At 42.9% G+C, this 144179-nt stretch overlaps 3 protein-coding genes and 1 pseudogene across 7 annotated transcripts in view; 2 read left to right on the top strand and 2 right to left on the bottom strand.

The window, feature by feature from the left end:
• TEX11 (testis expressed 11) overlaps positions 1–63878 on the top strand; it is a 391628-nt gene extending 327750 nt beyond the window's left edge. The window contains exons 26-30 of the mRNA XM_073227602.1: positions 15018–15167; positions 16426–16534; positions 17455–17575; positions 63039–63203; positions 63627–63878. Coding sequence (XP_073083703.1) covers positions 15018–15167; positions 16426–16534; positions 17455–17575; positions 63039–63203; positions 63627–63680 — 599 coding nt within the window. The 3' untranslated portion in view covers positions 63681–63878. The remainder of the gene's footprint in view (positions 1–15017; positions 15168–16425; positions 16535–17454; positions 17576–63038; positions 63204–63626) is intronic.
• LOC108390561 (large ribosomal subunit protein uL6 pseudogene) lies at positions 2001–2587 on the bottom strand (annotated as a pseudogene).
• A 19105-nt stretch (positions 63879–82983) lies between the features above and the next one.
• DLG3 (discs large MAGUK scaffold protein 3) lies at positions 82984–140206 on the bottom strand. Of its 5 annotated transcripts, none has more exons than XM_037002790.2 (20): positions 139822–140206; positions 136437–136487; positions 135921–136045; positions 135547–135716; positions 135117–135253; positions 134631–134775; positions 133849–134008; positions 132077–132233; positions 131564–131666; positions 106005–106119; positions 93349–93525; positions 93042–93117; positions 90299–90344; positions 88612–88653; positions 87312–87362; positions 86623–86724; positions 85900–86072; positions 85383–85492; positions 84987–85078; positions 82984–84023 (listed from the first exon to the last, which is right to left on the bottom strand). In XM_037002790.2, the coding sequence occupies exons 1-20, from the start codon at positions 140176–140178 to the stop codon at positions 83917–83919; spliced, it is 2496 nt and encodes an 831-aa protein (XP_036858685.1). In that variant the 5' UTR covers positions 140179–140206; the 3' UTR covers positions 82984–83916. The 5 variants fall into 5 exon arrangements, with proteins under 5 accessions (XP_036858685.1, XP_036858684.1, XP_036858686.1 ...); XM_037002789.2 differs by lacking the exon at positions 90299–90344 and adding an exon at positions 92142–92241 and having other exon boundaries at positions 139822–140203; XM_037002791.2 differs by lacking the exon at positions 88612–88653.
• On the top strand, positions 116878–118264 carry LOC108403640 (transcription initiation factor TFIID subunit 9). The gene is given in 1 exon segment (XM_037002794.2): positions 116878–118264. A coding segment is annotated over 1 exon segment (807 nt). The 5' UTR covers positions 116878–117224; the 3' UTR covers positions 118032–118264.
• Positions 140207–144179: the final 3973 nt, after the last annotated feature.

The following is a 144179-nucleotide window of genomic DNA, read 5'->3' as shown; positions in this document are numbered from 1 at the left end:
TTCCTTTTGGATTTGTCACACAGTTCTCTTAATATTGTTCCATTCCTGGAGATCCTTTTATCTCTCTCTGTGTCAGCTTCTCTGCATTCCATTCTGATTTCAATTCCATTAACAGCCACCTGCACCTCATCCATTCTGCTTTTAAGTCCTTCCAGAGATTGTCTTATTTCTGTATTCTACCCCCAACTTTATCCATTAGCTTTTGCATTTTTCTCTGAAGTTCCATCAGCATGTTTATGGCCTTTAATTTGAATTCTTTTTCAGCAACATTGGTTAAATCTATCTCTCCAGGTTCCCTCTCAGGGGATGTCTGTATTATTCTTGTCTGTGTCAAATTCTTCTGCCTTTTCATGGCAATAGAGGTAGTCATATGCAGTTGGCATGTGTGTCAGCTTGGAGAACAAAGTCCCTTCCTGCTTGCCTGTCGCCTTGCCCCCCTCCTTTGAGAATGGCGACCCTTAGCAGCTTGTGCTGGGCAGCTGCACGCCAATGGGGCCTCTGAGTCTGGCCCTGGTTGCTGTGGATGATGCTCTGCATGGTTGCTGTGGTCGTGGCTGGTCTCAGGCTGCTGTTCCACTATGGCGGGGCCATGCTGGAGGTGGAATTGGCAAGAGGCTGTTTATTGCCCTGAGGCGCCACAGAGCTTCATTGCCACCCAGGGGGTTAGGGCACCTGGAGTTCCCTGGGAGTCCCAGCTGCTGGACTGTGTGTGCCGGGACACTTCCATCCAGCTGTGAGGTTCCTGTCCCTTTAAGACTTTCAAAAAGCACTCAGTTTTCTTTTGTCCTTGGGGCGTTGGCTGTGGGAACCCCCCTCACAGGTTTTACTGTTCCGTTTCCCTAGTATCCAGTGCACCATGCACTGTGTCTATGCTCCCGGTGCAGATGACTTGCCTGGGTAGTTAGCCATCCTGGGTTCCCACTCCCTGCCTGCTCTGACTCCTCTCCTCCCGCCAGGGTGGCTGGGGTGGGGTAGCACTCGGGTCCCACCGGGCTGCGGCTTGTATCTTACCCCCTTCATGAGGCGCTGGGTTCTCACAGGTGTACATGTAGCCTGGCTGTTGTACTGTATCTTCTGATCTCTCTTTTAGGAATAGTTGTATTTGTTGTATTTTCAAAAATATATATGGTTTGGGAGGAGATTTCCACTGCCCTACTCATGCCACCATCTTGGCTCCTCCCTTCTTCTAAAGAATTTTATTATTTTAGCTCTTACATTTAGGTCTTTGAGTAATTTTGATTTAATTTTCATATGTGCTAAGAGGCAAGGATCACATTCTTCATTCTTTTTCTCTATGGTTGTCCCAAAACCATTTATTAACAAAACTATTCTTCCCCCATTGGATCTTTTAGCTTCCTTATGGAAAACTAGTTGGCCATAGACACATGGCTTTATTTCTAGGTTGCCAGTTCTATCCCACTGATATATACATCTATCTTTATGTCAGGACCACACTGTTTTGGTTATCATTGTTTTGTAGTAAGTTTTGAATTCAGGAAGTATTAGTCCTCCAAATTTGTTCTTTTTCAAGATTGTTTTGGCTATTCTGAATCCCTTGAATTTACATATATATTTTAAGATCAACGTGTCAATTTCTGAAAAAAGAAAAATGGCAGCTGAAATTCTGTTAGGGACTGTGTTGAATCTGTAGATCATTTTCGGGGAGTATTGCTATCTTAATGTTAAATCTTCTAGTCCATGAATGTGGAGTATTTTTCCATTTATTTTACACCTTCTTTAATTTCTTTTAATGATGTTTTATAGTTTTCAGTGTACAAGTCCTACACTACTTTTGTTTAATTTATTCCTAAGTATGTTATTGTTTTAATGCTATTCTAAGTGAAATTGTTTTATTAATCTTATTATCAGTTTGCTCATTGCTAATGTACAGAAATGGAATTGATTATCAGTAAGGCTTTAATTGCATCTTTACAATACTACAAATAAGCCTAAGGAATCATCTGGCATCTTGCTGTTTCTGTAGCTGTATAACTTACATCTTATTCATCATCCTGCTGCACTATTCCTTTTTCAAAAACATAATTACCATCTGAAAATTATCTGGTATCCTTATTTTTAACTGTTGTGGCTTGCTGAATCAAAACAGCTGAATTTGTTACAAGTTCAATGTCATTTCCGTCGAGAATCAACTTTTTTTTTCTTTCTGGGCTTGAGATACTGAACAAGCAATGCCTCCTGGCCTCTTCCAAACCCTGCAGATGTATTTTTCGCTGAAGAGAATTTGAATTTCAACAAGAAAACCATTCTCCTGAATAACAGTGTTGATGGGGAAGTGAGCATACACAGACTACATCTTGTAACAGCAACCCAACATAACACCCTTGATCATATTCTGTACATGACTACGGATAGTGTGAGCAGTAGCAAGTTCCTTTCTATTTCCCCACTATTTGTCAACCCCGAGCCTCTTCTTTTTCTTTCCAAGGAGACTGAGCTCTACATTGATGTGATTGAAGTCCCTTCACAGGGTTCCTCTGAGGCCCTTCACAATAACTGTGCATACCTTTAGAGTGATGTTGACATTTTCTAGAATGTCAACAGTCTGGTTGCTAAGAATGATCTTCATTCTCACAGTAGATGTGGCAAAGAGAGCATCCTTGCATTGTTCTTGATCTTACAGGAAAAGAATCCAGTCTTTCACCATTAAGCATGTTGTTGACTATGGAGTTTTCATAGATTCCCTTTATCAGGTTGAGGAAGTTCCCCTCTATTCCTTGTTTAGTTGTTTTTATCATGAAAGGATGTTGGATTTTGTCAAATGCTTTTCTCCCTATATTGAGATCATAATGTAGTTTGTGTTTCTTATAATATTGATATGGTATATTACATCAATTGGCTTTCACTTTTTTTTAGGTGTCATTGATATATACCCTTATGAATGTTTCACAAGAAAAACAATGTGGTTACTACATTCACCCTTATTATCAAGTCCCCCCCATACCCCATTGCAGTCACTGTCCATCTGTATAGTAAGATGCCACAGAGTCCCTATTTGTCTTCTCTGCGCTACACTGTCTTCCCCATGACTCTACACACACCATGTGCACCAATCATGATACACCATAATCCCCTTCTCTCTCCCTCCCTCTTCCCTCCGCTTTGGTAACTGCTAGTCCCTTCTTGGAGTCTGTGAGTCTGCTGCTATTTTATTCCTTCAATTTTGTTTCATTGTTATACTCCACAAATGAGGGAAGTCATTTGGTATTTGTCTTTCTCGGCCTGACTTATTTCACTCAGCCTAATACCTTCTAGCTCCATACATGAAAATTGTAGGATTTGTTGTTTTCTTATGGCTGAATAGTATTTCATTGTGTATACGAACCACATATTCTTTCTCCACTCATCTACTGATGGACACTTAGGTTACTTCCATATCTTGGCTATTCTTAATAGGGCTTTAATAAACATAGTTGTGCATATGTCTCTTTGAATCTGAGAAGTTGTTTCCTTTGGGTAAATTCCTGGGAGAGGAATTCCTGGGTCAAATGGTATTTCTATTTTTAGATTTGTGAGGAACCTTCATATTGCTTACCAGAGGGGTTGAACTAGTTTACATTCCCACCAGCACTGTAGTAGGGTTCCCCTTTCTCCGCATCCTCACCAGCGTTTGTTGTTCCTAGTCTTTTCTGTGTTGGCCCTCCTAACTGGTGTGCGGTGATATCTCATTGTGGTTTTAATTTGAATTTCCCTGATAATTAGTGATGTGGAGCATCTTTTCATGTTCCTGTTGGCTATCTGAATTTCATCGTTGGAGAAGTGTCTGTTCATACCTCCACCCATTTTTTAATAGGATTATTTGCTTTTTGGGGGTTGAGGCATGTGAGTTCTTTATGTATTTTGGATGTTAACTACTTGTCAGATGTGCCATTTATAAATATATTCTTCAATACTGTAGGATGCCTTTTTGTTCTGCTGATGGTGTCCTTTCCTGTACTTTTTAGCTTGATGTAGTCCCATTTGTTCATTTTTTATTTTGTTTCCCTTGCCCAAGAGATGCATTCAGCAAAAAACTACTCATATTTATATTCAAGATATTTTTGCCTATGTTTTCTTTCTTGGGTGTCTTGTAGCTTTCAGAGTATCAGTCTTTGACTTCCTTCATTAGGTTTATTCTTAGGTATTTTATTCTTTTTGATGCGATTGTGAATGGAATTGTTTTCCTGATTTCGCTGTCTGCTAGTTCATCGTTAGTGTATAGGAGTACAACAGATTTCTCTGTATTAATTTCGTATCCTGCAACTTTGCTGAATTCAGATATTAGATCTAGTAGTTGTGGAGTGGATTCTTTAGGGTCTTTTATGTACAATATCATGTCATCTGCAAACAGGGACAGTTTAACTTCTTCCTTACCAATCTGGATGCCTTTTATTTCATTGTGTTGTCTGATTGCCATGACTAGGACCTCCAGAACTATGTTGAGTAAAAGTGGGGAGACTGGGCATCCTTGTCTTGTTCCCAATCTTAAAGAAAAAGCTTTCAGCTTCTCACTGTTAACTATGATATAGGCTGTGGGTTTGTCATATATGGCCTTTATTATGTTGAGATATTACCCTCTCTACCCATTCTGTTGAGAGTTTTTATCATGAGTGGATGTTGAATTTTGTCAAATGCTTTTTCAGCATCTATGAAGATGATCATGTGGTTTTATCCTTCTTTCTGTTGATGTGGTGGATGATGTTGATAGATTTTCGAACGTTGTACCATCCTTGCATCCCTGGAATAAATCCTACTTGATCATGATGGATGATCTTTTTGATGTATTTTTTAATTCGGCTTGCTAATCTTTTTTTTATTTTTTATTTTTTTATTTTTAAATGCATCTCCTTTAGACTCTTCTTTTTTTTTTTTTTTTTTTGAGAGGGCATCTCTCATATTTATTGATCAAATGGTTGTTAACAACAATAAAATTCAGTATAGGGGGGTCAACGCTCAATGTACAATCATTAATCCATCTCAAGCCTAATTCTCGTCAGTCTCCAATCTTCTGAAGCATAACGAACAAGTTCTTACATGGTGAATGAATTCTTAGATAGTGAATAAATTCTTACATGGTGAACAGTACAAGGGCATTCATCACTGAAACTTTCGGTTTTGATCATGCAATATAACCTATAAACAATCAGGTCAAATATGAATATTTGTTTGATTTTTGTACTTGATTTATATGTTGATCCCACATTTCTCCTATTATTATTTTTTTTTTATTTTTAATAAAATGCTGAAGTGGTAGGTAGATGCAAGATAAAGGTAGAAAACATAGTTTAGTGCTGTAAGAAGGCAAATGTAGATGATCAGATGATCAGGTGTGTGCCTATGGACTAAGTATTAATCCAGGCTAGACAAGGGCAGCAAGACATCCACGGATGCAGAAGATTTCTCTCAAAGCAGGGGGGGTGAGGTTCTGAGCCTCACCTCTGTTGATCCCCAAATTCTCACCTGATGGCCCCCCTGCGACTGTGCCTGTCTTAGGTTGTTCCTCCCTTGAGGAATCTTACCCGTCTCTGGCTAACCAGTCATCTTCCGGGGCCATACAGGGAAATGTAAAGTTGGTAAGTGAGAGAGAAGCCATATTGTTTGCAAAGGTTAGCTTTGTACTTCTTTGCAGATTTATGCCTTGTGGCTTCTATGCCCAGCACTTGTCTCGAGGTATCTTTACCAACTGGAGGAATTATGATACTCGGTAAATTCGATATGAGGCACGAATTCTATTTAAGGGTTGTAATTAGAAAGGAAGAAGAAAAGCTATAGATGTAGCATATGAAGGAAACATGGGAGGATTGATTATTTCTTTGACATATCTTCTTGTATAGTACCTTAAGTATGTATAGGTTTTAAACTACTAACTAATTTGCACACACATATTAACGTAATAGGAATACGGTGACATAAACAAAGCAAATCTATAATTACCATCCATCTCCAGTGAAGCCAAGAAAACCATTTAGGCACCCTAGGCATTTGTGAAAATTTATCTATGATATGATGGATATTGTCCAACTGTACTTGAACCATCAGACAAATTAAAGCAGCCCATTTCTGGGATCTGTTCACATCCCATATGTTCTTTTAACCATAGATAGTCTATAGTCATGAGATTTTGGAGTGCTACAACTTGCACCCCTCCCAACTCCTGGTTGAGTTCCAACAGTACAGATCCGGTCAAATTCGTTGTCTCACTGTATGCACATGCCAGCCCAGACATCTCCCTCCTCATTCCTATGGCAAGTCCAGGAGACGGTGGGCTGGATGCAGCCCCAACCGCAGCATCGTCCGGATCCCTGTGGAGGCTTTTTGATGATCATCCCCCGGCACAAGTCCTCCAGAGAGTGCTGATGCCGGAAGCTCCTCCTCATATCATATCTTAGTTCATTTTCTGGGTATCCAAGCTAGGCCTTGATCTTCTGCGTAGAAACAAACAGACCCTTTGCCCACACTTTGACATGCCCTCTATACCACTGTGCAGAACTCATTGGAGGTCAGCACACAGTAACTGCTTTTTTTTTTTTTTTAATTAAGAGAAAGGAATATTATCAGAAAAGAGTACCTCCATAGCTGATCATCTGACACCCTTTAAGTGATCAACATTAAGGATATTTAAAGCATGCGTTGATCTTTGATTTACCAATAGTTTTATCCTATCAAGGAGTAATCCCCCTTTTCTTTCTTTCTTTCCTTTTTTTTTTTAAATTTTTAATCTACACTTACATGAAGAATACTATGTTTACTATGCTCTCCCCTATATCAGGTCCCCCCTAACAACCACATTATGGTTACTGTCCATCAGCTTAGCAAAATGTTGTAGAGTCACTACTTGTCCTCTCTGTGTTGTGCAGCCCACCCTCCCCTTTCTCCCTCCCCCCATGCATGCTAATCTTAATACCCCCCTTCTTCTTCCCCCCCCTTATCTCTCCCTGCCCACCCATCCTCCCCAGTTCCTTTCCCTTTGGTACCTGTTAGTCCATTTTTGGGTTCTGTAATTCTGCTTCTGTTTTGTTCCTTCAGTTTTTCCTTTGTTCCTATACTCCTCAGATGAGTGAAATCATTTGGTATTTCTCTTTCTCCGCTTGGCTTATTTCACTGAGCATAATACTCTCCAGCTCCATCCATGTTGCTGCAAATGGTTGGATTTTTCCACTTCTTATGGCTGAGTAGTATTCCATTGTGTATATGTACCACATCTTCTTTATCCATTCATCTACCGATGGACATTTAGGTTGCTTCCAATTCTTGGCTATTGTAAATAGTGCTGCGATAAACATAGGAGTGCATCTGTCTTTCTCAAACTTGATTGCTGCGTTCTTAGGGTAAATTCCTAGGAGTGGAATTCCTGGGTCAAATGGTAGGTCTGTTTTGAGCATTTTGATGCACCTCCATACTGCTTTCCACAGTGGTTGAACTAATTTACATTCCCACCAGCAGTGTAGGAGGGTTCCCCTTTCTCCACAGCCTCGCCAACATTTGTTGTTGTTTGTCTTTTGGATGGCAGCTATCCTTACTGGTGTGAGGTGATACCTCATTGTAGTTTTAATTTGCATTTCTCTGATAATTAGCGATGTGGAGCATCTTTTCATGTGTCTCTTGGCCATCTGTATTTCTTTTTTAGAGAACTGTCTGTTCAGTTCCTCTGCCCATTTTTTAATTGGGTTATTTGTTTTTTGTTTGTTGAGGCGTGTGAGCTCTTTATATATTCTGGACGTCAAGCCTTTATCGGATCTGTCATTTTCAAATATATTCTCCCATACTGTAGGGTTCCTTTTTGTTCTATTGATGGTGTCTTTCGCTGTACAGAAGCTTTTCAGCTTAATGTACTCCCACTTGCTCATTTTTGCTGTTGTTTTCCTTGCCCGGGGAGATATGTTCAAGAAGAGATCACTCATGTTTATGTCTAAGAGGTTTTTGCCTATGTTTTTTTCCGAGAGTTTAATGGTTTCATGACTTACATTCAGGTCTTTGATCCATTTTGAGTTTACCTTTGTATATGGGGTTAGACAATGGTCCAGTTTCATTCTCCTACATGTAGCTGTCCAGTTTTGCCAGCACCATCTGTTGAAGAGACTGTCATTTTGCCATTGTATGTCCATGGCTCCTTTATCAAATATTAATTGACCATATATGTTTGGGTTAATTTCTGGGGTCTCTAATCTGTTCCACTGGTCTGTGGCTCTGTTCTTGTGCCAGTACCAAATTGTCTTGATTACTATGGCTTTGTAGTAGAGCTTGAAGTTGGGGAGTGAGATCCCCCCTACTTTATTCTTCTTTTTCAGGATTGCTTTGGCTATTCGGGGTCTTTGGTGTTTCCATATGAATTTTTGAATTATTTGTTCCAATTCATTGAAGAGTGTTGCTGGTAATTTGAGAGGGATTGCATCAAATCTGTATATTGCTTTGGGCAGGATGGCCATTTTGACGATATTAATTCTTCCTAGCCATGAGCATGGGATGAGTTTCCATTTATTAGTGTCCCCTTTAATTTCTCTTAAGTGTGACTTGTAGTTTTCAGAGTATAAGTCTTTCACTTCTTTGGTTAGGTTTATTCCTAGGTATTTTATTCTTTTTGATGCAATGGTGAATGGAATTGTTTTCCTGATTTCTCTTTCTATTGATTCGTTGTTAGTGTATAGGAAAGCTACAGATTTCTGTGTGTTAATTTTGTATCCTGCAACTTTGCTGTATTCCGATATCAGTTCTAGTAGTTTTGGAGTGGAGTCTTTAGGGTTTTTTATGTACAGTATCATATCATCTGCAAATAGTGACAGTTTAACTTCTTCTTTACCAATCTGGATTCCTTGTATTTCTTTGTTTTGTCTGATTGCCGTGGCTAGGACCTCCAGTACTATGTTAAATAACAGTGGGGAGAGTGGGCATCCCTGTCTGGTTCCCGATCTCAGTGGAAATGCTTTCAGCTTCTCGCTGTTCAGTATAATGCTGGCTGTGGGTTTATCATATATGGCCTTTATTATGTTGAGGTACTTGCCCTCTATTCCCATTTTGCTGAGAGTTTTTATCATGAATGGATGTTGAATTTTGTCAAATGCTTTTTCAGCATCTATGGAGATGATCATGTGGTTTTTGTCTTTCTTTTTGTTGATGTGGTGGATGATGTTGATGGATTTTCGAATGTTGTACCATCCTTGCATCCCTGGGATGAACCCCACTTGGTCATGGTGTATGATCCTTTTGATATACTGTTGAATTCTGTTTGCTAATATTTTATTGAGTATTTTTGCATCTACATTCATCAGGGATATTGGTCTGTAATTTTCTTTTTTGGTTGGGTCTTTGCCTGTTTTTGGTATTAGGGTGATGTTGGCCTCATAGAATGAGTTTGGGAGTATTCCCTCTTCTTCTATTTTGTGGAACACTTTAAGGAGAATGGGTATTACGTCTTCTCTGTGTGTCTGATAAAATTCCGAGGTAAATCCGTCCGGCCCCGGGGTTTTGTTCTTGGGTAGTTTTTTGATTACTGTTTCAATTTCTTTGCTTGTAATTGGTTTGTTTAACTTTTGTGTTTCTTCCTTGGTCAGTCTTGGGAGGTTGTATTTTTCTAGGAAGTTGTCCATTTCTTCTAGGTTTTCCAGCTTGTTGGCATATAGGTTTTCATAGTAGTCTTTAATAATTCTTTGTATTTCTGTGGAGTCTGTCGTAATTTTTCCATTCTCATTTCTGATTATGTTGATTTGTGTTGACTCTCTTTTTCTCTTAATAAGTTGGGCTAGAGGCTTATCTATTTTGTTTATTTTCTCAAAGAACCAGCTCTTGGTTTCGTTGATTTTTGCTATTGTTTTATTCTTCTCAATTTTGTTTATTTCTTCTCTGATCTTTATTATGTCCCTCCTTCTGCTGACTTTAGGCCTCCTTTGTTCTTCTTTTTCCAGTTTTAATAATTGTGATGTTAGACTATTCATTTGGGATTGTTCTTCCTTCTTCAAGTGTGCCTGGATTGCTATATACTTTCCTCTTAAGACTGCTTTCGCTGCATCCCACAGAAGTTGGGGCTTAGTGTTGTTGTTGTCATTTGTTTCCATATATTCCTTGATCTCTATTTTGATTTGTTCATTGATCCATTGATTATTTAGTAGCATGTTGTTAAGCCTCCATGTGTTTGTGAGCCTTTTTGTTTTCTTTGTAGAATTTATTTCTACTTTCATACCTTTGTGGTCTGAAAAATTGGTTGGTAGAATTTCAATATTGTGGAATTTACTGAGGCTCTTTTTGTGAGGTAGTATGTGGTCTATTCTGGAGAATGTTCCATGTGCACTTGAGAAGAATGTATATCCTGTTGCTTTTGGATGTAGAGTTCTATAGATGTCTATTAGGTCCATCTGTTCTAGTGTGTTGTTCAGTGCCTGTTTGTCTTTACTTATTTTCTGCCCGGTGGATCTATCCTTTGGGGTGAGTGGTTTGTTGAAGTCTCCTACAATGAATGCTTGCAGTCTATTTCCCTCTTTAGTTCTGTTAGTATTTGCTTCACATATGCTGGTGCTCCTGTATTGGGTACATATATATTTAGAATGGTTATATCCTCTTGTTGGACTGAGCCCTTTATCATTATGTAGTGGCCTTCTTTATCTCTTGTTACTTTCTTTGTTTTGAAGTCTATTTTGTCTGATATTAGTACTGCAACCCCTGCTTTCTTCTCACTGTTGTTTGCCTGAAATATGTTTTTCCATCCCTTGACTTTTAGTCTATGCTTATCTTTGGGTTTAAGGTGAGTTTCTTGTAAGCAGCATATAGATGGGTCTTGCTTTTTTATCCATTCTATTACTCTGTGTCTTTTGATTGGTGCATTAAGTCCATTTACATTTAGGGTGACTATTGAGAGATATGTACTTATTGCCATTGCAGGCTTTAGATTCGTGGTTACCAAAGGTTCAAGGTTAGCTTCTTTAGTATCTTACTGCCTAACTTAGCTCGCTTATTGAGCTGTTATATACACTGTCTGGAGATTCTTTTCTTCTCTCCCTTCTTATTCCTCCTCCTCCATTCTTCATATGTTGTGTGTTTTGTTCTGTGCTCTTTTTAGGGGTGCTCCCATCTAGAGCAGTCCCTGTAGGATGCCCTGTAGAGGTGGTTTGTGGGAAGCAAATTCCCTCAGCTTTTGCTTGTCTGGGAATTGTTTGATCCCGCCATCATATTTAAATGATAGTCGTGCTGGATACAGATCCTTGGTTCAAGGCCCTTCTGTTTCATTGCATTAAGTATATCATGCCATTCTCTTCTGTCCTGTAGGGTTTCTGTTGAGAAGTCTGATGTTAGCCTGATTGGTTTTCCTTTATAGGTGACCTTTTTCTCTCTAGCTGCCTTTAAAACTCTTTCCTTGTCCTTGATCCTTGCCATTTTAATTACTATGTGTCTTGGTGTTGTCCTCCTTGGATCCTTTCTGTTGGGGGTTCTGTGTAATTCCATGGTCTGTTCGATTATTTCTTCCCCCAGTTTGGGGAAGTTTTCAGCAATTATTTCTTCAAAGACACTTTCTATCCCTTTTCCTCTTTCTTCCTCTTCTGGTATCCCTATGATACGAATGTTATTCCTTTTGTATTGGTCACATATTTCTCTTAGTGTTGTTTCATTCCTGGAGATCCTTTTATCTCTCTCTATGTCAGCTTCTATACGTTCCTGTTCTCTGGCTTCTATTCCTTCAATGGCCTCTTGCATCTTATCCATTCTGCTTATAAATCCTTCCAGGGATTGTTTCACTTCTGTGATCTCTTTCCTGACATCTGTGATCTCCTTCCGGACTTCATCCCACTGCTCTTGCATTTTCCTCTGCATCTCATCCCACTGCTCTTGCATTTTTCTCTGCATCTCATCCCATTGCTCTTGCATTTTTCTCTGCATCTCTGTCAGCATGTTCATGATTTTTATTTTGAATTCTTTTTCAGGAGGACTAGTTAGGTCTGTCTCCTTCTCAGGTGTTGTCTCTGTGATCTTTGTCTGCCTGTAGTTTTGCCTTTTCATGGTGATAGAGATAGTTTGCAGAGCTGGTACAAGTGACCGCTGGAAGAGCTTCCCTTCTTGTTGGTTTGTAGCCTTTTCCTGGGAGAATAGCGACCTCTAGTTGCTTGTGCTGGGCAGCTGTGCGCAGACAGGGCTTCTGCTTCCCGCCCAGTTGCTTTGGGGTTTATCTCCGCTGTTGCTGTGGGCTTGGCCTGGCTGGGGCTGTTCCTCCAAAATGGTGGAGCTCCGTTGGAGGGGGAGCGGCCAGGAGGCTATTTATCTCCGTAAGGGGTCTCTGTGCTCCCTGCTGCCCAGGGGGTTAGAGTGCCCAGAGATCCCCAGATTCCCTGCCTCTGGTCTAAGTGACCTGTCCTGCCCCTTTAAGACTTCCAAAAAGCACTCTCCAAACCAAAACAACAACAGCAACAATGAGAGAGGGAACAAAAAAAAAAAAAAAAAAAAAAAGGAAAAAACAAGCGATTTTTTTTTTCCTTTTTTTTGTCCTCAGGTGCCGGTCCCAGGCACTCACTCACTCGTCCTGCTGCCCTGTCTCCCTAGCACCAGGGTCCCTGTCCTTTCAAGGCTTCCAAAAAGCACCCACCCACCGGTCCCGCAGGGAAGGAACGCTCGATATTCTCTGTCCTCAGGCACTGGTCCCAGGCACCCGCTCACCAGTCCCGCCACCCTGCCTCCCTAGCACCGGGGTCCCTGTCCCTTTTAGGCTTCCAAAAAGCACTCGCAGAAAAGAGAAAAAAAAGGGGGAAAAACGCGCGATTTCCTCTGTCCTCAAGTGCCGGTCTCAGGCACCCGCCCACCGGTCCCGCAGGGAAAAACGTGGGATATTCTTTGTCCTCAGGCGCCGGTCCCAGGCACCCGCTCACCAGTCCCGCCACCCTGCCTCCCTGGCACTGGGGTCCCTGTCCCTTTAAGACTTCCAAAAAGCGCTCGCCAAAAAGAGAAAAAAAAAGGGGGAAAACGCGCGATTTCCTCTGTCCTCAGGCACCGGTCTCAGGCACCCGCCCGCCGCTCCTGCAGGGAGAAACGCGGGATATTCTTTGTCCTCAGGCGCCGGTCCCAGGCACCTACTCACCGGTCCCGCCACCCTGCCTCCCTAGCAACGGGGGCCCGTCCCTTTAAGGCTTCCAGAAAGCGCTCGCCAAAAAAAAAAAACCGCTCGGGTTTCTTTCCACCCGCCGGGAGCCGGGGGGAGGGGCGCTCGGGTCCCGCCGGTCCGGGGCTTGTATCTTACCCCCTTCGCAAGGCACTGGGTTCTTGCAGGTGTGGATGTGGTCTGGATGTTGTCCTGTGTCCTGTGGTCTCTATTTTAGGAAGATTTTTCTTTGTTACATTTTCATAGCTCTATGTGTTTTTGGGAGGAGATTTCCACTGCTCTACTCACGCCGCCATCCTGGCTCCGCCCCCTCAGCTCATTTATTTTTAAGTGTAATTTTTGGCTTATTATTTTTTATTAGGTATTATTGATATACAATCTTAATGAAGGTTGCACATGAGCAACATTGTGGTTACTACATTCACCCATATTATCAAGTCCCCCCAACACCCCATTGCAGTCACTGTCCATCAGTGTAGTAAGATGCTATAGAGTCTTTAAGTGTATTTTTAAGTATAGTTGATTTACAATATTATGTTGGTTTCAAGTATACAACATAGTGATCCAGCAGTTACACACATTATTAAATCCTCGTCCCCACTAGTGCAGTTACTATCTGTCAACAAAGAAAGATGTTACAGAACCATTGACTATATTCTGCTTGCTGCACTTCCATCCCCATGACCAACTTATATTATGATTGAGATTTTTGTGCTCCTTTATTCCCCTCACCCTCCCCACCGACCCATCCCATCCCCTCCCCATAGTTAACACCAGTCACTTTTCAGAGTCTGTGAGTCTACTGCTATTTTTTTTTTGGTCTTGATTTTAGATTCCACATATAAGTGAAATCATATGATATTTGTCTTTCTCCACCTGGCTTATTTCACTGAGCATAATACCCTCTAGCTCCATCCATGTTGTCTCAAATGGGAGAATTTCTTTTCTTTTTATGGCTGAATAATATTCCGTTGGGTATATGTAGCACATGATTTTCATCCATTCAGCTATTGATGGACTCTTTGGTTGCTTCCATATCTCGGCTATTGTAAATAATGTGGCAGTGAACATAGGGATGCATATATCTTTTCAAATCAGGGATTTTGTTTTCTTCAGGTGAATTCTGAGAAGTCAGATTACTGGGTCATATGGTATTTATATTTTAAGTTTTTTGAGGACCCTCCATACTGCTTTCCATAATGGCTGCACAAATTGACATTCTCACCAACAGTGTAGGAGGGGTCACTTTTCTTCACATCCTCACCAACACTTGTTATTTCTTGTCTTTTGGATAGTGGCCATTCTGACTGGTGTGTGGTAATATCTCATTGTGGTTTTGATTTGCATTTCCCTGATGATTAGCAGTGTGGAGCATCTTTTCATGTGCCTGTTGGCCATTTGCAATTCTTATTTGGAAAAATGTTCAGGTCGTCTGCCCATGTTTTAATCAGGTTATTTGGTTTTTTGGTTTTAAGACACATACAGTTTATTGTATGTAAGCTCTATCTCAGAACTTTCAAGTTCAATCTAACACTAGTAAATGAAAACTGTCTGACTAAATGAAATAATTTGGAAACTACTTTGCTTAAAATAAAACCACAGTTAGTTTATACAGTTCTGTTTCTTCTGGTTAGCTCAGAAGTGAGGCAGGTAACACTGGACTTGAGTGAAATAGCAGCACGACCTTTTCAGGCTATTTAGGAACATTGTGACAATAATTTCAGGAAATGTAGGCAACACTAATGAATGCATTACAGGGTGCTGACTGTATTGGTGAGTTTATAGATTTTGAAAAAGAAATCCACCTACAAAAGCTGGGATAACCTTCAAATTGTAAGTAAAATTAATTTTACTCAATAGGAAAATCTTTCCAGAAGAGAGACTACAATAGGAAAGAGAATAATGAAATGTAATCAAAGAGAATGTTGGTTTTTTGCCTCTTTCTTAGGGGATTTCTCAAATGATATATATGAGAAGTTGCTTCTGCTGTATGAGTTTGAAGTTAAATCCAAAACGAATGATCCATTCCTGGACAGCTTCCTAGAATCAGTGTGGGACCTGCCTCATTTAGAAAGTAAAACATTTGAAACAATTGCAGGTAAGAGCTATATTTATGTTTTTGGATGACTGGTACCATTTAAATCACACTTTTTTCTTTCTTCTCTCTATTCTTCTCTCTCACCTCCAGGAAGCAATGTTTTCTCATAGCACTTTGTTTCTCTTTCTCTCATTCAATGTCTTCTTGAATTATTTTGTATTACAATTATTTGTGCATTTATCTTTTTCTTGATGTGAGATTTAATCTCTTTAGGGCCATGAACAATAATTACTTATATTTGTTATACGTGTAAACACAAGCACAGTACACTGTTCATAATAGATGCATATTCTATGTGTGGAATTTAATGATTTAACTACACAATAGGGGGAGCTCAAACTTTAGAAAATTAATTTTGCTCAGCTAGCTAGAAATGATAATCAACTGCCTCACTAATCAAAGGTGATGCAATCTTAGCAATTTATTACAGTACACAGAGAAATATTGGAAATATTTTCTGGCACAATTGCCACCCTCAAATTTTTGGTTGGGTATAAGTGGTATTTGGGGGAGCCAGAGCCTCTATAGGGATACACTTCAGGAAATGGCATAATTATCTTCCTTCTTTTATCTATCTCTCACCTTCCTCAGGATCCTGTGTATGGTAAGTAAAGTTATTAGGTAGCCCCAAGTGCACAGAATTCCAAGAGACATGTCTTGCCAAGACAGACTTCCTAGAGACATGGAGCAAGTGGTGTTTACTTTATGAATGTGTGATGGTGACCACTGCTCCTTGCATAATGGGTCCCCAGTTGTAGAGGCCTGGTAAATGCATCTGGAAGTTTAAGGGTTTGTTATCTCTGACACTCACTCTCCTGTGAAATGTTTCCTGTTTTGAGTATCAGACAAGAACAGTATATTGCAGTATAAATGTTTTTGATTAATGCCCTTTACTGATGTGTTTCCATCTTAGTGTGCCCTTCCTTAATGCTGGTTTATAAGATTATTGCTTCACCTGTGTGACTATGTTCATGGTCACAGAAACAGTAGGTTCCCCGTTGACGTATGCTAAACAAAAGATATAACCTGGTAATTCTACTATGTTACTCTGCCCAGAAAATAGACACTATCTCTGAAAGCCACAATGGACTTGTCATTTTATAAAATTCTTTTTTATATTTTTGTGTGTGTGTTTGTGTGTTTGTTTTTGTTAATCTGTTTCAGACCAGTTTCTTTAGAGAATGCAAGTGGTAGCCTGGGATGAAAACTAATGGATGTGATTATGGTGTTCACAGTCTTTTTTCTTCCCTTCCTGTAGGATTAGCAATGGAAATGCCTGCACACTATCCTACCATCGCTCTAAAGGCCTTGAAAAGGGCTTTATTGCTCCACAAAAAGAAAGAACCAATTGATGTTTTGAAATACAGGTTAGTAAACATAATTCAATACTCAATCCAGGCTTTTTGATAGCCAAAAGAGCTCTAGTCAATATCCTGTAAGTCATCAGTCATACTCAACTGGCATAACTTGAATGATAAGGCTATTACTCCTGTACTAAAATTCCCTCATAACAGCTCTATATTTAGGGTAGTATTATAGGCCAATAATTAATTAGCTAAGTGAAGGAGTCTGACTTTCCCAGAAGATAAGAAGAGGGGAAATTTGCTTCTTTGTGTGAGTCTGTGTGTATAATAAAATTTCTAGGTACCTCTCTTTCTTTGTATCATTAGTATGCCAAATGTACAGAAAGTAACAAACACCAGTGTGTCCACCACCCAAATGTAACAAATGTTAGCATTTTGCTATATTTGCCTCAGATTTTTTTCTAAACACCTTTCTTTAAGGACCATTAAGTGCTGTAACATAACATATTTTTGTAGGAGATTTTATGTTCTCCATGACTAGACATGGGGGAAAAATAGATGTGTGATTTTTCTCTGAAGAACTTCATTAGTTTTCCTTTTCTGACACATGAGAGATAGTTCTCATGGAATTATTCCCAATTTATATCCCAATTCCTTTACCCATTTGGGGATGTGGTGAGGTGCTTTAAAGTGCCTGTAGATCACACCAGCTCACAAAATACAGTAAAGAGCCATGACTCCTTAGTGCAGGACACTAAAAAAAAGTGAAAGACAACCATAAGTGTAATAAAAGGAAGGACTGGTCAGCACCTTTTATAGTTTCACAAATCTGTCTTCTGAGGTTGGAGGCCAGATAAATTTGAGGGAAGAAGAGAAGTGTTTTGAAGTACTTACTTGGGGATGACATTCAGATTTTACTTATTTTATCCATGAATACAATGATTTCTTTCCTTATGGGATGAGTTTTCTCTTTCTGATTTCAGCAAATGTGTGCACCGTTTGATCAACCTCTTGGTGCCAGATGGGGTGCCAAATGCAGAACTGTGTCCCCTGGAAGAAGTTTGGGGCTATTTTGAAGATGCTCTGAGACTTATTCGCCACACTGTAAGTCAAACAGTGGTCTTAAATTTTCAGCTAATTTTAAAGAACTGTCTTGTGTATTAGAAATTACATAAATAATGCTGTCTGATAATAATTTTACAGTGATAAATTCATATTACAATGTAGTTATGCACTACAAAATTTCCCTGGGTTTATGAAGTGTAAATTGTTAAAAGTAGAAAATTGCTAATACAGGTATACTGTGGTTTTAGGTCAAAACAGCTGTACCACCTGGCATTTTGAATCATTTTGTATTTTCAAAACCTGTCATAGTTGTTACTGCCCCTGTGATGATATTAGCCCTTTGAAAAAGCTTATTCCACCTTTTCTCAGAGGCAGGTAATACTTAGAAGAAACGCTGAAGACCTATTTTTTAGTCCTCCTTCTGATGATTTATTTTCTTTTCAATGCAGTTTTATTCAGTGATTTAAAAATTATCTTTATTGAGATGTAATTTATGTATATAAAACTCACCTATTGTGTGCATACAATTCAGTGATATTTTAGTTAATTTATAGTTATGTAACTGTCACCACAACCCAATTTTAGAATATTTCCATTATTCCAAAAGTTTCCTCTTGCCCATTTTCAGTCAAATCCCTGCCCCCACCTTTGGGCTTAAGCAACCACTGATCTGCTTTCTATCTCTATAGATTTTCTTTCTGGATACGTCACATAAATGGAACCATACAGTATATGACCTTTTCTGTCTGGCTTCTTTCAATTTAGCTTAATGTTTTTGAGGTTCATCCATGTTGTAGATTGTATCAGTATTTCAGTCCTACCTATTGCTGAATAAATAGAATATTATAATATGCTATTAAATGAATATATCACATTTTGTTTCGCCACTCACTAGTTGGTTGACATTTGAGTTGTATCCACTTTGGGACTACTGTGAATAATGCTGCTCTGAACATTTGTGTCCAAGTCTTTGTGTGGACATATGTTTCCAATTCTGAGTACATGAATTTCTGGGTCATTTGTTAGCTCTGTTTAACTTTTTGTGTAGCTGAAATCTGTTTTCCAAAGTGACCACACCATTTTACATTCCTGCCATCAGTGTATGAGGATTCCAATTCTCCACATCCCCTTCAACACTTGTTATTGTCCACCCTTTTGTAATAGCCATTCTAGTGGGTATGTAGTGGTAGCTCATTGATTTGCATTTCCTTGATAGCTAATGGTATTGATAATTTTTTTCATGTGCTTACTGACCATTTTTATATCTTCTTTGGAAAAGTATCTATTCAATTATTGTCCCATTTTTAAAATTGGATTCTTACTGAGCTGTGAGAGTTCTTTATATATTCTAGGTACAAATCCTTTATCAATATACAATTTGTAAATATTTTCTCCCAGTCTCTGACTTGTCTTTTCATTTTGTTAATGGCATCATTTAAACTGTAAACGTTCTGAATTTTGATCAAGTCTAATTTGTCAAATTTTTCTTTTATGGGTCATATTTTTGGACATGATAAGAAATCTTTGCCTATCTCAAATTTACAAACACTTTCTCCTGTTTTCATGTGGAAGCTTTTATGCTTTTATCTCTTACATATAGGTCTATAATTCATTTTGAGTTAATTTTTGTTTATGATATAAGGTAATGGTCTCTTGTTTGCTTGTTTTTGCGTTTGTATATCCGTCCTCTGCTGTTTGACTTCAGTTTCCATTTTAAAATGGAAATACCTTTCTCTGACTTCTATACTGAAGTTTTAAGGATCAATTGAAATCATAGTATGTGTTGCAAATTTTAACAGCTCATACACATGTAAGGTAATGTTATTTTAAGGGAGGTATAAAATATTAGGAAGGTTAAATGGCTTCCTTAAAGTCACACAGAAAGTCATTATTTGAATCCATGTTAAATTCCAAGGATCCAGACTACATTTGGCTCAACTGCTTCTTCATGTACAAATACTGGCAAACCACAACACATGGTGGGACACTATAGCAGGGTGACAACATGGTACAAATTAACATCAACTTGTAGAAACTTAGAGTGCTCCTGGAGCTGTGTAATTATGGCCTATTTGAACTCAAGTGAAAAAAAAATTTAGCTTTCAACATTTTGGATATATATGTTTTTTACTTTCTTAGGTGAAAAAGAAAATTCAGTTTCTAAGCCATGAGCCTTATCTTGAACTTCAGATGTATTTGCCATAGTAACAAATACAAAATAAAATTAAACTGTACTATAAATCTAAATTGATCAATTTTCCTAGTCTCTATATAAGGCCATAACTACTTTCTTTTGAACATTTTGTTTTTGCCACTTTTATTCAAATATATTACTCTTCCATCCCTCCGGTTCTTGGGTTGCCTGTTAGCTTAATGTTTCTCTACTGTTTTGACAAGTCTCCCAAACATTACTACTCATCCCTTTAAATATGATGGGATAGTTAGCTTTTTATGAAGAGATTAATTTAATAACCCTCTTAGCTCTTTATATGGTGTATGTTACTTTTCTTGTTTTGTTGAATTGCTGTGCATCTCCTTTGTTTAGGTGCTTATTTTAAATCCTGTCCTTATTTGACTTTTCTAATGACTGGGCACTCATTCATTATTCATTGAGCAGATAACCTTTATCAAGTGCCACCATACAGTGGCAAAATGGCTATTGCACAAATATAAAACCTCAAGCCTCACAATGTCATGCTTTACATTTTACAAAGTAGTCTTACAACTATTATTTCATATGACCCTGCCCCAACATACAAACAGCAATTCTATGAAATGGAGAATGCTTGTATTATTATATTTGATTAATAAATGAGGACATTTTTTATCTATTTTTTATTAAGGTACAATTGATAAACAATCTTATAAAGGTTTCACATGAGCAATATTGTGGTTATTATATTCACCCATATTATCAAGTCCCCCAGACACAACCCATTGCAGTCAGTCACTGTCCATCAGGGTAGTAAGATGATACAGAGTCACTACTTGTCTTCTATGTGCTATACTGCCTTCCCCATGACCTCCCTACGTTATGTAATGCTCCTTAATACCTTTTTCCCTCCATCCCCATCCACTTCCTTTGGTAACCTCTAGTCCCTTCTTGGACTCTGTGTCTACTGCTGTTTTTTTCCTTCCATTTTGTTCTGTTGTTACACTCCAAAAATGAGTGAAATCATTTGATACTTGTCTTTCTCCACCAGGCTTATTTAATTGAGCATGATACCATCTAGATCCATCCAAGTTGTTGGAAAGGGTAGGATTTGTTTTCTTCTTATGGCTGAATAATATTCTGTCATGTGTATGTACCACATCTTCCTTATCCATTCATCTACTGATGGACACTTAGATTGCTTCCACTTCTTGGCTATTGTAAATAGTGCTGCAATAAACATACGGGTGCATATGTCTTTTTCGAACTGGGCTCCTGCATTCTTTGGGTAAATTCTTAGCAGTGGAATTCCTGGGTCAAATGGTATTTCTATTTTTAGGTTTTTGAGGAACCTCCATACTGCTTTTCCACAATGGTTGGACTAATTTACATTCCCACCAGAAGTGTAGGAGGGTTCCACTTTCTCCACATCCTCGCCAACATTTCTTGTTGTCTGTCTTTTGGATGGTGGCCATCCTAACTGCTGTAAGGTGATATCTCATTGTGCTTTTAATTTGCATTTCTCTTATGATTAGTGATGTGGAGCATCTTTTCGTGTGCCTGTTGGCCATCTGAATTTCTTCTTTGGAGAAGTGTCTGTTCAGATCCTCTGTCCTTTTTTTAATTGGATTATTTGCTTTTTGTTTGTTGAGCTGTGTGAGCTCTTTATATATTTTGGATGTCAAAGCCTTATTGGATATGTCATTTATGAATATATTCTGCCTTACTGTAGGATGCCTTTTTGTTCTACTGATGGTGTCCTTTGCTGTACAGAAGCTTTCCAGCTTGATATAGTCCCACTTGTTCATTTTTGCTTTTTTTGTGTGGACATACGTTTCCTGGGGAGATACGTTCATGAAGAAGTTGCTCCTGTTTATGTCCAAGAGATTTTTGCCTGTTTTTTTCTAAGAGTTTTATGGTTTCATGACTTACATTCAGGTCTTTGATCCATTTTGAGTTTACTTTTGTGTTCGTGGTTAGACAGTAATCCAGTTTCATTCTCTTACATGTAGCTGTCCAGTTTTGCCAACACCAGCTGTTGAAGAGGCTGTCATTTCCCCATTGTATATCCATGGCTCCTTTATCGTATATTCATTGACCATATTTGCTGTGGTTAATATCTGGACTCTCTATTCTGTTCCACAGGTCTATGGGTCAGTTCTTGTGCCAGTACCAAATTGTCTTGATTACTATGGCTTTGTTGCAGAGCTTGAAGTTGGGAAGTGAGATCCCCCTGCTTTATTTTTCCTTCTCAGGATTGCTTTGGCTATTCAGGGTCTTTTGTGGTTCTATATGAATTTTAGAACTATTTGTTCCAGTTCATTGAAGAATGGTTTCAGTATTTTGATAAGGATTGCAGTGAATCTGTAGATTGCTTTAGGCAGGATGGCCATTTGGACAATATTAATTCTCCCTACCCAAAAGCATGGGATGAATTTCCATTTATTAGTGTCCTCTTTAATTTCTCTTAAGAGTGTCTTGCAGTTTTCAGGCACATAGGTCTTTCACTTCCTTAGTAAGGTTTATTCCTAGGTATATTATTTTTTTTGGTGCAATTGTGAATGGAATTGTTTTCTTGATTTCTCATTCTGCTAGTTCATCATTAGTATATATGAATGCAACAGATTTCTGTGTATTAATTTTGTATCCTGCAACTTTGCTGAATTCAGATATTAGACCTAGTAGTTGTGGAGTGGATTCCTTAGGGTTATTTATATACAGTATCATGTCATCTGCAAACAATGACAGTTTGGCTTCTTTCTTACCAACGCACATGCCTTTTATTTCTTTTCATTTTTTAAATTTTGGTATCAATAATGTACAATTACATGAGCAACATTATGGTTACTAGACTCCGCCCATTATCAAGTCCCCACCACATACCCCCCATTACAGTCACGGTCCATCAGCATAGTAAGATACTATCGAATGACTCCTTGTCTTCTCTGTGTTGTACTGCCTTCCCCATGCACCCCCCCTACATTGTGTGTGCTAATCATAATGCCCCTTCTTCCCCCTTATCCCTCCCTTTCGACCAACCCTCCCCAGTCCCTTTCCCTTTGGTAACTGTTAGTCCATTCTTGGGTTCTGTGAGTCCGCTGCTGTTTTTGTTCCTTCAGTTTTTGCTTTGTTCTTATACTCTACATATGAGTGAAATCATTTGATACTTGTCTTTCTCTACCTGGCTTATTTCAGTGAGCATAATACCCACTAGCTCCTTCCATGTTGTTGCAAATGTTAGGATTTGTTTTCTTATTATGGCTGAATAATATTCCATTGTATATATGTACCACCTCTTCTTTATCCATTCATCTACTGCTAGACATTTAGGGTGCTTATATTTCTTGGCTATTGTAAACAGTGCTGCGATAAACATAGGGTTGCATATGTCTTTTTCAAACTGGTAGATGCCTTTTGTTTCTTTGTATTGTCTGATTGCCATGAATAGGACCTCTAGTACTATGCTGAATAAAAGCAGGGAGAGAGGGCATCCTAGTCTTGTTCCTGATCTTAGAGGAAAAGCTTTCAGCTTCTCGCTGTTAAGAATGATGTTGACTGTGGGCTTGTCATATATGGCCTTTAATATGTTGAGGTACTTGCCCTCTATAACCATATTATTGAGAGATTTTATCATGAATGGATGTTGAATTTTGTCCAATGCTTTTTCAGCATCTATAGAGATGATCATGTGGCTTTTGTCCTTCTTTTTGTTGATGTGGTGGATGATGTTGATGGATTTTTGAATGTTATACCATCCTTGTATCCCTGGAATAAATCCTACTTGATCATGATGGATGATCTTTTTGATCTATTTTTTAATTTCATTTGCTAATACTTTGATGCATATTTTTGCATCTATGTTCATCAGGGATATTGGTCTGTAGTTTTCTTTGTTTCTGGCATTTTTGCCTGGTTTTAGTATTAGAGTGTTGCTGGCTTCATAGAATGAGTTTGGGAGTATTCCCTCCTCTTCTATTTTTGGAAAACTTTAAGGAGAATGGGTATTACATCTTCTGTAAATGTCTGATAAAATTCAGTGGTGAATCTGTCTTGTATGGGGATTTTATTCTTGGGTAGTTTTTTGATTACTGATTCAATTTTGTTGCTAGTAATGGGACTCTTTAGATTTTCTGTTTCTTCCTTGGTCAATCTTAGAAGGTTGCATTTTTCCAGGAAGCTGTGCATTTCTTCTAGGTTTTCCAGCTTGTTAGCATATAGATGTTCATAGTATTATCTAATTCTTTGTATTTCTGTGGGGTCTGTTGTGATTTTTTCTTTCTCATTTCTGATTCTCTTTATGTGTGTAGATTCTCTGTTTCTCTTAATAAGTATGGATAGGGGGTTATCTATTTTGTTTATTTTCTCAAAGAACCAGCTCTTGGTTTCATTGATTTTTTTCTATTGTTTTATTCTTTTCAATTTTATTTATTTCTTCTCTGATCTTTATTATGTCCCTCCTTCTGCTGACTTTGGGCCTCATTTGTTCTTCTTTTTCCAGTTTCAATAATTGTGACTTTAGACTCTTCATTTGGGATTGTTCTTCCTTCTTTAAATAGGCCTGGATTGCTATATACTTTCCTCTTAGAACTGCCTTCGCTGCGTCCCACAGAAGTTGGGGCTTTGTGCTTTTGTTGACATTTGTGTCCATATATTTCTTGATCTCTGTTTTAATTTGGTCATTGATCCATTGATTATTTAGGAGCATGTTGTTAAGCCTCCATGTGTTTGTGAGCCTTTTTGTTTTCTTTGTTCAATTTATTCCTACTTTCATCCCTTTGAGATCTGAGTAGTTGGTTGGTACAATTTCAATCTTTTTAAATTTACTGAGGCTCTTTTTGTTGCATAGTGTGTGGTCTATTATGGAAAATGTTCCATGTGCACTTGAGAAGAATGTGTGTCATGCTGCTTTTGGGTGTAGAGTTCTGTAGATGTCTGTTAGGTCCATCTGTTCTAGTGTGTTGTTCAGTGCCTCTGTCTCCTTGTTTTCTCTCTGGTTGATCTGTCTTTTGGTATGAGTGGCATGTTGCCATCTCCTAAAATAAATGCATTGCATTCTATTTCCTCCTTTATTTCTACTAGTATTTGTTTCACATATGTCGGTGGCCCTGTGTTGGGTGCATATATATTTATAATGGTTATATCCTCTTGTTGGACTGAGCCGTTTATCATTATGTAATGTCCTTTATCTCTTGTGACTTTCTTTGTTTTGAAGTCTATTTTGTCTGATACTAGTACTGCAACACCTGCTTTTTTCTCCCTGTTGTTTGCATGGAATATCTTTTTCCATCCCTTGACTTTTAGTCTGTGCATGTCTTTGGGTTTGAGGTGAGTCTCTTGTAAGCAGCATATAGATGGGTCTTGCTTTTTTATCCATTTTATTACTCTGTGTCTTTTGATTGATGCATTCAGTCTATTTACATTTAGGGTGATTATTGAAAGATATGTACTTATTGCTATTGCACACTTTAGATTCGTAGTTACCAAAGGTTCAAGGTTAACTTCTTTACTATCTTACTAACTTAACTCGCTTATTCAGCTATTATAAACACAGTCTGATGATTCTTTATTTCTCTCCCTTCTTATTCCTTCTTGTGCATTCTTTATATGCTAGGTGTTTTATTTTGTGCTCTTTTGTGTTTCCTTTGACTGCTTTTCTGGGTAGTTGATTTTATTTTTTGCCTTTAGTTAGTATTTGGTTGGTCTGCTTTCTTTGTTGTGGTCTTATTTTCTCTGGTGACATCTATTTAGCCTTAGGAGCACTTCCATCTAGAGGATTCCCTTTAAAATACACTGTAGAAATGGTTTGTTGGAGGTAAATTCCCTCAACTTTTGCTTATCTGGGAATTGTTTAATCCCTCATTCAAATTTAAATGATAATCTTGCTGGATACAGTATTCTTGGTTCAAGGCTCTTGTGTTTCATTGCATTGAATATATCATTCTATTCCCTTCAAGTCCTGTAAGGTTTCTGCTGAGAAGTCTGATGATAGCCTGATGGGTTTTCCTTTGTAGGTGATCTTTTTTCTCTCTCTGGCTGCCTTTAATACACTATCCTTATCTATGATCTTTGCCAATTTAATTATTATATGTCTTGTTGTCCTCCTTGGATCCCTTGTGTTGGAGGATCTGTGTGCTTCTGTGGTCTGAGAGACTATTTCCTTCCCCAGCTTGGGGAAGTTTTCAGCACTTATTTCTTCAAAGACACTTTCTATCCCTTTTTCTCTCTTCTTCTTCTTCTGGTACCCCTATAATGTGAATATTGTTCTGTTTGGGTTGGTCACACCATTCTCTTAATATTCTTTCATTCCTAGAGATCCGTTTGTCTCTCTCTGCCTCAGCTTCTCTGTATTCCTATTCTCTGAATTCTATTTCATTAACAATCTCTTCCACCTCATCCAGTCTGATCTTAAATCCTTCCATTGTTTGTTTCATTTCTGTTGTCTCCCTCCAGAATTCTTCCCTTAGCTCTTGCATATTTTTCTGTAGCTCCATCAGTATGCTTATGACTTCTATTTTGAATTCTTTTTCAGGAAGATTGGTGACTTTGGTCTCACCAGGCCCTCTCTCTGGTGTTTGAGGGATTTTGGACTGAAAAAGTTTCTTCTGCCTTTTCATGGCGATGGAAGTGGTTGCTAGACAGTGGCATGTGCTTTGGCGGTAACAATGTCCCTTCCTGTTTGCTCATCACCTTGCCCATCTCTGGTGCCTGTGCCAGTCAACCACACACAGATTGCAGCCTCTGGGTTAATCCCCTGAGCTGCCATTGAAGGGGTGGCCCTCGGGATGGGTAGGGCACTGGCAAGGGTCACAGGTGAGCAGTGTATGTTCTTTTGTGAGAACAGCACTCCTTGGTGCTTCCCAAACTCTGCATCATTCTCCACTGCATTTGTGGGTAACCACACACAGGGAGCAGCCTCTGAGTTAATCCCCTGAGCTGCTGTGGATGGTACGGCCCTTGGGATGGCCCAGGGCACTGGTGGCGGTTGCAGGTGAGCAGCGCATGTTCGCCACGAGAACAGAACTCCTATGTGCCTCCCTGACTCTGTGCTGGTTTCCTCTGTCTGTGCAGGTCAACTGCAGGCAGAAGGCAGCATCTGGGTCTGGCCCAGTTAGCAACGCGCTGGAAGAAGCCTCTGTGTGGTTGCTGTATGGGGGGCTGCTCCCCAGCTTCTCCATAGCAATGGTGGGTCAGTTGGTTTGGTTGCACTGCTGGCAGGGGGAATGAATGACCGGCTGCTTATCACCATGAGGGCCTTCGGAGCTGCGTTGCCACCCAGGGCTTTAGGGCATCTAAATGTCCTTAATGTTTCCAGCCTGCTGGGCTGAGTGTGCCAGGATGGTTTTGTCCACCAGTTAAACCCTTGTTCCTTTAAGACTTTTAAAGGGCCCTCTTTTTTTTTGTCGCAGGGCAATTGACTGTTGGAACCTGTTTGCAGCCTTAGTCTCGGATTTTGCTTTTCTTTTCCTCTAATATCCAGTACACCATGCAATGTGTGTCTGTGCTCCCGGTGCAGATTACTAGGTCTGGTTATTCAGCAGTCCTGTGCTTCCACTCCCTCCCCACTCTGATTCTTTTCCTCCTGCTGGTGAGCTGGGGTGTGGGGAGTGTTCATGTCTGGCTGGGTCACAGCTTTGTGTCTTACCCTTTTCTGTGAGATGCTGAGTTTTCACAGATGTAGATGTAGCTTGGCTGGTGTACTGTATCTTCTGGTAACTCTTTTAGGAAAAGTTGTATTTGCTGTATTTTCAAAATATAGATGGTTTTGGGAGGAGTTTTCCACCACCCTACTCATGCCACCATTCTTGAGAATCTCCCAATCTTAATTCTTCTTATCCATGAGCACGGGTTGTATTTCCATTTATTGGTTTCTTCTTTAATTTCTCTCATGAGTGTCTTGTAGTTTTCAGGGTACAGGTCTTTCACCTCCTTAGGTTTATTCCTAGGTATTTTATTATTTTTGATGCAGTTGTAAATGGAATCACTTTCCTGATTTCTCTTTCTTCTAGTTCATTATTTATATAAAGGAATACAGCAGATTTCTGGATATTAATTTTGTATCCTGCAGCATGGCTGAATTCAGTTATTAGTTGTAGTAGTTTTTTAGTGAATTCTTTAGGGCTTTTTATGTACAATATCATGTCATCTGCAAGTAGTGACAGTTTAACTTCTTCCTTACCTATATGGATGCCTTGTATTTCTTTGTGTTGTCTGATTGTCATGACTACGACCTCCAGTTCTATGTTGAATTAAAGGGCAGAGAGTGGGCATCCTTGTCTTCTTCCTGATCTTAGAGGAAAAGCTTTTAGCTTTTTGCTGTAAAGTATCATGTTGGCTGTGGGTTTGTTGTATAAGGCCTTTAGTATGTTGAGGTACTTGCCCTCTATACCCATTCTGTTGAGAGTTTTTATCATGAATGGATGTTGAATTTTTTCAAATGCTTTTTCAGCATCTATGGAGATGATCATGTGGTTTTTGTCCTTCTTTTTGTTGATGTGGTGGATGATGTTGATGGATTTTCTAATATTGTATCATCCTTGCATCCCTGGAGTAAATCTGACTTGATCATGTTGGATGATCTTTTTGATGTATTTTGAATTCGGTTTGCTAATATTTTGTTGAGCATTAATCTGTGCATGTCTTTTGGTTTGAGGTGAGTCTCTTGTTAGCAGCATATAGATGGGTCTTGCTTTTTTATCCATTCTATTACTCTGTGTCTTTTGATTGGTGTATTCAGTCCATTTACATTTAGGGTGATTATTGAAAGATATGTACTTATTGCCATTGCAGGCTTTAAGTTTGTGGTTACTAAAGGTTCAAGTTTAGCTTCTTTGCTATCTTACTGTCTAACTTAACTTGCTTTTTGTGCTATTATAAACACTGTCTGATGATTCTTTATTTCTCTCCCTTCTTATTCCTCCTTCTCCATTCTTCATATGTTGGGTGTTTTGTTCTGTGCTCTTTTTAGGAGTGCTCACATCTAGATTAGTCCCTCTAAAATACCCTGTAGAGGTGGTTTGTGGGAGGCAAATTCTCTCAACTTTTGCTTGTCTGGAAATTATTTAATCCCTCCTTCATATTTAAATGATAATTGTGCTGGATACAGTATCCTTGGTTCAAGGCCCTTCTGTTTCATTGCATTAAATATATCATGCCATTCTCTTCTGGCCTGTAAGGTTTCTGTTAGGAAGTCTGGTGATAGCCTGATGGGTTTTCCTTTGTAGGTGACCTTTTCTTCTCTCTCTGGCTGCCTTTAATACTCTGTCCTTGTCGTTAATCTTTGCCATTTTAATTATTATGTGTCTAGGTGTTGTCCTCTTTGTGTCCCTTCTGTTGGGAGTTCTGTGTGCTTTCATGGTCTGAGCAACTATTTCCTCCCCCAGTTTGGGGAAGTTTTCAGCAATTATTTCTTCAAAACACTTTCTATCCCTTTTCTCTCTCTTCTTCTGGCACCCCTATAATGCGTATATTGTTCCTTTTGGATTGGTCACACAGTTCTCTTAATATTGTTTCATTTCTGGAGATCCTTTTATCTCTCTCTGCATCAGCTTCTGTGCGTTCCTGTGCTCTCGTTTCTATTCCATTAATGGCCTCTTGCATCCCATCCATTCTGTTTTTAAGTCCTTCCAGAGATTGTTTTATTTCTGTAGTCTCCCTCTGTACTGGCTCCTTTAGCTCTTGCATATTTCTCTGCAGATCCATCAGCATGTTTATGATTTTTATTTTGAATTCTTTTTCAGGGAGACTGGTCAGGTTGGTTTCCGCAGGTCATCTCTCAGGGGTTGTCTGGACTATTTTGGGCTGGACTAATTTCTTCTGCCTTTTCATTGTGATAACAGTGGCTGTAGGCAGGTAGCGGGTATGTCAGCTGGTAGAAGAAAGTCCTTTCCTGCTTGCTGGATGCCTTGCCCCTCTCTGCTGCCTGTGTCAGTTACCCACACTCCTGGAGTAGCCACCGGATTATTCCCCTCAGCTGCTGTGGGCGGGGTCTCTGTGAGAGCACTGCAGAGCCCTATGGGGAGTAGCAGGCATGCCAGCTGCACTCCCCTGTGAAGGCAGCGCCCCTGCCAGGAAGCTGTATACCAGCAGCGTCCTTTGGGTCTGGCCAGGGTGGCTGTCCGTCGGGCTGGGATTCCCATCATTTGCTGGGAGTGCTTTTCTGTTTCTCTTATAACAAGCACCCCATGCACCGTGTGTCTGTGCTCCGGGTGCAGATTTCTAGAGCTGGTTGTTTAGCAGTCCTGGGCTTTCACTCCCTTCGCGTTCTGACTCCTTTCTTCCCGCCAGGTTCTGGGGTGGGTGGGCATTCAGGTCCCGCCCAACTGCGTCTTGTATCTTACCTCCTTTGTGTGATGTTGAGTTCTCACAGATGTAGATGTATCCTGGCTGTTGTACCATATCCACTGGTGTCTCTTTTAGGAATAGTTGTATTTATTGTATTTTCATAAACATATATGTTTTTGGGAGGAGATTTCCACTGAACTACTCATGCCACCATCTTGGCTCCTTTTTATGTATTTTTGAATTTGGTTTAATAATATTCTGTTGAATATTTTTGCATCTATGTTCATGAGGGATATTGGTCTATAATTTTCTTTTTCTGTGGTTACTTTGCCTGGTTTTGGTATTAGAGTGATGATGGCCTCATAGAATAAGTTTGGAAGTATCCCCTTCTACTGTTTGGAAGACTTTAAGGATCGTGTTCATTAGGTCTTCACTGAATGTTTGATAAAATTCAGTGGTGAAACCATCTGGTCTAGGGATTTGTTCTTAAGTAGTTTTTTGTTTACCAATTCAATTTAATTGCTAATTGCTGGTAATTGTTCAGTTCAGATTTTCTGTTTCTTTTTTTCTCAGTCTTGGAAAGTTTTTTTTTTCTAGAAAATTGTCCATTTCTTCTAGGTTATCTAATTTGTTAGAATATGTTTTTATAGTATTCTCTAATAATTCTTTGTATTCCTGTGGTGTCTGTAGTGATTTTTCCTTTCTCATTTGTGATTCTTTTTATGTATGTAGACTCTTTTTTTTTTTCTTGGTAGTCTGGCTAGGGGTTTCTCTATTTTGTTTATTTTCTCAAAGAACCAGCTCCTGCTTTCAATGATTCTTTCTATTGTTTTATTCTTTTCGATTTTATTTATATCTGCCCTGATCTTTATTATCTCCCTCCTTCTGTTGACTTTGGGCCTCATTTGTTCTTCTTTTTCTAGTTTCATTAATTGTGCGTTTAGACTGTTCATTTTGGATTGTTCTTCTTTTTGAGGTAAGCCTGTATTGCAGTAAACTTCCCTTTACTGCATCCCACAGATTTTACAGTGTTGAGTTATTGTTTTCATTTGTCTCCTTATATTGGAGATATGTTTTTATTTGGTCATTGATCTTTTGAATATTTAGGAGCATGTTGTTAAGCCCTCATGTGTTTGTGGGATTTTTGTTTTCTTTGCATAATTTATTTCTAGTTTCATACCTTTGTGGTCTGAGAAGCTGGTTGGTACAATTTCAATCCTTCTGAATTTACTGTAAGTCTTTTTATGGCCTAGTATATGACCCATTCTGGAAAATGTTCCATGTGCACTTGAGAAGAATGTGTATCCTTCTCCTTTTGGGTGTAGGGTTCTGTAGATGTCTGTTAGGTCTGTCTATTCTAATGTGTTGTTCAGTGCCTCTGTCTCCTTACTTATTTTCTGTCTGGTTATTCTGTCTTTTGGTGTTAGTGGCATGTTGACATCTCCTAAAATGAATGCATTGCATTCTGTTTCCCCCTTTAATTCTGTTAGTATTTGTTTCACATATGTAGTTGCTCCTATGTTGGGTTCATAGATATTTATAGTGGTTATATCCTCTTGTTGGACTGACCCCTTTATCATTATGTAATGTCCTTCTTTTTCTCTTATTACTTTCTTTGTTTTGAAGTCTATTTTTTCTGATACACGTACTGCAACACCTGCTTTTTTCTCCCTATAAATTGCATGTAATATCTTTTTCCATCCCTTCACTTTTAGTCTGTGTATGTCTTTGGGTTTTAAGTGAGTCTCTTGTAGGCACCATAAGGATGGGTCTTGTTTTGTTATCCATTATATAACTCTATGTCTTTTGATTGGTGCATTCAGACCATTTACATTAGGGTGAGTATTGATAGATATATACATAGTGCCATTGTAGGCTTTAGATTCATGGTTACCAAAGGTTCAAGGGTAGCTTCTTTACTATCTAAAAGTCTAACTTACTTGTGCTATTTCAAACACAATCTAAAGGTTCTTTTTTTCCCCCCTTCTGTTTCTTCCTCCTTCACTCTTTATGTATTAGGTGTCATATTCTGTACTCTTTGTGTATCCCTTGACTGACTTTCTGGGTAGTTGATTTAATTTTGCATTTGTTGAGTAATTAATTGGTCTATTTCCTTTACTCTGATTTTATTTTCTCTGGTGGCAGCTATTTAGCCTTAGGAGCACTTCCATCTAGAGAAGTCCCATTAACATACACTGTAGAGATCATTTGTGGGAAGTAAATTCTCTCAACTTTTCTTTTCTGGGAATTGTTTAATCCCTCCTTCAAATTTAAATGATAATCTTGCTGGGTAGAATATTCTTGGTTCGAGGCCCTTCTGTTTCATTTCATTGAATATATCATGCCCTCCCTTCTGGCCTGTAAGGTTTCTGCTGAGAAGTCTGATGATAGCCTGATTGGGTTTCCTTTATAAGTGATCTTTTTTCTCTCTCTGGCTCCTTTCAGTACTCTGTCTTTGTCCTTGATCTTCTCCATTTGAATTATTATATGTCTTGGTGTTGTCTTCCTTGGGTTCCTTTTGTTGGGAGATCTCTGCACTTCCAAGGCCTGGGGGACTATTTCTTTCCCCAGATTGGGGAAGTTGCAGCTACTATTTCCCCAATGAGACTGTCTATCCCTTTGTCTCTCTCTTCTTCCTCTGGTAGCCCTATATGCAAATATTGTTCCATTTGGATTGGTCACACAGCTCTCTTATTATTCTTTCATTCCTAATAATCCATTTTTCTCTTTTCCTCAACTGCTCTGTTTTCCTGTCCTCTAACTTCTGTTTTATTCAGTCTCTTCTACATCATCTGGTCTACTTTTAAATCTCCCAATAGTATGTTTCATTTTAGATACTGTATTTTTCAAATGTTCCATTTGTTGAAGTCCTCTCTGAGATACTGAATATTTTTCTGTAGCTCAGTGATCATGCTTATGACTTTTATTTTGAAATATTTATTAAGAAAATTCTTGATTTCAGTGTCAGTATGCCCTCTTTATCTCATTTTTTCTTGCAATTTTGTTTGAACCAAATTCCTTTGTCTCCATTTTTTTAGTGTTTCCTATGGAATAATAACTTTGTGTAGGTGGTGCTCTGTACTGCCCAGAAGCTCAATTTCCTGTGCAGGAGCCTCAGCTGTTGGCAAGGAGTGGGTGTAGTGCCTTTCTGTCTCACTCATAGTGAACTGTGTGGGCTGTCAGTTGATCACACTAGCAAGGTCAATACTCTCTGGAGGTCCCATGCACTTGCAGCAATGGCTGGGGTAGCAGGCAAGTGGAATTGGCACCTGCTTGGAGGAAAGAACTTGGTTGGGAGGGTTTCCTGTCTTTCTGGCTGTAATACCTGCCTCCACTGCCAGGTCCATTGGGCTGTTGTGTGGGGATGATCCTCTGTGCTATGCCCCTGTAGCTCCCATGGGCAGGGCCACCCTACAGCATTCTTGGTGTGATGGCAGCATCGCAAGGTGCATCTACCACAGTGTGGGGCCTCAGGACTGCTGTTGCTAGCCATGGGGTTGGAGCATCTAAAGCTCCTAAAAGTTTCTGCTCTTTCTCCTGAGCAGCAGTTCTGTGTAATCTTTACCTCTTTAGTGCCCATCTCACTGGTGGGAAGTCTTTCAAACTGCCCTCCTTTATTTTGTCCTAGGGAAGCCGGAATTGTGTACCTGTTCTCCATAAGCAGCTAGAATCTTGGCCTCTCCAAGTATTCTGCCCATCTTAGCTTTCCAACCCCACTAATCACAATACTACCCTGTAATGTGGGTTCGTGCTCCCACCACAGATCTCCAGGGCTGGGTGTTCAGCAGTCCTGGGCTTCTACTCTCTCCTGGCTCCTTTCCTCTTCCATTAGTCTGTGGGCTGATGGAGGGTTTGGGTCCTGCTGGATCTGAACTTTACCACTTTATGCTTTTCTATGATGTCTTTTCTTCTTCCATAGATGGAGGCAGTCTGTTCTACAGTTTTCAGGTCAGTTTTACAAGATTAGTTGTGTTTCCTGTATTTTCGCATTTTATCTGATTTTGGAAGGTGGTTTCTGCCTCATTTCTCACATGCCATCTTTTTTATTCAAGATAACCTCTGAGAACTTTTTAAGCACCATACACTTTTTCTTCTCCTTCCAGGATTCTGATGACAGGAATGTTAGAACTTTTGTAATTGTCCCACAGGTCTCTTGTAGCTCTTTCATTAATTTTTCTGGTCTGTTTTCTATCTGTTGTACATTCTGGGTAATTTCTATTGTTCTGTATTTGATTTCATCAATCTTTCCTCTGTCTCCTCCATTCTGTTGAATGTGTCCATGGAGGTTTTTATTTCAGGTGTTGTATTTTTCAGTTCTAAAATTTGTGTTTGTTCTTTATATCTTCTGCTTTTGTTTTTGTTGTCTTCATTACATTTTTTGCTGAAATTTCTATTTCTTTGTTGAGGTTTTCCATCTTTTTCTTGTTTGAACTATGTTCATAATTGTTCATTGAAACATTTTTATGGTTATTACTTAAATATCTTTGTCAGATATTGAATCTTTTTTGACATCTCAGCATTGGCATCATTTGGTGCTTTTTTAACTCTGAGGCCTTCCTGGTGTAGTAATTTCTTATTGGAACCTGGATATTTTCATATTGTTATGAGACTGTGAATCTCATTTAAACCTTCCATTTCAGCTGGATTTCTCTGATACTGCTGTGACAGGGGAGGAAATTCAACCTTGTTACTTCCAAATGGAAATAGAAACTCATATTCCCGAGTTGGCCTCCATTAATACTCCAGGTTGAGGTGTCCTTGTTACTTCTGGGTGGAGATGACACCTTAGGTGGTTTCCACTAACATCCACCATGTTGGAGGTGGCCTCACTATGTGCTGTGTGATGGTGAAAGTCCTGCCTTTCTGGAAATGTCTGTAGACTATTCCTCCTCTGATACCATTCTAGCAGGAAGGGAGACAGGTGTCTGGTTACTCCAGGGTAGGAGTGGAAATCCAGGCTACACTGACACGTTGGGTTGTGAGAAATCCTCATTACCATACATTGGGTATGAAAATCTTATCTCGCTTTTTGGCCTTCTCTGATACCACCTGGGCATTGGTTGGTCTAGATTTCCCACTTGGCTTATACTGGAGTGGTTAAGGCAGGGACAGTTTTTTTGGTGATGTTCAGCTGTAATAGAGCAGTTATTATGTAAAGGTTTTCTGTCTTTCATTGCTGCCCTTTACCTGGTCTTTTGCCTAGACAGTAGAATTTTTTGTGGACTTTTATTTGTCTGTGCCTGTTGACATCTCTAGCATTAGCTCTGTGATATTCTTCCCAGGTGCACATGGCACATTTTCCATAATAGATCACATACTATGTAACAAAAAGAGCCTCAGTAAATTCAAAAACATTGAAATTCTGCCAACCAACTTTTCAGATCACAAAGGTATAAAACTAGAAATTAATTGTACAAAGAAAACAAAAAGGTTCACAAACACATGGAGGCTTAACAACATGCTCCTAAATAATCAATGGATCAGTGACCAAATTAAAACAGAGATCAAGAAATATATGGACAAAAATGACAACAACAGCACAAAGCCCCAACTTCTGTGGGACGCAGCGAAGGCAGTTCTAAGAGGAAAGTATATAGCAATCCAGGCCTATTTAAAGAAGGAAGAACAATCCCAAATGAAGAGTCTAAAGTCACAATTATTGAAACTGGAAAAAGAAGAACAAATGAGGCCCAAAGTCAGCAGAAGGAGGCACATAATAAAGATCAGAGAAGAAATAAATAAAATTGAGAAGAATAAAACAATAGAAAAAAATCAGTGAAACCAAGAGCTGGTTCCTTGAGAAAATAAACAAAATAGATAACCCCCTATCGATACTTATTAAGAGAAACAGAGAATCTACACACATAAAGAGAATCAGAAATGAGAAAGGAAAAATCACAACGGACTCCACAGAAATGCAAAGAATTAGAGAATACTATGAACATATATATGCTAACAAGCTGGAAAACCTAGAAGAAATGGACAACTTCCTAGAAACATACAACCTTCCAAGATTGACAAAGGGAGAAACAGAAAATCTAAACAGACCAATTACCAGCAACAAAATTGAATTGGTAAACAAAAAAATACCCAAGAACAAAACTCCTGGACCAGATGGATTCACTGCTGAATTTTACCAGGCATATAAAGACATAATACCCATTCTCCTTAAAGTTTTCCAAAAACAGAAGATGAGGGAATACTTCCAAACTCATTCTATGAAGCCAGCATCACTCTAATACCAAAATCAGACCAAGACACCAGAAAAAAAGAAAATGACAGACCAATATCCCTGATGAACATAGATGCAAAAATACTCAACAAAATATTAGCAAACTGAATTCAATAATACATCAAAAAGATCATACACCATGATCAGGTGGAATTCATCTCAGGGATGCAAGGATGGTATAACATTTGAAAATCCATCAACATCATCCGGCACATAAACAATAAGAATGACAAAAACCACATGATTATCTCCATAGATACTGAAAAAGCTTTTGACAAAATACAACATCCATTCATGACAAAAACTCTCATCAAAATGGATATAGAGGGCAAGTACCTCAATGTAATGAAGGCAATATATGACAAGCCCACAGCCAACATCATTCTTAACAGCGAGAAGGTGGAAACTTTTCCTCTAAGATCAGGAACAAGACAAGGATGCCCACTCTACTCCCTCTATTCAACATACTACTGGGGGTCTTGGCCATAGCAGTCAGACAAAACAAAGAAATACAAGGAATCCAGATTGGTAAAGAAGAAGTCAAATTGTTACTATTTGCAGATGACATGATACTGTACATAAAAATCCCTAAAGAATCCACTCCAAAACTACTAGATCTAATATCTGAATTCAGCAGAGTTGCAGGATACAAAATTAACACACAGAAATCTGTCGCTTTCCTAAACACTAACGATGAACTAGCAGAAAGAGAAATCAGGAAAACAATTCCATTCACAATTGCATCAAAAAGAATAAAATACCTGGAAATAAACCTAACCAAGGAAGTGAAAGACCTATACTCTGAAAACCACAAGACACTCATGACACAAATTAAAGAAGATACCAATAAATGAAAACACATCCAGTGCTCATGGATAGAAAGAATGAATATTGTCAAAATGGCCATCCTACATAAAGCAATCTACAGATTCAATGCAATTCCTATCAAAATAGCAGCAGCATTCTTCAAGGAACTGGAGCAAATAGTGAAAACTTCATATGGAAGCACAAAAGACCCCGAATAGCCAAAGCAATCCTGAGGACGATAAAGCAGGGAGGATCTCACTTCCCAACTTCAAGCTGTACTACAAAGCCACATTAATGAAGACATTTTCATACTGGTACAAGAAAAGACCCATTAACCAGTGGAAGAGAATAGAGAGCCCATATATAAACCCAACCACATATAGTCAATTAATATATGATAAAGGATTCATGGACATACAATGGGGAAATGACAGCCTCTTCAACAGATGGTGAAGGCAAAACTGGACAGCTACATGTAAGAGAATGAAACTGGATTATTGTTTAACCACAAACACAAAAGTACAGTCAAAATGGATCAAAGACCTGAATGTAAATCATGAAACCATAAAACTCTTAAAAAGAATATAGGCAGAAATCTCTTGGACATAAACATTAGCAACTTCTTCATGAACATATCTCCCTGGGCATAGGAAACAAAAGCGAAAATGAACAAGTGGGACTATATCAAGCTGAAAAGCTTCTGTACAGCAGAGGACACCATCAATAGAACAAAAAGTACCCTACAGTATGGGAGAATATATTCATAAATGACAGATCTGATAAAGGCTTGACATCCAAAATATATAAAGAGCTCGCGAACCTCAACAAACAAAAGCAAATAATCCAATTAAAAAATGGGCACAGGGAGGGGTGGAGCCAGGATGGCGGCGTTAGTAGAGCAGTGGAAATCTCCTCCCAAAAACACATAGAGCTATGAAAATATAACAAAGAAAAATCTTCCTAAAATAGAGACCACAGGACACAGGACAACATCCAGACCACATCCACACCTGCAAGAACCCAGCGCCTTGCGAAGGGGGTAAGATACAAGCCCCGGCCCGGCGGGACCCGAGCGCCCCTCCCCCCGGCTCCCAGCGGGTGGAAAGAAACCGGAGCGGTTTTTTTTTTGGCGAGTGATTTTTGGACGCCTTAAAGGGACAGGGACCCCGGTGCTAGGGAGGCAGAGCAGCAGGACGGGTGAGCGGGTTCCTGGGACCGGCGCCTAGGGACAAAGAATATCGCGCGTTTTTCCCTGCGGGACTGTTGGGCGGGTGCCTGAGACCAGCACCTGAGGACGGAGGAAATCGTGCGTTTTTCCCCCTTTTTTTTTTTTCTCTTTTTGGCGAGTGCTTTTTGGAAGCCTTAAAGGGACAGGGACCCCGGTGCTAGGGAGGCAGGGCGGCGGGACTGGTGAGCGAGTGCCTGGGACTGGCGCATGAGGACAAAGAATATCACGCATTTTTCCCTGCCGGACCGGCGGGCGAGTGCTTTTTGGAAGCCTTGAAAGGACAGGGACCCTGGTGCTTTGGGGGCAGGGCAGTAGGACCAGTGAGCGGGTGCCTGGGACTGGCGCCTGAGGACAAAAAAAAAAATCGCGTGTTTTTTCCTTTTTTTTTTCTGTTCCCTCTCTCATTGTTGCTGTTGTTGCGTTGCTTTGGAGAGTGCTTTTTGGAAGTCTGAAAGGGGCAGGGCAGGACACTTAGTCCAGAGTCAGGGAATCTGGGGATCTCTGGGCACTCTAACCCCCTGGGAAGCAGGGAGCACAGAGGCCCCTTACGGAGATAACTAGCCTCCCAGCCGCTCCCCCTCCAACAGGGCTCCACCACTTTGGAGGAGCAGCCCCAGCCAGGCCACGCCCACAGCAACAGCAGAGATAAACCCCATAGCAACCGGGCAGGAAGCAGAAGCCCTGTCTGTGCACAGCTGCCCAGAACAAGCCACTAGAGGTCGCTATTCTCCCAGGAGAGGAAGGCCACAAACCAACAAGAAGAGAAGCTCTTCCAGCGGTCACCTGTACCAGCTCTGCAAACTATCTCTATCACCATGAAAAGGCAAAACTACAGGCAGACAAAGATCACAGAGACAACACCTGAGAAGGAGACAGACCTAACCAGTCTTCCTGAGAAAGAATTCAAAATAAAAATCATGAACATGCTGACAGAGACGCAGAGAAAAATGCAAGAGCAGTGGGATGAGATGCAGAGAAAAATGCAAGAGCAATGGGATGAAGTCCGGAGGGACATCACAGATGTCAGGAAGGAGATCACAGAGGTGAAACAATCCCTGGAAGGATTTATAAGCAGAATGGATAAGATGCAAGAGGCCATTGAAGGAATAGAAGCCAGAGAACAGGAACGTATAGAAGCTGACATAGAGAGAGATAAAAGGATCTCCAGGAATGAAACAACACTAAGAGAACTATGTGACCAAGCCAAAAGGAATAATATTCATATTATAGGGGTACCAGAAGAAGAAGAAAGAGGAAAAGGGATAGAAAGTCTCTTTGAAGAAATAATTGCTGAAAACTTCCCCAAACTGGGGGAGGAAATAATCGAACAGACCATGGAATTACACAGAGCCCCCAACAGAAAGGATCCAAGGAGGACAACACCAAGACACATAGTAATTAAAATGGCAAGGATCAAGGACAAGGAAAGAGTTTTAAAGGCAGCTAGAGAGAAAAAGGTCACCTATAAAGGAAAACCCATCAGGCTAACAACAGACTTCATGACAGAAACCCTACAGGCCAGAAGAGAATGGCAGGATATATTTAATGCAATGAAACAGAAGGGCCTTGAACCAAGGATACTGTATCCAGCACGACTATCATTTAAATATGATGGCGGGATTAAACAATTCTCAGACAAGCAAAAGCTGAGGGAATTTGCTTCCCACAAACCACCTTTACAGGGCATCCTACAGGGACTGCTCTAGAGGGGAGCACCCCTAAAAAGAGCACAGAACAAAACACACAACATATGAAGAATGGAGGAGGAGGAATAAGAAGGGAGGGAAGAAAAGAATCTCCAGACAGTGTATATAACAGCTCAATAAGCAAGCTAAGTTAGGCAGTAAGATACTAAAGAAGCTAACCTTGAACCTTTGGTAACCACGAATCTAAAGCCTGCAATGGCAATAAGTACATATCTCTCAATAGTCACCCTAAATGTAAATGGACTTAATGGACCAATCAAAATACACCGAGTAATAGAATGGATAAAAAAGCAAGACCTATCTATATGCTGCTTACAAGAAACTCACCTTAAACCCAAAGACAAGCATAGACTAAAAGTCAAGGGATGGAAAACCTATTTCAGGCAAACAACAGTGAGAGAAAGCAGGGGTTGCAGTACTAATATCAGACAAAAGAGACTTCAAAACAAAGAAAGTAACAAGAGATAAAGAATACTAACAGAACTAAAGAGGGAAATAGACTGCAATGCATTCATTTGAGGAGACTTCAACACACCACTCACCCCAAAGGATAGATCCACCGGGCAGCAAATAAGTAAGGACACACAGGCACTGAACAACACACTAGAACAGATGGACCTAATAGACATCTATAGAACTCTCCATCCAAAAGCAACAGGATATACATTCTTCTCAAGTGCACATGGAACATTCTCCAGAATAGACCACATAGTAGCTCACAAAAAGAGCCTCAGTAAATTCCAAAATATTGAAATTCTACCAACCAATTTTTCAGAACACAAAGGTAAAAAAGTAGAAATAAATTCTACAAAGAAAGCAAAAAGGCTCAAAAATACATGGAGGCTTAACAACATGCTACTAAATAATCAATGGATCAATGAACAAATCAAAATAGAGATCAAGGAATATATGGAAACAAATGACAACAACAAAACTAAGCCCCAACTTCTGTGGGACGCAGCGAAAGCAGTCTTAAGAGGAAAGTATATAGCAATCCAGGCACACTTGAAGAAGGAAGAACAATCCCAAATGAATAGTCTAACATCACAATTATCAAAACTGGAAAAAGAAGAACAAATGAGGCCTAAAGTCAGTAAAGGAGGGACATAATAAAGATCAGAGAAGAAATAAACAAAATTGAGAAGAATAAAACAATAGCAAAAATCAATGAAACCAAGAGCTGGTTCTTCGACAAAATGAACAAAATAGATAAGCCTCTAGCCCAACTTATTAAGAGAAAAAGAGAATCAACACAAATCAACATAATCAGAAATGAGAATGAAAAAATCACGACAGACTCCACAGAAATACAAAGAATTATTAAAGACTACTATGAAAACCTATATGCCAACAAGCTGGAAAACCTAGAAGAAATGGACAACCTCCTAGAAAAATACAACCTCCCAAGACTGACCAAGGAAGAAACACAAAAGTTAAACAAACCAAATATGAGCAAAGAAATTGAAATGGTAATCAAAAAACTACCCAAGAACAAAACCCTGGGGCCAGCCGGATTTACCTCGGAATTTTATCAGACACACAGAGAAGACATAACACTCATTCTCCTTAAAGTGTTCCAAAAAATAGAAGAAGGAATACTCCCAAACTCATTCTATGAAGCCAACATCACCCTAATACCAAAACCAGACAAAGACCCCACCAAAAAAGAAAATTACAGACCAATATCCCTGATGAATGTAGATGTAAAAATACTCAATAAAATATTAGCAAACAGAATTCAACAGTATATCAAAAGGATCATACACCATGACCAAGTGGGACTCATCCCAGGGATGCAAGGATGGTACAACATTCGAAAATCCATCAACATCATCCACCACATCAACAAAAAGAAAGACAAAAACCACATGATCATCTCCATAGATGCTGAAAAAGCATTTGACAAAATTCAACATCCATTCATGATAAAAACTCTCAGCAAAATGGGAATAGAGGGCAAGTACCAAAACATAATAAAGGCCATATATGATAAACCCACAGCCAGCATTATACTGAACAGCGAGAAGCTGAAAGCATTTCCTCTGAGATTGGGAACAAGACAGGGATGCCCACTCTCCCCACTGTTATTTAACATAGTACTGGAGGTCCTAGCCACGGCAATCAGACAAAACAAAGAAATACAAGGAATCCAGATTGGTAAAGAAGAAGTTAAACTGTCACTATTTGCAGATGATATGATACTGTACATAAAAAACCCTAAAGACTCCACTCCAAAACTACTAGAACTGATATCGGAATACAGCAATGTTACAGGATACAAAATTAACACAGAAATATGTAGCTTTCCTATACACTAACAACGAATCAATAGAAAGAGAAATCAGGAAAACAATTCCATTCACCATTGCATCAAAAAGAATAAAATACCTAGAAATAAACCTAATCAAATAAGTGAAGGACTTATACTCTGAAAACTACAAGTCACTCTTAAGAGAAATTAAAGGGGACACTAATAAATGGAAACTCATCCCATGCTCATGGCTAGGAAGAATTAATATCGTCAAAATGGCCATCCTGCCCAAAGCAATATACAGATTTGATGCAATCCCTCTCAAATTACCAGCAACATTCTTCAATGAATTGGAACAAATAATTCAAAAATTCATATGGAAACACCAAAGACCCCGAATAGCCAAAGCAATCCTGAAAAAGAAGAATAAAGTAGGGGGGATCTCACTCCCCAACTTCAAGCTCTACTACAAAGCCATAGTAATCAAGACAATTTGGTACTGGCACAAGAACAGAGCCACAGACCAGTGGAAAAGATTAGAGACTCCAGAAATTAACCCAAACATATATGGTCAATTAATATTTGATAAAGGAGCCATGGACATACAATGGCAAAATGACAGTCTCTTCAACAGATGGTGCAGGCAAAACTGGACACCTACATGTAGGAGAATGAAACTGGACAATTGTCTAACCCCATATACAAAGGTAAACTCAAAATTGATCAAAGACCTGAATGTAAGTCATGAAACCATTAAACTCTTGGAAAAAAACATAGGCAAAAACCTCTTAGACTTAAACATGAGTGACCTCTTCTTGAACATATCTCCCCGGGCAAGGAAAACAACAGCAAAAATGAGCAAGTGGGACTACATTAAGCTGAAAAGCTTCTGTACAGCGAAAGACACCATCAATAGAACAAAAAGGAACCCTACAGTATGGGAGAATATATTTGAAAATGACACATCCGATAAAGGCTTGACATCCAGAATATATAAAGAGCTCACACGCCTCAACAAACAAAAAACAAATAACCCAATTAAGAAATGGGCAGAGGAACTGAACAGACAGTTCTCTAAAAAAGAAATACAGATGGCCAAGAGACACATGAAAAGATGCACCACATCGCTAATTATCAGAGAAATGCAAATTACAACTACAATGAGGTATCACCTCACACCAGTAAGGATAGCTGCCATCCAAAAGACAAACAACAACAAATGTTGGCGAGGCTGTGGAGAAAGGGGAACCCTCCTACACTGCTGGTGGGAATGTAAATTAGTTCAACCATTGTGGAAAGCAGTATGGAGGTTCATCAAAATGCTCAAAACAGACCTACCATTTGACCCAGGAATTCCACTCCTAGGAATTTACCCTAAGAATGCAGCAATCAAGTTTGAGAAAGACAGATGCACCCCTATGTTTATCGCAGCACTATTTACAATAGCCAAGAATTGGAAGCAACCTAAATGTCCATCGGTAGATGAATGGATAAAGAAGAGGTGGTACATATATACAATGGAATACTACTCAGCCATAAGAAGTGGAAAAATCCAACCATTTGCAGCAACATGGATGGAGCTGGAGAGTATTATGCTCAGTGAAATAAGCCAAGCGGAGAAACAGAAATACCTAATGATTTCACTCATCTGAGGAGTATAAGAACAAAGGAAAAACTGAAGGAACAAAACAGCAGCGGAAATACAGAACCCAAAAATGAACTAACAGGTACGAAAGGGAAAGGAACTGGGGAGGATGGGTGGGCAGGGAGGGATAAGGGGGGGAAGAAGAAGGGGGTATTAAGATTAGCATGCATGTGGGGGGAGGGAGAAAGGGGAGGGTGGTCTGCACAACACAGAGAGGACACGTAGTGATTCTACAACATTTTGCTAAGCTGATGGACAGTAACCATTATGTGGTTGTTAGGGGGGACCTGATATAGGGGAGAGCATAGTAAACATAGTATTCTTCTTGTAAGTGTAGATTAAAGATCAAAAAAAAAAGAAAAAGAATGAAAGAAAAGGGGGATTACTCCTTGATAGGACAAAACTATTGGTAAATCAAAGATCAACACATGCTTTAAATATCCTTAATATTGATCACTTAAAGGGTGTCAGATGATCAACTATGTAGGTACTCTTTTCTGATAATATTCCTTTCTCTTAATAAAAAAAAAAAAAAGCAGTTACTGTGTGCTGACCTCCAATGAGTTCTGCACAGTGATATAGAGGGCATGTCAAAGTGTGGGCAAAGGGTCTGTTTGTTTCTAGGCAGAAGATCAAGGCCTAGCTTGGATACCCAGAAAATGAAGTAAGATACGAAATGAGGAGGAGCTTCCGGCATCAGCACTCTCTTGAGGACTCGTGCCAGGGGGATGATCAACAAAAAGCCTCTACATGGATCTGGGCGATGCTGCGGTTGTGGCTGCATCCACCCCACCGTCTATTGGACTTGCCATAGGAATGAGGAGGGAGATGTCTAGGCTGGCATGTGCATACAGTGAGACAACGAATTTGACCGGATCTGTACTGTTGGAACTCAACCAGGAGTTGGGAGGGGTGCAAGTTGTAGCACTCCAAAATCTTATGACTATAGACTATCTACGGTTAAAAGAACATATGGGATGTGAACAGATCCCAGAAATGGACTGCTTTAATTTGTCTGATTTCTCTCAGACTGTTCAAGTACAGTTGGACAATAGCCATAATATCATAGACAAATTTTCACAAATGTCTAGGGTGCCTAATTGGTTTTCTTGGCTTCACTGGAGATGGATGGTAATTATAGATTTGCTTTGCTTATGTCACCGTATTCCTATTATGTTAATATGTGAGTGCAAATTAGTTGGTAGTTTAAAACCTATACATACTTAAGGTACTCTACAAGAAGGTATGTCAAAGAAATAATCAATCCTCCCATGTTTCCTTCATATGCTACCTCTATAGCTTTTCTTCTTCCTTCCTAATTACAACCCTTAAATAGAATTCGTGCCTCATATCGAATTTACCGAGTATCATAATTCCTCCAGGTGGTAAAGATACCTCGAGACAAGTGCTGGGCATAGAAGCCACAGGGCATAAATCTGCAAAGAAGTAAAAAGCTAACCTTTTCAAACAATATGGCTTCTCTCTCACTTACCAACTTTACATTTCCCTGTATGGCCCCGGAAGATGACTGGTTAGCCAGAGACGGGTAAGATTCCTCAAGGGAGGAACAACCTAAGACAGGCACAGTCGCAGGGGGGCCATCAGGTTAGAAATTGGGGATCAACAGAGGTGAGGCTGAGAACCTTACCCCCCCTGCTTTGAGAGAAATCTTCTGCATCCGTGGATGTTTTGCTGCCCTTGTCTAGCTTGGATTAATACTTAATCCATAGGCACACATCTGATCATCTACATTTGCCCTCTTACAGCACTAAACTATGTTTTCTACCTTTATCTTGCATGTACCTACCACTTCAGCATTTTATTAAAAATAAAAATAATAATAATAATAAAGGGAGAAATGTTGGATCAACATATAAATCAAGTATAGAAATCAAATGAATATTCATATTTGACCTGATTGTTTATAGTTCATAATGCATGATCAAAATCGGAAGTTTCTGTGATGACTTCCATTGTACTGTTCACCATGTAAGAATTTATTCACTATGTAAGAATTCGTTCACCATGTAAGAACTTGTTCGTTATGCTTCAGAAGATGGGAGACTGACGAGAATTAGACTTGAGATGGATTAATGATTGTACATTGAGCATTGACCCCCCTATACTGAATTTTATTGTTGTTAACAACCATTTGATCAATAAATATGTGAGATACCCTCTCAAAAAAAAAAAAAGATCATCCATCATGATCAAGTAGGATTTATTCCAGGGATGCAAGGATGGTACAACATTAGAAAATCCATCAACATCATCCACCACATCAACAAAGTAAAGACAAAAACCACATGATTATCTCCATAGATGCTGAAAAAGCACTCAACAAAATGCAGCATCCATTCATGATAAAAGTTCTTAACAAAATGGGTATAGAGGGCAAGTACCTCAACATAATAAAGGCCATATATGACAAACCCACAGCCAGCATTATACTTAACTGCGAGAAGCTGAAAGCTTTTTCCCTACGATTGGGAACAAGACAAGGATGCCAACTTTCCCCACTTCTATTCAACATAGTACTGGAGGTCCTAGCCACGGCAATCAGAAAACACAAAGAAATACAAGGCATCCAGATTGGCAAGGAAGAAGGTAAACTGTCCCTCTTTGCAGATGACATGATATTGTACCAAAAAAAAACTAAAGAATCCACTCCAAAACTACTAGATCTAATATCTGAATTCAGCAAAGTTGCTGGATACAAAATTAACACACAGAAATCTGTTGCATTCCTATACACTAACAATGAACTAAGAGAAAGAGAAATCAGGAAAACAATTCCATTCACAGTTGCATCGTAAAGAATATAATACCTAAGAATAAAACTAACCAAGGAAGTGAAAGATCTATACTCTGAAAACTACAAGACACTCATGAGAGAAATTAAAGAAGATACCAATAAGTGGAAACACATCCCATGCTCATAGATAGGAAGAATTAATATTGTCAAAATGGCCATCCTGCCTAAAGCAATCTATAGATTCAATGCAATTCCTATTAAAATACCAACAGCATTCTTCAACAAACTAGAGAAAATTGTCCTTAAATTCATATGGAACCACAAAAGACCTCGGATAGCCAAAGCAATCCTGAGAAGGAAGAATAAAGCAGGGGGAATTATGCTCCCCAACTTCAAGCTTTACTTCAAAGCCACAGTAATCAAGACAATTTGGTACTGGCACAAGAACAGAACCATAGACCAATGGAACAGACTACAGAGCCCTGATATAAACCCAACCACATATGGTCCATTAATATATGATAAAGGAGCCACAGATATACAATGGGGAAATGACAGCTCTTCAACAGCTGGTGTTGGCAAAACTGGACAGCTACATGCAAGAGAATGAAACTGGATTATTGTTTAACCCCATACACAAAAGTAAACTCAAAATGGATCAAAGACTTGAATGTAAGTCATGAAACCATAAAACTCTTATAAGAAAACATAGGCAAACATCTCCTGAATATAAGCATGAGCAACTTCTTCCTGAACGTATCTCCACTAGCAAGGGTAACAAAAGCAAAAATTAACAAGTGGGACTACATCAAACTAAAAAGTTTCTGTATGGCAAAGGACACCATCAACAGAACAAAAAGGCATCCTACAGTATGGGAGAATACATTTGTAAATGACATATCTGAAAAGGGGTTAACATCCAAAATGTATAAAGAACTTACACACCTCAACACCCAAAAAGCAAATAACCCAATTAACAAATGGGCAGAGGATATGAAGAGACAGTTCTCTAAAGAAGAAATTCAGATGGCCAACAGACACATGAAAAGATGCTCTACATCACTAATCATCAGGGAAATGCAAATTAAAACCACAATGAGATATCACCTCACACCAGTAAGGATGGCCGGCATCGAAAAGACTAAGAACAAATGCTGGTGAGGATGCGGAGAAAGGGGAACCCTCCTACACTGCTGGTGGGAATGTAAGCTAGTTCAACCATTGTGGAAAGCAATATGGAGGTTCTTCAAAAAACTAAAAATAGAAATACCATTTGACCCCGGAATCCCACTCCTTGGAATATACCCAAAGAATACAACTTCTCAGATTCAAAAAGACATGTGCACCCTTATGTTTATCGCAGCACTTTTTACAATAGCCAAGATATGGAAGCAACTTAAGTGTCCATCTGTAGATGAATGGATAAATAAGATGAGGTACATATATACAATGGAATACTATTTAGCCATAAGAAAGAAACAAATCCTACCATTTGCAACAACATGGATGGAGCTGGAGGACATTATGCTCAGTGAAATAAGCCAAGTGGAGAAAGACAAATGCCAAATGATTTCCCTCATTTGTGGAGTATAATAATGAAGCAAAACTGAAGGAACAAAATGGCAGCAGACTCAGAGACTCCAAGAATGAACTAGTGGTTACCAAATGGGAGGGGTGTTGGTGGGCAGGTGGGGAGAGAGGGAGAAGGGGACTGAGAAGTATTATGTTTAGTACACATGGTGTTGGGGATCACAGGGAAGACAGTGTATCACAGAGAAGGGACATAGTGGATCTCTGGCAATTTGTGGCACTGATGGACAGTGACTGCATTGGGGTATGGGTTGGGTTTTGATAATATGGGTAAATATAATAACATTGTTTTTTCATGTGAAACCTTCATAAGAGTGTATCAATCATACCTTAATAAAATAAAAAAAACTGAAGGAACAAAACAGCAGCAGACTCACAGAACCCAAGAATGGACTAACAGTTATCAAAGGGAATGGGACTGGGGAGAATGGGTGGGACGGGAGGGATTAGGGGAAAAAAGGGGGGGCATTACTATTAGCAGACATAATATGGGGGAGCACGGGAAGGCAGTACAATACAGAGAAAACAAGTAGTGATTCTGTAGCATGTTAGTATGCTGATGGACAGTGACTGTAATGCGGTATGTGCGGGAAACTTGGTAATGGGGGCAGTCTAGTGAACATAACGTTCCTCATGTAACTGTAGATTAATGATACCAAAATAAAAATAAATAAAGTAAAAACATCAGGTGAAAATGTCTGGGGAGATTTTCTTCCCACTAGAGGGTATGCCTGGAATAATATTAAAAATATAGTGGATAATCAGTCAAAAGAGCACTCAACCAAGAGTGAGCACCCTTGGCTTTTAGTCTCATCTGTGCACCAATACACTCTGTGGCCCTGGGTAGATGGCACTGTCTCTCTTGGACTGTTTCTTTATTAATAAAATAAGGTTTTTTGAGACTTCCACTTCTAGAATGACAGCATGAGAATCTGAGTGGACCTGCTCTCCCCAGAAAAACCACCAAAACTGATGAAAATTATAGAGAACACAACCATTTAAAGTCTCTGGAAATTGTCCTAAGAGCATACAGAAAATAAAGATCTATTCAAGAAAATCTACTAAATCTTGATAAAAGCTGTGAGAGGCTGCGGCACTTGAGCCATGACCGACTCCTTCCCTGTTGCTCCTCCAGCTCAGCATAAGGGAAGCTGCACCCAAAGAAAGCATGGCCAAGAAAACTATGATCCCAATCCCCTCAGCTCCCAGCCAAAATGTATGGTCTCCCACAAGGAATAGCAGGGTGCCAGCATTTCTCATCTCACCTTGAACTCCAAGTTGCAAAGGCTAAATTCCTGGCACGTATAGCCAAAAGAATGAAAGCATCCTTCCTTCACCTGGACCCCACTTATAGGGCAGAGGATCTACCTCAGGCAAGTCAGACCAAGCATATTGGACTGTATTTTTCCTTACCCCAGCCAAGTCTTAGGTCAGAAGTTCCACACCCAAAGAGGCAAGCCAAAAATACCAGAGACCACCATACCCAGCACCCTACTCTTAAAGGAAGGGTTCGCTTAAGGAAAAAGGGTCCACAGTCCCCTCCAGCACCACCAAAGCTGGGTCTGAGAGATTTCTCCAGGGGTAAAGGCATTCCATAAGAACAGAGAGCTTCAAAGCTCTCTCCAGAGGAATTGACCTGACTTGAAACAGGGTGTGGGGAAGTACAAGCCAAAGAATACTCTTGAAAATATTGGAGATTTTGGTGGTAAGCAATTAAGAGGAAGATAGCAGCTCCATTTGAACAAGAAGCCAACTCAAGGACCAGCTAGATTATCAGAGAGAACAATGGAAAGAGACAGATAATGAGAGCCTTACTGGGGTCAGAACAAACCTCAAAGACTGCCCTTGCAAAGTAGTCTGAATTTAATTGCTTCGGAGTGAGAACAGTTTATGCCCCCAGTTGCTGTTGAAAAAAATGGAGCATCATGCAATTAGTGGAGCCTAACAGCTGGGTGTGATACCTGCAGTAAGCTTAATAGCCACCAGAGAACTATCAGCCCTATGAAACACTGTCATCCCAGGGTGATTATGCACATAACCAAGGCTGTGTCCTCTGAGAAGCAACAGTAGAAGCTTCACATGTGAGGGAAATAGAGTTTGCTAAAGTAGTCTAGTCAAATTACTAAAATGCACAAACAACAAAAGGCCCAGAGTGGTGGGGAGTCATTCTCTAGAGATGTTACCAAAAATGTTCAATTTTCAACAAATAAGTATGAGGCACACAAAGAAACAGGAAACTGTCACCCATACAAAGGCAAAAAGCAAGACACACAAACTATCTGTGATAGAACCCAGATCTCAGATTTAACAAAGATGTTAAAGCAACCATGATAAATATTTTCAAAGAACTAAAGGAAGCCATGCTAATACAAGTAAAAATGTGATGAAAATATCTCATCAAATAGAGAATATTGATAAGGACACAATATTTTTTAAGAAGCAAATGAAAAACTTGGAAGCAAAAAGTATAATAACTGCTATTAAAAATTCACGATAGGGGCTCAACAGTAGATCTTAGCTGGCATAACTCAACTGTTTCAAATAAGTAAATTTGATGTTAGATACCATAGCACCGTGAAGAAAAGAGAGAAAAAAATTATTTGAAAAATAAGCCTCTCATAATACTTCCAAACTCATTCTATGAGGCCAGCATCACTGTAATACAAAAACTAGCCAAAGAAACCACAAAAAAGGAAAATTACTGACCAATATCTCTGAGGAATATACATGCAACAATACTCAACAAAATATTAGCAAACTAAATTTAAAAATACATCAACAAGATCATCCATCAATGATCAAGTGGGATTTATTCCAGGGATGCAAGGATGGTACAGTAGTTGAAAATCCATCAACATCATCCACCACATCAACAAAAAGGACAAAAACCACATGATCATCTCCATAGATGCTGAAAAAGCATTCGACAAAATTCAACATCAATTCATGATAAAATCTCTCAACAAAATGGGCATAGAGGGCAAGTACCTCAACATAATAAAGGCCATATATGATAAACCCACAGCTAACATACTGAACAGCGAGAGGCTGAAACCTTTTCCTCTGAGATCGGGAACAAGACAGGGATGCCCACTCTCCCCACTGTTATTCAACCTGCTTCTGGAGGTCCTAGCCACTGCAATCAGACAAAACGAAGAAATACAAGGAATCCAGATTGGTAAAGAAGAAGTCAAACTGTCACTATTTGCAGATGACATGATATTGTACATAAAAAACCCTAAAGACTACACTGCAAAACTACTAGAAATAATATTGGAATTCAGCAAAGTTGCAGGATACAAAATTAACACACAGAAATCTGTAGCTTTCCTATACACTAACAATGAACAAATAGAAAGGGAAATCAGGAAAACAATACCATTCACAATAGTATCAAAAAGAATAAAGTACCTAGGAATAAACCTAACCAAGAAGTGAAAGACCTATACCCTGAAAACCACAAGACACTCTTAAGAGAAATTAAAGAGGTCACTAACAAATGGAAACTCATCCCATGCTCCTGGCTAGGAAGAATTAATATCATCAAAATGGCCATCCTGCCCAAAGCAATATACAAATTCGATGCAATCCCTATCAAATTACCAACAGCATTCTTCAATGAACTGGAACAAATAGTTCAAAAATTCATATGGAATCGTCAAAGACCCCGAATAGCCAACGCGATCCTGAGAAGGAAGAATAAAGTGGGGGGGATCTCACTCTCCAACTTCAAGCTCTACTACAAAGCCACAGTAATCAAGACAATTTGGCACTGGCACAAGAACAGAGCCACGGAACAGTGGAACAGAATAGAGACTCCAGACATTAACCCAAACATATATGGCCAATTAATATATGATAAAGGAGCCATGGACATACAATGGGGAAATGACAGTCTCTTCAACAGATGGTGCTGGCAGAACTGGACAGCTACATGTAAGAGAATGAAACTGGATAACTGTCTAACCCCATACACAAAAGTAAACTCCAAAAGGATCAAAGACCTGAATGTAAGTCATGAAACCATAAAACTCTTAGAAAAAAACATAGGTAAAAATCTCATGGTTATAAACATGAGTGACTTCTTCATGAACATATCTTCCTGGGCAAGGGAAACAAAGGCAAAAATGAACAAGTGGGACTATATCAAGCTAAAAAGCTTCTGTACAGCAAAGGACACCATCAATAGAACAAAAAGGTATCCTACAGTATGGGAGAACATATTCATAAATGACAGATCAGATAAAGGATTGACATCCAAAATATATAAAGAGCTTACACACCTCAACAAACAAAAAGCATAAAAAATGGGCAGAGGGGCTGAATAGACAGTTCTCTAAAGAAGAAATCCAGATGGCCAACAGGCACATGAAAAGATGCTCCACATCGCTTTTCATCAGAGAAATGCAAATTAAAACCACAATGAGATATCACCTCACACCAGTAAGGATCACCATCATAGAAAAGACAAACAACAACAAATGTTGGCGAGGTTGTGGAGAAAGGGGAACCCTCCTACACTGCTGGTGGGAATGTAAACTAGTTCAACCATTGTGGAAAGCAGTATGGAGGTTCCTCAGAATGCTCAAAATGGAAATACCATTTGACCCAGGAATTCCACTTCTAGGAATTTACCCTAAGAATGCAGCACTCCAGTTTGAAAAAGACAGATGCACCCCTATTTTCATCACTGCACTGTTTACAATAGCCAAGATATGGAAGCAACCTAAATGTGCATCAGGAGATGAATGGATAAAGAAGATGTGGTACATATACACAATGGAATATTATGCAGCCATAAGAAAAAAAACAGATCCTACCATTCGCAACAACATGGATGGAGCTAGCGGGTATTATGCTCAGTGAAATAAGCCAAGTGGAGAAGGACAAGTACCAAATGATTTCACTCATATGTGTAATATAAGAACAAAGGAAAACTGAAGGAACAAAACAGCAGCAGAATCACAGAACCCAACAATGGACTAATAGTTACCAAAGGGAAAGGGACTGGGGATAATGGTTGGGAAGGGAGGGATAAGGGCGGGGGAAAAGAAAGTGGGCATTACGATTAGCATGTATAGTGTGGGGGGGCACAGGGAGGGCTGCGCAACACAGAGAAGACAAGTAGTGATTTTACAGCATCTTACTATGCAGATGGACAGTGACTCTGAAGGGGTATGTGGGGGGGACTTGGTGAAGGGGGGAACCTAGTAAACATAATGTTCTTTTTGTAATTGTAGATTAATGATACCAAAATAAAAAATAAAAAAATAAAAAATAAAAAACCCACATGATCATTTCCATAGATGCTGAAAAAGCTTTCAACAAAATGCAACATCCATTCATGATAAAAACTTTCAACGAAATGGGTATAGAGGGCAAGTACCTCAACATAATAAAGGCCATATACAAAAAACCCACAGCCAACATCATACTTAGCAGTGAAAAGCTGAAAGCTTTTCCTCTAAGATCGGGAACAAGACTTGGATGCCCACTCTACCCCCTTTTATTCAACATAGAACTGGAGATCCTCGCCATGGCAATCAGCACAATGAAATAAAAGGCATCCAGACTGGTAAGAAAGACATCAAACTGCCACTGTTTGCATAAGTACAATACATGATATTGTACTTAAAAAATCTTTAAAAATAAACCCCAAAGCTACTAGAACTAATAACTGAATTCAGCAACGTTGCAGAATCAATACACAGAAATCTGTTGCATTCCTGTATACTAATGATGAACTAACAGAAAGAGAAATCAGAAAAACAATTCCATTCATAATTGCATTAAAGATAATAAAATACCTAGGAATAAACCTAACCAAGGAGGTGAAAAAACCAATGCTCTGAAAACTGCAAGACACTCATGAGAGAAATTAAAGAAGACACCAGTAAGTGTAAACACATCCCGTGCTCATGGATAGGAAGAATTAAGATGGTCAAAATGGCCATCCTGCCTAAAGTAATCTACAGATTCAGTGGAATCCCTATCAAAATACCAACAGCATTTTTCAACAAACTAGAAAAAGTAGTTCTAAAATTCATGTGGAACCAAAAAAGACCCCAAATAGCCAAAGCAATCCTGAGAAGGAAGAATACAGTCGGGGGGATTATGCTCCCCAACTTCAAGCTCTACTACAAAGCCAAAGTAGTAAAGACAATTTGGTACTGGCACAAGAACAGACCCATAGATCAATGGAACAGAGTAAAAAACCCAGATATAAACCTATGCATATACAGTCACTTAATATACAATAAAGGAGCCATGGATATACAATGGTGAAACAACAGCCTGGTGTTGTCAAACAACTGGTGTTGGCAAAACTGGACAGCTACATGTAAGAGAATGAAACTGGATTATTGTCTAACTCCATACACAAAATAAACTCGAAATGGGTCAAAGACCTGAATGTAAGTCATGAAACCATAAAACTCTTAGAAAAAAAAGAAGAAAACATAGGCAAAGATCTCTTGAATATAAACATGAGCAACTTTTTCCTGAGCACATCTCCTCGGGCAAGGGAAACAAAAGCAAAAATGAACAAGTGGGACTACATCAAACTAAAAAGCTTCTGTACAGCAAAGGACACCATCAGCAGAACAAAAAGGCATCCTACAGTTTTGGAGAATATATTTGTAAACGACATATCCGACAAGGGATTAACATCTAAAATATATAAAGAACTCACACACCTCAATGCCCAAAAAGCAAAATCCCAATTAAAAAATGGGTGGAGGATCTGAACAGACACTTCTCCAAAGAAGAAATTCAGATGGCCAACAGACACATAAAAAGATGCTCCACATCGCTAATCATCACAGAAATGCAAATTAAAACCACAGTGAGATATCACTTCACACCAGTTAGGATGGCCAACATCCAAAAGACAAGCTACAACAAATGCTGGTGAGGATGCAGAGAAAGGGGTACCCTCCTACACTGCTGATGGGAATGTAAATTAGTTCAACCATTATGGAAAGCAATATGGAAGTTCCTTAAAAAGCTAAAAATAGAGATACTGTTTGACCTGGGAATTCCACTCCTAGGGATTTACCAGAAGAAAACAAATCCCAGATTCAAAAAGACATATGCACCCCTATGTTTATCACAGCACTATTTACAATAGCCGAGGTATGGAAGCAACCTAAGTGTCCATAAGTAGATGAATGGATAAAGAAGAGGTGGTACATATACACAATGGAATATTATTCGGCCATAGAAGAAAACAAATCCTACCATTTGCAACAACATGGATGGAGCTAGAGGGTATTATGCTCAGTGAAATAAGCCAGGCAGAGAAAGACAAGTACCAGGTAATTTCACTCATTTGTGGAGTATAATAACAAAGCAAAACTGAAGATACAAAACAGCAGCAGTCTCACAGACTCCAAAAAGGGACTAGTGGTTACCAAAAGGAAGGGTTGGGGAGAGTGGGTGAGGAGGGAGGGAGAAGAAAATTAAGGGGCATTATGATTAGCACACATAATGTAGTGGGGTTATGAGGAAGGCAGTATAGCACAGAGAAAACAAGTAGTGACTTGGTGGCATCTTACTATGCTGATAGACAGTGACTGCAATGGGGTGTGTGGAGGGGACTTGATAATATGGGTGAATGTAGTAACCACAATGTTGCTCAGGTGAAACCTTCATAAGATTGTATATCCATGATATTTTAATTTACAAAAATTCAAATTAGAAAGAAAAGAAAGAAAAATAAGTCCTTCATAGATAATTGGAACATTATTAAGTACACCAACATACAGAGAACAGGCGTATGAAGGATAGGAGAGAAAAAGAAATTGAAGTAAAACAATAGCTGAAAACTTACCAAATTTGATGAAAAACATTAACCTACACATCCAAGAAAGCAAACTCAAACAGAATACACAAAGTGATCCACACACAGAAACATAATACTAAAATATTGAAAGCCAAATACAAAGGTAAAATTTTGAAAGGAGCAAGAGAAAAATGACATCACTTAGAAAGGAACCCCAATAAGATTAATAGGTGACTTCTCACCAGAAGTGGTATAATCGAAGTGATGAAAGAAAATAACAATTAACTGATAATCTTTCTAACCAGGAAAATTATCTTTCAAAAATGAAGGTGAGATGAACACATTACCAGATAAAGAAAAACTGAATCTGTTGCTAGCTGACCTGCCTATAAGAAATAATAAGGGAAGGTCACCACTCTCTAGTTCCAAAACTTTTTAATCACCTTTTCTTTGGAGTTTTTCTGTATGTTCATAATTTTGTATTTTTACAAGAATATATATAAGAAATGTGAAGTATGTTGTAAGTTCAAAAAGTTTACAAAGACAATGTATAAGAATAATTACATTAGAATGATACAATTAAAAAATAGTAAAGGAAGTATTTTAGGTTGAAAGCAAATGACCCCAGATGATAATTCAAACACAAACCAAACACCAGTAATCATGTAATTATAAAAGTATAAATGCATATTTTTTCTCTTAACTGATTTAAAAATCAGATATATAAAACACATTACATAATTTTTTTGTTTAGCCTTTAACATACAAAAATGTAACATGAAAACAACAGCAAAAAGAAGGCAGGTGGGAACCTGTTTTGGAGTAAGAAAATGACACTAGCAAATAACTCTAAACCACAGGAAGAAATGAAGAGAACCAGACATAGTAAATAAGAAAGTTAATATAACAAAATACAAATATATACTTGCATTTCTTATTTCTCTTAGTTTCTTCAAAACATAAAATTATATAAGATAATTAAAACTACTGTTGTTGAATTGTCTATTTAAAAACTTAGTAGAAAGCTACAGTAATTAAGACAGTGTGGTACTGACAAAGGCCAGACATAGATCAATGAAATAGAATCAAGTCTGGAAACAAACCCTCACATTTACGGTCAATTGATTTTTGACAAGGTTGTCATGACTATGTGATGCAAAAAAATAGTCTTTTTAACAGTGGTTCTGGGACAAGTGGATAGCCACATGGAAAAGAATGAAGTTTGGACCTCTACCTCACACTATATACAAAAATTAACTCAAAAAGACCGAAATCTAAGAGGTAAAATTGTAAAACTATAAATATATAAAATTATCAAGTTCTTAGAATTATATATATAACTAAAATTATAAAATTCTTAGAATCATAGTCTTAAATCTTTGTAAACTTGGATTAGGCAGTGGTTTCTCAGGTATAACATCAAGAACACAAGCAATAAAAAATAAATTAGATTTCTGCAAAATTAAGACTTCTGCAAAGAATACCATCAAGGAAGTGAAAAGACAACCCACAGAATGGCAGTAAATGCTGAAAATCATGTCTGTTGAGGGACTTGTACTTAGAATATATAAAGAACTCTTAAAACTTAATAATATAAAGACAACTAATTTTTTTAATGGGCAACAGATCCGAATAGACATTTTTCTAAAAAAGATATTTAAATGACTGAAAGCATATGGAAAGATGCTTATTAACATTATTAATCATCAGAGATAGGTAAATCTAAACACACAGTGATCTACCACTTGACACCCACTAAGATGGTTATAATAAAAAAGACAGATAATAACAAGTACTGACAAGAATGTGGAGAAACTGGTACCCTCATGCACTGTGTGGTTGTGAAATGGTCCAGCTGCTTTGGAAGACAGTCTAGCTGTTCCTCAGAAGGTTGAACATATAGTTACCATATGACCCAGCAATTTCACTTCTAGGTATAGACCCATAAGAAGTGAAAACCAATGCCTAAAAAGACACAAACAAATGTTGAGAGAAGCATTATTCTTTATAGCCAAAAATGGAAACAACCCAAATGTCTATCAACTGATAAATGGATTAATAAAATGTGGTATTTCCAGACAATGGAATATTATTTGCCATGAAAAGGAATGAAGTACTGATACATGCTACAACATCGATAGACCTTGAAAACATGCTAACTGAAAGATGCCAGTCATAAAGGACTACATACCATGTGACTCAATTTACCTGAAATGCGCAGACTAGGCCCATATATAAGGGGCAAAAATTGATTTTTTTGCCCAAGGGAATTGGGGTGGGGAAATTGGGAGAAATGGGGAATGACTGCTAATGGGCATGGGGGTTCCTTTTATGGAGATGAAAATGTTCTAAAATTGATTGTGATGATGGTCCCAGAACTCTGTAAATATACTAAAACCCATTGAATTGTACACTTTAGGTAAATTGTATGGTATGTAAATTACATCTCAGTAAAGCTGATGTACACAGTATTCACTTCAGGATTGCTGAGGAAAGCCTAAAAAGACAGGCATTTGTATTCCAGAACACCTACAATGTTATTAGCTATGTATGACTGCATATTTACTAAGATGTCAAGAACAGAGAAAACTGACTTCAAATATGAGTCCCAGAAAGTCAAAAGAGCAAACACCTGTATTTGCTGGCATTAATTTGTATTTCACATAGGCAAGTCTATGTCAATTTAGGGTTGAGTAGCTGCACAGATGCATTTCTTTATTGAAGATTAATAATTCTCTTGAGCAATGCTTCACATGAGGACAGCCAATGCAAGTAAAAATACAACTCCAGTGTTCCCTAGCTCATTGAATGGCACCATCATTCTCCCAGTTGCCCAAGTCAGACCTCTAGGAATCATTCTCAACTCCTCCCTCACTTCCATTTCTAATCTATCCACAAGTTCTGTTAGTTCTGTCTCCTAAATAATCTCAAATTCATTCACTTCTTCCCATATTCCACCATCATCAGCTTAGTTCAAGTTACGTCTTTGACCTCAATGCTGCAGAAAGTATTAACTGGTCTCCTTGCATCTCTTGCTTTCTTCTGTATGTTTCTCCATCCAGCAACCAGAGTGATCTAAATTTTCAAATGTGTGTGACCTTGCTTAATTTTCATCAGTATTTTCCCATTGCTCTTAAAGTGAAAGACCAAAATACTGAAGGTGGCTTACAAGGCCCTGCCTGCCTGTCTTTTCTCATCTTGACCCACTCTTTCCCTCACTCTCTGCACTGTTAGCCACTCTGTACTCCACAAGGCCACTAACTGCCATCTCCTAGAAAAATTTGATGGCCCCTTTCTTTACCCTGGCCTTCTTTACTGACCACTGCCTCCTTTTGAAATTCTCTTTTCCTTTGTCCTTTATTTCTCATCAGTCTTCCCTGTGGCCTCTTCCAACTCTTACCACCCAACTATGAACTTCTCCAGTAGCCTCTTCTCTTTCCTTCTCTCTAAGGCAGACTCAGGAGCTATTGCAAGTTCAGTTCCAGCCCACCCCAATAGAGCAGATGTCCTGACAAAGCAAACCATGAATATTTTGGTTTCCAGTGCATATAAAAGTTGTATTTACACTGTACTGTCGTCTCTTAAGTGTGCAGTAGCATTGTGTCTAAAAAACAATGTACACACCTTAATTTAAAAATACTTTATTGCTAAAAAATGCTAACCATCATCTAAGCTTTCAGTGAGCCATAATACTGATCATAGGTCACCATAACAAATACAATAATAATGAAAAAGTTGGACATATTATGAGAATTACCAAATGTGACACAGAGACATATAGTGAGCAAATACTGTTGGGAAAATGGTGGCAATAGACTTGCTCTACACAGCTTGTCATGAACCTTCAATTTGTAGAAAAACACAGCATCTACAAAGTACAATAAAGTGAAGTGCAATAAAACGAGGTATGCCTGTATTCTATACTCTGTCCTGTAAGTGAATTGAAACACTTCAACTATTACCTGAGTTCCAGTCCATATCTGCAACAGCATATGTGATATTTTCAAAGACACCTCAATCCTAACATGATTAAAATAAAATTAAAATAAAACTTAACATCTTGGTGCCTTATCCCCCAGAAACATTTCCTTCTAATTTCTTCTTTCAGTGGTATCAGCCATTCAACTATGTACTTTAGAGCCACTTTCAATTGACATATTTTACTCCTCTTATCAAATCAGTTACCAAGTTCGTTTGATCTTCCTTTATATGTTTCTTACACTTTTCCATTTCCACTATCACTATTTTAGTTCTGACCCTCCTCAATTTATTCTTAGTCTTACAAGTCCATTGGATCTCACTGTCTTTTCTCACCACTGAAATGCCAGTGGTGTTTTGTTCTAAACACCACTGGCATTTCAGTGTTATTAAAACTCCAATTTCATCGTATCACTTCCCTTCCCAAAAAGTTTCAGTGACTTCTCATTGCCAGCAGAATAAATTCAAAATCTGTGGCCTGTAATGCAAAATGCTCTACACACTGAAGCCCAGTGTTTCACAAATTACCTTCCACAACATTAGTAAATGATCTACATACCCTGGTTTAAGCAAGGTTATGTGGTTTCTTTACTGCCAAAGTTTCTAAAACTTTTAAGGAACTAATGTGCATTATAATGCTTCAAGAGGGGGTTCGTAGAATGCAGCGTTTCCAAAATGTATATGACTAAAGAACTGTATTTTTATCTGTTAACACTTCTCATGACAGTAATGTTCTGAGGAAAAACATTTAGGAAATGCTTAGGTAGCCCCTTCCTACCTATTTCCCATTAATTTCCCCACATAAATTGTCTGCTTAGCCAAACACCTATTAGTCTCCATGAGACATGTTCAGGCTCAAGCACAATCCAAGTCTTTGTTCTACCCATATGGAATATCCTTCTCTTTCTTTATATGTCTATATTTTTATTTTTACTGAGATATAATTTATAAAAATCATCACAAAATTCATAATTCTGATGTATACATTTCAGTGGTTTTTAATAAAGTCACAAAATTGTGTGACCATCACCAATATCTAATTCCAGAACAATTTCATCACCCAAAAAAGAACCCCCTTTTTTATTACATTAGCAGTCACTCCCTGTTTCTCCCTTCCCTCATCCCCTGGCAACCACTAATCTGCTTTCTGTCTCTGGACTTGCCTATTCTGGACATGTCATTTAACCTCTGTATATCTAGATCCTACTCATCTACCCTAAGACCATGTTTGTTCAGTCACTTGTTCATTCATTCAGTGACAATCACGACACTGTCAGACACTGCCAGGCTGTGACTATACAGAGGAAGCTGACATTCAGCCTTCAAGGAACTCCCAGCCTAAGGGCAGAGACAGACAGTACAGTGTTCTAAATGCTATTGTAGTGCTGTGAACGAAGTGCCACAGGAACAAAGTGGTGTAAGTAGTAAATAGAAATAGTGAATAGTAAGTGGGAAAGTCAGGGAAAGCCTCACTGAGCAGGTAGCATCTGACTGGACATTGATTCAGTTGTTCATTCATTTGTTAATTTATTCATTTGACAAATTTCTAGTCTGCCCCTGTTATGTGCCAGGCACAGTGTTGGACTCTGGGGATACAAAGATGGACAAGCAAAGTCCCTCCACCTCAAGGACCTCAATAGACGGGAGGAGGAAATCAATATATAAACAGTTTCAAAACAACATGATATAAGTTGTATTAGAGGAACAGAGGAAAGGCATAATTAACTCCGTGACTTTGGAAAAAGATGTTTACTGAGTGGACAAGGGTCAAGGGTGACATTTCAAGCAGAGAGATGAGACTCCTCTGACTATCAGCCTAATGCTCATTCCTTTTCCTGAACTAGAGCACCTAATGCCTGTAGCACTCTGACTAGCCCTTAATCACATACCTTGTGTAGTGGAGGCCTTTATATGGGGAGGCCTTGTCTCCCCAAAGGCTGTAGGTTTCCTTTAGGTTGAGAGCTTTGTCTTAGCCCTCTTAGTGCCCTCATTCTCATAGTATTTTTAATAGATTCAAATGAGTGAAAGGGCCACAGCTGAGACGTTGTCACTAACACTCTCAAGAAACTGCTGCCCGAGTGTTCTGCTGCATTTCCCCCTTCAAAGGCCTAAGACATACCGTATGAATGAAGGGCTGTAACCTGGAATGAGCACACACAAGCCCTCTTTGCAGTTCCTACACAGGAACTGAGAAAGCGCCTTAGACTAATCCTTCTCACCATTGCAAAATCTTGTAATCAGCCATATTCAAGACCACTCAAGAGGCAAAGGGACCATCTTAGAAACAAACCTTTTGTTCATAGCTAGGTATATATAGTCAACATGAAAGATGACTTTTCATATTACAATCAGTTGACTTGAAGAAAAACAGATTCCCCTCCATAATCAGTTTTGCCTTCAAAGCAAAAGCTGGGGTTTCCCAGAGAAGGAATTTTCCCTCAAGACTAACATAGAAATGCTGCCTGAGTTTGCAGCTTGCTGGACTGCCCTACAGATTGCAGACTCAAGATTATAACATCAACTCATACCTGAATTCATAGCCCAACTGGCCTAATCTACAGATTTCACACTTGCCAGACCCCACGATTGTGTGAGCCAATTCCCTAAAACAAATCTGTCTCCATATATGCAAAAAAATAAAGATGAATATAATTTCTATTCCAAACACAGACTGAGGTCAAGAAAATTAAGAGATTCAGTAAAACTGCTTCTTGACAAGCTTCTCTGAAGATTAGAGATAGGTACTGGGGCGGTAATTGACTGAGGGGCACCAACGGAAGCCCCGAACAGGATACAGGTCATTCTCCTGCTTCAGAGAGACCAGGACTTGATCCAAGAGGGCCTCACTGCTTTTTCAGTTTCCATGTCACTATGTGAGGCCTTGCTGTGGAGCATCCTACAGTTGCCGAACCTTCAAAGAGCTCTCCTCATACTTTCTGGGAGCGCAGAATTGCTTGTGGAGGGCCTGGCACCCTCCTGGATGTTAGTAGAGCACCCATTGTTGGTTTGATTATAATGGGATGCAGCACATATACATCAGTGGTACAATGATTGTGATAGAGATAACTGTAAACCCACTGTTCTTGGATTTCAGGAAGGTTACCCAGAAATGGAGGTTCTCTGGCTGATGATTAGGTCCTGGAATACTGGGATATTTATGTATCACAGTAGCAAGTATGTATCTGCTGAAAAATGGTGTGACCTGGCACTTCGCTTCCTGGACCATCTTGGCTCCCTCAAGAGAAGCTATGAAATTCGGGTGAGGAGGGAGAAGGGTAGGGGTAGATGGCATGACTCAGGGTGCAGAGAGGTTCTGTCTGGGCTCTCAGTAAGGACTCACCCCTGCCTGCCTTGGTTAGGAATGATATTGATCATTGTTGTTCTCAGTGTTTCCATAGCTGCAAGAGGTAGGGGACTGTAAATCGTCATTTCTTAGAGTGAAAACCAAGAATAATGATGAATGGGGGGAACTTAAGGATAGCTAAAGTAGCTGCCTGAGCCTAGTAAATGGACCTAGTGTGATGGGATTCCTCTTCTACAAGAGGGTACTGTATTTTCTCCCCTAAGTGGCGCCTCAGATCTCAGAAGGTAAGGGTTAGACTCAGGTGCCATCACCATAGGTCTGGGAAGTTCCCACATTTCCTTTCCTCTCAAGAAGTCTATTTGCTGTTCTCTTTCCCAGATGAATGTTCTGTATAATGAGCTTACAGAAGCACTAGAAAAAATCAAGGACTAACTTTTTATCAAAGAATAAGAATTGCCAGAAGAAGGCCCATAACCATATGCAAGCAAGCTGACAACAACTCAAAGAATATTATGGGCCTGCAATTGTTGAACATTTAAATTCTTGCCAAACTTTCTCTTGAGCTTTTGTTTTGCTTTGGTTCTGTTTTCATATTGTTCAGTGAAATTCTCTAAAATAAAAGCATTTTGTGTTTTACCACTGTGACCAGCTCATTTCCGGGGGACAAGAAAATTTTCCAAAGTGGTTAGGATGGTATATATTGAACTAGCCCATATGAGAGCGAGCTGATTCACGCTTCATGAGAACAAAAGGGAATGTTTGACAAGGTTTCATTTTATTCCAGGAGTGCTCAAATTCCCAATATCTGAAGTTAACAGAGAACACAGACTCTCCATCAGAGAGAGACTCTCCTTAGTAGTCTTTGGACCCAGCACGGATTGGGGATCCATAAAATCTCTTGTTGACGTCCTTAAGAAATCTGTTGTCCAGGCTCCAGCAGAACACAGGCTACCAGAGAGATCTCCCAAGACAGCCCAGTCCACCTTTCTTGCTCTCTAACTGATAAAAAGCCCTCTGTCATACTGATCAGAAATCTGTGTCCCTGTAACAAGTCTGGTTTCTCCATCCAACACCCTTTGGAGCACTGAAGGCAGAATTCAGGACCCTCCCTATCCTCCCCCCTAAACATTTGCAGACCCCTCGCTGTTCATCATGTGATGTATTCACCTCACCTTTCAAAAGCCAAGACCCATGTTTCAGTGAGGTCCGGCTCCCACACAGTTCCACAGTCTTGTTCTGGCTGGACCTGTATCAGTAAGATCACATTGGCTTTTTTCCCCACTTGATTGTACTAACAGTTTTTAACTTTTGATTTTGAAATAGTTTCATACTTACATAAAAGGGGCAGGTAAGTACAAAGAATTACCATATACTCTTCACCCAGCTTCCCTACTCATTAATATTTTACTACATTGCCTTATTCTCTTTGTGGGTGCTTCCTTCTGAACCATTTGTGATTAATTTGCAGCCATCTTGCTCCAGCACCCCACAATACCTCAGTGTGTATTTCCTAAAAATAGGGATACTCTCCTACATGACCACAGTACAGCCATTAAAATTAGGGCATTAACAGTGATACAATTCTGCCATCTAATCCACAGACCCCATTCAAATTTCATTGATTCACTGTCCTGATGAAGTCCTCTGTAGGATCCTAAGGCATATTTAATTGTCAGGTCTCTTCTGCAAACCAAAACAGTTCCTCAGTCTTTCCTTATCTTTCATGACCTTGACATTTTTGAAGAATAGGCTGATTACTCTGTGGCATGAACCTCAACTCAGGTGTGTCTGATATTTTCTAACGATTAAATTCAATGTATGTGTTTTGGGTAAGCATTCCACAAAAGTGGTGTGTTCTCAGAGCATTGTACTAACAGGCACACAGTGTCAATTTGCCCCGTCACTGGTTGAAGTTAAGATTGCGTCCCCCAGGTACATAGTAATTACTAAGTGTGGGTAAAATTGTAGCATTTCCAGAATATCTCTCCTGGCTCTAGTGCATTTGCATATCCTCAGGGGTGGAGAGAAGTTCATGTCCATATCAACGGGTAATTAATTGGACAACTGAGCACATGTCTCAACCTCAGAGATTAAGGGGAGGGGATGGCTTGCTTGCTGGCTTCTTCTGGAGCAGATGAGAAAGATGGCCCTGGACTGCAGTTTGTAAGCAATAAATGGATTTTAAACTTTATTTCTCCCTTTCACTGATTTTGGTTTCAGCTAGCTATTTTGCCCTGGGATTTCCTTTCCCTGGCATTACATCTGGTGGTAGTCGGCAGGACCGCTGAACGTGAAATATGTCAAAATTGGTGTGACCTTTGGGTGAGCTGCTGCAAGAGATGATGGGCAGATGTCTGGAGCCCCCTGTGAATAGTGGGGAGGCCCCAGTGGATGCAGCTGCAGAGGGTGCAGCTTCACCTGGAAGACCCTATCTGTGGGGCTTCCAATTTGGGAGCCCTTAGTGGGGAATTGGTCTAGGATAAAGCACCTCCTAGAGGAGTAGGGCCTTCCCCAGAACTAGGGAAGGGTAGAGACACCAGAAGCTGCAGAATTAGTCCTCCATGAGATAGAAGACTGTTTAGAGGCCCTGAGTAGCCATATAAGCAGCTGGCATCATACGGTCTCTTCTTCTTGAGGTAGTGGAAGATTATTTTGAAGACAAAAATAGTTATTGAGAGGGTTATCAAGGAGAGAGAGGGACTTCGGCAGGAGAGAAACACACTTCAGCATCACTTGGAGGAGCTGGGTGATGACCTATGGGATGCCCTCAAGGAAGAGAGACAATTATTGAGAAAATGGGTTGTACTCCTGGAAGATTCCTTAGCAGCGGTGAGGGGGGAGTCTGCAGGAGAATCCGTGTTGCAGGAGGCCATTGGGGAGGGGGAGGAAAGACTGATACCTTCAGCCCCGGAAATGGTGGAGGAGCCCGGTGGAGATGAGGCAGTGCCATGGACAGATCTGCTGCTGAGGCTACCACCTGAGGTACCAGCCTATCCTCTATTAAAGGCCTGCCTGGCTGTAATGAAAAAAATAAAAACAACTGCGGGCTCTTCAGGGCAAGGAGCCACCATTCCCCAGGTTGTGTAGCACTCCATGCTCTGCCTATACCCAGGATTAGCATGTGGACATGAGTGTCTGGTAAAGGCAGAAGACATCAGAATATCTGTCTACATGGCTTTTACATCTGCGATATGGGGGTGGAAAACTTGTCGGTTACTGAAATGAGTAGACTGGCTTCCCTAATGACTCACCCTTCCCTCCAGCAGCGGTTGCAAAGTGCCCATCATGCCTCAGGGAATCAGACACTCCTGGAATGGGTGACAGCTGCCATCAGGGCAGTTTAGCCTAATCACGGTGATTTCCCATACTTACCCACTAGCTGAAAAATGTAAATAGAGCTCCAACAGGTATTGCAGGAATTGGGCATGAAAAATATCTATGGTATGGACCCTCAGGGCCCCAATGAGGAAATGTTCACCATAGGAATGAGAAACCTGGTGCCGCATACTGCTCCCACATGTCTCTTTGGGTCCCTAGTGACTACTCTTGCCCCCTCCCCATAGGTCAACTGATAAGTGAGGCTCCTGGTACTTTAGCAGATCTGGAGGAGGTTGAAACAATAAGGGCACGGAGGGAAGTACAGGCTACAACTGAAAGAAGAGGTGCAAAAGGCCCTGTGAAGGTCTCGAGGACCCAGATGTGGGTTAATTTGATAAAGGCCAGGGTAGTGAAAGAAAAAATTGATGGGCAGCCCAATAGAATATTATTAGAACTGTGGCACCAATTAAAGCCATAGCAGCAGTTCCAGTTCCTGTGGTCCAGGACATGGAAACCAGACACAAAGCAACACATCCAGCCTTTCTCTGAAGGACTTCCTTAGGGACAGTACTCAGGCTCTGTCTGGACCCTCACCCCCACAAAAGGACGATTGAGCATTGTGGACTGACTGAGTGCGGGTCAAGGCCCCCACCTTGGGGGACACGGTAGGGACTAAAGGCCACATGTATAGTCAGCAGTTCATTGGTCCCCTGTAAATGTACAACATGTCCTGGCACTGGTGGACACAGGAGCTGTGTTCTCTGATTCATGGCAACCCTGAGCATTTTCCCAGGACCCCTGCTGTGAGAGATGGCTATGGGGGTAAGGCAATTACAGTGAAGAAAACCCAAATCTCATTGGGGATAGGGTGTTTACCCCCAAAGGAGTGTACCGTATACATTTCTCCCATCCCTGAATATATTTTTGGGGTGGATATCCTGCAGGGCCTGTGGTTACAGACCACTGCAGGTGAGTTCAGACTGAGGGTACATGTGGTAAAGGCAGTTCTGAGGGGCATGCTAAGCACCCATCTGTAGCTCTGCCTGTACCTCAGTGGGTGACAAATACTAAGCAGTATAAATAACCTGGGGGGCACAAGGAAATTGGAGAAACTACAGGAGTTGGAGAGGGTGGGCATCATAAAGCTCACTCATAGTCCTTTTAATTACCCAGTTTGGCCAGTGAAAAAGCCAGACAGCTCCAGGAGTATGACTGTAGACTACAGGGAATTAAATAAAGTCACACCCCCTTTGCATGCTGCCATCCCCTCTATAGAAGACATTCTGGACATGCTCAGTCATCAGCTAGGGACATATCATTATGTAGTAGACCTGGTTAATGCTTTCTTCTCTATTGAGATAGTACAGGAAAGCCAGGAACAGTTTGTCTTAACATGGGAAGGCCAGCAGTGGACATTCACTGTCCTTCCACAGGGATACCTCCACAGTCCCACCATTTGTCATGGACTTGTAGCCCAGGACTTGGCCACGTGGAGGAAACTGCAAACAGTGTGGTTGTATCACTACATTGATTATGTTATGCTCACATCTGATTCTCTTTCAGATTTAGAAGGGGTAGTTACTAGACTGTTACAACATCTACAGGAAAAAGGATGGGCTGTGAACAGCACCAAGGTTCAGGGACCTGGTTTGTCTGTGAAATTCTTGGGGGTCATCTGCTCGGGTAAAACTGAAGTTGTTCCTGAAGCAGTTATAGACAAGGTCCAGGCTTTCCCCACCCCTACGACTGTGGCAGTATTACAAGCATTTTTGGGTCTTTTGGACTACTGGAGAGTGTTTATCCCGCACTTGGCACAAATTCTGAAGCCCTTATACCAGTTGGTTCAAAAGGGCATCAGGTGGGACTGGGATGAGACATGTGCAGCTGCTTTTACTGCTGCCAAGCGGGCAGTCAAGGCCATACAGGCTTTGAGTGTAATGGACTCATCAAGGCCCTGGGAGCTAGATGTTCATGTAATCGAAGACGGTTACAGATGGGGTCTTTGGCAGTGACTTGAACGGACATGCCAACCTGTGGGATTCTGGTCACAACTATGGAAAGAAGCAGAGGTCCAGCACACTTGATAGATAAGCAATTGGCTGCTGTGTACCATGGCTTGCTGGCTACAGAGCCCATCACCAGAACAGCTCCCACCAAGGTAATAACCACCTATCCCATTGTGGGGTGTGTGGAGACTGGACCCAAAGGCCACAGTCTGGCATGGCTCAGACACCTACGTTGGCCAAATGGGGCGCATATTTACAGCAGGGCAGTGCCCTCTCTACTACCCCTTAAGTGGAGAACTCCAATGCTTAGTGGGGCTAGTGACCTATACAAGTGTAAAGCAGGAAGAACTTGCTTTTCAGCTCTTAGTAGCCGAGACTCCCTATCAGGAGGGAAAGGCTCCTATACCTGAAGATGCTTGGTACACAGATGGCAGCCCCCAAAGTGGAGGGCTGTGGCTTCCCATCCTAAGACTGAGACAATATGGATGGAGGATGGAGAGGGGAAGAGCAGCCAATGGGCTGAGTTGCGGGCAGTATGGCTCATGATCACCCAGGAGCCCTCCCCTGTAGTTGTCTGCACTAACAGCTGGGCCATCTATCGGGACTTGACCCTGTGGCCACCGACATGGTACCATGCCAACTAGATGGTTGGTCACCAGCCCCTTTGGCTCTGGGTAAACACATTTTTCCCAGTTACCACAGAGAACTCTGTCCCTAGTCAAGAGTCCAGCAATCCAATATTTTGAACTATGGTCCTGACAAGACAAATGCTATTCTAAAATTTCATCTCCATAAGGCAGCCGTTTCATCTTGAATATATTCTTTTCTATTTCAAGTATTTCCAGTATTCTATCTTAACAAAACACCACCTGGAAAGTATTCTAATGTCTGCATACTTATGGCCCCCTCCATATTGTCAGTCAGGAAGCCACCAACTATTCACTCATTCATGTGTCCATCCAGCCAATGAGTAAGGCAGGTCAGACCCAGATCCTGCCCTCAAAGAGCTTACAGTCTACTAAAGGAAGAGGGCAGGCTTACATTTATTGTATTAAGGTAAGATAGAACATGAATGCTATAAAAGTAGGGAGGAAGTACTGAGATTCCAAAGGAGGGCATCGGGAAATGTTCTGTGGAGAAAAGTGAACTGGACTTCAAATATATATAGGATTTGGACATAAGGAAGGAGGGGAATGGTATTTCAGGGAGCATGGAAAAGGCATGTGGTCTCTCTGTACAAGGAAGAGTGGATGGTTTCGTTATTTGCAACAGAGTGCTTGAAGGGGAGGAGTGGGGGGAACACCTGAAAAGGTAGGTTGGAACCAGTTTGGGGGAGATCTTGAATATCTGACTAAGGAGTTTGGTCTCTGCTCTGTAAACTATGGAAGGAATTTGAGCTAGGGAATGGTAGAATCAGAGACAGAGTAAGAATATTAACCTAGGCAACAGTGGATAAATTGGATTGGAGAGGGGAGAAGTCTAGAAAAGGAACACTAATTTGGAGGTCATTATAATTTCTGTGTATTTTCATTAACAGCACTTAACAGTCTGTAAATATATATTTGTGTGATTATTTAACGTCCAACCTCCTGACAATAATCTCTATCACGGCAGAGACCCTTTTTGCTCACTGTTGGGCTGGACACATAGAATTACGTGTTTGTTGGTTGAATGAATGAAAATAATGAACTGAATCGTGATTAGTGGCAGTGAGAGCAGGGATGGTGAATGCAAGGACTGCTGTAGAGACAATCAGAGGTGATACGAGTGTCACGTCTGGGTGGGGAACATGTCTTACGAGTGTCAGATATGGCAGAGAGGATGATGGGATGAGGGCTGTGCAGGTATAAGATCTTGTGACACTGACGATACTGACTCTGGAGAGCACAGTTTCAGTGGCATGATGAGAACAAAAGCTGGACTGCATAGAAATACTGAGATGGAAAGTGATAAGAGCCAGATGGGAAAGCATAGCACAGTGGCACACATCCCAGACCCAAATGGCCGGGGTTCAAATACTTGCTCTTCCACTTATTAGCTGTGTGACCCTGGGTAAGTTACTTAACTTCCCTATGCCTCGGTTTCTTCACCTATAAAATGTTGGTAACAGTTTTAAAGTTGCAAAGAGTAAATACATGCAAGTCTCTTAAGAGTGATGCCTGGGAGAGGATTAAAGATGGCAGTCTGAGAGGTGAGACAGAGGCTTCCTCCTAAAACCACATATAATATGAAAATATAATTAATACAACTAATCCTGAGAGAGCAACAGGAAAGAGGACTGTGCCAAACTGCATACACCTGGAGAAAAGAGCAAACCTCATGGAACAGGATAAAGTACCAAAGCTGTGGACCGACAGGACCCAAGCCCTTCCCCCACCCCAGCTCACCAGCAGGAGGAAGAGAAACTGAGCAGGGAGGGAGTGGAGGCCTGGGACTGGTGAATACCTAACTCTGGAGATCTGCTCTGGGAGCTCAAACCTACATTTCATGGTGCTTTCATTTTTGATTACAGGGTTGGAAAGCTAAGACAGGCAGAATTACTGAGGAAACAGATTCCAAACACTTGTGGAAAGCAGGGATCCATATCTGGCTGCTCTGAGACAAAAGCTTATACCTGTGTGCTCAGCCCACTGGTACAGGCTGTGGAGACAGGCATAGCAGCCGGGAAGCAGGAAACAGCCCTTTCCTACCCCTAGGCACCAATACCACTCCCCTGCAACCCCCGACATTGCTTCAGGGGCTGAGCAGCTCCAGAGAGTAGAGCTTCTGGACACTAGAGGGCGCCATACACAATTATGAAATGCCAAAGGAACCTGCTACAGAGCAAAATTAATACAAGCCCTGAGAAAGATGATGTGGACCTCATGACTCTTCCTGAAAGGGAGTTCAAAATAAAAATCATTAACATGCTAATGGAGGTACGGAAAGATATTCAAGAACTCAGAAATGAATTCCAGTCAGAGATACAATTGTTGAAGAGCACAAATGGAGGGTATTAAAAGCAGATTGGATATGTGGAGATGATAGATGAAATAGAAACTAGAGAAGAGGAATACAAAGAAGCTGAGGCACACAGAGAAAAAAGGATCTTTAAGAATGAAAGAATATTGAGAGAACAGTGTGACCAATCCAAACAAAACAATATTCACATTATAGAAGAAGAGAGAAAGGGATAGAAAGTGTCTTTGAGGAGGTAATTGCTGAAAACTTCCCCAATCTGAGGAAGGAGATAGTTTCTCAGGCTGTGGAGATCCCCAGATCTCCCAAAACAAGGGACCCAAGGAAGACAACACCAAGACATATAGTAATTAAAATGACAAAGTTCAAGGATAAGGACAGACTATTAAAAGCAGCCAGAGAGAGGAATAAGATCACACACAAAGGAAAGCCCATCAGACTAACATCAGACTTCTCAGCAGAAACCTTACAGGCCAGAAGGGAGTCGCATGATGCATTTAATGCAATGAAGCAGAAGGGCTTGGACCCAAGATTATTTTATCTGGCAAGATTATCATTTAAATTTGAAAGAGGGCTTAAACAATTTCCAGATAAGCAAAAGCTGAGAAAATTTACCTCCCACAAACCATCTCTACAGTCTATTTTGGAGGGACTGCTATAGATGGAAGTGTTCCTAAGGTTTAATAGCTGTCACCAGAGGAAATAAAACCACAGTAAAGAAAGTAGAACAGCTAATTACTAAGCAAATGCAAAATTAAATTAACTATCCCCAAAGTCAATCAAGGGATAGATAAAGAGTACAGAATATGATACCTAATATATAAAGAATGGAGGAGGAAGGAAAAGGAGGAGAAAAAAAAAGAACCCTTATATTGTGTTTGTACTACCATATTAAGTGAGATAAGTTAGACTCTTAGATAGTAAGGAAGTTAATCTTGAACCTTTAGTAACCGTAAATCTAAAGTCTACAATGGCAATAAGTACATACCTGTCAATAATCACCCTAAATGTAAATGGACTGAATGCACCAATCAAAAGAGATAGAGTCAATGAATGGATAAAAAAACAAGACCCATCTATATGCTGCCTACAAGAGACTCACTTTAAACCCAAAGACATACACAGACTAAAAGTGAAGGGATTGAAAAAGATATTTCATGCAACTAATAGAGAGAAAAGAGCAGGTGTTGCAGTGCTTGTATCAGACAAAATAGACTTCAAAACAAAGAAAGTCACAAGAGACAAAGAAGGATATTGCACAATGATAAAGGGGTCAATCCAACAAGAATATATAACCATTATAAATATCTCTGTGCCCAACACAGGAGCACCTACATATGTGAAACAAATACTAACTGAATTAAAAGGGGAAATAGAATGCAATGCATTCATTCTAGGAGATTTCAACATTCCACTCACTCTGAAGGACAGATCAACCAGACAGAAAATAAGTAAGGAAAAAGAGGCACTGAAAAACACGTTAGAATGGATGGACCTAACAGACATCTATAGAACTCTACACCCAAAAGCAGCAGAATACATTCTTCTCAAGTGCACATGGAACATTCTCCAAAATAGACCACATACTAGGCCACAAGAAGAGCCTCAGTAATTTCAAAAAGATTGAAATTGTACCAACCAGTTTCTCAGACCACAAAGGTATGAAACTAGAAATAAATTATGCAAAGAAAATGAAAAACCCCACAAATACAGGGAGGCTTCACAACATGCTCCTAAATAACCAATTGATCAATGACCAAGTAAAAACAGTGATCAAGCAATATATGGAGACAAATGACAACACTAATTCAACATCACAAACTGTGGGACGCAGCCAAGGCCGTGCTAAGAGGAAAGAACACTGCAATACAGTCCTACCTCAGGAAGGAAGAACAATCCCATATAAACAGTCTAAACTCACAATTAATGAAACTAGAAAAATAAGAACAAAGGAGGCCCAAAGTCACTAGAAGGAGGGACATAATAAATATTAGAGCAGAAATAAATAAAATCAAGAAGAATGAAACAGTAGAATCAATGAAAGCAAGAGCTGGTTCTTTGAGAAAATAAACAAAATAGATAAACCCCTGGCCAGACTTATCAAGAAAAAAAGAGAGTCTACACACATAAACAGAATCAGAAATGAGAAAGGAAAAATCACTACGGACACCAGAAATAAAAAGAATTATTAGAGAATACTATGAAAAATTATACACTAACAAACTGGATAACCTAGAAGAAATGGAGAACTTTCTAGAAAAATACAACCTTCCAAGGTTGACCAAGGAAGAAACAGAAAATCTGAACAGACAAATTACCAGCAATGAAATTGAACTGCCAATCAAAAAACTACCTAAGAAAAAAACACTTGGACCAGACGGCTTCACCGCCGATGAAACATTTAGTGAAGACCTAATACCCATCCTCCTTAAAGTTTTCCACAGAGTAGAAGAAGGAATACTTCCAAACTCATTCTATGAGGCCAGCATCACTCCAATACTCAAACCAGGCAAAGACACCACAAAAAAAGAAAATTACAGACCAATATCCCTGATGAACATAGATGCAAAAATACTCAACAAAATATTAGCAAACTGAATTTAAAAATTACATCAAAAAGATCATCCATCATGATCAAGTAGGATTTATTCCAGGGATGCAAGGATGGTGCAACATTTGAAAATCCATCAACATCATCCACCACATCAACAAAAAGGACAAAAACCACATGATCATCTCCATAGATGCTGAAAAAGCATTTGACAATATTCATCATCCATTCGTGATAAAAACTCTCAACAAAATGGGTATAGAGGGCAAGTACCTCAGCATAATAAAGGCCATATAGACAAACCCACAGCCAATATCATACTTAACAGCGAGAAGCTGAAAGCTTTTCCCCTAAGATCAGGAACAAGACAAGAAAGCCCACTTTCCCCACTTCTATTCAACATAGTACTGGAGGTCCTCGCCATGGCAGTCAGACAACACAAAGAAATAAAAGGCATCCAGATTAGTAAGGAAAAAGTTAAACTGTCCCTGTTTGCAGATGACATGATATTGTACAAAAAAAACCTAAAGACTCCACTCCAAAACTACTAGATCTAATATCTGAATTCAGCAAAGTTGCGGGATACAAAATTAATACACAGAAATCTGTGGCATTCCTGTACACTAACAATGAACTAGCAAAGAGAGAATCAGGAAAACAATTCTATTCACAGTTGCATCAAAAAGAATAAAATACCTAGGAATAAAACTAACCAAAGAAGTAAAAGACCTATACCCTGAAAACTACAAGACACTCTTAAGAGAAATTAAAGAAGGTACCAATAAATGGAAACTCATCCTATGCTCATGGATGGGAAGAATTAATATTGTCAAGATGGCCATCCTACCTAAAGCAATCTATAGATTCAACACAATCCCTATCAAAATACCAATAGCATTCTTCAACGAACTAGAGATACTTGTTCTAAAATTCATATGGAACCACAAAACACCTCGAATAGCCAAAGCAATTCTAAGATGGAAGAATAAAGCTGGGGGCATTACGTTCCCCAACTTCAAGCTCTACTAGAAAGCCACAGTAATCAAGACAATTTGGTACTGGCACAAGAACAGAACCATAGACCAATGGAACAGGCTAGAGAGCCCTGATATAAACCCAACTACATATGGTCAATCAATATATGATAAAGGAGCCACAGATATACAATGGGGAAATGACAGCTCTTCAACAGCTGGTGTTGGCAAAACTGGACAGCTACATGCAAGAGAATGAAACTGGATTATTGTTTAACGCCATACACAAAAGTAAACTCAAAATGGATCAAAGACTTGAATGTAAGTCATGAAACCATAAAACTCTTATAAGAAAACATAGGCAAAAATCTCTTAAATATAAACATGAGCAACTTCTTCCTGAATGCATCTCCACCAGCAAGGGTAACAAAAGCAAAAATGAACAAGTGGGACTACATCAAACTAAAAAGTTTCTGTATGGCAAAGGACACCATCAACAGAATAAAAAGGCATCCTGCAGTATGTGAGAATGTATTTGTAAATGACATATCTGACAAGGGGTTAACATCCAAAATACATAAAGAACTTACATGCCTCAACACCCAAAAAGCAAATAACCCGATTAGCAAATGGTCAGAGGATATGAAGAGACAGTTCTCCAAAGAAGAAATTCAGATGGCCAACAGACACATGAAAAGATGCTCCACATCACTAATCATCAGGGAAATGCAAGTTAAAACCACAATGAGATATCACCTCACACCAGTAAGGATGGCCAGCATCGAAACGACTAAGAACAACAAATGCTGGTGAGGATGCGGAGAAACGGGAAATCCTCCTACACTGCTGGTGGGAATGTAAGCTAGTTCAACCATTGTGGAAAGCAATTTGGAGGTTCCTGAACAAACTAAAATTAGAAATTTCATTTGATCTGGGAATCCGACTCCTTGGAATGTACCCAAAGAATACAACTTCTCAGATTCAAAAAGACATATGCACCCCTATGTTTATCGTAACACTTTTTACAAGTCAAGATATGGTAGCAACCTAAGTGTCCATCAGTAGATGAATGGATAAAGAAGATGTGGTACATATACACAATGGAATACTATTCAGCCATAAGAAAGAAACAAATCCTACCATTTGCAACAACATGGATGGAGCTGGAGGACATTATGCTCAGTGAAATAAGCCAGGTGAAGAAAGACAAATGCCAAGTGATTTCCCTCATTTGTGGAGTATAACAATGAAGTAAAATTGAAGGAACAAAATAGCAGCAGACTCACAGACTACAAGAAGGGACTAGTGGTTACCAAAGGGGAAGGGTGTGGGAGGGTGGGTGGGGAGGGAGAAGGGGATTGAGGGGCATTATGTTTAGTACACATAGTGTGGGGAATCATGGGGAAAACAGTGTAGCACAGAGAAGGCACATAGTGAATCTGTGGGATGTTACTATACTGATGGACAGTAACTGCATTGGGGTATGGGTGGAGACTTGATAATATGTATAAATGTAGTAACCACATTGTTTTTTCATGTGAAACTTTCATAAGAGTGTATATCAATCATACCTTAATAAAAAAAATGTAAGGATTCAGAAAAAAAAAAGAGTTATGCCCCGCTCATAAGTGCTTTTGAATGTGTGTTATTCTCCAGTTCTTCTCTCCAGCAGGGTTGTTTCCTGCATCCCTTAAACTTGACATCCTCACCCTCTTGTTATTCCCTTGTCCTCTGGGAGACCCCAACTCCCCATCTCCTGGAAAGGCTTCCCACCTATTCTGGTGCAGCTTCAGTAGTGCAGATTTCCCTTTCTTTCTGGTTCTGCATTCTTCTACTCATCAGTCTCCACTGTTTCCTTTACCTTTACCTTTCGTACTGTTCCTGGCTTCTTCACTGGAATGCCACTTCACCTCCACTGGGGGAAGTGCTAGCAGACCCCGGAGTGTGCCTTTTTGTCTCCTCTTTGACGTTCTCTACTTAAACAGCAGTAGGGTTTCCCCTTTGACACTCAGGATCTTTGGACCTTTACCTCCTGGTTGCTTTTCCTTGTTCATATTTGTATTTCCCCCTCTCATTCTGTCTAGGAATACCTCAATGTCTCTGATAAGCTAGAATAGGGAGGTCGTTCACGAACCTTTTTACCTCCTCAAGAAAAGTTGAAAGGGTTGCATTTAACGAACACCATCCTGGTGCCTCATCCCTGCAGGCACGGGGGCAGCTCCTGTGCCTCCTGCTCTTTGGCGGCCACCACTTGCCTCCATTTGCTGTCACCAGGAATCTCCCCCAGGATCCATGATTTGCTGCCTCCGCGGGACACCAGAACATTCCCCAGGGCATCTAGTGGTGTGTTTGGTAAAGCTATTCCCATATTTCCCTGGCACCATTTCTTTGCCAAATTGTAATCTGAGTCAGGCCCCTCGCCTATCACTAAACTTTCTATTTGTTTAAGCTGTCCTGGAATCCTACAGGGTATCCACGTGGGAAAAGGAAATCTCCCGTCCTAGTCCACACCTCTCTCCTGGGGAGCCTTTGCTCCCTCACAGCGGGCAACTGGCCTCTGTCTAAATGTCATGTTAAATTGTGTGTAAATCTAATGTACTCATGTGCTACGGTCTTTGGCAGCTGTATTTAAGCTTTCTATGTCACTGTTTCTTTGTTTTTTGGAACTGAAAATTGGCAACAGGCATGAACTTCTGCCTTTTTGTGGGGGACTCAGCATAGTACATGGCCTTTAGAACTCTATTTTGTCATCAATAGGAGAGACAGGTCTTAGAGATCATCTGTGCAACTTCCTCCTGTTTTAGATTAAGACAGTGAAGTCCAGAAGGGAAAAGTTCATCCACCAGCCATTTATTGGGCATCTGGCCTGTATTAGCTGATGAGAGGAATAAGAGGATACTGGATTCAATGCCAACCTTCTAGAAGCTTTCTGTCTAGTTGGAGAAGTGTATCAGGGACAAATAGCTACCATGCAAGGAAGAACACAGTAAGTTCAGTATAAACTGCTGGTGTGGGGCCAAGAAAAGGAAGGAGGCAACTCTCCTGGAGTTTTCAGTGACATCCTCACAGAAAATGACATGGGAACTGCAGCTTGAAGGCTCCATAGAGATACTGGGAACTGGGAACATTCCAGACAGAGACCTTGCTCACAGGTAAAAAAGCAAGTGGTTTAGATTGCTTTGTAGAGAAACATGAAGAAATAATGTTGGCAAAGCAAACTGGGGCCGGGGAAGGGTGTTAAGTACTTCCCTCCCCCCAGCTCCCCACCTCCCCACCAGGCTGATCCTGCTGACCTTAAAGGGCTCAACCAGAATGCCACCTCAGGGAAGCCTTCCCTGGGTACCTTTTCTCTATATTATCCCCTCTATGTAATCTCACTAAATTACCCTCTCACTGCATCCTGTTTATTTCCTTAATGGCATTAAACGGAACAGGCAATTACAGACTTAGTCATTTACTTGTTTTTGCCCTCCCCCCACTGGCCTGTAAGGTCTGGCTTCATTTGTCTGCCACCATACACCCAGGACCAAGCATGCCACCTCACTAGGTGCTCACCAAGCTGTGTCTCTTGGTATTATGAGGGTGCAGGCAGGGATAATGGAAACTAAACTGAACAGACATTGAAAAGAACCAACAAGTTTTGGTAGATTTGGTTTTGATTACCAAAGGAGAGAAATCAGGTTTGCGGCCCAGGGGGTAGGAAGATGAGTAAGGCAGTCTCTTCTTGTACATGGGAGTCAAGGAGAGGAAGACGGATGTAAAGAAAGATGTTCCAGGTGTGAGGTTAGAGGCAGCACAGTGTGGTGCTCAGGAGCACTGAAACTCAGCTCTGCCACTTATTAGCTGTGTGACCATTTTGTACCTCGGTTTCCTCATCTGGGAAATGAGGGTAATAAGAGCATCTACTGAATTAAAATGCATAAGTCACTTAGTAAAGTAGTGGAATAAATATTAGCTGTTATAAGTTCTTACAGAGCCTAATAGAGCACAAAGGGATGGTCAATTCCACCTATGAGGCAGAGGGGAAAGGAGGGGCTTCAGGAAAGGCAGCACAGGAGGGGAATTATTGAATCAAGTATTAAAATACAGCATCTTCCACGTAAGCAATATGGGGTGGCAGTGAGGGCATTTGTGGGGGTGAGCAAAAACAGTTTGTGGTGCATCGGGGAACTCATGGCTGGAGCAGACAGGGACATGACAAAAGAGGCATCAGGAGAGAAAGGCCTGATGGCCAAAGGGCCATGCTAAAGAGCTTGGACTTCTCCCTGTAGGTAGTGGCCACATGCAAAAGGAAGAGTGCATTAGATGGCTAATTCTGTCAGCAACATGGAGCATGACTGTGGGGACAGTAGGGCCAGTCAGGAGAACATCCTCTGGCACATGCTTGTCACTGTGCATAGGAAGGTCTAAATCCTTGTCAAAGCACCCACTTTCCAAGCCTTCAGAATGTGCTAGATCCTTCCGGTAAGAGTGCCCACAGCAGAGGAAGGACACACAGGTAGTTCAGTCAGTCTAACGGAAAACCCGCAAATCAAGAAACCTGCACGTGGCAACAGTGTGCCAACCCTGCAGAGAAAATTGTGTGGGAAGTTCATGGCTGAAGCAGCTTTTCTACTCTCCAGCAAAGCACATGGTGTATTGAGGCCTTTGTTGGTGAGGAAGTGAGGTGCGTACAAGCTGGTTCTGGTTTTTTCTGCAAACTGAACTGTGGTGGGGGGAGAGGCTTTTGAGGAAATTGGAATTTGAGCTTCAGAAAGTCATTCAGTGATAAAATGTCCTGGAGGTGCTGAGGAACTGACTGGATAGAGAATTAATGGGCTATGGAACTGAGGGATGAAGGACAGAACTTGAAGATACACTACTGTACTAAGTGCCTTAGTGAGGGAACATGTGCGAGGGCCTGAGTAGTTAGACAGGCTCTAGGCACTATCGGTTGAATTGTCCCAAGGAAGCTCACACTCAGCTCATCTCTGTAGTTTTCTCCCACCGTGGGCTCCTGTTAGCACCAGGCCAACACTGTCCCTATGGAAAGGGCTCTGTCTTTACTACTGACCTTTCTGCTTGAGCCCAACGTGCCTTTACAGTCCCCTTATGTTATGCTTGACCTTGACCCGCTCAGGACTCCACCCCCACCCCCACACTCTGAGCCTGTCACAGCTTAGCAGACACTTCCCTCTCATCCATATTAGCTGCATCCTTGAGCAAAACTTCCACACCTGGTTTTAGGTCAAGATCTTGCTTTCCTCAGCTCATTTCTAAAAGCATTTTCATCTTAAGATGAAGTCAGTCATTTGTATCCAAATATTTTATGTAGCTGTATCATCATCCTATGAATGTTAAGGTCTGTCAGACATGAGGAAACCCTGGTGAGATTAGAAGCAGGACTTGGGGGAGACGCCTGCTGACTCCTTGTGGAGATGGGGTGTGGATAAAATGAGAGTTCCTGTGGCCAGGATTCTCACCTGGCCATGGTTGACTAGCTCACTGCACACCTGTGGGCAATACATGGCTGTTGACTCTATAAAAAGAGCTCCGGCCAGTGCTCTGGGCATGACACAGTGGCAGGGCTGCAAGGCTGCAGGAGAGCAGAGGCTGGAGTGGTGGCAGTGCTGAGGACAGAGGCCCAGAAGATGGCTGTGTGGGATGGCTGTGCGGACAGAGGGGCCCAGAGGCAGAGACCGGCTTGCTGCATGCAGACTTGCTCTGAGTGAACGGGATTCTAGTGACTGACCTGCCACCTGGAAATAAAGTTGGGTATAACCCTTTCACCCCAAGAATGTTTTGCTGTCATTTTCTTTGTTCACACTGAATCCATAGTGAACTTGCCCGGGGATGAAACCCATTGGCAAGACACAGGGCTTTAGCCATGAGGGCACAGCCGCACTTTTAAGGGCCAGGAGCTGTCTGCCTTTGGTGTGTGCCAGTTACCTAGTATCTTCCCACTGGGGCCTAATTTTCTTCAGCACAGCTGCTTTGAAGAGCATCACCACAGCATGGTTACACGCCAGCTCTTTGTTCTGTTTGCACTTAGGAGCTGGATCTCCTTATGCTCCCACGGAGGCCACTGGGGACTCCTTTTGTCAGGCTGCCTTCTAGCGAGTGAGAGAATGTGGAAAGGCAGCACCCTGCCAAATGGAAAGCACCACAAATGGGGAAGGGCCACTGCCCTCACTGGGGTGCAGCCCACACATGGCAGGGCTGCTCAACCGCCATCATCATTCCTGAACTTAATTACAGGTGTACCTCCTTGGGCTTCTTCTCCACCCAAGTTGCAGGGACATTGGCCACATCTTAAACACCAACTTTAAGCACTCCTCATTTCAGAGGGCCATAGGCCTGACTGCCACCTCACCCTCATTTTCCCTTGGGATCTCCAGGCTTTCTGGAAACACTAGTAGTGGGCAGGCCAGCCTTTTCTGACTATAGGTATTACCCAGTTCCCTGCTGCTGACTTGGGCCTGCTTTCTCTAACAAATGTCTTTGCTGCACCTCTATCTTGTGCACCTTTTAGGAAAACGTCAGTTGGCACCGAGCAAGTGGACACCTCGATCCCACCCTGACGTGTGCTGAGACAGTCAGCATGGAGATGAGCATGTAGCTTTCACAAAGGGCCTGCCACAGCCATAGAGATCTAGGATCATCCAGAGGCAAGCCTGACCCTATCAGCCGATAGTCACTAAGTAGACAGCCTTTTGGCCCCCAAACAAAGGTTTGGGATGCTTCCCCCCCTGAGATACCCCCACCTTCCCTTCTCAGCTCCTTCAAGAAGGTCTCTGAGCCACAGTTCATTGCAACTATCGTTTATTAAAAAATATATGTCTCCTTGGAAGGAACACTGGTAAACCAACTAGTTGCCATGCTTGCTTTCAATCTTTGCTTTTCTTCCCTGGGAGGGGTAGAGAGCTGAGCATCATTCAGACCATGTCACTTAACCTCTGTGACATCACCATGCCCTGCTCACCCCTCCTCGCCAGAGTCACCATCAGCCATCACTTCATCTCTCTTTGCCTTCAAGCCAGTGTACTGCCCAGGTTAAGCTGCTGCCCTGTCTTTCCCCTCACTCTGGCCTCCGCACTGGACAGTTAGCCTCATGATGCTGGCAGGAGAACCGTTAACAGGTTTCCCAAACTTGGCAGGTAGCACTCAAAGCATATTCAACATGGCATCACCTGCATGGGTCATGACACGATGGGCTGGGAAACCACATACTCAACCCCAAGGCCGAGCATATCCACACCTCTCCCATGTGTCATGCCTCTGGCATGGAGGCAAGGGAGGCCTGGCAGTGTCAGAAGAGCACAGTGGGCTGAGGATGGGCCTAAGCCACACTGCCCCCTGCACCTGTGGTTGGAGAACAACTTCCTTGACCACAGTCACTGCCATCTGAGTCTGGGAAGAAGCAACAGGTTTCACATCTCACCAGTAAGGGAATCTTAGCTCCTCAGCTCAAACTGACAGCATCAGAGTCTACTTTCTTCCTAAGGAACAGTAAGGTACCAGCTGCCAGTGAGGGGCTGTGATGGGGCACAAGGCAGCGGGAGAACACCTGCAGTTAAACCTCTTGGCGCTCGGCTGGCCACGCCCGGTGCTGTCCTTCTCACCGGGCCCCACAAAGGGGCCCCAGGTGTCCCTGGCAGGTGAGTGAGGGGACCCGCTGCAATAGAGCCCCAGCTTCTGCACCCCCCCATTCTCCCAGCCCCCACTTCCCTCTTGCTGCCTGGACAGCCCCCCCACTCGATCACAAGGCCTGCTCCCCCAGGCAGCACGAGCCTCAAGAACACTACGAAACTGAATTCTACGCATTCACTTAAATAGTTAAAAGTAAAACTGGGGATAATGGAAAGGCTGACACAGTAGCACAACATGGTTTTGGTTTACAGCAGCTTAAAAAAGAACAAAAAGGAAACCTCTCATGCAGACACATCAGGTGGCATAAAACAATAGGCAATTTAATATGGAGCATCCTTAGCCATTCTCTCTTTCCACACATAGGGCTGACTGCACCTCAAGGGCAGCAGCTGCTTTAGGGTCAAATCTCCAACCCTCTCACCCCCAGGCAAAGGCCCTTCCTTGCAGGCCTCCTGCTCACTCTCTCCCAGAGAAAATCCCAGCTCTCAAGAGAATGACCAAATGTAGGGCCTTGGTACAACACTTCCTACCTACCATTTTCAATCCCTCCCCAACCAGTTGGGATAGAAGATGCCATCTAATTGGAATATGAAAATTAAAGCATTTCTCTAATAACATAGTACCATTGATGAAGTCTCCATAGATTTTCTAGTCCAAATGTGTGTGAATATATATATATTATGAGAGTGTATAATATATATATATAATAATTTCTATATATTTTATATAAATTACATATATATATATATCTATATATAAATATTTTCTGTCGCCATTACATTGCGCCGCTCGGAGCTGCATGACAGCAGTACAGAGTGGTAGACATGCCCAGGAGCACCTTGTCCCATGGCACGTGGAGCTCACTTCACAAGCCGTGCAGCTGCCCCGAGTCTGTCTTTCCATCAGTCCTCCTCTCTTCTCTTCGCTCTGCTTGGTTTGGATGAAGCAATGACTCCGGCAGGTCTGCACCAGTGCTAGTGCTGGGGGAAGGTCCATGCGGGAATGGGCACAGCCACACGATGAGTGAGATGGCATCATCCCCAAAAATAAACTAAAACAAAACCAAAATTTAAAAAAACAGAACAGGACTAGAAAACTCAATTTTTTTGACATAGCTAAAAAAGGGGACAAGAACAGTAGTCGTTTGTTCTCCCAGTGGGGACAGGAATGAAGGAGGAGGGAAGAGGGACTTGATTTCTTCTGTTCACAAGAGAATGGTTGGGGGGGGTTCTTCAGAGTTTTTCAGGGGATGGGACCCAAATGTAGTGCCCCGACTGGTCCTCAATGATTTGTTTGATTTTGTTATAAATCTCCTCCAGTGAGTCACCCTGTACAATGGCTAAAGGGAAAAGGAAAACACAATTATTACTATGTTCTGCACCCCCCAAGCCCAGCAACGCAGCCCATCCCGATTACCCCACAGCTCAGTCGCATGAGATGCACACCAGACGCAGGCTGGGTTGCCCCAGTTGGCTGGCTGCAAGCTGAGGGCGGCAAGAGACGCTGGCTGGCATACCAGATTCAAGGCTTAAAGTCAGCTTGTTGAGACAGTAAGACCAAGTAGCAATGAATATGAAGACGTTCAAAGATGTTGACCGAGCACCCATCAGATGCCAGACCTTGCGGTTCATGTCACTCTTGGCTGCCAGGAGGACAGCAGCTGGTCATTCTAAAGCAGCCTTACTCAAAGACCTGGAAAATCTTGGTTATCCAGACAAGAAGCTGAAGGCCACCATTGTGGCAAAAGGCAGTGCTCCTGGGGCCGTCACATCTGCTCTAGGTCACAAGTCAGCCTGGCACACAAGGACCCAGACGCTAACAGCAGAGGGAGCTCCAAAGGCTGAGATGTGAGCGTCCAGCTGAGAGTCGCCCCCACCCCCGCTCACCCGAAAAGCATCACTATGAGCCAGGGCTCTCAGCGCCGACCCATGCGTATAGTGCACTGGACTTTAGACAACTGGAACACCTCCCTGAACGTTTACGCAGTATCTAAACATGCAAAGCCAAGGGCTGGATGGGGTGGGGAGTTCAGAGGGAGGGAAACAAGTAACGTAGGGAGCCTGCAACCTAGTAGGAAGCCGCAGACAGAATGAACACAACAATCTCAAGCAGCATTGGCTGATGGTGGTCGACCCTGAAACGGCTCTGGTGCACTGGCTGGTGGGAGGGAACCCGAGCCCTTTGGACAGCTTGGAGCCCCAAAGCCTGCAGGAACTCGGCAAGGTACCCAGCCTCTTGGGGACACATACAGAGGAGGGGCTGGCCAGTCCCCCGCCACCCACCAAGCAGCAGGGGCTCGTACCTGTGAAGTACTCCCCAAACTCCTGCTCCAGTTTCATGGCTTTGTCATAAATCTTATTCACCTGCTCGTACGTCTGCCGTCGGTTCATCTCCCTGCCAGACATGGGAGACAAATAGCCCCAAACTAGATTGTTTTGGTTTACATAAAGGATTGTTCCAGGCTCCCTGAAAACCCACTCAGCTGCTGAGAGTAGCCGTGGCCCACTGCTCCATGCCTTCCTCAAGTTCTGCAGGTCAGAAAGCCCAACCGGATCAGGAGCCTCATTGGCCAGAGCTGGGGCGCAGGCTTTGCTGAGCTTCCGTGGGTCTTACCCCCACCCAGCAAACCACTTCATCTCTGTTTCCCTTCCAGAGCTCTTCACCAGCTGGGACTGCCTGAGTCTCAGCAAATACTCACATAAGCGCTTCAATGGACTTGGGCTTGATGAAAACGGCAATGGGGTAAAGCTGAGCTTGCTGCAGCCTCTTGATGGCATTGCCAGAAACATCCAAGATGCAGTGCTTGCCCTGCCCAACAAAGACTGGCATGAGCCTGCCTGGTCCCTGTCTCCACAGCCCCAAGCACTTACCTAGCCGCAACCCCAATGTCCCCCCTGGAGGGAACCCAGGGACCCAGGGAAGCCTGGCAGATTCTACCCCTGCAGTGCCCAGGCTCCACATTTTGCTCTTACTACCCAGAACATGCCACACAGGCAGAGGTCCCCATTCAGGTGGGTGGCACTCAAGGGTAGGCTGCATAGGTGACAGGTACCTCCATCCCGGGGCTGGAGGTGTGCAGTGGGCATGGCTTCGGTCAGCAGCGCTGCCTGGTGGGCCCTGTGCTGGGAGGATGGAGCCAAGTGCAACCTGGGCAGCAGCATTTCTGCATTCCCCGAAGGTTACCTAGCAGGGCCAAGAATTGCCCCTCTCCTTACCCTCTCAGCCACTGCCCGCACTGACTGGATGCTGGTCCCATAGAGATTATCGTTGAACTGGCCTGCCTCGATGAACTTATTGTCCTGAATGTCCTTCTCCATCTGGTCTCGGGATGCCACAAAGTGGTAGTCTTGTCCATCCACCTCATTATCACGCCGAGGCCGAGTAGTATCTGAAGGAAGAAAGGTAGAGACCATGTGCCCCGAGGACAATGGCCTGCCCCAAGCCACAAGAGCGGATTTGCTACTCTCTCACCTGGGGCTCAGGGTCCTGCCAGTGTTTTTCAGATGGGGCAGGGGAAGGAACAGCTGGGAAGAGGTTTATCTTCCCTACTTCTCTTCTGAACCACCAGATCTCACACAGGGGTGATTCGCTGTCCCTTAAAGTAGACCAGAAAGGTGGGGCTTCCTGGACCAAGACATGGCAGAGCCTGGCACATGGAGTATGTGGGCCAGTGAACCTAACGAGCCATCCTGGGGGCCGTGCCATTAGGCTGCTCAAGCTTCTCTCCAAAAGAGCAAGCAGACCAGGCTGCTGACTCAGCCCTCCCCATGCCATCAACTTTGGGGGAACCTACTACTGCCTAATCTCTTCCAGGGTGTTGGATGCACCATGTCCCCAGAGAATCCTAGAACCCAGCCCTAGAGCCTTTCCATAAAACAGCAGAGCAACAACTCCTAGGCTACCAACACCTTCCCCCCAAAGTGTTCCTGGCCTCTTACGTGGCACACAGGATCCAAATTTATGTGGGAACTCTGAAATCAGGTCATCATTGACTCTGTCCTTCATTGGGCCCAAGATGATCACAGGCCTTGCATAGTGAACTGGAAAAAGAGTACATAGAGATGGTGAGCAAGGTCCCCAACTGGACAGCGTGTCCTACCTCCAACATCTGCCTGGGACACGGAGGCTCTGGGACTGCCGCTCAGACAGGGCAGAGCATCTGCAGCCATTCTCTAACTACAAAGACATCAGAGAGCCTTTAATTTGGGAATATCTAAGTCCAAGGCAAGTCTGAAATCAAAAGCATCTCCCCTTACAAGATTCAGGAGACACTTCTGCATGGGCACCAGCAGCTGAGCAAGGATTTTTCAGAGCAGCCACGAGAGGGAGAGACCAGGACTTTCTTTTAGTAGTGGCCACACCCACTGAAATCAGCCTCTGCTGTCCTTGTAAATCTGTCCTGGCTGCAGGAAGGCATCCAGGCAGTGAGCAAAGCCAGGGTGCCCACTGGCTGGCCTTCCTCCCCGCTTCTCTGTGATACTTGGAGGAAGCAGCCAGGGGCTGAGCATGCAGCAGGCTGCACCTCCCCACACACCACCCCTGTCCCTCTGCTGCCACAGCCAACTGCTGTGTTGGGCCCCATGACCAGGGACTAGTTTGAAGGCAGGACTCTCAGAAGGGGGCTTACTTTCTTGCCGGGTCACTGGCTCATATGACAAAATAGCATCCTCTTGTCCTTCTGCAACAAAAAAGGGAGATAAATCATTTTTAGATGTAACATATCATTAGCTTTTTATAATCTAACTCCCCATGTCCTCATGTCCCTGCCACATTCAGTTTGCTCCCACCTCTGCCAGTAAGCAGCCTCGTCAGGTGGTACATGCCCACCCCTTCCCTGTAGGCCTGTCTGCTACCCACTGAGCACAGGAAGCCCTTCACCACCCCTGGACAGGAGTCAGGGGGCCTCTTGTTCAGCGAAATATGGCTGACCAAAGGGACGTGACCCAGAAGCCATAAAATCTCCACCCAAAACCCCCATTTCTCAGGAACTGTCTGACAGGCAACAGTCAGCTGTGTTCAGTTGCCCTCCTGCTCTGGTAAAATTCACAGGGAAGCTTCAGCTGGTCAAGACACACTGTCCATGTCCCCAAATCTTTGGCCTAACTCTGCCCTTCCAGGGATCTATCTATCACTACCCCTTCACCAAAAGAAGTATCCAGAAAAGTGGCAAAAGGCTGGGATAAGGTCCCCAGCACCCTTCAGGAACAAAGCTAAGCCCTGCTCTCTCCTCCTGGCAGGGCCCTGTATATCCTAACAATAATGTGTATTTCCTACGACAGTCACCACGCCATTTGATGAGATGCCTGGAGGTCCTCGAGTGGCTGACAGCAGTGAGGGAAGGCAGCAATATGTACCTCAAGCCCAGGGTAACTGCTTTCAAGTTTCCTCTGAGCCTGGGCCCCAAGGGCAGCTTTCACGGGCCTCCAGCCACTTAATTCCTGAGAGGCCAATGCCGCCAAAGTTCACGGGGTTTGAATCATGGATTCTCTAACCTGGTCAGAGCATCTTGGAAGGAATACTGGGCAGTTATCTTACCATTTTGCACAGCACAAAGGCTAGGACAACACCCCACAGAAAGCATTTTTCTTTCAGTCCCTGAGCAAATCCACAAAACTGGCAGCACCTACTGCCCGTAATACCCACAGCAGGGATTTACTCACTGGCAGCCCACCCTCCTAGGGCACTGGGGATGCTTTCAAATCAAGTTCTGGCCAGAAGTGCAGAGCTCAGTCTCCTTGAACCCATGGCCTAAATCCTATCCCACAAGGACCAAATGGCCACAGCATTTCCAGGATCTCCAGTGTACATCAGAGGCTAAAAAGAGCACTAGCCTCTGAACAGACATGGCAGCTGTGCAATGCCGGAATGAGGACGGCTGGGATGCATGGTGGGGCTACATGACATGGGGCAGCATGACACACACTTACTGGAACTGCTTTCGCTGTCACTGGTGTTGGATGTCACTCCCTCTGCAAAGCCAACAAGAAAGAGACTCCGGTTCAGAACACACCACGGAGAGGTCACACGAGTACAAAACTCAAATGCTCCAGGAGTGAGACACTGAGCTGCTGACCACATCAGGCCATAGGAGGCCTGCCACATCCAGGCTGCCACTGGGAGGCACAGCTCCAATCCACAGCCCCTGGCCACCTCATACTTGTCCCCAAAGCCCTCTTGATCTGCCAGGTCCCTCCCTATACACTATGAGTCTTCCATCCTTCGGCAGCAGCCCCTTTATCTGAGCCAAATGAAAGGACTCAGGTGGCTCCCAAATACCATCTCAAAATTCATTTCCCAAGGCTACCAGTTGGAAAGGAAAGGCAGTGACAGGAGCAAAGAGAAGTCAAGGGACCGGGATGCTGCTCTGGCATCACCTCCCCAAGACATGGGCCCTGCAGTGCAGAACTAAGGGGCCAAGCACCAGGTGGGCCGTGCAGTCACAGTGGCTGATGCTGGTGCCCAGTGCATGGACTGACAGCCCTCCCACCACCGCTACCCAGGAGGGCCTGGCTTCTATGGTGACAGGGGAGTGCATTCCCCCACCAGAAGACACACCTGTCAAAACACACTGACAACAAATAGATGAATAACATTTGGAAGACAAGATGGCCCTTCTGTCTCAGCCCGCTGGGACCTGCTACACCTGAGTATGGGGGGATCAGCGGCACTCAAAGGAAGCCCAGAGCACAGTGTGGCCCAAACAGAGCCCACCGCTCCCAAGACGACAGGTGAATGAAGATGAAACATGGACACAACAGACTATGGAGAGACAGTGCTCGTTTCAGCCAAGAGAACACCGTTCTCAATTGAGATATGCTGTGGCCCCCGAGGAAGACCTAGCTGAGTCACCCTCTATAGCTAGTTCCTGAGGAATCCCCTGAGGAAGCTCCCTTCCCTTCCCTCCCTTATTACTTGTTGAAGGAGAGTACACACTGGCAGAAGCTGCCCGGCATGGCTGCATGTATGTGCACCTCTGTGCACAGCAGGGAAACTAAGGCCCTTTCATCTAAGCCTCTTTGTGTTCCATGCTAGGACCATTTTCTGGAGAGGAGAGGCAGTCAGTTTTCCCAAGCTGAAGCACTAGATATAGATGGTCCCTCAATGCTGCTGAGGCTCCCACCAGCTCAGCCCCGTAAAGATGCTCCAGGGCAAAGCTGGCGTGCTTTGCTGAGGCCCCTGGACCAGTTAGGACATCCCAGGTACATGCTGGGTAAAGGGCTTCACAGCACTCTTGGCCCTAGTTAGAGACTGAAACTCAAACCAGTTTTGAGCCCAATTCTGTAGAGCTGTGTCACTGGGACAAGAATCTGACCAGTGGGCCCCCCTCACCTCAACAGGCTAGAGATAAACTTGCCTCACTTCTAAGGTGGGGTGCCAAAATGGCTCCCCACCACTGCAAGGACAAAAGGAGAACATAAATATGAATGATAGGCTTTTATTAAGGGCACCAGGGGTCCAGAGCCAAAGCGTGACATTCACAGCCACTTGTCCCTCCTCCGGCTCACAAACCCTTGCCCCCACCACCCTCCCCCCTCCCCCACATCCCTGCACCCCCAACCCCAGCATCTCCATTCATGCCAGAAATATAGTTAATAGTGTGGAAGTTTGACTTACTCAGGTTCTTTGCTCCATAATAATCGTCACTTAACCCAGGGAAGTCCTGATTTCACAGACAGCAAGGACAGAGGGAGGGAGGGAAAGAATTGGGGAGAAGAGAGAGAATAGAGAAAAGAGACAAGGGGAAGGAAGAATACAGAGCTAGGTGAGCATTAGTGACAGAAGTATGAAATACTATGAAGACCTATAACCACAGTGAGGTGGAGAACTCTGCTAAAGAAAGAACATCCCAGGTCAGAGGAGATGCCTGGACTCCCACTGCCCCAATTCACTGCCAGAGGGCCTTGGAGTGGACTGCCTTCCTAGGCGGTCTACAGCCTACAGGCCAACAAGCAGGGCAGTGACTTTTCAAGGCTTACAGTACCTGCTTTGATTCAATTTGTGGTTACAGAGCCCAGCTCCTGCTGTGCCCCTAAAATCACCATCTCCCTCTGAGGGGGCTCAGGGGAGTGAGTCCCTAGCGCGGCAGGGAGGCAGGCAGAAGTGTCATCACCCAGTCCCAACCCACACTGTCCCAACTGCTCAGAGAAAGCTCCATGTAGGCTGAGGTGTGCCTTGCAAGCTGACCTGGGAAGAGCTCAGCTTCTGGAGAAGAACTAGGCAGTTTTCAACTCTCATCCAACAAGCAAACCCACTGCCCTTAGCTAGGCCTGCCCAGTGCCCTCCCCAGGCTGGGCTCACCGCAGAGGTCCGGGGACTCATCCAGTGAACTGTGGTGACATTACCTCAAGCAACTGTCCCAGATCATCTCCTGCAGCTCAAGAGCAGAGCCAACTGCACCCAGTACTTATTTAGCTCCCCAGGACAGTGAGCCATACCCTCCATCTGGATGACAGCACACCTGCATCTACTAGCTACCACCCCAGATGGCAGTGACCTACATGTACCAGGGTCGTGAATCAGTTTGGCCTAGAAGAAGTCCCTAACAAAACTAATCAGTCTCCTGCCAGTTCCATAGCCTGGGACACCAAGACCCTTTTTTGTGAGGTGGAAGAGGAGAGATTTACAATTCATAAGCCATGTGAGAAATATTTCACCAGCCTGACCTGGTGTTTAAAGTTAGGGTCACAGCAGTAATTTTCTGAAACATATGGCAAATAAGAATATTTCACGGGGTCAAACTGGTTCTTAAAAGTTCCTTTAGCTCAGCTTTATAGCCTTTTCTACCAAACCAGATTTGTTTCTCAATACATCTTCGGACAATTTGGCCAATGTTGAGGCATTCCACCCCTCCATGTCAATTCCTTTAAGTGGAAAGGATTTTACTTTGAAAGCTGGCTCTGTAAGCACTCTGGGATGACAGTGAGTCTGGTAGAGCCACATGATAACTTAGGTGCATATGCACATGCATGTGATTCAAGAAGTAGGCCTGACTCCAGGTGTCCAGGGAAGAAAAGGCTCTTCTCTTGACACAGATGAGTGATGCTGAGGAAAAGAAAACACAAGTGGAAGAAGGCAGGAGAGAAAGACTGAGTCCTCACACCTGGTTCTCTTGAAAAAGCATTTGTCTGTACCTGACACCAGGGCTGAGAGCTGCTCATCACCACCACAGCAGAGCTCGGCCTGGCACTCCCTGGGCCAGGGACATCCTGGTAGACCAGCCCTGGGACCAGTTCTACTCATAGCCTCCAACATTCTTTCAGACTGAGGAGCTGGACAAAAAAAACCAGCGTCTACTTGCACAGACCAATTTCTACCCTGACTACAAAGAAGCATGTGCACGCACATACACACCTGCGCACACACACACTTTCCCCAGTTTCTCATAGAGGGCGGAACAAATGAGGTGGCGAGGGTGGGGCTGTGGGCAGTCTGCTCTCTGAACCCTGCTGCTACTTACGTTCCTGTATGCTGCTCTCCTGGGCCATGTTTTCTTTGCTCTTGTAAAATGGAAACTTTCGAGAGAGGCGGAAACTCTTTTTACGTTTCTTTTTGATCGACTGTGAAAGAACATGAAGATGGAGGGGAAGGACAGAAAAAAAAACAACAATGGATTTTAAAGCATGCAAGAAAAACTAAAATGGAGACAATGGTGAGCTAAATAAAAGACCATCTCTCACAAATGGAGTCTATGAGATTAAATGAAAACTGATGTAGGAGGAAAATTATGTTTACAAGAAAATGTTGTAGGGTTGTTAGAGGTTTCTACCCAAGCCAGACTCACAGCGCTCACTAGTACTTCCTAAAGGACAAAGGTCCCCATAGCCTCCTGTACACATGCCCTAAGGTGCCACTGACATACATGGAGCCATCTACTCCCTCTCTCCTCCCTTTACTGCTCCAGAAGTTCTTTGGCCTGTGAAGCTCACAGAAGAAGAGGGGTGAATAGAGAGGGCCCTCATGCCTCATTTGCACACTGAAGGGTGGCCAGAGCTCTGAGGCTGACCCTCCTGGCTGGATGAAGAAGTCAGATTCTTCTCAGGGTCCCCATAGCTCCACCAGGGTCTACAGCCAGGGAGACACCCACGAGTGGTTTCATGTGCTCCAAGCAAGCCAGCCTTCCAGACAGTCCAACTCTAATACATCTTCCAGAACCAGTCACCCAGGGGGAAGAGTACAGGTTTGTGAGTGCCCTTTCTCTGCTTTCTGAAAAGTAGTCAGTATTTGGATAGCACAAAGCCAGCTCCCTAAAAAAAAAGAGATTCTGTTGTATGCCCCAGTTCTCTCATCTACCAGACAGACTCCAGGTTTCTTACTCCTCTTCACATATTGGCTGACTTCCTTGGGGATCCCCACTTACCCTGTTTGACTCAATCATCCCCGTCCTGGCATGGAACTTCACGGTTTTCAATCGAGCTCGCTCTTTCTTTTCCACCCTATTTTGGAGTCAGAAAGAAGTCCTGTTACTGCCAGTGCATGGTCTCAGCAGCCACTTTTTAGTTCACTGAGTCATAACCACATCCTGAACACCACCTTGCTACCAAAAAGGAATTATAATAACAAAGCACATCAGCTGCCCTGAAGCACCTTTTAGTATCATAAGTGACAAGGAAATCAATACCAAGAAGAGGGCACGGAAGGCCTCCATCATGACCATGACAGCTCACCTCTTTTTACTGGGGATCACACCGATCTGCTCACTTTCCCCATGTGGGGTCACCAGTCTTGCCTGCCACCACTCATCATCAGAGGCATTAATAACATGAAGGATGTCACCATAGGAGAAGCTGAGCCCCTGGCTTGGCAGGCAGCTATCCCGAGTCCGGTCATAATCAAACAGGGCCCTGAAATACACAGTGGAAGATGAAGTCATCATCTCAGCCTTAACTGCCAGGAGACTGGCACCTGGGAAGGATGGCGCAGGAAGGCCAACCCAGAGAGTCCCTGGAGACCCGGTGGCCTCACAGCAGATGAAAAGGAATTTTCCATGGGATCACATCTTTCTTTCAGTCCCAACATTGCCAGTATGTGCCCCATTCTCCCAACAAGGAGCATAAGGGAAGTCCCCTGCGAGTCCCATCTCCTCCCAGCTTCTGGACACAAGGCGAAAGTCCAAAGTAGAACATGATCAACAGTCTGCTCTTTCACCCACATCCTAGAGAAACAAGTTAGCTCTACCAATGGGCTTTTTTCAGTTTACAAACATATCTTCAAAGAGTAGTTGAAGATAAGGCAGAAAAATGTTAACCACTACCTCAAACAATGAATTGTAAATGCTGTAGAAACAAAAGAAAAATGGGTCCTGTGCCCCAAAGGAAAAGCTAAAGCTGATGTCGACCTACCTGAGGATAAAGTTGGAAGGGACCCTATGAAGGAGTCTCTGAGCTCACTCATACAGGGGGAAATGGGGCTCAGGGAGGAAGAGTAATGTGACCTAGGTCTCAGACCTAATGACTGGACCAGGACCCAGGTCCTCTGACCAGACATGCAGAGGAAAGAGATAGAGGGGGAGGTGGGAGAAGGTGGGGGAGGCAGCTCTACCACTGGACTTATGGAACAAGGAGACCCTCTTGGGTGCAGCTGGGAGTCCAGAAATGCGGTGGAAATAAAGGTCTGGGGCAAATTTCAGAAGACCTTGAATAAACCTGACCCAGTGGGCCCTGAAGCTGTCAGAGAAGGAAGTGAGGCTCTCAGAAGAGCCTTAGGAACATTAACCCACATCATAAGTAATAGGAATGGTGGGGGTGGGGAGGCAGGGGTGGGATTTGAAGGCAAATTTAAACTATCCACATATAAGCTCAATCCTTCAGGAGCCACTGCTGACTTGGCTCTGGTGAAGCTGGTACTTTACACCAGAGTTTCCTGCTCAGGCAACAAACTCACCTGCATGAAGGGTCTACTCTTCTCATCCACTGTCTCTCTCCTCACAGGGACTCACCACAAATGGGTGGGCTCAGTGAGAAATTCATATTTTTCTACTTGCAATCTAGGCACTGTCTTCTTCACACTGTCTGCTAACATCTTCGCACAGCCAGCCCGGCAGATTTCCCAGAACCAGCTCCAAGACTTAGATGTCTATCTGCAATGTGGCAGGCTGTGGCTCAGCAGGTAGCTGCAAAGTAAAACCAACTACTTCCCCATGCGCAGGCCCAAAAGAAATACAATGTAGTAAAGCCATGGAGAAGGAATTACCCAGCTTGCTTTTTTAAACCTTTTGAAACAGAATCCTTAAGAAATCAGTGTCAGATTATTTGAAAAGGAAAAATACCCAAACTCTGACAATAAGCCCTTTATCTCCCTCAATTTCCACACTCAGAGCATTAAGGAGAGAAGCTGAGGTTCATCAGCAGATTAAGGAGGCACTCTGTCCATGAGCTGCTTTCTGGGCTCTCTGCACAGAATCAAACCAGGCTGTGTTCGCACTCCATTCGAAATTGAGTTTCCTAAAGCAGGTATTCCGTCAGATGTTCTCATGGAGACGGGCATGCTGAAGACCTTATTCTAAGTGACAATCAGAAACACTCAATGTCATCACAGGCTCCAAAGATGAAAACAAATGTAGAAAGGAAAAGAACAGACCTTGGCTTAAGTGTGAATTAGTTTGGGGATGGAGGGAAGGAAGATGTTGAAATGAATTAGAGGAGAGATTGGGATGAAGTTGTAGAAGACTTGAAGGGAGAGTTTACTGGTTACAAGTTTAAAACATAACATGGACAATCCGATATATATTTAGCACCTGACAGAACCATACTTGACCTTTGGCAACAGCAGTAAGAAGCTGGAGTACATATGGTAAGGTGGATGTAAACATGTTTTCTGGATGTCTGGATGGTAACTTATTGGTAATTTTTTAAACATCTGAGATTTAAATAGAAGTAATATGCCAGTTTAATTCCAAGATGAATTTCAGATACCTGACAACATTAAAACACGTACAACATGAGCTAAGTGCAAACAAGTGCGTGCACATCCTCGGATTGTCCGCGAGCTGGGTAATTCCTCCTCCATGGTTTTACTACATTCTGTATTTTCCACAGCACTCAGCCATCCTTCCTCCTGTTCTCCCAAATTAGTTATGTCATATTTTGGTGAACAATGTTTAGTTTTACATTATTATGTAAATGGTATCCATAGAGGACTATACCCCCTTTCTTATAAACTTTTCCTACTATTTCTTTCCTGGTAGAAATAAATGCCTAATTTTTGTATTTGCTTACATTTCTATATCCCTATTATTTTCCAGCTCCATTATTTAACACAGAGGGCTATTTAGATTTGCTATTCCTTTTTGTTACAGCTAAAATATCTGAAAGCAGTTGCCTTTGTGGAGCAAGAAAAGGGGAGAATAGGTAAGGGATTAACTTGTTTTGCATATGCTATTGTAACATTTGAGGCTTTATTCTTATGTATTAATTTCATTAAAAGTTAAAGTAGTATATGCTCATTATATAACATTTGAAAACTACAAAGTCTAAAAAAAGAAAAACCACATTTAATATAACCTAACAACAACCATTCCTCATATTGTTGTGACATTGTATAATGTGTAATAAACACAAAAACAAAAAAATACACATTTCACTATGTTGGAAACATGGTATGTATATACAGTTTTGTAACCTTAGTTGTCACCTGCAATTACATCATTAATATTTCCTGTATCCTTGACTATTCTTCAAAACCAGTATTTTTAATGATGATACAATATTGTATTCTTAAGGACATTTATCCATTAAACACATATTTAGGAGCATCTAATACAACCAAGGTGCTGTTCTAGGCACTTAAAAGAGGGGAAATCAATATACCATGCACCTGGCTTGAGTCACTTACTTCAGATGAGGAACATGTTTGGCTCTAAGTTCCTTGGCAAACAAGGCAAAAAAAGGCAAATGCCCAATAAAAAGTGGTACCTGAGTATCTGGATTTTGTTTGATGAATCTGTGAAATGAGGAATACTGAACAACAGAAAGGACAATGTTATTTTTAAAGTATGATTTTGTTAAAGACATAAGAGCAGCATCATATTTGAATTTGAAATTCTGAACTATAATGTTCTCATTTGAGAATGTGAAAGATGAATTAACAAGAATTTCCTTTTCTATCAAGCAGAAGTGCAAATGCAAAAGGAGCTTTGCAGAACACTGGTGCCTTGAAACCATCCTGTTCCCCACTTCCTATCTAATAAAGGAAGTCCCTTCCATATTCCTCATGTGGCTTTCCAGCTCTAGGATTTAAGTGGTCTCAGTTTTTCCTGGGCCCTCTCTACCAGGTTAGGCTAAGCATTCCCAATTCCTTCAACAAACAGTCCTTCTAACTGTCATGATTTTCACATTCTCCAAATCTGTGATGTGCACTTTCTCTAAATCTACTTTGTCTCTTTTGAAATTTTGCTTGACTATAAGCTAGAAAACTTTCTCATAGATGATGAAAAACAGGCCCTCAGCTAGAGTTGTGTGGCAGGCCCCTCTTGGACCAGGGCTCTTAAATCTAGAAAAATTTCATGAGGTCTAAGTCACAGTCACATTTGGAAAAAAAAATAATCCTAACTAGTGGTTAACAAAGGGAAGGGGGTGGAGAGGGTGGGTAGGGAGGGAGGAAGAAGGGGATTAAGGGGCATTATGATTAGCACACATAATGTAGGGGGGGTCACAGGGAAGGCAGTACAGCATGGAGAAGACAAGTAGTGAGTGACTCTATAGCATCTTACTATGCTGATGGACAGGGACTGCAATGGGGTGGGGGGGCCCTGAGAATATGGGTGAATATGGGGGTGATAATATGGGTAGTAACCTCAATGTTGCTCATGTGAAACCTTCATAAGACTGTACATCAATGATACCTTAGTAAAAAAAAAAACCTAACCCTTCAGTTGGCTATGTCTAGAAAACACCTTTCTTCCATTATTTAAAGACTCGCTGAATATACTTTGTATGGAACACTGTGTTCCATACTTGGTGAGGCACAAAGGTAGGACAAACCAAGCTGAAAAGCATTCCAAGGGAGCAGAGATCCAGTCCAGCTTGGGGAAGCTAAGAGGAGGTGTTGACTTCTGAACCAGGCCCCAGTGAAGGTTCAGGACTTCAAAAGACAGAGGTGGGCAGAGGCAGGTAGCCCAGGGTGTGCCTGGGGGGTCAGGAATACCCGCACAGCCCTCAGGAGAGGGGCAGGCTGGGGCCTGCACTGGGCAGGCTACAGTCCAGCTACGGAGTCTGGCATTCCATTAGCAGGCCTTGGGTGGCCCACTTCACTGCCTTGACTTTCTTATCATTACCAGGCTAAACTTTCATGCAGAAGTAAAAGAGAACAGGCCCAGGTAGTAAAGTCAAACCACCTTTCAAATGTCATGTATTTCCTGAAATTGAAAAATGTAAACTAGACCTTAATCAATTTGAAAAAATATCAATTACCTACCTAAAATCTTTAAGACGCATGCTAAACTGTGGCCATCTAGGAACGACAATCCATCTCTCTTAGGGATAGCCTGGACACCCTGAGGAGTGACAGGGATTGGTACCTAGCTACAAATGCCTTAGGTCAGGACTGGTAAGAGGACAAAGGAGCACCTTTCTCTACAACCTGGGTGTATCTTCCTGCCACTCCTTTGTATCCTTAGGGCAAGCACTAGAGAAAGTCAAGGAGGATACCCCACTGCCCCTTCTAAATCAGACTGAGCCACCATCCTGGATCCAAATCATACACATGGAAGGCCTGGATGACACAGCAACCAAACTTTTCAACCTGACTCAAAAAGAGGGTGAGCTGGAAAAAACAAAGCAATACTTAATTGTCTTCAGACCCCAAGAAAGACCATAACAAGCACTCTGCCACCTTTGTCCTGCCCCACGTTTGAGAGAACTTATTAACAAGGTGGTGTGCTGGGAGGCTTTGGGAGACTAGAAGCCTCAGAAACCCCTTAGTCTTTCTGGGTCTAGATAAAAAGAATTTCATGGATCAACAACAAATGTTGGCAAGGATGTGGAGAAAGGGGAACCCTCCTACACTGCTGGTAGGAATGTAAACTAGTTCAACCATTGTGGAAAGCAGTATGGAGGCTCCTCAAAAAACTAAAAATAGAAATACCATTTGACCCAGGAATTCTACTCCTAGGAATTTACCCTAAGAATGTAGCAGCCCAGTTTGAAAATGACAGATGCACCCCTATGTTTATCGCAGCACTATTTACAATAGCCAAGAAATGGAAGCAACCTAAGTGTCCATCAGTAGATGAATGGATAAAGAAGATGTGGTATATATACACAATGGAATATTATTCAGCCATAAGAAGAAAACAAATCCTACCATTTGCAACAACATGGATGGAGCTCAAGGGTATTATGCTCAGTGAAGTAAGCCAGGCAGAGAAAGACAAGTATCAAATGATTTCACTCATCTGTGGAGTATAAGAACAAAGAAAAAAACTGAAGGAGCAAAACAGCAGCAGACTCACAGAACCCAAGAATGGACTAACAGTTACCAAAGGGAAAGGGACTGGGGAGGATGGGTGGGAAGGGAGGGAGAAGGGGGAAAATGGGGCATTACGATTAGCACACATAATGTAGGGGGGTGGGACATAGGGAAGGCAGTATATACAGAGATGATAATAATTCTACAGCATCTTACTATGCTGATGGACAGTGACTGTAATGGGGTAGTGGGGGGGGACTTGATAATAGGGGGAGTCTAGTAACCATAATGTTGTTCAAGTAATTGTACATTAACAATATCAAAAAAAATCTAATAAAAAAAGAATTTCATGGAGGCCTCCAAGTTAAAGACTGGTCAGGTCACATGGAAACACTGTGTCAAGGAGTGAACAAAGTTTGAAGAAATATCACCATGCACAGCATAGGATCACAGAGAACAGTCTACATTTAAGAGATTATTCTGCAGCTCTGAATGTGCTGCCCCTGATCATGGCCATGCACCTTGGCAAGAAAGGGAGAGCCAGATCTGGGTTTTCTGGCAACTTGTCAAACAAGTTTACCAGGCCAGAAAAATACTGACCTATGTTAAGAGCAGGGTCAAAGGCCTGGCCCATAAAGAATGTGGCATGTAAAAACAACAGGAGAGTGGGCAACAAAGCAGCTGCCAGAGCCAAGTCACACCAGTATGCACAGGAGAGGCTCACTCGCCAGGGTCTGCAGGTTGGAGTTCCCAAACTAAGCTTCAGCGTGGCAGCTTTAAATGCCTCTGCCTTCCTCCTGAGAAGAAAACTTTGCCGAAGGTCTTGAAATATACACTGCCTAAGTAGTGGCCTTTTAAACAGAATCCCCTAAGAGCTGTCTGCGCCAGCCCACAGGGACAGTGCACATGCTCTGGGGATGCTGCCTAATCCCCCTTTCAGCTGGGACCTCAGTGCCAGATGGGAAGGTAGGAATATAATCAGTTCAAAGTAAACAGAGGCCAAAGCCTCTGCAGTTCAGATCCTAAATGGTAAGGTTTGGGGCCACAAGACCCAGAGAAATCTAAGCACCTGGCGCAGCCATCCTGGTGTCTTAGTGAACAGGTGTGCAAGGGAGGGGCAAGTATCGAGGTAACTGACCAGGCAGATTTCTCAAGGCAAAGTAAACAAGAGCACTTCGGCACTACAATCTCAAAGGCAAGGAGCTACTTCTGCTGCACCCACCTGCTGGTGTGCCCTCCTCTCTACCTGCAACCCCAGCCATCTGAGTGTCCCCCCATGCCCTCAGCAGCTCCTCTAAGGCCCAACCCTGCCCGCTCCAAACAGCCTTCTTCCAAATTCGTATGATGTATTTAGCAGTGGCCTTGCTTTCTATTTTCTATTTATTGCTATTTACTCTTGCAACTTTTTAATCTTTCATTAAAAAGTTGCTAAAGGGGAAGCCCTTTGAGGAGTGAGGCCTTGTCTGATGCTTGTGAATTGCTGATGACAACAGGCTGGAGCAGTGGGCACAGGAACACCCTCCCAGTTACTCCTCAGTTACTGTCCCTCAGAGCTTCTTCCCGGTATTTCCCTCCCACACCAGCTGGTGTGTAACACATTGTTTTCTTCCTCTGGTCAGTGGTAGAGGCTGAATGTGAAGTCTTATGCAGAAGCCCTGACCCCCAGTGCGATGGTGTTTGGAGGTGAGACCTTTAGGAGGGGCCCTCATCATGAGATTAGTGCCCTTATGAGAAGAGAAAGAGACAGGAGATCTTTCTCTCCTCACACACACCCAGGAAAGGCCTGTGGACACAGCAAGAGGGTGGCTATCTACAAGCCAGAGGGGACCTCACTAGAACCTGAATCTGCTGCACCTAGATCTTAGACTCCCCAGCCTCCAGGACTGTGAGTAATAAAATGCCTGTCATTTAGGCCACCCAGTCTGTGGTATTTTGTTACAGTAGCATGAGCTGCCTGAGACAGAAAAATACCAGATAAAGGGCACATGTTATTTCAAAACTGAGCAGCCCCTCCCTTGCCTGGTCCATGTAAAGCATGCACTGAGAACTATAAAGCAGTAGCTACTTGTTAGTCCTTGACCTTAGTGTGAGGGTCACAAGTTCCAGCAGCTTCTGAGGAGCAATCCAAAAGCCCAAACTTGAGTACTTCATTAGACAGAGATGGATCATCACGAGAGGAGTGAGTTCAGCTGGCACCAAGTCTGGCCTCCCTGGCACACCTTGCAGAAGGGAACATGGAAGGCAGGGAGCGCACTGTTCTCCTCAGTCAATCTCAAAGTTGCAGGCCTCTGAGGCCAATTATGAACTTAAAGGGGCACACGAGGACCAACTGCCCCACAATATGTCAACGTTTGGGGTTCACAGCATCTTTGGATCAGTTCAGGGGATTATGAGCACAGGTCCAGGACTGCTGTTTAAGTTATGTGATCTAGCAACAGGCTTTTTCAGAACTGATGATACAGGAAACACTGCCCTGTCCTCCCATTGCCCTGAACACTATGGAAATTGTTGTTGCTTTTTAAGATGCATATTATCATCATCCCTAAATTCTGTCAGATAGTGAAGCCTGCCAATATTACCTTGTTGGCATCTTAATCCACTACTGAAACTTGTTACTAATTAATGTCTGCTTATTGACAAGGAACATTCTCCAGCCTGCTTTAATGACCAAGCTAATATTTTGACATTGTTTCTTGAATCAAGACTCTACAGATGCCCCAACATGATTTCCTTCCTACAGTGGGAAGACAACTAGGATGGCAGGTGGCCAGCCAGGAGGCCAGGGCTCCCCAAATGGCTTGATGCTGTTCTGTGGCTGCAAAGAATGCAGACAGGCTGGGTGGAACAGACTTTCCAAAGCTGTTTCTACAAATGTCCAGTTCCACCTCTTGGCAGCCTTTAGAGGACAAGTCTTGTATTCATTTCATTCCATAAAGAGATACATAAAGTACAAGTATAGAACACAGAGGTCCTTGGAACACTAACCTACCCTGTGTCTTTGTACTATCTGCCCATCAGAATGGGCAGAGTTAAACACCCAGACACACTGACCCTGAGCAGGAGACTCCAGAGAGGCATAGTTCTGTGGACTTTTCCAGTGGGGAAGGCAAATGCACCAACAGAGCCAGGGCCCTAAACTGGACAGAAAGCGGGCTTTGCTCATCTTGCCTGTCCCATTAAAGACCTGAGTCTAGTACTGTGAAGTGTGGGGAAGGCCTTTCCATTCAGTCACCAGTGACTTTAAAACCAAGGTTCATTTTCTGAACAGTAAGCTTTCCTTCCTCCTACTCCACACTCTACAGATCCCATCTCCCCTGTTGGGACAGCTGCAGCTCCCTAGAGCTTCACCTGCTATAGCATCAGTCAGCTGTCAGAGAATGTTATTTGCTTCAAAATCATTTTGCAAGCCCATGCACACTAAAGGAAGACAGACACTCACACAAAGGGAAGGGAGAAGCACATCAGGAGGAGAAACAATGGCAGAAAGAACTGGAGGAGAATCCCCAACTGCAAAGGGTTCCTTCACTTGAATCACCTGCTTCTTCTGTACCCCTACACATATATGTTGAGCTGCCCTGGGGCAGGAACCACACTTGCTGCTTCCTTGAATTTACCTCCCCCCCTCCACATTCCCCCACAACCACACCCAAATTCTCAGCCCTGGGCTTTACTGCTTTCTTCCAAAATCCGTGGAATGTTCGGCTGCTTCAGTGAAACAGAAATTAATGTCTACTGTGACACCAACCCCTGAGTGTTCTGATTGCTTGTTAAAAACATACATCTCCCCAAATCTGATGAATCCACATCAATAGATGAGGAGCCTGGGAATCTCCATCTTTACCAGCCTGCCAGCTAAATCCTATCAGGAAGGTTGGGAAATGCTGAAAGAACCATGCTCTATAGTCAGAACCACTAGGTTCAAATTCCAATTTGGAGACTTCTCAGCTGTCTAACTGGCGTGTTTTCTCATCAGCAAAAGGAGAATGATAATGTAGCTTTGTAGCATTTATTGAAAGGATTTAAAAGTGATTTAAAGAGCATTTACAAAGGTCCAAATGCATAGTAGGTATTTCCCCAATGTTCTCCTTTATACTGAAGACACTGGGGAACTAACCAAAAGCATCTGAGCAGATCGCATCCAGACTGGTGCTTTCACTTCAACCCCTCTGCAACAACCAGGCAAATGGCTGCCCAGCCTCTTCAGTAACACCTCCAGTGACAAAAGAGCAAATGTACTATCTCTGGGAGCAGTCCATTCCATTTTCAGACCGTCTTAATCATTAGCTCTTTCTTCCTTACGTTGAGCTTAGATCTGCCTTAGATGACAGAACAAATCTAATCCCTTTTCCACATGATGGGGTGATGCAATTAACTTTGAAAGACAAGTGAGGAGGAGTAGGCGTGTGTGTTTGGGAGGTGTCCATTTTGAGCACACTGATTGTCTAAGGCACTGGGAGGGCAGCTTTGTGCATGTGACCAGCAAGTAGTCGATATGCAAGTCTGGAGTTCAAGAGAGAGATCAGGGATGTCATTTACACAACAGGATTTGAAGCTATGAAAATAAATGACATTGCCATTTAGGGGGTAGAGCTAATGAAAAGTACTGAGGAAAGGTCCACAAGGTAGGAAGACAACCTTTCAAGAAGGAGGTAGATAATTCACAGAAACAAACAGACCAGTGGCAGAGCACCAGTGAAGGACTCACTGAATTTGACACCTAAGAGGTCACCACTGGTCACTGACAGAGCTGGGCTTCTGCTCCTCTGGAGCCTTCCGGAGCTGCTTGGAAGCACACCACCATGCTGAAAAGCAGATGCACAATTCCTTTCCTGCTGTAAGTGAGGCAATCTGAAGAAATAGCAGCAGCAGGTACAGATGACTCCCAACATTTCCCCACCTGTATATTAAGATGGGTTTCCGCAAATAAGGCTTCCACGCTCTTATCTTTTGGGGAAACACTGCCTAGTACAGTCCCCCCTGGAGACTAATCATAGTGAAGTACTTTATTTTTCTGTTTCATACATTGCCCAACTTACTGAACCATTGACTTTTCACACAACGCTTACTAACATCTTGAGGAATTAGTGTTTCCTGGCACATAATTTGGCAAATGTGGTGAGCAGGAGCGACAAGACAATAGTTTAAGAGACTGTTGATATCAAGGGAGTTTCTTTTTCTTTTTAAGAGCAGAAGAAATGTTAATATGTTTACATGCTGAAGAAAAGGAACCAAGTGTAGAGTAAAAAGCCAAAACAGGCAGGAAAGGGCAGGGAGCAAGCCAGGCTCGGGGAGAGGGGTTAGCTTCGTGAAGGCCCTCAGCTTGCTGCTTTAGCCATAAGACATTATTTCTCTGGATTAGGTGTAGTGATCACTCCTTGGAGGATAGAGATGTTAACTCTAGCTAAGGTTAAGTGCAGATTATGTCAACTGCCTAAACTGATTCACTAGAAACCAAGTGCAGTATCCACCCTCCTGCCAAGTTAGATGGAATGTATCCCTCGCTCAGGCCAGGGAAGGGAGCGCCAGGTCTTCCAGGCCAGGAGCTAGGCCCACTCCCCCTGCCCAGGCAGAGAGCTCTAACACAGGATAGGCAGAGAGGGGGAACCTAAAAATAAAGCTTTGTGAAGAAACTGTCTTGCCTAAAGAGCAGCTTCCCATGCACACTGGAGTGCCACATCTGCAGAAGCTGGCAGCACCAGAACGGAACAATCCTGACCAAGTCAAATAACTATTACCCTTTTGCAGGGGCGACAGCACATTTCTGATTCCCCCATCAGCGCCCCAGTCTAGGTTGCAGCCCCAGAGCAAGGGCTTAGTGACAGAAAGCAGGAACTGAAAAGATCACCCATGACTAGTCCAGCCTTCCACCTGCTCTTCTCCCTTCACAGTGGGAGGTGAGCACAGCAAATGTGAAGAAAGCTGCTGTCAACACAAGAGAAATTGAGTTGAGGGTCCATTTTAGGAAAGAACTGTGAAGGGTTCTAGTGGGCTCCAGGCTCAAAGCTGGCTCCCTCGGCTCCACTCCCGGCAGTAGTGTCTACACACACACAGCTACCTCCGGCTGGGGGAAGGTTTTAAACCTTGGAGGGATACAATGAACTCACACCAGGCTGTTAGGAATTTTGCCAAGAATCCCAGGCAGGAAGAAGGAAACTACCCTCAGTTCTAGGAGTCCATACTGTTCATTTAGCAGTCCAACTCCCGGAGAGGTTTGTACTTTGACCCAAGTACAAAAAAAAAAAAAAAAAATATTACAATATGCCTCAAGGGTCAGAAGCTCAACCTTCAGCCATATCTCTGAATAGCGTTCAATGCCACATACCCATTCCCTCCCTCCACCCATTCTGCCACCCCCCGCCCACCCCCACCAATGGATACCATCCTGTCCATGACCCATGCCTCCAATACTGCAGACCAGTAGGCAAGGAGTGAGAAACACAATTAAAAACAAAATTCCAGAACACAGCAATCTGTCTGTCAGTTCTTTGGTCTCTTAAAAGAGACCCTGTACCAGACCACAGGGATAGTTGATAGGCTTGGATACAAACCTGATGTCTATTATGCATATGTGGAAGGGCGGGGACATGCCAAGTTTTCCCCTCAAATCACAGATTGCAAGCAAAGTTCTTTCAAAATGGAGTGCTATTTGAATGCTAACTAGCAACAATCACCCAACCATCTTTTACAATTAGAGCAAACTGAAATTTCTCCGCACTGAGTCATTCATGAGTAAAAAGGAAGAAGCCAGCTAACAAAAGGGAGGAGATGCTGACCATAAAGTACACAGGCTGAGCACACAAAGTGTTGTTTCCGTACTGGGAGTACACACTCCCTACTCACTGCTTACACAAGGGCTGGGTTGGCACAGAGCTCCCCCCGTGCAACACAGGGCCTGATGCTCAGAAGGGTGACTTACCTGACATACAAAGACCTCTTCTCACTTGTCCGGAGGGACCCAGACCCAGAGCTCATGCTGCTGTTCATCATTTGTTCTCGCAAGTCATGTATCTTCGACTCAAAGCGACTGTACTCTGTCAGGGAGACAAGGGAAAAGACCAAAAAAGAATGAACCCAAGGAGCAGCCCAGAGCCTGAGCGCCAGTGGCCAAAGAGCCAGGTGGACACTTGGCTTCAAAGCAGCCAGAGGCAGCCCAGTCCGTCTTTGCTTTGATAGCAGAACCTCCTCAAGCACAGGAAGACAGACTTTTTTCCACTCCCAGACTACTGCAAGGAAAGAATACACCTGAAAAAGGAGTAACTTGTGGACCTAGCAAATGGGAAAAGCTTTTTTTCTATCTGCCCTGAAATCTCACTGATCCTTAGGAAAAAAATAACAACTAGAAAGAGGTTCCAGGGCAGCCTTCATAAATCTTAAGAGCAGGCACTAAGGCCCAAGGAGAGCAGATGGGAAAGGAGACTTTCCCAAAAGTGGATTGCAGAGAACAGATGGCCCTGAGCAGGGTGGAGGGGCTGGGAAGGGTCTGAGGCTATTGCCATTATATCACAGTAAGGCAAGCAGAATGACTTATTTCCAGAGGACTGGTTTTTTTGAGGGGGTCAAAACAAGCTTCACAATCAGATGAAGAGATCACAAAGCTCTCCTGAGTTATTTCCCTTTTAGCAAACAGAGCCTTTGGCTGCAGTAACAAACATCAAGCAGAAATTCTCCCAAATGTAGAGTCTGCTCACACCTCTCTCCTCCAAAACCACCTCGTCAGTGGGGTCATAATTCCTTGCCCAGCTTTGTGGCCCACTGACACCACCATAACAGCCAAGGTAACTAAAGGTTTACACCCAGCTTAAGAAAATGTGATGGAGAAAAATTAATTAGCCATACGAGTATTATTAGAGGGTTTTGATTGAGCTGCTTTGCTGTGACACTCCCCTCGTATGTTTAAATATGATACACACACACACCCTCCACATACACAATTACACAACATTTTTCAGGTTCATAATTCCTTTATCAAGTGGCACATATCTAAAGCACAGGCTGTGGAAATGGTAGAAATCAGGCATACTTCATTATGACAAGCTGATTTTAAAGGAAGTCAAAATTTATACTAAGGGTTGAAAGTTGGGAACTGCTTTTAAAAACCAACACATTTCCAGGGACAAAGAATTTCACAAAAGCATCTTCATGCACCACAGAGGGCTGGCTAGAAGCATCCACATCTAGTCTGTAATGACTCTAAGGCAGAAAACAAAACCCCTGTTCCAACACCTGACACTCTCCTTCCCTCAGCAAAGCAACCTGACCTTCAGCTGCATATAAAGGGAAATGCTTAAAAGCCCAAAGGAGAGGAAATGGGAGTTTGACTTGCCCAATTATCTTCTTCTCAACAAAGTTTGTTTGTGTTCACTCTGGTATCAATGAAGCCAACTGGTTAAATTCATGTGCTCTTTCATTTATCATGCACTGGTGTTACGGTGATTTGTCCTCATTACCTACTCCCTTCCCTGAAATCTTGCAGGAAGCAGTTAAGTCACTGACTCACCCATTAAATGTTGGGGGAAAAAAGAGAGACAGCAGCTGGACATTGTCCCTGTTCTGAGGATTACAAGGCAACACATCAATATCACTGAGGTAGAAGGTGGTGACCTATACCTTCTGTCACAAAAAGCCCTGAACCGCTTGAGAGCGCAGCTCATGGCTGTCTACTTCTAGGACCACCCAAGCACCTGACCCCACCCCAGGGCTCAGCCCTCCACCTGCCCCTATCCAGTGGGCTCCTTTCTGGCCCTCCTCTGCTCTCACCAGCTAAGAGAACCTGGAGGAGACAGATTTCTGACCAAGCAGCCCTTTCTGGGGGAACATTAGTAAAAGGCAGAAATTATCACTGAACCCAGAAAAAAATCCACCCAATCTATCCCTAAGCCATCCCCCTAGGCCCCTTGCAACTTGCTTATACATTGCCTTCTTTGGAATTGACTTTCCCACTAAACTTCAACTTAGCAGCATGTCATGGCAGTTGCTTAGTAACTATTTTTCTTAAAAAATCCTTTAAGAAACAACCACCAAACCACCATTTCCTCAAGGCTCCTAATCCAAAGTTGATAATGCTAGGCTAGAGGGACCACTAAAAAAGACTACGCAGAGAACAGGCTACTGTTTCAAGGAATCCACTTTGTTTTCCACAGGCTACTAAGATTTCAAATCTATTACATGATATTTTATTCATTATTTTCCCATTCAGATGATCCCCTTTAGAGTTCCAGCTGCTCATCAGTCTCTGGCTTTTATTTGTAGTTATCTACTGTCCACTAGGCACACACGCTACTGCCTCTGAATAAATGATTGTTGGGTAAGTAAAAAACAAATTAGAAAACTGTGCCCAAGTAGACAATTCTATTCTCAAACTAATAAACCTAACAGTTTATTTAACTGATGGCTGCCAGCTTCACTGAGGGGTTGGAAAGGTAGTTAAGAAGTAGTCCCATTTACTTTTGTTCCCAAGGTTAATTGTTTGGAGCAACTGGACTGTTTGTCTCTTAAACATGCTTTTGAGATGTTAATAACCCGCACTAACAAAGAAAAAATAATTCAACTTTAGAATAGTCCATAGGACTCATGTAAATATTAGAAGCATCATTTTCCCAGGACAAAAGCATCTCATTAAAAGCATCTGCATTCTAAGACCTCACAATTGGCCAAGGTCCCTCCTCCCCTTCCACTCTTACCTAAGGAGGCCATCGCTGGAAGGCATCTCCTAAGCCAGGTCACTGCCAAGGAAGCCCCACCAAACCAGCCTCTAGCCCAAAGGGCCCACTTCAAACAGGCTACTTTAATAAAACAACACTTATTACTAAACTCTCAAGTCTACTAAATTGTGTTTTATTCATTTTTTCCCATTCAGATGAACCCAGCCATTTGTGACCCACAAAGACATCTACAGTGAGTCATCGCTCCCTAGTCCCTTTGCTAATCACAGAATAACAAGGGGGTTGGGACACCACCAGTCAGCATTCCGAGAAACACCGACCATCTGAGGTGCCTCAGAAAGATTACGATTTTGAATCCCCACACAAACTGACTCAGAACCTACAGTGACCCCAGGAATCTGCATTTTTAACATGCATCAAAGTGATTCTAATGTCTAATAAAGTTTGAACATGCTGGTCTTAACTTACAAAGCTGGGTTTTGTTTTGTTCAGGGAACAGATAAGGTAAAGATCCTGTACCATGTCTCAAAAAAGGAAGATAGGGCAAGAGGGTTGGAAAGCTCTTAAAAAAAATTGGCAATACAATTGCAAATCTCAATTTGGGAAAGGAAAAGTGCCCGAGGCCTCTGTCCAATATGCCTGCAAAGAAAGCCAATGAGTTTACAAATTTTTTAAATTATAAAAGCAGTACATGATTTTTAAACATCTTTTCTTCTCTTTACACATTCCTGTATCATTTCCCCATCACAGCAGAAAATGTATTTTTTGCCTTCTTTGGAATTGACTTGCCCACTAAACTCCAGAAGAAACTAGTATTTCTAGTGTGTATCCTTCCAGACTTCCACACACATATTGTTTATATACATATGTTCACAAGTCACACAGATTCACATGCATCAACTTCTTTCATTCTCTGTTATGTCATGGAAACCCATCCCTATCAGTACACACAGACCTACCTCATCATTTCTAATAGGTCTGTAGCAGTCCGTATTATGGATAGACCATAATTTATTCAGTCATATCCCAACTACTGTACACTTAAATTGTTTACATTACAATCAGTGTTGCACGTTACATGTGTATGAGTATTTCTTTAGCATGGAATCCCAGAAGTAAAAACTGCAGGGTCAAATTATCTGCCCATGAAAAAAATCTGATTGGCACTACCTCAAATTGAACCTCAACATACTGAAACCCTTAGGACTGGAAATGAGGATAAACTGCTGTTCATGCTGTTCAAAGCTTCCCATATCTTTTCTGTTTCTGAAGAACTTACCTTGAGGACAGACTGATCTTTTCTTTGGGGGAAAACACTTTAATGAGCCTTTGATAATGCAAAAATGAAGCCAAGATTGTATTCTGGAATAGACAAAGAGGAACCTCCAATGGAGGTTCTGCTTAATCACAGAAAAGGTTAGTCCTCCTGTGGGTGGAGCTGCTGGTTCAAAGGGCTTGTCCCAGCACCTGTTGTATGACAGACACTACTACCTCTAGAAATATCTGCCTCCAGACTTGACCACTTAACCTCCCTCTACTTGACAACCACGTGCCAAACCTCCCTGTGAATGTAAATGTCACCCCCTTTCCCCTGCCCGCAACCAGTGTTTCCTCACGGTTTGCTGATGTTTCTTCCCAAATGTGTCCTCAATCCATCTATTTATTTATTTCACTGCCACTGCCTCTTCATTTTCTCTTCACTATTTTATCTCTTGCCTTTTCTCTCTAGGCCACAGTGTGTCATCTCTCCTCTGGACTACTGCTATATTGCCCTAAGTGGTTGTCTGCCCCCAGGCTCTCCAAAGTCCAATCCACCTTAGATTCTTATTTGAAAAACCTTCCTTAAAATGTCAACTTGTAGTCCCCGTGTCCAAGTGTCTATAACTCAACAGCAACTAAATAAGTTTACTTTAATATCTCAACTGAACTTTCAAGAACTGCTACAGCTATCCTCCTGTGGTTCCCAGTCTATCTCCTGCCAAGCCCACCTCTCATTACACAGATGCTCTTTTGAGCTGGCCTGCCTGGAACCCTTGAACACTACTTGTTCATTCCTATCTGTTATTCTCTTCTCCTGGAATTTTCTCCCCTGTCTGACACTGAACATCCTTCACCACCTCTCTTTCCTCATCCCAGTTTTCTTCATTCCTTTATTCAAATATTTACTGCCTACTGTGTACCAGGCACTGTGAGAGCTGCAGGGATATAACAACAATCAAATCAGTTCCTAAAAACGACATTATGAAACAACTGTTTAACTACGACTTTCACTACAATTGTGACAATTGCTGTGAAGAAAACGCTAGGAGACTAACAGGGTGACCTAACCTACTGGGGGGATTTGGGGAAGGTGTTAAAGATTTCCCTGAGGAAGTGACATTTAAGCTGAGCCTTTAAGGATGAAGAGTTAGCCAGGGGCAGAGGGGTGGATAAAGTAAGCATTCCAGACAGAAGGAATAGCACCTGTGCAGGTACAAAATGTCTGGATCACAGGAAAGTGAAGGGATACTAAGAGATACCGGCAGAAGATCAGACTAGGGAGGTAGGCAGGGGTCAAATCATACAAGGCCTATGGATTACAGCAAAGATTTTTGCTTTTATCTGAAGAGTAATGGAAAGAAGCCACCGAAAGATTTTAAGTAAAGGAATAACATGATTGGGGGCGGGGGGTGACTGTCTGTATCACTTTGGCTACTGTGGGAAGATTAAGTATGGTACCTCACAGGCATATTGCAGTTTCTTGACAGCAGAGGGCCACGCGCTCTCTGTCTAGCCCTACAGCGGCTAGTTAAGTAGCCCCTGCTTTGAGAGTATCCAAACCAGCCAGCCTCGTAGCCTCTGCTCAAATATGTCCAATGTTGGAAAGCTTTCTAGTCCTCAGTTTAATATTAGAAACAATACCAAGAGAAAGTTCTTGGGTTGAGGGCCAAATACTTTGCCAGCTGATCCTAATTAAAGAAGGTCAAAGAGCTGGGAATGCCTGGAGTAGTTTCCAAGGCTACCAGATGAGACTGAATGGAAAGTTGAATGTGAACAGGGAAGAGGTAGCAGCTGATGAAAGGCTGAAGACCAGGTTATAAAAGTTCAAGACAGGACTTCTCTTACTAGGCTATGGGAACCACTGTTGAGTGTTTAAACAGGAAAGTGTACAATTAGAACCAGGTCTGGGGGAAGATGATTCTGAAAATATAATATAGAATGGAGGCCAGAGACAAAGATAACAGAGACCAGGAACCTATTCTACTGGTACAGCCAATTACTTGAAAGACCTGACATAGTATGGGGGCAATTGAGGATAGATAAAGGGGCAAGAATGAAAAAATGTTGGAGCTAGAAGAGATAAAATCTGGCATCTGATTTTATGTAGGGAGAGAAAGGATCAAAGGCAACTTCTGAGTTTTTTGCCAATAGACCAGGAAAAGGTGGAATAACATCAGCCTAACAGAAAATGGCCATCATGCCCTCAAAATAAGCTCTCTCTTCTTCAGACTAAATAATGTTACTTCCTTAACTATTCTTCATCTAACATGGTTTCCAGCCCCTCTGCTACCTCTCCCTTTGAAAACCTAGTACCCAGAATTTGTGGTGATGTCACTTCCTTTACAAAAATTAGAAGCACCTTGATGTGGTTTCTGTTTCCTTCTCAAGGTTCAGCAAGGCAATCTGCAGCCCCACTAAATCAACAAACTTTTATTGAACATGTTAACTTGCTATAAAGATCTGAGAGCCAAACCTGGACAGTGTAATTCTCAAGTTCTGGCTCCTCAGGAACTAATCTAAGAAAAAGAATACAAAACTTTCCCCTTCCACCCACCCCAAAACACTAACAACTGACCAACAAAAACCACAAACCACTTCAGCAAAACACTGACACATCAAAGGTTTCAAGATCTACTTAATAGTCTAAAGCATCAAAGGAGACAGAAACTACAATATTCATGAATATGAACTGGACACACAAGCAAGCATCTCCCCTCTAAGACTTTGCTCTCAAGTCCATCTACCTTCCTAATGACAGGAAAAGTGTCTCCTGAGAACAAAAAATAACATCTGTCATTAATTTGGAAAAGCTGAAAGGGGCTCAGTTTCTCAAAACGTAGAAAGCTTATTTGTTCCTATTTGATTACAGTTAGGGAAATGATTAGAAATAGGAAACAAATGGTATCAACAAAGGGTACTTATTCTGCATTGGTACAGAGTTCCATTGACTTAAATGAAGATATAAAAGAGAAATGCTACAGAATAAAAGAAAAGCTATGACTATCAAATTTGGAAATGATAATGAAGGTGGGGAGAGGACCAGATAAGACTTCAGACACACAGATTGTGACAAGTAGGAACAATGGGAAGAGGCAATGTGGATAAAATGAGAGTTCCTGTGGCCAGGATTCTCACCTGGCCCTGGTTGACTAGCCCACTGCACACCCGTGGGCAATTTGACTCTATAAAAAGAGCTCCGCCCAGTACTCTGGGCAAGACACGGTAGCAGGGCTATAAGGCTGCAGGAGAGCTGAACACGAGGCTGGAGTGGTGGCAGTGCCGAGGACAGAAGCCCAGAGAACAGCTGTGTGGGACAACTGTGCAGAGAGGCCCAGAGGATGGCTGTGCGGGACGACTGTGCAGAGAGGCCCAGAGGACGGCTGTGCGGGACGACTGTGCAGACAGAGGGGCCCAGAGGCAGAGACTGGCTTGCTGCATGCAGACTCGCTCTGAGTGAATGGGATTCTAGTGACTGACCTGCCACATGGAAATAAACCTGGGTATAACCCTTTCACCCCAAGAACGTTTTGCTGTCAATTTCTTTGGTCACACTGAATCCATAGCGAACTTGCCCAGGGCTGAAACCCATTGGCAAGACAGGCAAACAAAAAACTTGAGTCTCCAAACAAATAGTGAGCAGGGAAGACAGGAATGATTAATAGCACGCATAGTGGTTGGCTATAAACTCAAAATAAGCTAGTAACTGCCTAGAGGCTCATTTGTTCTTTTGGAAGTGCAAGTGTTCAGCTCTCAAACTCATACAAGTCCCTCATTTGCCAATGCTGAGCTGCCCTGAGCGCAAAGGAATCACCCACTGTGAAAATGTACAGAACTCGGGTGGAAATATGATAACCTCAGGAGAGAGTCACAGATTTTGATGAGTAGTAACTGTGTTTTCAGTTTCTATGGTTTCCCTTACAGTGCAAGCCCTCAGGAAGTGTCTGAATTACAACATTTTGTCCCAACAATATAGCTCAGGTTTTCAAAAGAAATGGATGAAGCTGAGAAGAAATTAAGTCCATAAAGAAGACACCTATCAGTGTGGAGATAAGGATATAAGTAGCCAAATAGCACACTTCTAGGAATCACAGACTTGTCTCTATAAATATAGTATGAAGCCTATTACTTGGGTTAGTTTCCAATCATGGGCCCACTAGGAATCAAACCTAGGACTAGTCCAGCTTAATTTTGTAATATGATCTAGAAGAGGGACATCTTCACATCTGCAAATGATCCTAAGCTCTGAGTCAAAAAAAAACTTCATAAATTCAAAAAAAAAACACTCTTAAGGCTATGTGAGGGCAGAAAAATGGCAAACAGGCCTCAATATGGGCAAATATTGCTTGAAGAAAAATAATCTCAAACTTTTAGAGCAATGGGCTCAGAACCATGACTAACCCAGAATAGAAACCTCGAAGTTGTTGTTCTGGTTCCAGCACTGTCACAGTGCAGCTTCCTCAGTCACACACACACACAAAACCAGGCTTCCAGATTGCAACCTGATACTAGGAATGAGACAGAAAAACAAGACATTCCAGATCAGCATGCCTATTGACTGGATGTTTCTGTCCCACAAAATGCTTAGTGAGGATGCAGGAAAAGCTACTGGGAAAAAGTGCTATATAAGGTGTATAAAGGTACAAAGGTATTACATTCAGCCATCTGGTTTGAAATGAGTAGAATTAAAAATGCTTTGAACTCATATCACGCTAGGAAAAAGTCATTCACAGGACCTTCCGCCTGGTCCTTCTCACCTATTCCTGATCAGCCAGCAGATCACGGTAAAAGCCTCAAATAGGACCTTTCTTCTACCTCACAGAAATTTCATATAGCTTATTCAAATGCATGATTAACAAAAAGCCTTTAGCTCTTTTAGCCCTTACACAAAACTATATGTAAGAACCTCAGTAAGATAAAATACCTCATCCAGGAAACATGACAAAGAAGACAGAATTATATACCTTTCTGTGCTGTGAGTAGCAGGTAGTCACAACAATCTTTTCCACTTAATGGAGATACTGCAACATAGTGACACAAACACATCTTATAATTTTATGATTTGAGTTAATGTAACTGATTCTGTTTTACCAGGTCAACTGAGAGTCTAGATTCAAATATTCTTCATAGTAGTTACTCCAACAGGATCACAAATTCTCTGACAATCTTTATTGGGGTATCAATTGTATCTCTTTTGAGTAAAGTTTCTATGCTAGGAACCCAGAAAATAGGACCTAGAGAAAGGAATTTCTTGTTATTTGCCAACACCTGTGGTCATTTTTAGTAACTGATAATCCCAGAGTAAAGTATTACAGAATAGAATAGAAACCCAAAATCCAAATCAGAGGTAGGTGTGTGTGTGTGTGTGTGTGTGTGTGCGCGCGCGCGCGCGCAATAAAGGTGGCATTATAAAACAGTAGGGAGATGGTGGATTATTTAATAAGTGGTACTAAGGTAATTCATGGAACACTTAGAGTAAAAATAAGGTACTATCCTACCTTACATCATAAACTCTAGGCAGGTAAAGGTTTTACATGCAAAAATAAAAATAAATTCAAAATGGATCAAAGACCTGAATGTAAGTCATGAAACCATAAAACTCTTAGAAAAAAACAGGCAAAAATCTCTTGGACATAAACATGAGCAACTTCTTCATGAACATATCTCCCCGGGCAAGGGAAACAAAAGCAAAAATGAACAAGTGAGTGCTTCTGTACAGCAAAGGACACCACCAATAGAACAAAAAGTCATCCTACTGTATGGGAGAACATATTCATAAATGACATATCTGATAAAGGGTTGACATCCAAAATATATAAAGAGCTCACACACCTCAAGAAACAAAAAGCAAATAATCCAATTCAAAAATGGGCAGAGGAAGAGCTGGAGCCAAGATGGCGGCATGAGTAGAGCAGCTGAAATCTCCTCCCAAAACCATACATATTTTTGAAAATACAACAAATACAACTATTCCTAAAAGAGAGACCAGAAGACACAGGAAAACAGCCAGACTACATCCACACCTGCGAAAAACCAGCACCTCACGAAGGGAGTAAGATACAAGCGGCGGCCCGGCAGGACCCGAGCGCCCCTCACCCTAGCTCCCAGTGGGAGGAGAGGAGTCAGAGCGGGGAGGGAGAAGGAGCCCAGGACTCCTAAACACCCAGCCCTAGGCATCTGTACCAGATCACAGACACACAGTGCGTGGTGTGCTGGATACTAGGGAAACAGGACAGTAAGACCTGTGAGCAGGTCCCTGCAGCTGGTACCCCTGGGACAAAGAAAAGCAAGTGCTTTTTGAAAGTCTTAAAGGGACAGGGACCCCACAGCTGGACAGAAGCGTCCAGGGACACTTAGCCCAGCAGCTGGGAATCCCAGGGAACTCCGAGCACCCTGACCCCCTGGGTGGTAGCGCAGCTCGGAGGCCCCTCACGGTGATAAACAGACTCCCTCCTGTTTCCCCTCCGACAGGCTCCGCCATATTGGAGCAGCAGACTGAGGTCAGCCATGCCCATAGCAACCGCAGAGCTTAACTTCACAGCAGCAGGGCAAGAATCAGAGGCCCCGCCTGCACGCAGCGGCCCAGCACAAGCCACTAGAGGTCGCTGTTCTCCCAGGAGAGGAAGGCCACAAACCAGCAAGAAGGGATGTTCTCCCAGCCAACACATGCGCCATCTTCCAGCAACTACCTCTATCGCCATGAAAAGGCAGGAAAATTTGATAAAGACCAGATTAACCCAGACAGTCTCCCCTGAGAAGGAATCTGGGGAGATGGACCTAACCAATCTCCCTGAAAAAGAATTCAAAATAAAGGTGATAACCATGCTGACAGACCTGCAGAGAAATATGCAAGAGCTAAGGGATGACGCCCGGAGGGAGATTACAGAAATGAAACAATCTCTGGAAAGATTTCTAAGCAGAATGGATAAGATGCAAGAGGTCATTGATGGAAGAGAAACCAGAGAACAGGAAAGCATATAAGCTAATGCAGAGAGAGATAAAAGGATCTCAAGGTGGCTCCTCCCCGTGGCACGGAGGACGCGTGAGCCGCGGCGCTCAGAGCCAGCACGGCGAGGACCATGGTGCTGCCGAACATCCTGCTTACCGGTACACCGGGGATTGGAAAAACCACGCTAGGCCAGGAACTTGCATCAAGATCAGGACTGAAATACATTAATGTGGGTGATTTAGCTCGAGAAGTCTGATCACCAGATATCATGGAGTCTGGCAAGATGGCTTCTCCCAAGAGCATGCCGAAAGATGCACAGATGATGGCACAAATCCTGAAGGATATGGGGATTACAGAATATGAGCCAAGAGTTATAAATCAGATGTTGGAGTTTGCCTTCTGATATGTGACCACAATTCTAGATGACACAAAAATTTACTCAAGCCATGCTAAGAAAGCTACTGTTGATGCAGATGATGGGTGATTGGCAATACAGTGTTGTGCTGACCAGTCTTTTACCTCTCCTCCCCCAAGAGATTTTTTATTAGATATTGCAAGGCAAAGAAATCAAACCCCTTTGCCATTGATCAAGCCATATTCAGGCCGTAGGTTGCCACCTGATAGATACTGCTTGACTGCTCTGAACTATAGACTTGAGTCTTTACAAAAAAAGGCATCTACTTCTGCGGGAAGAGTAACAGTTCCGCGGTTAAGTGTTGGTTCAGTTACTAGCTGACCAAGTACTCCCACCCTTGGCACAGCAACCCCACAAACCATGTCTGTGACCACTAAAGTAGGGGGTCCCATGTCCCTCACAGGGCAAAGGTTTACAGTGCAGATGCCCACTACCCAGTCCCCAGCTGTAAAGGCATCAATCCCTGCAGCATCAGCAGTTCAGAATGTTTTCATTAATCCATCATTAATTGGGTCCAAAAACATTCTTATCACCACTAATATGGTGTCATCACAAAATACTGCCAATGAATCATCAAATGCATTGAAAAGAAAACGTGAAGATGATGATGATGACGATGATGACGATGATGATGACGACGATGACTATGATAATTTGTAATCTAGCCTTGGTGCTTGTAACATGTATACTTGGTGTTGAATTATTGTACTGAGATTAAATATGCACGCTGGATGTTCTCAAGTTGTGTTTTAGAAATTTTAATACTTAATGAGTATAGTTACCATACTTCAATTGAGATGTTGCATTTTCTTTAATAGGATTAGTAATTCTTTTTCATCAGCCTTTTCAGTGTAAAAAATAAAGTCATTCATCAATTAAAAAAAAGGATCTCAAGGAATGAAACAATATTAAGAGAACTGTGTGACCAATCCAAAAGGTACAATATCCGCATTATAGGGGTACCAGAAGAAGAAGAGAGAGAAAAAGGGATAGAAAGTGTCTTTGAAAAAATAATGGTGGAAAACTTCCCCAAACTGGGGGAGGAAATAATCTATCAGACCATGGAAGTACACAGAACTCCCAACAGAAGGGACCCAAGTAGGACAACACCAAGACACATAATAATTAAAATGGCAAAGATTAAGGAAAGGGACAGAGTTTTAAAGGCAGCTAGAGAGAAAAAAAGGTCACCTACAAAGGAAAATCTATCAGGCTATCATCAGACTTCTAAACAGAAACCTTACAGGCCAGAAGAGAATGGCATGATATATTTAATGCAATGAAACAGAAGGGCCTTGAACCAAGAATACTGTATCCATTATGATTATCATTGAAATATGAAGGAGGGATTAAACAATTCCCAGACAAGCAAAAGTTGAGGGAATTTGCCTCCCAGAAACCACCTCTACAGGGTATTTTAGAGGGACTGCTCTAGATGGGAGCACTCCTAAGACTAAATAGGTATTACCAGAGAAAATAAAATCACAGCAAAGAAAACAGACCAACCAAATACTAACTAAAGGCAAAAAATAAAATCAACTACCCACAAAAGCAGTTAAAGGAAACACAAAAGAGCACAGAATAAAACAACCAACATACAAAGAATGGAGGAGGATGAATAAGAAAGGAGAGATATAAAGAATCACCAGTGTTTATAACAGCTCAATAAGCGAGTTAAGTTACACAGTAAGATACTAAAGAAGCTAGACTTGAACCTTTCGTAACCACAAATTTAAAGCCTGCAATGGCAATAGGTACATATATTTCAATAATCACCCTAAATGTAAATGGACTGAATGCACCAATCAAAACACACAAAGTAATAGAATGGAAAAAGGCAAGACCCATCTATATGCTGCTTAAAAGAAACTTACCTCAAACCCAAAGACATGCACATACTAAAAGTTAAGGGATGGAAAAAGATATTTCATGCAAACAACAGGGAGAAAACAGGTGTTGCAGTACTAGTATCAGACAAAATAGACTTCAAAACAAAGGAAGTCACAAGAGATAAAGAAGGACATTACATAATGATAAAGGGCTCAGTCCAACAATAGGATATAACCATTATTAATATATATTCACCCAGCACAGGAGCACCAGCATATGTGAAACAAATACTAACAGAACTAAAGGAGGAAATAGAATACAATGCATTCATTTTAGGAGACTTCAACACGCCACTCACTCCAAAGGATAGATCCACCGGACAGAAAATAAGTAAGGACACGGAGGCACTGAACAACACACTAGAACACATGGACCTAATAGACATCTATAGAACTCTACACCCAAAAGCAACAGGATATGCATTCTTCTCAAGTACACATGGAACATTCTCCGGAATAGACCACATACTAGCTCACAAAAAGAGCCTCAGTAAATTCCAAAAGATTGAAATTCTACCAACCAAATTTTTAGACCACAAAGGTATAAAACTAGAAATAAATTGCACAAAGAAAGCAAAAAGCTTCACAAACACATGGAGGCTTAACAACATGCTCCTAAATAATCAATGGACCAACGAACAAATTAAAATAGAGATCAAGGAAAATATGGAAACAAATAACAACAACACAGAGCCCTAACTTCTGTGGGATGCAGCGAAAGCAGTCTTAAGAGGAAAGTATATAGCAACCCAGGCAAACTTAAAGAAGGAAGAACAATCCCAAATGAATAGTCTAATGTCACAATTATTGAAATTGGAAAAAGAAGAACAAATGAGGCCTAAAGTCAGCAGAAGGAGGGACATAATAAATATCAGAGAAGAAATAAAATTGAGAAGAATAAAACAATAGAAAAAATCAATGAAACCAAGAGCTGGTTCTTTGAGAAAATAAACAAAATAGATAAGCCTCTAGCCAAACTTACTAAGAGAAAGAGAATCAAAACACATCAACAGAATCAGAAACAAGAAAGGAAAAATCACAACAGACTTCACGGAAATACAAAGAATTATTAGAGAATACTATGAAAACCTATATGCTACCAAGCTGGAAAACCTAGGAGAAATGGACAACTTCCTAGAAAAATACAAACTTCCAAGACTGACCAAGGAAGAAACACAAAATTTAAGCAAACCAATTACGAGCAAAGAAATAGAAGAGGTAAGCAAAAAACTACCCAAGAACAAAACCCCCGGGTCAGATGGATTTACCTCGGAATTTTATCAGACATACAGAGAAGACATAATACCCATTCTCCTTAATGTTTTCCAAAAAATAGAAGAGGAGGCAATACTCCCAAACTCATTCTATGGAGCCAACATCACCCTAATACCAAAACAGGGCAAAGACACCACCAAAAAAGAAAATTACAGACCAATATCCCTGACGAACATAGATGCAAAAATACTCAACAACATATTAGCAAACCGAATTAAAAAATATATCAAAAGGATCATACACCATGACCAAGTGGGATTCATCCCAGGGATGCAAGGATGGTACAACATTCGAAAATCCATCAACATCATCCACCACATCAACAAAAAGAAGGACAAAAACCACACAGATGCTGAAAAAGCACTCAACAAAATTCAATATCCATTCATGATAAAAACTCTGGCAAAATGGGTATATAGGGCAAGTACCTCAACATAACAAAGGCCATATATGACAAACCTACAGCTAACATCATACTGAACAGCGAGAGGCTGAAAGCTTTTCCTCTGAGATCGGGAAGAAGACATGGATGCCCACTCTCCCCACTGTTATTTAACATAGTACTGGAGGTCATAGCCACGGCAATCAGACAAAACAAAGAAATACAAGGAATTCAGATTGGTAAAGAAGTTAAACTGTCACTATTTGCAGATGACATGATATTGTACATAAAAAACCCTAGACTCCACTCTTAAATTACTAGAACTGGTATCAGAGTACAGCAAAGTTGCAGGATACAAAATTAACACACAGAAATCTGTGGCTTTCCTATACACTAACAATGAACCAATAGAAAGAGAAATCAGGAAAACAATTCCATTCGCAATTGCATCAAAAAGAATAAAATATCTAGGAATAAACCTAACCAAGGAGGTGAAAGACCTATACCCTGGAAACTATAAGACACTCTTAAGAGAAATTAAAGAGGACACTACCAAATGGAAATGCAAATTAAAACCACAATGAGATATCACCTCATACCAGTAAGGATGGCTACCATCCAACAGACAAACAACAACAAATGTTGGCGAGGTTGTGGAGAAAGGGGAACCCTCCTACACTGCTGATGGGAATGTAAATTAGTTCAACCTTTGTGGAAAGCAGTATGGAAGTTCCTCAAAATGCTCAAAATAGACATACTATTTGACCCAGGAATTCCACTTCTAGGAATTTACCCTAAAAATACAGCAGCCCAGTTTGAAGAAGACAGATGCACCCCTATGTTTATCACAGCACTATTTACAATAGCCAAGAATTGGAAGCAACCTAAGTGTCCATCAGTAGATGAATGGATTAAGAAGATGTGGTACATATACACAATGGAATATTATTCAGCCATAAGAAGAAAACAAATCCTACCATTAGCAACAATATGGATGGAGTTAGAGGATATTATGCTCAGTGAAATAAGCCAGATGGAGAAAGACAAATACCAAATGATTTCACTCATCTGTGGAGTATAAGAACAGAAAAAACTGAAGGAGCAAAACAGCAGCAGACTCACAGAACCCAAGAATGGACTGACAGTTACCAAAGGGAAAGGGACTGGGGAGGATGGGTGGGAAGGGAGGGATAAGGGGGGGAAAAGGGGCATTACTATTAGCAGACTTAATGTAGGTGGGGGGCGACACGGGGAGGGTTGTACAACACAGAGAAGACAAGTAGTGATTCTATAGCATCTTACTATGCTAATGGACAGTGACTGTAATGGGGTATGTGGGGGGGACTTGGTGATGGGGGGAGTCTAGTAACCACAATGTCGCTCATGTAATTATAGATTAATGATACCAAAAAAAACCCATTATATAACTAGAATAAAAGAAAGGTGTATGTCCTCCCAAACCTATGGGTAGAGGCAAAACACACAAAAGACAACACTGGGAGATTTGACTACATAAAACATAAGTACTTCAAAATAAACAAGAAAGCTACAAGCTGGGAAACACCTTTGCAATTATACATGAAAACAATATTCTAATTAAAGTATTTACACAATAATAAGATACGATGAACATACCTCACTAGGAAAATGGGGAAAGGGTATGAGCAGGCAATCCCCACAAAAAGCAAAATAAAATAAAAAGACCAATGAACACACACAGACATTCAATTCTGTTAGTTAAAGACATATCTTTTTACCTATCAAATTTGCAGAGATTTAAAAGAAAATACTACTCCATGTTAGGAAGGGTATCAAAATACACACTCTTATGCTGTTGTTGGGGGCAGAGACCAATTTGGCAAAATACATCAAATGTCTTACATGTTTATACCCTTTGGCCCAATAATTCATAGGGATTCATTCTGAAGAAACAATCATAGTTTCATAAAAAGCCTCATACAAGAATATCCAATAAAGTTTATCTGTAAGATTAAAAAACTGGAAACAACCTGAATGTCCACCAGTGAGAATGGTCACATGAATTATGAGATACACATGTTGGAATATTATTTAACTATTAAAAACCACCTGAATAAATATTCATGACATGTTAATTTAAAAGAAAGGACAGAAAACTTAAATACAACTATTCCAGTGTTAAAAGAGATACATACATATTATATCGTATGTAACAGTTTGGAGGGAAATACAGACACATACACACAGTGGTTATTTCTAAAGGTAGTTTTACAGGTGATATGAATTTTTTTTTACTTGGTATTTTTCTGTACTTCCCAATTTTTTACAAGTCTAATTCTTTTATATCCAGGAAAACAATAAATACAGTTTGAGGGTGGTGGAGAGGTGGACTGACCAGGGCAGACCCAGAGACAAAGCCAGGACACACATACATGCACTGGAAACCCCCACACACTGCTCCTGGCTCACTCATCATTTTCTTCTGGGACTGATCATTCCATCAGCTACAGACAAGTCTACTTAAACATATCACTATTGTAATCTCACCATCTCATCCAAGAGTGGACCAAAGAAGCCTTGCCGATTCCTTGCCGAAATCTATCCATATTCTACCTACCATATTTCCCTGATCTACCAGTCCAGACAGTAGCCCTATCCATCAAGGCAACTTGGCCAGTCTGACATGGCTTGTTTGACCTTGGTGAGCCAATACTGGTTCCTGTGCTCACCAATTCTTTTCCTGAGTGTTTGCAAAACAACTCTTGATAATCTAGTCTGGAATTTAGCCAAAAATATGCAAAACTCCCTTTCTCCTTTTTGAAAATCTGAAAAAAAAATTTATACAAAATATGTTAATTTCCTTCTTTTGGTCTATTCAAATTTTTTAATCACTGAATTTCAACAAATGGGGAAAAAATCTCTAGGGCCTTTGCTTTTGTAAGATATCTAAATTCAGTGAAAAAAGGTCTATTTCAAGAGGATGAAGGCCTTATCACAGGAAAGAAGAGGGGAAGACAAGACCCTTCTTAAAGCAACACTATCATTAGCTCAAGACTGTGATCAACAACAGTCTAGGTACAAATAGGAATTCAGAAACTGAATTTTCAACTCATTTCCACTTAAACACAGAATTTGAGTTAGAAAAAACATTAGAGATCATTTTGCCCAGTCCCTTCACTGTACAGAGCAGAAAATTGTGGCCCAAAGAGGCTGACCAGCACAAGATAATTCAGCTACTTAAAGACATAATGAGAATTCAGGGTCCTGGCTCCTCCACCAAGATGATTCCCATATGATTTTAGGATTTAACATACATATATGTATATATATAATTAAACATTGAAAAATTTACATATTACATATAAATTATGTGTATTATATGTATACATGTAATATATATAGTATATTTATATATAAATATATCTACCATATATAAATATATATTCTTAACATAAAAGGAACAAAAAGAGTATTTTTTAATTTCAGTGACAATGATAGGCCCAAATTATTCTACTTCTCCTACTTTCTATTTAAAACAATCAAACAACTCCCCTATTGTGAAATACAAGTCTAAAGCTTTAAGCAGAACAAGTGTAAATAGCAGGGTTAAGGTTTCAACAAGCAACACATTAAATTAAAAAGAAATCCTCAAGAGCTAAATAAGTAATAATTCATTTTCATTACTGTATATTATTCTAATTGTTCTACCCCATCAGGAAACTGATGTTTTACAGACACCAAAGTTCCTAAGATATGCCTCAGACCATCTAACAAGGACAAAAAAGCACCTGTCTAGCTAAAATCAGAAGGCTTTGTGTCCTTGTCCTTGGGCTGAATGTAAGATAGACAAGCCCAGCACAAATATACAGGCACGCAGTTCAGCCCAGAAGGCAAAACTGGAAAGAAAACTAACATTTTTTTCTCCTCAAAGTTTGCAAAACAGGGTGGTCCTATAAAAGGATGCCACCACTTTGTGAGAAAGTCTGGTGGTTCGTCAAAAATGCTAAATGTTAAGTTACCTTATGACCCACCGATTCCACTCCTAGGTATTTATACCCAAGACAACTGAAAACATATGACCACACAAAAACTCATCCATGATGTCCAGAGCAGCAGGATTTGTGACAGTCGAAAGGCGGGAACAACCCAAATGTCCACCAACTGATGAATGGATAAACAAAATGTGGAATATCCATACAATCAATGGACTATTACTCAGCCACAGAAAGCAATGAAGGGATACATGCTACAACACAGCTAAGCCCTGGAAACATTATGCTAAGAAGCCAGATACAGAGGACTACATATGGCATGATTCCATTTATATGAACTATACAGTTATATAAAGGTGACTTTATAGGAACAGAAGTAAATTAGTGGTTGTCTAGGGCTAGGCAAGGGGAGCAGTTGGAGGGAAATGGGGAGGGATGGCTAATGGGACAGGGTTTCTTTTTGGGGTGAGGAAAATGTTCTGAAACTGATTGGGGTGACAGTTACACCAATGTGAATACTCAAAAAACCATTGACTTGTACAGGTTAAACAGATGAACTGCATACATGTGAATAAGCTGGATTAAAAAACAAAAAGGTGGGACCTAACATTTGCATCAGGTCAGCATTCCTAGCTAAAATTATCTACAACCAAGCCTTAAATTTCTCCAGCACAGTGATAAGAGTAAAAGGTAGTCCCTTTTCCTCCTGGTTCCCTCTCATCACCTGAGTGGTAATAGTTGGCTTGCACTGGTCTCAAGCCAATTTGGAAACAGGGTAAGCATAAAATCAGGGGACAGAATAAAGCACAACTAAATGGTAAACAATAAGCCAGTGAAAAGACGTTCAACCTCATTAGCCACTAGATAAATGCAAATGAGAACCACAAGATATCATTTCACACACCCCAGGCTGGCTACAATCAAAAAGACTGACATTAACAAGGGTGGATGAGGATATGGAGAAATTGGAATCCTCACAGTCCTGGTAGGAATGTGAAATGGTGGAGGCTGCTACAGAAAACAGCCTGGCCATTCCTCAAAAGGTTAAACAGTTGTCATATTATCCAACAGGTATATACACCTAGAAGAAATGAAAATACCTGTCCATGCAAAAATTTGCATATGGACATTCACAGAGCATTTTCCATTAATAGCCAAAAAGTGGAAACCACCCAAGTGTCTATCAACGGATGGATGGATAACCAGAACGTGTTGTGTGTACAAAATAAAGTGTTATTTAGCCATAAAAAAATGAAGTATTGATACATGCTACAACACGGATGAACCTTGATAACACTATGTTAGGTGAAAAGTAGCCAGTCACGAGAGACCATGTATTATATGAATCCATTTATATGCAATGTCCAGAATAGGCAAATCCATAGTGAGAGGAAGTAGATCAGTGGTGGCCTAGTGATGAGGATGGGAAGGCTGAGAGGAGTGACAGCTATAGGGCACAGTTTTCTTTTTGGGTTGGTGAAAATGTTGTGAAATGACTGTGGTGATGGCTGTACAACTCTGACATTCTAAACACCCTGAATTGCACCCTTAAATGAGTGAACTTGTAAGGTCATAAAAAAATGAATGGCAAATACAGCTCCATTTCACTTGAAGAAATGAGAAATGCCTACTTATTATATTAGTATTCTTATGCCTGCACATTTGCTATATTAAGTCAAAGCAAACGAGCTTCCATCTTTTGGCTCCTCCTGGGGTTCCCCCCACAACATCATTTTGTGGTAGTCTTCCAAAGCCCATTTTCCTTTTGCAGGACTGGGGTATCTCCCTCAGGCTACCAGAAGCCCCCCTACACCCAGGTTATTTCCTCCTTTGGTGCAGGAGTTTGTGTCCATCACAACTAAAAAGTTGACATTTGTGAGTTGGTTTTACTCCATTTTTTAACAGCTTCTTGCCCCCGAAGAGACTCAGAGCAGCAATATCTTTTGCTGGGTCCAGATGTATCTGGGTAGGAAGAGGGGGCTCACAGCTTCTCTGCTGTGGTGGGGGGTAGTTGAGGCCTAGTGGCAAAAGCCCTGGATCCAAGGTCTCAGGAAATCTGACTTCAAACTCTGATTCTGCCCCTTAAGGCCTGTGTGACCTTGAGCAAATCACTCAATCTCTCTGACCCTCACTTTCCTCAACTGTAAAATGGGGATAATACCACCTATCCCACAGGGATATCCTAAAGATTGCTTACAAAGCCATCTGGAACACAGAGGTGCTCAACAATTCAGTTCAAGAAGCCATGTGCCAGGCTCTGGACTTGGTACTGGGAACACAAAGATACATACAATACTAGCTGCCTTCAAATTGTTCAGTGAAGAAATGCTGTTAGCAGGAATTCATTTTCTTCCTTCTCTTCGTTAGCCTTCTTTTAGGATGGCTATAGAAGTTTCAGGACTTTGATTCTTTGCCTTAATAAACCTTCCCCTCTAAGCTCTCAAGAGAGATCATGCTTTGTTTACATCCTTTGTTCTCAAACAGGGGGAGAAGGGGTTGTTACCTAAATGGTATGGGCAAAATATTCCTTTTATATTTTCAAATTATTATCACACTGATCCTTCACTCTTCCAGGCCTTACCTGAAAGTGTTTCCATGGTGAGCACGTTTAAATAAGTATGGAAAACTCTCATTCTCACTCACTCCCTGTACCCTAGCCCCACCTGTGGGGATTTACACAGCAGTAGAAATGGTCACAAAGGATCAGTTCCCAGTTTAGCTACTTTAGTAACCAATTTCTAGCTCACCTCCTGATTTGCGGTTCAAATTCTACTCTAAAAACAGAAGGATTTTCCAGAGAAAAGTTGCTCAGATTATGAAGAGAGGTTGACACAAAGTAGGGGGAGAAATGTTAAGGAAGAGTTTCTAAATCAAAATGCTGTAACATGAAGCCCATCATTCCCTTGGTGAAGCAATTCCACAAGTCACAAAAAAAATATTTTTCATTTTAGAATAAATTGGAAGAGAGCCTTTGCCAAGAGCCAGCTGTTTAAATTTTCAATTTGAATTTTAAGCAGTATTACACATGCCCAAGAACATCATGCTATTTTTAGCTAATAGGTAAGATTGCTGTGTCCACAACAGTTTGGAGCAATCAGAAGTGGAACTATTAAATAGCATCTCTCACCGTTGTACCTTATCATTTAGCACTTCTATTTCTATTTTAATATTTCCCAAAGCTTCCTATAAACACACTTTAAGGCAGCCAGGCTAGGCACAGTACAAAATTCAAAGAGTCAGACATGGTTCCTGTCTTCTTCATTATGAGTTTAACCCACATTAAGCAAACCAGATACAAAAAAGAATCAGTTAAAGCTTTTCCACCATGCTGCCATACAGCCCTTAAAGGCCCAGGGAGATACATTAGAAGCAACTATCCTCCACCTATCAACTTTCCAATGCTTGTGCCCTCTCTGGGTTAAAAGGAGAGGGGTAATGAAGTGTTCTAAAATTGACTGTAATGATGGACGCACAACTCTGTGAATACACCAACAGTCACTGAATTGTACACCTAAGTGGGTGCATTGTATGGTATATGAATTATAGCTCGAGTAAGCCATTAAGAAGGGAAAAAAACTGTTCTTACTGATTATTCCAATTAGTCAAAGCTATGTTGTTAGGCTCTCACGCTAAAGGCTATCTAGCTAAAGGCTGCTCTCCTTTGGCAATGGTGCCTTGGCAGCCACCATGGAGATCACTCTAATCTTCCCCACAAATACCTTTCTTGCCTTCATTCTCTTTCCCTAGTCTCTCTTCTGTTATTTCCTCTCCCATTGTTCCTCTGCTCGAACCAGGTCTCAGGTCTCAGGTACTCCCAGGCCAAGGTATGTCCCAACTGTGCATGTCAGGAGTAAAGGGATTGCTAACCCCCACCCCAACCCCGGGCAATTTTCCCTTCATGACCTTAGGCAAGTCATGCCCTTGCTCTCCTGGCGCTGTTCATTTCAGGTTTGCATAATGAGGGGTTGGACTACGTGATCCTTTCCAGGTCCCGCATTCCATGTGGAAAAAAAATACAAATCATGAACACTTCTCTGGCCAGTAACAAAATCTCTGCCATTTTAGCCAACACATATCTGGATTATTCATTTTGTAAATGCCCACTCACGGGACTCAATATTCCTAATATATTCATAATATGGTCAACCTGGAGTCTTATTTTTAAAATCTATCACTTATCAAAGAAAATTCAAAGCTCAACACAGAATGCTTAATAGTCCCTCTGGACCTGTCTCGAGGGTCCATTTTCGAATAACAAACAAACAATGGCTTTTTTGCATGTTGGGGCCCTGTCGGATTTACTAAACCAAAGAAATAAAGAACACTGGGGAACAGAACCTTAACAGTGGTTCAACGAAATCCTGAGAGGCGGCTTTGTTTAGCAAGTAGAAGTGGGACCTAACCTAAGACCGCACCTCAACATACATTAAAAACTCTCCGAAATATGCTCAGAGCAACGAACACCGCAGGAATCCCTTTGCCCTGGACAACTTGCAGCTTTTTATGTAAACCAGTAACATTCTTCCAACAAAACCCAGAGAAATTATGTAGTCACCAGTTTCCAACACACTACTAGACAAATTCATAGCACTGTTTCCATGTGCCCAACATCAGAGAGCAAAACCAAAGGAAACACATCAATTTCTCCTACACACACATACACAAATACGCAAGAGAAACCATTTTCTCTGCAGAACCAACATTGTCTAAGTTGTGGATATGAAATGGATACATACTGGTTGCTAATAAAAATCAGATGATTCGCTCTACACTACAAAGCAAACAGCACACGCAGATATCAAAAACAATAACCCTAAGGTGTGTTTCTTGACATTAAGGTGAGCACCAAACATGGAGAAAAATGACTCAAAATGTCCATTTGCATATCCCCCTTTCCCATTTACTTCAGACCAACAAGCTCTCCAGTTACCTCCCCACACTTTTGCCCCCGTCAAAAAAGCCTAGTCCTAAAGGTGGCAGGCCCCTTTCTCCTTTCCCTTCAGGCTCTTGGCTGGAGGCCTCGAACAACAGTGGGGGGTGGTAGGGTGGAAAGGACAAAGGTAGGCGCTTTGAATCCCTTACAGCTTTGCGACAGAGCTCCCGGCCTCACCCCTTCTCATCACGGAACTAGAGCACCTGCCTTCCTCCACCTTAGTAACCTGCCCAACCGGGTCTAGGTGTCCAAGGAGCCCAGGCGCTGCAACCGTAAGGGACAAAAGCCGGGCTTGCAAAGAGGAGGATGGAGGCAAAAGAAGCCAGGTACAGTACAAAAACCCTTGCAAACAAAAGCGGGTGTGTGTGTGTGGAGTGGTCCTGAGAATACCGAGCCAATCTGGGGTGTTCCCACAGGTTGGCCAGGTTTGGATTAATGTGCGGGGGCAGGAGAGGGGAAGAGTTAGAAATTTCTTTTAAGGCTAGGGATTAGCGAGCTGCTGGGGCGCACTAGCCGGCAGGAGCGAGGCTGAGGGGAGGATAGAGGCCCTGGGCAAGGCGGCGGGGGGCACAGTTCGTGGCGTGAGGTGGGGGTCGGTGATGGCAGAGAGGTGAAGACCAGACAAAGCCCAGTCGCGGAGAGCGGGCGCTCAGCCCCACGCGGCACCCCCGGGGTCCGGGAGGGACCCTAAGGAGGGGCTCCAAAGCTGCGCGGGGCTGGGGACACGCAGCGAAGGCATTCGGGGGTGAGCCGAAGAGTTGGGGGCGCTGTGTTGGAAAGAGTCTGAGAACAGAACCATAGAGAGGCTAGGGGGGACTGTGAGGGGGCCTGACCCCTGTCCGCCCCACCTCACCTGGCGCCGGGTCGGAGTCCAGGTCTAGTGCTGAGAAAGCGCCGGCTCCGGCCAGGCCCTCTGTCCCGCGCGGGAGACCACGGACACAAAGCGGGGCGCGCGGGAGGAGGAGAGGAGGAGGAGACGCCTGAGGCGCACGAGCGGGGGAAGGAGGGGCGCTCGCCGCCCTCCGCCTGGGTAAGGGGGCGGGGCGTGCGGCTGGAGGCTGCGCTCGGCCCGCCAATGGCCACCCCGCTGGCCGGCTGGCTGGGGGCACGCCACCCCGCGGCTCACCTCGGCACCTGGACCTTGGCTGGCTCCAGCCAATCAAACACCTTAATTTGCATAACCGGCGCGCCCGCTCGCCCCCGACGAGGGACTGCTCCCTGAGAACACAAAGGACCCTGTAGGAGAAGCGGCCCCACCCATCTCCCCATTCCCTGCCCCGAGGTCTTGGCATCACCTTTTCAGCGCGTTTAAGGGTCCTTCACAGTCACCCCGAAGAGGTGGAGAGTGTGGTAGTTTAGCCCAAGCCCTCTTAAGATGTCGGATCTCTACTCCCTGAGTTCCCTCTAACCAAGAGCTGCCCTCCTGTGCCAGGGCACACAATTCCCCTTGAGCCCTCTGCTTCTTCCTCCTCCCCCTCCCCTTTTTCCAGTCACCCCCATCTCTCTGCTTCCTCCCTTGGGCTGCTGCCCACTACTGGTCTTCTGCTGCACTGCAGCCCTGATCAACAGGCTCCAAGCGGGGACCCAAACCTACCCTGTCCAGAGGAAACAGAAAGGAAAAGGTGACTGCACTAGGATAGAAGGGACCTGTCAAATGTCTTTGTTACCTATGAGGGAAAAAAGGAGACACGTCTATGAGTCTCAATTCCTTAAGTCATCTCGTCCCACCTTCCTTCTCCTACCTTCAGGTCTGTACTGGGCCACAATGGTGACTGACTGGCCAGCCCGTTTCAGAGCAGCTGCAGCCTGCTCATGAGTGGCATTCCTCAGATTCACGCCATTCACCTGTCCAAAGAGAGGAGCTATGAGCCACCCCAAAAGCAAGAAAGGGAGTCTCTGTCATAGCAGTTAGAAGGAGATGGCTAGCCCATCCCTAAGCCCAATTGGATGCCTTTCTCAATATCCCATCCTTGCCCATAAGACAAGACCTAAAGGATATGACAACTCTAGTAACCATCTTTGTGGGGGTCAAATGCAAACCAGGGTTAAGATCCAAGAGACATTCATTCCCTCTTCAAGGATAAGTCTGGGCTTGGCCCCTGCCCCTTACTGAGGACATCTATAAAGAGAATGTCCTATCTTCTCCAGTTCTTAGCCTTTCTCCATCTCGAGGCATTCCCTGGAGAAGGCAAGATCTCCCCTCTTCCCTTTTAGGCTGGCACAGCTCCCATCCTTCTAGACCGCTGCTGTCTCACCGATAAGATCCGGTCTCCCCTGCGCAGCTCCCCACTCAGGTCAGCTGGGCCTCCTGCCAGGATGAAGGAGACAAAAATGCCTTCTCCATCCTCTCCTCCTACGATATTGAAGCCCAGGCCTGTGGAGCCCTTGTGCAGGATGATCTTGCGGGGCTCTCTGGTGAGAAAGGAGTGGAAGGGTCAGGACTTGGTTGATATAAACTGTTGTCCCTGTGAGGGCCAGCCTGGAACAAGGCCCATAACCCTGTAAGAAGGACCTGGGTCCCTGGGTATGGTACCCTGTTGCTTGCTTTCTCTCCTGAAGCCTGCCTGGCTGCTGTTTTCTGCTGGGTGCCAAGTTTCAGTTCCTCTTCCCTCCCTTCTTCCTGCAGGTTTGGAGCCAACTTCTCAGTGGAGAGTCCCCTGGTCTCTCAGGTCAACAAACTCCTACCCCATGGAAATGTGTTTTCCCCTACCTCTAGAGACTACATCTCAGAGCCCACTCACCCATCCTTTTCCTCCTCAGAGTCTCCTATGCTACCAACTGTTGTTAGTACAATACCTGGGCTACAAGAAGGGAACTAGTTAGGGGCAGTGGAATCACCAAGGGGCTGATTGCTCTCACCATCCGCAGAATGTGCATACTTCCTCTACACATGCTGGCCCACCATATCAAAATTCTACTGAACAACTAGGACCCCTCCTACCTTCCCCAACAACAGATTTCATCACTAGCTGCCACTATATCCCTTGCTAAGTGATGGGGGAGAAAGAGAAAAAAAATTGCAGGTCCCCAAAAGGAGCTTAGGAGCCTAACTGAAGAGAAGAGACAAGCACACAATAACTCCTACTATAGCTAATCATGTCTAAGGAATCCCTCTGTAAAGGGTCAGTGTCATCAGGTAGGACCAACATTTGCTCCTGTATAGCCATACAACCTGACTCCCAGCTCACTCTCCAGGCCCACTGCCTTCACTCTAAGCATCATCTTTCATCAGATGAGCCCCAAGTCCAAGACTCCTCCCTTCTTGTTCCCAGTCTCGTGGGCGCCAGGCTCCCTCCCTGAGTCCCGGATGCTCCTGCCCAAAGCCCTCCTCTCCACCTACCTGGCATCCCCTCCAGGCCTCAGGGAGCGGAGCGGCCAGGCCCACCTCTGCGAAGCCCTCCTCCAGGCCGAGGCCGAGCCCAAGCCCAGGCCCAGGGCCAAGCTGGAGCCTGAGAACTTGCGTGCCCTCTCCATGGTTCCTCCAGCTCTCCCCCGTCCGCCTACCTTTCCGGCTCCACTGCAGCCAGCCTAGTAGCCTACCAGGCCCCACCCCGCGGCAAACCTGTACCCCGGAACCCCAGCCGGCCCAACCAGTTCCACTGCCACCGCCGCCAGAGTGGGGTGGGGCTGTTTCCTGTGAGGCCACCGGGCCTGCCAGCCTCCCAGCGACCCGCCAACCGCACCAGCTGAACTTCTTTCTTCTCTAATTTGGAATGATTGCAGGAGAGGGGCCGCAGCTGTCTCGGGGCGGGAAACACCACAGCCCCCACCTCCTCAGCCCCCTTACCGCTCTACCCCACCCTTTTGGTGCACCTTCAGATCAGGACCACACACTTGGCACTCCCCCTGATGGTAGAACTTGTCGCTGCAGCCATTGGTCCCTACAGAGGGCCTCAGACCCCAAAGACAGGAGCAATAAGGGCCTTACCATCTTCTTTGCCATTATTACAAGGAGGGCTGCAGCCAGCCAGAAACGGACTCCCCTCCGTCCCATCACTAGGCAGGATAAAGGGCATGGGGGTCTTACCTGGTGAAGTCCTCCTCAGCCAGCATGTGCCTGGGGATGGGAGAGTAGCGGGCAGGGGGAACCTGAGGAGGAGCAGGGTAGCTGACCTTGCTCTCCACGGCCCCGAGATAACCCAGGCTGGAATTATGGCTTATGTGGTTGTCAGCCAAGGCAGTAAAAGCTGGAATCAATAAAGGAGAGAAACATTCAGACACCACTCCACACAGGTACCCCCTCCCCTCCAAGGAGTGGTCCCTCAGATGCAAAGGAGACCAAGGGCTGCTGTTCCTCAGGCCTCTTCTACTGCCACCCCAGGGTCGTCCTCCACAGTTCCTTTCTGATCCTCAGGCCTCTTCTACTGCCACCCCAGGGTCATCCTCCACAGTTCCTTTCTGAATCCTGGGCTAACTCCTGTGAGTCTTAGAAAGAGCTGAAGTCAAGGCAGTCTACAAAGTAAGGCATGACTAGAGGTGTGACTAATAATAATCCCTCACATCTCTACAGCCTACTACAGTTTTCCAAGCCTTTCTCATCCATGAGCTCCTTTGATCCTTGCAGCAGTCCTATGAGGAAGGCAGCACATATATCATTAGCTCCTTTTTGCCAAAGAGCAAACTAATGACAGGTGAAGGGGACTCATCCAAGGGTACCCAGTTATAAGGGACTGAGCTGGGATTGGGACTCAGTTTTCCTGAGCACTAGTCCTCTGCTCTCCCTCTCTTAACAAGGAGTGTGAATGTCTTCCCTTCCAGAAACCAGGGTCCAAGGGCTTCAGCACAAGTACAGGGCCAATGGGTACGTACTGCTGGTGTAGTCAGGGGGTGCATACATGTCGTTGAGGTGGAGGCTGCCTGGCTTGGCCACCTTCAGATAGACCATATCTGATGTGTTCTTCAGTGAGGCCACAGCTTCCTCATGCCTCACATCCTGCAGGTTGGTATTGTTCACCTAGAAGAGGAGAGGCCTTAGGGCTAGCACTTCAGAGAAGGAAGGCCTCTCCAGGGAACCCTGAGGAGTGCCCTTTCAGTGAAATTCAACAGAGCTCTAACAGAGGCTCGAGTATAATGCTGGGACAAGTAGAGGAGCATGAGAGAGGGGTGGGGCCAGTGAGAGAGTCCCAGCTGTGAAAGGAACTAGGACCTCGGTATCTGGGTTCACACACCTTGGGTGATGCTCTTGAAATTCCCCACAGTGCTAGTCCCTGAGTGAGGTTCAGATGGGGTGAGAGGCAGCTAGACACCACCCCCATTCTACCATTTGGGCTTCCCCATAAAGGCTGTCTCACTCACCGCCAGCAGCCGGTCCCCGATCTGTAAGCGTCCATCCTTCTGAGCAGCACCCCCCTCAATGATCTTGGTGATGTAGATGCTGTTGTCTCCTGGGATGTGCTGGTTGCCAATCCCCCCAGCAATGCTGAAACCCAGACCTGGGCGGGAGTCAGCAGGTAGTGGGACAGGGCCACAAAGAGAAGTTAGAGTGCTCAGTCAGTCCCAACCCCAGCCCCCACCACGGCCAACCCACTGGCCCCATGGCACTCCCCCAGGGATTCCGACCCTAGGCTGCCATCCCAAGGTTAGTAAGGATGAGATGTGAGGTCAAGAGACAAGGCTGTGTGGGCTGGCATGGGGAGTCAGGCAAATGGGAAGGCTATTCCATCCCATCTCCTACAGGGCCAGCCAGGGTCTTTGAGTCAGAGAACAAGAACCCATGAACCCACACCTTTGGGCCCTTTGAGCAGGTTGACCTCCATGATGGTCTCAGGTGGGGGCTGTCGCCTCCGCACCACCAACCGCACCACAGGGCCTGCCTCCTTCAGTGCCTCCACGGCCCGGCTATGCACCACTTCCGACACGTCCACCTCATTCACCCGCAGCACACAGTCATTCACCCTGCGGGGGAAGCCCAAGGGCCATGACACCGTGCCCCTCTCCCACATCTCCCAACCCCTTTCCCACCTGCTCCTGCTCCTTGTCCCTCCTCCTCTGTCCCTCCCCCCACTCAGATCAAATGGAAGGGTCATCCTGCCAGGTAGCCCTCCTTCTCTTGTCTCCATCCTGCCCTGCCACCCCAGCCCTGCTTCCAGGCCACCTCACCCCAGCCTCCCATCCATGGCAGCTGCTCCACCAGGGATGATCTTGGTAATAAAGATGCCAGGGTCATCAGGGACATGGGGGTTGTCGATGCCACCTGCAATGCTGAAGCCCAGGCCGGAATTGCCCTGCAGAAGTGGGGGGAGGGGCACAGTCTGCTCACTCAGCACCAGGGAGGGCTGCTGGTACCCCACTTACCCCTACCCCCCAGCAAGTTCTCCAGGCCTCAGAAGAGGCCATGGCATGCCAGGAGACCACTTCCCAGCCTTGGCTGACCATTCTGGTATAGAAGCCTCAGCAAAGCCGGCCCCTTTCTAGTCCTCCAGGCCTCAGTGAGCAACGTCAATTAATATTTATTAGTCGTTTGATTGATACAGCGATGTGGCCTCTGAGTGCTGCTGTTTTGCATCCTCTCAATGCAGGTTCCCCCATAAGTCTGGAGATGGAGGTTCAGGACCTACTCTTTTCCAGGCCCAAACCCACCCTTCCCCTTTCACCCTGTCCCACTGACAGACTCACCCGCTCAAGGACTATCTCCTCATACTTGAATATGCCATCACTGCCATTCACCTAGAGGAAAACAGGCAGCTCCCTGAGTGCCTCCTGCCCTCCCACCCACTTGCCCCATGGTCAGCCTGTTCCTCCCCAATTCCGCAAAGAGGAGGGGAGCCTGCATCAACACAGGACACCTCTCAGCCACAGATGGGAACAGGCTGATCCAAAGGAGGCCACCCTCTCCCCTTGCTTCCAGCCATTTCAGGCCAAACCCAGCTACTCGCTAGTCCAGATCAATTGTCTGGGGCTGAGCCAGCCATGGGTGCACTCACAAGAGGCTGGGCCCCAGGGCCTCACAGTCCCTGAGGAGAGGTGTAGGGTTGGCCTGAGGCAGATGGCAGAAATGGAACATGGCAGGCCAACCACCACACCCTGCTTCCATGGGGAGCCAGGACAGTAAAGTTCTTCCCTTCTGAATCACAGATCTCCCAGGTTTGGGGAATCATAGGCTCTCACCATGTCAGAGTCAGAAGGACAGTAGACACCATCTTGTCTAACTTCCTTCATGTGACAGATGGTGACACTGAGGCCCAAAGAGGGGACAGATTGTGCCTAGGGGCACACACTGGGAGCTGGTGGCAGATCAGGGCCTAGAACCTGGATCTCCAGGTGCTCTTTTGATGAAAGCAAGCTGGCATGGCCTCTGATATTTTGGCCACTTATCCACCTCCCCCGCCAAGCTTACAGGAAAAAGGAAAGTTGCCACCTCCAGAACACCTCATGACCCCTCATTCTACATCTCCTGAGTCCCCAGGAACCTAATTCCTCAAATGAGCAGAAAGAGTCAAAGTCCTAGTACACTGTTTACCAAGGGACTTTTGGTCCTGAACCCTTCATGTTTCCCAACAGAAAGACCAGGGTAGGAACCAGTTGGAATCAGAGGCAAAGCCATGGGTGGAACAGGAGCAGAGTGGACAAGAATCCCCAAGAGGGGAAGCTGATGAGCCAGGGACTAATTGGCAGGTGAGTCCATGGCCTTCAACATGCAGTAGCCATGGGAAGAGAGGCAAAGAAAGGGGATTGGAAATGCAAGGTTGTTCTCACCAACTCATGGAGGTGGCCTCCCAGACAGGACAGGCTTGTAGACATTGTCAAATGAAAATGTGATTCTGGACAGACAAGTAGCCCCTGCTCCTTGGCTCCCTCTCTCATCCCCAAGAATGGAGGCACCTTCTTGCCTCTCTCCCCGGGTATCCCAGCACACCTCCCCCATCTTTCTCTGGCTGCATTGCCTCTTTCCTGATCCCTGGTCTCCTCCTCTGAAGAGAGGAGCTGGAAACCCTTGATGGGGGCTCTTGCACATGCCCTGGTCTGCTCCTTCCTCCTGCTTCCACCCCACACAGCTTTGGCTTCAAGTAGAGAGGTGGGAAGGGAGGAGAGCTGTCTAGTCATGCCTCCACCTTTTCTGGCCCCAGGACTTGATTGCCCTGCAGCCCTAGGAGTTGGTGGGAGGATGCCAGCTGCAGCCCCGCTCTGGTCCCTGATCTCCAGAGGAAGAACCTAGGGCTTTTTAGAGCCCTGAAACTAACACAGCTGCTTGAAGTTCCATGCAACAGACACCTAAGCAAAAGGACACCCATGTAGCTCTTGTATGCATCTGGCCCCTGATATTTTGGCCACTCATTCCCCGTCCCCCACATGTGATAAGCCATGTTTCAGGCTCAGTTCCAGGAGACCCACAGGCTCCTGGCTCCCACTGTTCCACCCTCCATTCTTCCACTGTCCCCCTTAAGGGCCCTGCTCCCAGGGCCAGGAGCCACCCAGGGATCATCCCTGGCAAAGAAACCTTGACTAGCTGACCCTTGGGATGGGCACCTATCTGCCAGTTGAACAGGACAAGTATGAGGGAGTGTTTGCAAGAGTACAACCCCAGGATAGAGGGGAAAAGGAGAGAGGGGCACTCACTGGAGAGGGCAAGGGGCCAAGGCATGGGACACAGGAAACAGTTAAGTGTGGAGACACAGAAGGCCAGAATGGAGAACTCCTCTCCCCAGGAAATCCCCATCTTTGCTTCTGAGTGAGAGCACATCCTATCTCCAGAGGAGGGCAGAGGCAGCCAGAACTGTCACCAGCTTGGGGCAATTGACACTCACCCTCCACAGCAAAGCCTTCTCCTCTCTCCCTACCCTGGGGGCTGCAGAGCCGAATAACCAGACAGGCCCTCCACCATGCATGCCAGGGACCTGGCTCTGCTGGCCCAGCCTCCATTTTGCTGCTTCTCCCACAGATGCTCCTTCCATTTTCTAAGCCGGCAGTTTAGGCTGCGAGTGGAAGCCGGAGTTGTGCCTCGCACCCAGGCGTTCCCAAGCTATGCCAACTCAGGGCTGGGGGGCCAAGTTCTCCCACAACTGGGGGTACCCAAGGGGACATGCCCCACTGGGGCCAGTCCCTGTATCAGGGCAGCCGCCCCTTGCCTGGCTCCAGGCACCATGCCTCCTCTGGAGCCAGGAAGCTTGTTTCAGGGCCCCCATTCCTGTCCCCCCCAGCACACACACACACACACTTAAGAGCTGCTTGGACAAAAGAGTCCGTCCTTCTCGGCAGCCTCTCAGCCTTGCTTGGGATGTGTCTCTTGTCTCCTCCGCCTCCCCTCCCTTGCCTGTCAAGCGCCTCTCACCAGGTCCACCACACACACACACACACACACACACACAGGCACATGCATGCACACACTTGCAGCTACATGCTCACACACATTTGCATGTAACCACACACATACAGGCAAACAGCTATCCCTGAAGCCTCATCTACAGAGACACATCCACATTCAGAGAGACAGTCCCACACGTCCATGTGCACATTCACACACAAAGGGATAGGGATGGATAGGGACTCCTGGCATGGAGGGATAAACCTCAGTGAGCTGGGCACATGGGCTCCTCTACACAGATTCATAAGAGCTCCATTGCCTTCCTCCACACACCTTCACACACACACACACACACACACACACGTCCCCCTACGCAGAGCACCATGCCCCCTCCTCCCCTTCTGTGGAGACACTACACACAGACCCCACAGAACCTCCCGCCCCCTGCCAGACACAGAGACCCTGCTAAACCCCCGCACTAAGACAAATCCAACTCTCCCACACGGAAAATGTGCCCCTCCACCATACCTTCACCTCCTGACACATACCAGCTCCTCCAAATCCCCCCAAAATGGAGACCCCCAAACAGAAACACACAGGGAAGCACACACTTGCAACCACCTCTCTTGGCCCACCTTCAAGGCTCAGCTCAGGGTCCTCTGGTGTGGAGCCCCAGGAACCCCTGCTGCACCCCAGGCCTCTAGCCCCCCTCTCCAGTCCCCGTGGATTACCCCACCGCCCCCCTCCGCTGGTCCATACCTGCTCATACCAGTCCCGGTTGGTACAGGTGCACTCTGGCCACCAGCTGGGGCCGCTCCCATTGAGTTTGGGGGTGTTCTTGCCTGGGACTGGCTTAGGGGGCACTGGCCCCACATCCCGGCCAGTGGGAATAAGCTTGGCCTTGGTGCGGGGAGTGGGGGTAGCCCCTGCCTGCGAAGGCAGGGTCTGGGAGCTATAGCCCCCATAACCCGCGCTGGCTCCATTGCCCCCACCTGGCCCATAGGGATCGGGCACCTGCCAGTCCCCATAGCCAGGAGGCTCGAGGCGTCGCAGGGCGGCCAGGCGGGTCACCTCATAGCACTCGGGGCACTTACAGCAGTGCTGGTGCTTGTGCATGGCACTGCCCCCCGCCGCCCGGACCCCCCACCCCACGCTGGTTTCCACGCTGCTGCTGCCGCCGCCGCCGCCGCCGGGCTCCCGGGCGCACTCACACTGCTCGGACCAGGAAGGGGGGGGCACCCGTGGGGGCGCCCGAGCCGAGCGGGGCCTGGGGCCGGGCGGGCGTCCCGGGGCCTCTGCCCCCACGCTGCCCCGCACCCAAGGCTCCCCCTCCAGTACAGGCGGCTCCGTGTCGCCCGTCGTGGCTCCTGGGCCGAGGCCCAGCGGCAAAGAAGAAGCGGGTGCCTGGACAGAGCCTGGGTGCTGCGAGGACTGCTCCTGCACTGGTCCCCAGGATGGATCTGAGTGGAGTCAGGAGCATCTCTCCCTGGCTCCCTTTTCAGTTGATTCCAGCCAATCAGCGTGCAGAGTCAGGCAGCGGCAGCAGCAGCGGCAGGAATGCTAAACAGCGGCTGCTTAAAGGAACAGAGGAGGTAGTGCCCTTCGGTTCATCCCCAGCTCCCCTGATAGCTGGGGTACCGCCGACCTTAGGGTGGGGGCAGGGCACTTGCGCCACGGGTGAGCTCAGCCCTCCAGCCTTGTGGCCCCATATTCCCAGTTTCAGCCAGTCTTCTGCCCACTCCACTCCACTCCACTTCCAAGAGGGAGTTGCAGGGAGCTGCTCAATGGGTCCCCCAGCTTGCTCTGAGCTGGGGCCACCACAAGTAGAGACTTGAGGCAGCAAAACGGAAGGGACGTTGGAGCAGGGCTGCGGAGGTGCTCTCTCCTAACATGGTATTGAGGAAGAGGGCAGCATATGCTGCCATTCTCCTGTCAGTGTCTCCTTCTCCGGACTATTGTTCTCTCAACCTCTAGGCCAACCGCCCAACGTCACACTTGACCTGCTTCCATCACTAGAGGGGGACTCAGTCCTAGAACAGGAGGAAAAGGAAGCTCTAAGCTCTGGTCCCTGGCCCACAGACTTCTATCTCCTTCACTCCACTCCTGCTTGGTTATGATGGGGGCAAGAGCTTCAGGACACGGAGGGGAAAAGGTGTCCAGGGCAGAGGAAAGGTAAGAAGAGATCTGAAGTGAGAGAAACCATTCTGGGGGTCTAGAGAACTTGGGAATACTTATCCAAGGACATCTCCTTAGCCTCTCCTGGAGCAGACTGTTGGGGGATGGAGGGAGGATGATATGCCATGAAAATTTGACCTTTTTGCTGTTGTTTTGTCACTAGCTACCAATCATTGAGTCGTTACAAAGTCCTAAGTGCTTTACATGCAAACAAAAACCCTACCAAGGTGATACTATTATTAATCTTAATTTTATCAATGAGAAATAGAAGCTGAGATGTTGATACAGCCAGGTAACACAGCCGGCAGTGACAGAATCAGGATGCAAATCCTGGCCATTGGACTCCAGAGTCCATGCTCTGAACCACTCTAGTACAACAGGTCTATTCTAAGTCCTTCTGCAGAACTTAAATCTCAGTTCAATCCAACAAACAGTCATTGCATGCCTACTCTGTGCAAGAGCTTGACGTAGGTCCTAGGGATACAAAAATTCATTCTTAATCCAATAAATACTCATCGAGCATCTGCTATGTGCTAGACATTTTGAGGATTTGGGGATGTAGCAGGAAACAACAAACACAACAAATCCCTGCCCTGGAAGATTATATTCTAGTGAGCGGACACAAACAAAAATTAGCACAACAACATGTAAGTGAATTATGTATTATGTGTGGTGATGAGTGCTGTGGACAGAAAGAAAAAGAGCAGAGAAAGGGGAATTGGGAGTGCCAGGGAGGACACCAGGTTGTTGTGATCATTGTTAGTTTTTTAACTCACATTTTAATATGAAAATATTCAAACATACAGAAAAATTGAGAGAATTTTACAAGGAACAAAACCCAACTGCCACCTAGATTCTCATTCTCATCTGCTATACTTGCTTTAGTATCACATATCTATCCTCCACATAACCTCTCCAACTTTTTAAAAATGAAAATTTGCAAGCATACAGAAATGTTGAAAAACTAGTACAATGAGCACCTATATACCTTCCTCAGAGAGTCAACAGCTAGTAATATTTGGTTATATTTGCTCTATCCATCTATCTCTTTACACTTTTTCCTGAACCCTTTGGATGTAATTTTTCCATACACTTCTCCACTGAATCCTTCAGCATACATTTAGTAGGAATACAATCTTCTGCATAACCACAATATGATTATGACATCTAAGGAAATTAAGAATTTTATGTCATCTAGTACCATCTAATGTCCAATCTATATTCAAATTTCCTCAGACTTGCCTCTTATAATTTTTAACATCAGAATCTAATCAAGGTACTTGTACTGAGTTTGCATCTTTAGCCACTTTTAATCTACAACAAAATTTAAAAAAATTTTTTTGAAATAATTATAGATTTGCAAGGAAGTTGCATACTAGTACACAAAGAGCCCATGTGCCCTTCACCCACTTTCCCTCAATGATTACATCTTATATAATTATGGTACAATATCAAAACCAGGAGGTTGACATTGGTACAGTGTGTGCATAGTTCTGTGCCATTTTACCACATGTGAAGATTCCTGTAACGACTGCAATCAAGATACACAACTGTTTGGTCACCAAGAAGATTTACTTATGTCATCATTTTATCAGGTTGAGGGAAATGTAGGCACCGTACCTCCCTTCAAGTTCCCATCACCCTGACCCATTTATGGTTAAGTATTGCACAGCTGTCTTAAATATTTCCTCTAGATGATATTATACTTATTGCTTCAACCATCAAACATAATTTCCTTCTCAAGAGAAGGAATGTCTAATTGTATGTACTTACATTTTTACTCATTCTATTCTTTCTTCCTGATGTTCCAAGATTTCTTCTTTTTTCATTTCCTTTCTATTTTGAGAACTGCCTTTAAGCATTCTTTGAGGGTGTTTCTGCTTGCAACACTTGAAATATGTTGTGCATATATTCATATATCAGAAGCCTTCCAGACTCCATGGTTTCTGATGAACAATCCACTGAATTTGAATTGTTTTTCCCCTATAACTAAGGTGTTATTTCTCCTTTGTTGCTTTCAAGATTTTCAAAAATTTGATTATGATGTGTCTTGGCATGGATTTCTTTGAGTTTATCCTGTTTGGGCTTTGTTCAGCTTCTTAAATCTGTATGTTTATGTCTTTCGCTAAATTTGGGAAATTTCCAGCCATTATTTCTTGAGGATTTTTTCAGCCCTTCCCTCTTTCTCTTCTGGTACTCTGAGATCACAAATGTTAGGCCTTTTGTTACAGTCCCACATATCTCTGAGGCTCTGTTTTTCTTTTTTTTAAGTCTGTTTTCCCACTGTTTTTCACATTGGGTAATTTCTAATGTTCTGTTTTCAAGTTCACTGTCCTCTCTATCCTGCTTATGAGCCACTCACTGAGTGTTTTAGTTTGGTTAGTGTATTTTTCTGTACTAAAATTTGTATTTGATTCTTCATTATATCTTTGCTGAGACTTTCTATTTTTTTTCTCATTTATTTCAACCTTGTTTGTAATTGCTTGTGGAAGCATTTTTTTTTTGGCTGCTCTAGAAACCTTGTCAGATCATTGAAAGCTCTGTCATGTTGGTGTTGGCAGCTGTTGATTATTTCTCATTCAAGTTGAGGGTCTCCTGGTTCCTGGTACGATGAATAATTTTTTATAGCATCCTAGGCCTTTTTGGATATTATGAGACTCTAGATCTTCATTAAATCTTTTGGTTTGGGTAGGCTTCTTTTGACACCATTGCTATCAGTGGAAGGGGCTACTGCCTGATTATTGCCAGTAGAAGTTCAAGTTCCCCTTTCAGCTTTGGTTGATATCTGAGGTGGGGGTGCTTCTCCTTATTGCTGGGAAGGGTGGGAGTTCCATCTCCCCACTAGGCAGCCACTGACAACTCCATGGCTGGGACGGGTGGAAGTGCCTCCTTCCTGCACCCCAGGTGATTTCCACTGACCACAGGTGGGGGTGTGGGTTGAG

The sequence above is a fragment of the Manis javanica genome, chromosome X (genome assembly GCF_040802235.1).
Source record: "Manis javanica isolate MJ-LG chromosome X, MJ_LKY, whole genome shotgun sequence".
NCBI classification, from domain to species: domain Eukaryota; kingdom Metazoa; phylum Chordata; class Mammalia; order Pholidota; family Manidae; genus Manis; species Manis javanica.
The sequence above is the reverse complement of the archived record's forward strand: the minus strand, read 5'-3'. Positions and strand labels throughout refer to the sequence as shown.

Coding starts and splice junctions, on each gene's coding strand:
- DLG3 (XM_037002789.2), bottom strand. CDS start 140,178: ATGCACAAGCACCAGCACTGCTGTAAGTGCCCCGAGTGCTATGAGGTG. Junction 136,488..139,821: donor ACCGGGACTGGTATGAGCAG/GTATGGACCAGC, acceptor GTTTTCCTCTAG/GTGAATGGCAGTGATGGCAT. Junction 131,667..132,076: donor GGGGAGACCGGATCTTATCG/GTGAGACAGCAG, acceptor CTCTTTGGACAG/GTGAATGGCGTGAATCTGAG.